At 35.1% G+C, this 144179-nt stretch overlaps 2 protein-coding genes across 4 annotated transcripts in view; one reads left to right on the top strand and one right to left on the bottom strand.

Moving 5' to 3' along the window:
• The first annotated feature begins 35299 nt into the window (after positions 1 to 35299).
• Positions 35300 to 135170, top strand: JAK2 (Janus kinase 2). 3 transcript variants are annotated; one of them, XM_033122945.1, is made up of 25 exons: positions 35300 to 35825; positions 36201 to 36282; positions 72199 to 72449; positions 83643 to 83766; positions 84969 to 85086; positions 90682 to 90827; positions 97906 to 98227; positions 98975 to 99094; positions 102752 to 102909; positions 103753 to 103864; positions 106284 to 106470; positions 107144 to 107271; positions 109288 to 109422; positions 110469 to 110556; positions 113100 to 113227; positions 114022 to 114160; positions 115747 to 115898; positions 116050 to 116200; positions 116941 to 117077; positions 119299 to 119488; positions 120072 to 120196; positions 120352 to 120524; positions 126099 to 126216; positions 127750 to 127863; positions 128124 to 128930. In XM_033122945.1, exons 3-25 carry the CDS (start codon positions 72224 to 72226, stop codon positions 128229 to 128231), a joined length of 3399 nt encoding a protein of 1132 aa, XP_032978836.1. In that variant the 5' UTR covers positions 35300 to 35825; positions 36201 to 36282; positions 72199 to 72223; the 3' UTR covers positions 128232 to 128930. The 3 variants fall into 3 exon arrangements, with proteins under 3 accessions (XP_032978836.1, XP_032978835.1, XP_032978837.1); XM_033122944.1 differs by having other exon boundaries at positions 36201 to 36327; positions 128124 to 128413; XM_033122946.1 differs by having other exon boundaries at positions 35495 to 35883; positions 128124 to 135170.
• Positions 135171 to 142576: 7406 nt separating this feature from the next.
• Positions 142577 to 144179, bottom strand: part of INSL6 (insulin like 6) — a 7487-nt gene continuing 5884 nt past the window's right edge. The window contains exon 2 of the mRNA XM_033122115.1: positions 142577 to 142911. Within this exon, the coding sequence (XP_032978006.1) occupies positions 142577 to 142911 (335 nt within the window). The remainder of the gene's footprint in view (positions 142912 to 144179) is intronic.

The raw sequence follows: 144179 nt of genomic DNA, 5'->3' as shown, positions 1-144179 counted from the left end.
AGGAAGGAAGGAAAGAAGGAAGGAAGGAAGGAAAGAAGGAAGGAAGGAAAGAAGAAAGAACACTCCCAATTTACAGATTCATTTTGTGAGAATAGCTTTATATACAAATCCATAGAGTAATCCACATTAAAAAACAAACAAACAAACCAATAAGTATGTTTTCTTATTGACAGGCACTGCTTGAAAGCTACATCTGTTCTTTCGTGGTATAATAAAGTACCTACGTAGATATTGAGTAAAGGAGATAATTTGGTTAACTAACTTGGGAAAATGTTCCATTTCACTTTTAATTTTAAAAAGTAGCACAATGATGAGGTACTTTTTTATTTCCATTCACTGAGTTGGAAAACAAAGCAATACCCATAAAAATACGTAATATTTGTTAGGAAGTAAACTAGTATCCTCATACATTACCGCTGGTATTACAAAAGTCTTTTAGAAATCGGTTTAGCAACATCTATCAGGAGATTTTAAAATATTTATATTCTTTGGCTCAGTCAAATTTGTACTAAGGAAATAATCAGAATATTTAAAAATTTATGACAAAAGTTTGGAATCTGTTACAGGAAAGTTATTTGTAATAGCAAAACATTGGTTACAGCCTAAAAACCCAACAATAGGAAATGGTTAATTAGATTATAGTGCACCCCTACAAGATGGTAGGCTGCCATTACAAATAATCATTATGAAAAAACACTTTGTATAATCTAGATGGTTCTAGTGGAAAAATTGTAGGTGAGTCATTGTATGGAAGCAGAAAAATGTTGAGACTCACTAGTTTGTAGCCACATGAAAAATGATTACAGTATATAAAAAAATCATGTATACAAGGACAGACACTGAAATTATTCTGATGATAGAAAGATGGAAGAAGAATTTTACAATTAATCAAGGTAGTTACGCAGTGTCTCATTTTAAAACCAAAAAGTGCTATATAAATTAATTTTCCTCTGAACTGTAGCCAAGAACTGCATCACTAAACATTGACCAGCAGAAACTATAGTAATAGAACTATTACTCTTAGTATAATCTTGTTGGAAATGTAATAAGAATGTAAATGTGAAAAGCTCTTCTCTAAAAAATAAGCATCTCAGGGATATATTCAACCTCATACTCCTTCCTGTGCATCTTCAGGTTGGGATCATGTCTGTTCCATATGTCCCCACAAAACTGGAGAGATGCCACAGAGAAGAAAGGGGCAGAGTTTTGAAATATCAACAAGATGCTAACACATCAACCCCCTGTCCTCTTCTCTAGCATACCCTTTTCACCATACCCTGTGCTCTGGGAGGAAAACTAATGTAGCTAGCTGCAAATGGAAGGGAGGAAAAGGGAAGAGATACTGGCAAAGTGAAACTTTCCAGGCCTTCTGATACACAGAGGAGAATACTGAGCTGGACTATATGTATCACTGATTTTTTGGCCAGTGGAGCAGAAGGCAGATTGCTTGCTTAAATACAAATCTCTTCCCATTTCTGCTATTTCTACTGGGCTCTCACAGAAACTCTAGGATTTTCACACCTTTTGGTTGATTTCTTTACTCTGTTTTTCTTCTCCAACTTCATTATGGAGACCCCATTGATAGTAGCAAGAAACATTGGCTATTAGGATGTGCTTGATTATTTGTCTCCAAAGCTCTTAGTCATTGCAGATTATGAGATTATGAGACCAAGAGTTAATATAAGGATATGACTCTGTCAGTTAGTTTTCACACATGTGTATGCCATTGAACACACAGAAATATGGCATATTTTAATCAGCTATTGTTACACTAAATCTGAGTACCAAACAGCCCCAAAACTCAGTGGCTCATGGAAACAAGCATTTATTTTTTTTTGTTCATTAGTCTGTAGATGAGCAAACATTGCTGTTGCAGGTCAGCTAGGCTTGTGTCAAAGCTTCAGGTTGGGATCATGTCTGTTCCATATGTCCCCACAATCCCATTAGCTACTGAGGCATACTCCCCACCCCCCAGTTTGTTTACACTGGAACAATAAATTCTGGGAAAGAAGAGATGGTAGGTAGCTCTGGGACAAAAAAGCAAATAACGGATTCACGAAAACTGGTTAGGAATTTTAAAAAATTTTTTATTTTTTTATTTTTAAGGGGACTTTCTCCAAAAATTTTTCTGTTTTTTTTAGATTTAGATTAGAAGCTGGATAGATACAAAGGTCTGGGAATTTAGTCAATAACAGAGAAAGACGGGATAACCTCCATTTCAGAAAATTTATCTAGCTTTGTCCAGATGGATAAATGCGGACATTGAAGCATGAGAGTTTGACATTTCGTCTCCCAGCTTAGAGGACTTCCTCCTGAAATGGAACTGTCACTTTGAAGCACAACATCTATAATAGTTGCCTTTTTTTTCAAAAGAAGGGAAATTGTACATTCTGATTAACCAGCAATTATCTCTCCTTAATGGAGAAAGCACAATTTTTTGGCACTCTTACTACTTAGCACTCTGGAAGCAATCAAGTGAGGCAAGATTCCCACAGCCAGAAGAGCTTTTCTTCTCGACCAGACAAAAGTAGAGTAATTAAGTGAGTAATAGCAATCATTTTTATAATCAAAAAGACTGCAGCAGATTTAATTAGTGCTTTGACAAATGCATAAAAGTGATATTTATGCTTTTCTTCTTTTCCCCCTTTCTCCTACCTCTCCCTGCACACCACCACCACTCCAGTTCAGCCGTTGTTTTCCAGTCTAGTTGTGTAGGACACAGCTCCCTGGCCCATGCTGGTATTATGAGCCTTGCGCTCCTCCCGTCCCAACCCCGGTCGGAGGCAGTCAGTCGCCAGTCGTTGGCTCACCACAGTTCACTGATGGCAGCCTGTGGCAGCCCAGCGAGAGCTGTTGTTCACAATCTTAGCTGTAGAGGGCGCAGCTCACTGGCCCATGTGGGAATCGAACTGGCGACCTAGGCGTTAGAAGCACTGCCCTCCAACCACCAAAGTCACCAGGCAGGCCCATATTTATGCTTTTGTAAAGGTTAGGGTTCAACGTGGATTAGAGTAGAAAATGTTTTAATAACATCTCAGCAGTTAGCATCATAATTTTAATTTTTCAAAGTGCCTTTATATTCATCATGTTATTTCACAATATTTTATAAAGTCAGTCAGGCATTTTAATATCCATTTTAAAGACATCTCTAACAGAGAAGTTACATTTTCTAACTAAAGTCACACGATTACTTAGTATCTATGATATAGTTAGACTGAAGCTTTTCAGGCCATCGAAACTCAGATCACTGAAGTCCATTTAATACCCAGTGAACGCTCAAAGAAAATGTGCTTCAAGTAATTTATCCTTATTAAAATGATTTAACTATGGGACAATAAAGTTCATTTGCTCATGCCTTTAATATGAAGTTTACATTTTAAATGGATTAATCGTTTGGCTAGAAAGCTATCTTCCACTGATTGGTATAAGATGAAAAAAACACCAATTTGTTTTTGCTTCATGGAAATGGTAGAAAGTTTTAAAACTATAAAGTGCATTTTTTTAATTAATAAGTACCATTATAAGTAACTTGAAAATTCTTCCAAAGTTTCAACATCTGACGTCAATTGTGTTTCCTATCAGACTTTTTATGCATAACTTTCCACAACATCTTATTATGAAAATTGTCAAATATACTGAAAAAACTGAAATATCTACACAGTGAATTCATATATACTCACTATGCAATTAATTTGCTATATTGCATAATTATCCAACCATTTATTGATTCCTCTATCCATTCTTCAATTCATCTTATTTTTTGGTGCATTTCAAAGTAAGTTGTAGATATCAGTGTACTTCATCCAATACTTTTGCATCCATATGATGAATTAGAATTCAATATGTATATATAGGGTTTTTTTGAGGTAAGATTTACATATAGTGCATGCACAATCTTGAGTGTAACATTCAGTGAATTTGGACAAATGCATACACTTGGGTAACGTAAACGCCTATCAAAATAAACAGCATAAATATAAAATATAGAAAGTTCACTCATTCTCCTTCCCCCAAAATCCCCACATTCCCACCCCTCGAAAGGCCACCACTACTATAATGTTTTTCAACATGGCTTAGTTTAGTCGCAGTGTCTAAGAGTTTCAATTGTTGCACATCCTCACTGACGTCTGATATTGTCAGTCTTTGTATTATAGCTACTGTGATGCATTCATAGCAGTATCTCGGCGACTAATGATTTTGAGCACTAATTCATATGCTCATCTGTTTATGGCATTACTGTATCTTTCTTTGTGAAATCTGCCTATTTTAAATTGCGTTTTCCCAATTAAAAATACTGAGTTGTAGGACTTTGTATATTTTCCATAACTGTCTTTTGTTGGATATATGATTTGCAAATTTTTCTCCAGGTCTGTGTCTTGCTTATTCATTTTCTTGGCAGTGACTTTTGATTCATATTGGTTCACTGAGTTATAGCGATCCTTTACATGTTGACACATTTCATTATATAAAATTTTAAAATGACACCTGTTAATATCACTACCAATCTTATCAGAAAAAGTTTTGAAGTATTCAAAAGTTGTCAAGCTGGCAGATATAAGTATTATAAATTTCTAATTTTTGATGGAAAGCTTGAATTTTATATTTATACTGTCAGTTTTTCCTCTAGAAATGACAGGCTCATTTATTTTCTTTTTAAGAAAATGTCTGCCATCACCCAATTCTGAATAACCATAGTTTATCGGTCATTCTTTCAAGTAAAACTGCTCTGTGAAAACAAAAACTGACTAATTCAGCTTATAACTCAAACAATAAAGTGTTTTTTCTCAAGAACACTATTGTACTTCAGTATGCAGCAGAAGTGCTTTATGTGTACTTCTGATTTCATCATACTGAATATTAAAAAGATGTGTACTAAACAACCAAACAACTCGATTAAATAGTGAGCAGAAGATTTGAACAGAAACACCTTACCAACGAAGATGCACAGATGGCAGATAAGTATATGAAAAGATTTTCAGCATGTATGTTATTAGGGAAACGCAAATTAAAACAATGAGGTATCACTACATACCTATTAGAATGGATAAAATCCAAAGTGCTAACAATACCAAATGTTGGCCAGGATATGAAGTAACAGGAACTCTCGTTCATTGCTGGTAGTATTGCAAAATGTTATAGCCGCTTCGGAAGACAGTTTGTCATTTTTTTACAAATCTAAACATAGTCTTACTATACAATCCAGCAATCATACGACTTGGTATTTATGCAACGAAGCTGAAAAGTTATGTCTACTCTAAAACATGCACGTTTATAGCAGCTTTATTCATAATTGCTAAAACTTGGATGCAACCAGGATTTCCTTTATTTTTATGAGAATTTTTATAAGAGTTTATTTGAGTCAAACTGACAACAATTGTCAGGAGGCAAGATCTCAAATTCTTTCCAAATGTCCTTTAATGGGTGAATGGATAAAAAAAACTGTTACATCCGTGCAGTGGGGTATTATTCAGTGATAAAAGAAGATCAAGCCATGAAAAGACATGGAAGAACATTAACTGCATATTGTGAAAGAAGCCAATCTGAAAAGACTACATACTAGATGATTCCAAACTATATGACATTCTGGAAAAGACAAAACTTTGGAGACAATAAACAGATTAGTGGTTTCTAGGGGTGATGGAGAGAGGGGACAGGATGAATATGTTGAGCACAGGCGCTTTTTAGGCAGTCGAACCATTCTGTATGATACTGTAATGGTGGGTATATGACATTGTATAAAACCCATAGAACTTTGTAACACAGTGAACCCTCGTGTAAACTAGGGACTTTAATTGATAACCATGTATCAATATTGGCTCATCAGTTGTAACAAATGTACCACACTAGTGCAAGATGCTGATAATGGGAATCTGTGAGTAGGGAAAAGAGAGTGTCTGTGGGAATTCTCTGTACTATCTGCTCAGTTTTTCTGTAAGTGTAAAACTGATCTAAGAAAAATGTTTTTAAAATCTGAGTTTCTGGTTCTGTAGAAGACGACTGCTGCATTCGTTTGGTGACACTGCCTTGACTCATGTTTGACCCACTATTGCTTTTGCCTCATTAGTGTAAATGTCAACCAGTGAAAATTATTTTGAAAATGGTTTTGACGTTGCGAAACTCCACAAAAAGATCTCAGAAATCCCTAGAGGCCCATGGCTCATCCTTTGCGGACTATTGGACTATGGTGTTTCTCGGTGTCATTTTCTTCATATTTATCCTGTTTGGAATTTACTGATATTCTTGTAATTGTAAGTTTATGTTTTCACTAAATATGTGGAAATTTCGGCCAGTATTTCATCAAACCTATTTTTTTAATACTCCATTCACTTTTCTTCTTGTGGAACTTAATTAGATAAATGTCAAAATATTTCACATTGACCCACAGGTCCCTTGAGGCTTTGTGTAATTTTTTCCCCAAATCTTTTTTTCCTTTCTTCAGCTTGGATAATTTCTATTTATCTGTCTTCAACTCCACTGACTTATCTGTCATCTTCACTATGCTTTTAAGCCCACCCAGGGCAATTTTAATTTTTTTCACATATTGTATTTTGCCTTCTAGAATACTTTACTTAGAAGTAGTAAATTATTCTAGTAAAGAATATTTTACTTCTAGAATAGAAAATTTGGTTCTTTTTCATAGTTTTTATTTCTTTACTGAGACGTTCTGTTCATTTACTTATTATGAGCATATTTTCCTTCACATTCTTCTGCATTACTATGATGACTGTTTTAGATTATACTTTGTTTTTTTTCCTACAGTCAAGTCATCTTGGGGTTGGTCTTCATTGATTATATTTTTTCTTAGAGATAGGTCACATTTTCCTATTTCTTTGTGTGTCTAGAAATTTTGAATTTACACTGGGCATTGTAAATAATAGATTGGAAATACTTAAATTCTGTTATGTTCCTTTGAAGAATTGTTATTTTTCTTTTTTCACTTTTTCTGGGTGGTTAACTTGGCTGAACTCAAGTGCTAAACTCTGTCTTTCCTGTAGTGGACAATAGCTTAACTCTGAATAGTTTATCTTAATTAAGCTGGGCTGTTTAAAATCTGTGCTATACAGGTGTAATAATTCAGAGGTCAGTCAGAGATTTGGGCAACATTTAAATGGTCTTTACTAGAATTACCCTCTCTCTTTCCAGCTTCCATGTTTGCCCCAAACCATGTCATTTAACTCTTTAGACCAGTAAGACTGCAGGTTTTATACTGGAGTGTTAGCTACCCAGTTTGGCACTGACTGATACTTGCCCTCAAGCCAAGAGCTATAAAACCAGGAAACTGTCCCAGTGATATTACCTATTTCCACTCGCAGACTCCGTTTTATTTCCCCTTGCCTTGGCTCACCGTCTAGTGCTTTCAGATACTTGTTGTCTTGGTCAGCCTTGCTGAATATTCATCAATTTTGTCAATGTTTTCCGAAGAACCAACTTTTGGTTACATTGATTCTTTCTGTTGTTTTTCTGTTCTCTATTTCATTTATATCAATTCCAATCTGTATTATTTTCATGCTTCTGCAAGCTTTAAGTTTAGCTTGCTCTTCCTTCCCTTTCCCCTCCCCCCCATTTTATTAAGGCGCATGAGGTCAGACAATTAAGTTCGCGAACTCATCCTAGAAAAAGTGCTACATACCTCACTGCTGAATATCACTACAGTCACCTTCGAAGTACTCCCCTTGGGAAGCTATGCACCGACGCCAGCACCTAGTCCACCCTTCAAAGCAATTTTGGAACTCTTTTTCTGGAATGGCCACCAGAGCTGTTATTGTATTACCCTTGATGTCCTGAGAGTCATCAAAATGTCTTCCTTTCAATATTTCCTTCATCTTTGGGCAAAGAAAGAAGTCACTGGGGGCCAGATCAGGTAAGTAGGGAGGGTGTTCCAATACAGTTATTTGTTTACTGGCTAAAAACTCCCTCACAGACAGTGCTGTGTGAGCTGGTGCATTGTCATGATGCAAGAGCCATGAATTGTTGGCAAAAAATTCAGGTCATCTAACTTTTTCACGCAGCCTTTTCAACACTTCCAAATAGTAAACTTGGTTAACTGTTTGTCCAGTTGGTACAAATTCATAATGAATAATCCCTCTGATATCAAAAAAGGTTAGCAACATTGTTGCAGCAAGTTCACGAACTTAATTGTCCGACCTCATAAAGTTAGGTCATTGATTTGGTCTGTTTATTTTTTATATTATACATTTATTTTTATCATGAAGTGATTTCAAAAAGGAGAGAGAGAATTATATACTGAATGGCAATATATTCATATACTCACAATCCATCTTAAAATAGAAAATATTTCAATTAGACAGCCTTTCCCTAATCCTCCGGGATCACAAACCTCCAGAACAGAGTTAATCATCATGTTGTTTTTAAAATAGTGTTTACAAATTTCATTTATTACTTTATACTTTATTCTATATGTATACAATTAAAGCAATGTATATAGTATTATTTTCTGTTTTAATATTTAGGTTGTATCACTATGATGATTCATTCAGCTCTGTGTAATTTATTTCCAGAGCAGTAGAATGCCCTAGGATATGCATATACTAAAATTTATCATCTATTCTTTTGCCAATAGACATTTTAATTATTTCTAAATTCTTATGATTTCAAATACTGCTCCTTTGAGCATTCTTGTATGTTTCTATAAGAGAAAATATTTAAACATTTCTTTAGGACATAAACCTAAAGTAGAATGGCATGGTTGAAGCATACACAGATTTTCAGCTTTACTAGATGTTTCCGAATTTGATTCCCTTGTTTCTTTCTTTTTTCTTTAATTTAAGTATAGTTGGCATACAATATTATATTAGTTTCAGGTGTATAATAGAGTGACTCAACATTTATGTACCTTACTCTGTGATCACCACACCAAGTCTACTAATCATCTGTCACCATGCAGTTACCACAATATTATCGACCACATTTTTTTTCACCTTTTTCACCCATCCTCCCACCTCCCTTGGGTGGTTAGGCTCTGATAAAACCCCAGTAGTTTAGGTTCTGGTAAAACAATTTCTCTTGAGGGCAGGCCTTCTTAAGAACAATAGAATGTTCTGCCATATGTCAAAATGGTTACATTGCTCCTTCCACGGCCAGAAGCTAGAGAAAAATTTTCTCCAGTATTCCCTTTGAGAATCAATCAAGCTTTTAGAGATAAAACTCATGAAAGTGTGGTAGTCCCCATGACTGAGTTTTTATCTCTCAGGTTTGTCATCACTGAATCTACAGCAATCTATCAGTTACAGTTTAGGTTTTCCTACCCTGACACTTGTTCTCTTGAAGGTTTGTGCTTCTGAGTTTCTGCTTTGGTAAGTTTTGGTTCTCTGTATCTACCTGTATGTCTCTCCAATTTTTTGGACTGCGGTTTGCCCTGTGATCTTACCTCTTTGATAGATCAAAGAAGAATTGTTGACTTTTTTTGTTCAGATTTTTACTTGTTGTTAGGATGGAGTGATGACTGCTAAGCTCCTTAGACACTGGACTAGAAACTGGGAGTTTCTCTTTGATTTTAGAAGAATAGTTTTGCTATATGTAGAATTCTTGGTTGACCTCCCCCTTTAAATATATCATTGCATTGCCTCATTGCTCCATGGTTTGTGAATGGAAATCAGATGTTAATTTTATTATGGATCCCTTGTACACGACAAATTGATTCTCTCTTCCTTTCAGGAGGCTCTTCTTGGATGTGTAGATTCATATCTTTCATCAAATTTGAGTGGTTTTCAACCATTACTTCTTCATATATTCGTTTTTGCCCCTTTCTCTCCTCTTACTCCAGAATTCCTATTGTATGTATGTTAGTACAGTTGATGGTGTCCCACATGTCCCTTAGGTTCTGTTCATTTTTCTTCATTCTTTTCTCTTTCCACTCCTAAGACAGAATAATTTCAAATGACCTATTCAAATTCTCTAATTATTTCTTCTGCCAGCTCAAGTCTGTTTTTGAACCCCTCATCCCAGCTATTATACTGTTTAGCTCTAGAATTTCTATTTCTACAGAGGGTTCTACAAAATGTATATACATTTTAAGAAAGGAAAGCTATGTTAAAATTGTAATACTCAATATATACCGATAACAAAAGATGAACGCAAGTCACATTTGACTTCTGCAATTATAAGAGGTGATCAAAGTGGTTACCATCAGCGTCCAGACACTTCTGATTACAGCAAACTACTACCTGAGCAACATTGACCAAAGTGCCCACTTGTATACATTTTTGGGGGCACCCTCAGTATTTCTTTTATGGATTGAATATTTGTGTTCCCCCCAAATTCATACCGTGTTTCCCCGAAAATAAGACCTAGCCGGACAATCAGCTCTAATGCATTGTTTGGAGCAAAAATTAATATAAGACTCGGTATTGTATTATATTATATTATATTATATTATATTATATTATATTATATTATATTATATTATATTATATTCTATAAGACCTGGTCTTACATTATATTATATTATATAAGACCTGGTCTTATATTATAGTAAAATAAGACCAGCTCTTATATTAATTTTTTGCTCCAAAAGATACATTAGAGTTGATTGTCTGGCGAGGTCTTATTTTTGGGAAAACACAGTATGTTGAAATCTAATCCCCAAAATCGTAGTACTTAGAAGTGGGAACTTTGGCAAGTAATTAAGTTATGGGGGTGATGCCCCATTAATAGTATTAGTCCATTTATCAGAAGAAGACAGAGAGCTAGCTCACTCTCTTTCCACCATACTGAGGAGACAATGAGAAATTGGCAGTTTGAAACTGGAAAAGATTTCTCACTACGACCTAACCATGCTGGCACCCTGATTTCAGACTTCCAACCTCCAGAACTAAATTTCTGTTGTTTATAAGCCACCCAGTCTGTGGCATTTTGAGAGAGTAGCCAAAAATGACTAAGACAGTTCTATCTCTTTATTGATAGTATCCATTTGGTGAGACTCTCAGTATTCTCTTGGTTTCCTTGGTTTCAAACATAGAAACAATCTACAAAGACTGGAAGAAGGGTTTTTTCTCTCCCCCCCCCCTTTGTTTGTGCCAGGCACGTAAGGTAACCCTCAAAATATGACCTACAACTAGCTAGCATTCTCTTGGTTTCCTTTAGATCTTTGAGCATATTAAGAAGTTGCTATAAAGTCTTGGTCTAGTAAATCCAATGCCTGCACTTCTTCATAGACAGTTTCTATTAATTTGTTTACTTGAATGGGCTATACTTACTTATTCTTGCATACCTCATACTTTTTGTTAAAAATTGGGCATTTTTAATATAGTAATGTGGCAACTATAGAAAGCATTCTACCCCCTCTGCAGGGTTTGTTGTGCCTTGTTGTTGGTTTTTGTTGTTTGCTTGTTAAGTGACTGTTCTAAACTATTTTTCTAAAGTGTATATTCTTTGTTATGTGTGGCCACTGAAGTATGTGTTCTGCTAGCTACTTGTAGGTCATATTTTGAGGGTTACCTTACGTGACTGGAACAAACAAAGTGGGGGTGGGGAAGAGAGAACAAAACCCTTCTTCCAGTCTTTGTAGATTGTTTCTATGTTGGAGCACTCCTTCAATACCTACCAGGCCATTTACAATTCTGCCTTACTTAGCCTTTACTTTTTGCTTGCACAGCATCTGCAGGCCAGCTAGAGGTGAAAACTCTGAGTCTTCTTGGGCCTTTTCTGAGCATGTATTTTTCCTTGGGTATACTCATGGCCTTCTTGATTCCCCAGTATACATGGGAGCTTTTAAAACCCCTATTCTCTTGTGTATCTCCTTTTCCAAGCTCTTCCATGGTTCTCAGTTTAAGTGTTGTCCCTTGCTACAGGCTGCTGTGTCTCATACCTTTGCCATTAAACGATTTCAGCAAAAGCTGCCTGGGAAATGGTCCCCGCCCCGGGAATGTTCTGAGTAGAAGGAAACAAAGGGAAACCTTTGTGCAGATCCTTGAGGGAGCCGACAGACAGGTCAAGACCCAAAACCACAATGCTTTGAGGTTTGTATTGCTCTCTCTGGCTCTAGCAACCTGCAGCAGGGTTGTAAGCTGCCATACTCATGGCCACTTTTTTGTTGTTGTTGTTGTTTAATTTTTTTCTTTGTGCAAAGATTTTTTTAACTCCAAATTAAATATATGGTATAGATATTGAGCTTTTCAGTTAATCTACTCCTTTTTGAGTGAGTTTTGCTAGTTAAGATCTTCCAAGGAATTTTTTTATTTCATCTAAGTTATCAAAATTATTGGCATTATGCTGTTCATAAAATTCTTTTAATATCCCTTTACGATATGATATGCAGTGATGTCCCCTCTTCTTATCAAAATATTAGTAGTTATTATCTTCTGTTCTTTGATTATTCTATTTAGAAGTTTATTCATTTTATCGATCTTTTAGAATAATCAGCTTTGTGTTGATAGATTTCCTCTATTTTTTTTCGGTTTTTAATTTCATTGTTTGCTAATCTTATCTTTGTTTTCTATGTTCTGTTTCCATTCGTTTTAATTTGCTCTTTTTTTCCTATTTTCATAAAGTGGGTGCTTCTAATACTAATATTTATTTGAGACCTTTATTTTTTTCCTACTATAATCAACTGATGGTATAAATTTCCCTCTAATCACTGCATTTGCTGTTTCCACAAATTTTGATATGTGTATTTTCATTTTCAATCAGTAAGGTATTTTCTAATTTCCCTTGTGATATTTTCTTTGATCTATAGATGTACTTAAAATTGTGTCGGTTAATACCAAATTTTCAGTGGTTTTTCTGATAGCTTTCTGTTACTGATTTTCAGTTCCAATAATTCAAAGCTTAATACCTTTTCTTTATATGAGAGAAGGGTGTGGGGACCTAGGCATGATTTCATCCTGTTCATATGGGCTGCTGATCACCACATGCACATAAAGTTGATTCTCACTGCTTTATTTAGCTCATTAGTTGCTTTTGTAGATGAACAGAGTCCTGGAGTTTTTTTTACTGCACTATTTTCAGTCCATGTTATATATTTTAATGAACATGATTTTGATTGTTATATAATATTCTATCTGGTAGATTGCCATAATTTACTTATTTTTCTATTGTTGAACATTTAGTTTGTTTCTTTTTCTTTTTTTTTTTTTTTTTTTGCTATTTTAGGTAAAGCTAACGGGAACATCCTTACACATAAAACTTTTGCCATTTCATTGGATTTTTTCTTTAGGATTCATTTCCAGAAGGGTAGTCACTAGGTCTGAAATAATAACCATTTTAACATTCCTGATACTATTACCAAATTGTTGAAAGGATTTTACCAATTTGTACTTAAACCTCATAAGTAATTTGAAACTTTGAATTTTCCTGCAATTTCTGTTACTGCAAAAGTCTTTATGAGAAGTTAAAATAATATGTATTTTAACTTCCTCTTAATGTTACAGAGAAGTGCTTCTTCAACTGCAATGTAAATACAAATGAGCTCAGGATCTTGTTAACATGTAGAACATGATGCAATACATCTCGGGTGGAGCCTAAGACCCTGTTTTTCTAACAAGCTCCCTAGTTGTTCTGATATTTCTCGTCTGATCCTACTGTGAATACTAAGGCTTGAGGCTTAAGCCATGGTAGAAAAGGAAGTAAGAAAGCCTTTCTTGAGTTACAAAAATGAAACAAGTTGAAAAAAAATCTCACTTTAAAAAAATGTCCCAGAGAAAATAATCTCCCCAAACTGTTTATATTAGATCAGGAAAAGGGCACAATCTTGATATTAATGAAAACCAAAAAAAAAAAAAAAAAAAAAAAAAAAAAAAGAAGAAGAAGAAGGAAAAGAAGAAGGAAGTAAAACTAGAGATAATGCCTGTGGTTTTGACTAAAAAACACAGCTTTGAGCGCTCCTCTGTGTAAGGAATATGTTGAGGATAAAGGCCTGATACTGATACAGTTTTGTCATTCGAATGTGTAGGTCTTTTTTTTTTTTTTTAAGGAAATTATTATTTTTATTTATTTATTTTTTAAAGATTTTATTGGGGAAGGGGAACAGGACTTTATTGGAGAACAGTGTGTATTTCCAGGACTTTTTTCCAAGTCAAGTTGTTGTCCTTTCAATCTTAGTTGTGGAGAGTGCCGTTCAGCTTCAAGTTGTTGTCCTTTCAGTTTTAGTTGTGGAGGGCGCAGCTCAGCTCCAGGTCCAGTCGCCGTTGCTAGTTGCAGGGGGCACAGCCCACCATCCCTTGCAGGAGTTGAACCGGCAACCTTGTGGTTGAGAGGACACGCTCCAACCAACTGAGCCATCTGGGAGCTCAGCGGCAGCTCAGCTCAAAGGTGCCGTGTTCAATTTCAGTTGCAGGGGGCGCTGCCCACCATCCCTTGCGGGAGTCGAGGAATTGAACTGGCAACCTTGTGGTTGAGAGGACGCACTCCAACCAACTGAGCCATCCAGGAGGCAGCTCAGCTCAAGGTGCCGTGTTCAATCTTAGTTGCAGGGAGCAGAGCCCACCATCCCTTGCGGGACTCGAGGAATTGAACTGGCAACCTTGTGGTTGAGAGCCCACTGGCCCATGTGGGAATCGAACCGGCAGCCTTCGGAGTTATGAGCACGGAGCTCTAACCACCTGAGCCACTGGGCCGGCCCTGTGTAGGTCTTTTTGGTATCATGGATTTCTTTCAAGAAATTTCCCATAGCATGAAAACATGTCTAAGAATGTCTTTCCATGTTAAATAGATGTTCATCAATACCTTTAGTTTTCATTAGGACAGTTTAAAAGATTATTGCTATTCTAAACGAATTCACATTTCTTAGTGAATATTTAGATATTGAGTACAAAGGCATACAACCCAAACACACTCAAGGCATTGGCTAATTTAATCATCTATTGAATGTCCTGGAAAATAAAGGATAAAATTATGTTAAAATTATTTTATGTTTATATCTTTGGACATCATACTTCATTTACACTGATGGTATAAATTTACACTGATGGTATAAATTATCATCATTAACATAATTGAAGAACTTTTCTTTTTGTCTTCCCCTGATGGTAGTGCTAGAACAGTAGGATAAAAAGGTTCTAGATATGCCATTTGGCCTTTCTATGTCTAAAGTCAATTCAATAAGTATTTATTGAAAGAGTATTTATTGTTCTAGGCTTTGTGGTAACTGCAACACCAATGAGATAAAGTCCTTTTCCTTCAATTGTTTCCAAATTATTTTAGCTGTGAAATAATTACCATAGAATCTTGTTCAGAGAGAAACTTGGCAAACAAATCACTGTGACAGTCCACCTTTTGGTATTCTACAAGGTGTTTTAGGCTGAGGTTTATATGAAGCATTAGAGATTGTAAGGTGGAAAAAAATTCAATGCTACTATTTTCTCACCATTTTTCATTGATCACAAAAACAAATGTCAACTTGTTCATTCAAATAGCTGTCTTTAGATGCTCTGTGTTTTATAAATAGACTTACCACTATGTTGCAATGCTGAGGACAGATTCCTCTATAGAGTAATATTTCTCAGCCTGTAACTTATGCTTCCTTTTAATAAACACACACACACACACACACACACACACACAAACACCTATCCAACAAGGCTCTAATATTAACTCTTCTCATTGGCCAAGTGGCCTGGCTCCCTGAGGATTAAGTATTAAGAGCAAGTATTTCCAACATGTGAATAAACCTAAATACCTGCCCCTAGAACTAATTGCAAGGCCATGTCAATATTAAGACCCCTACCCTTAAAGTAATGTTAATTTGCTGGTATTGGCATAGATGTCTTAGAGTTCCATGTAGGACAATTCATCCTTCATACTTAGAATATAAATGAAGGTGAAAATGCTTTCACTGTATTTTTAAATTCAGTCAATGATAGATGGTTCTGCTTCTTTTTTTCCTGCTTTTAATTACTCTGTGGCTCCCCTTCCAAATCTCCTAATTTTTGCCTTGTAGACCTAGACCTACACAGGCAGGGGTCCTGGGGTTTCTTGTGCCAAGGCAGACAAGTTGCTGAATGGTGAAGGGAAAGGCTGAAGGGCTTTGTCAGAGTGGATTCTGGGGAAGAATTTTCTGAGCTTAATGGCTGTCTTTAAACAAACTGGGTGGCCTCTGTCTGAGCCTTCAAGCCTTTTTAGGACTGCTAAATGAACCGGGCTCCACTCTAACTATAGGCCACTGTGACAGATCTCCATCAGAGCAGAAATATTTAGGGGTACTGCTGGCTAAAGTATGAGTGTTCACAAGTGTCTTTTTATGCCTGCTGGATTCCTGTGTTTTATGGGGTAAGAGGTGGTGAGGGTAATTTATCACTTCTAGTCCAATATTATGTATTTCACCTTAATTTGAGGCTGGGTTTATCAACATCATGTAGAGTTGTGTTTTAACTCTAGCGTCCATTGGGATCAACTGGGAAACTTTTAAATGACATCAGTGCTTGGGCTTCTCCCCAGACCAGTTGAATCAGAGTCCCTGGGGGTATGGGCCATAGCACTGGTACTTTTTAAAAGCTCCTCAATTGATTCTCATTTACAACCGTATGTTAGGAATATTTAATTTAGAGCAATGGTTTTCAGACTCCGCTGCACATTAGAATCACTAGGGGAATTTTAAAATATCTTGATACCCAGGCTCCATCCCAGGCCAATTAGGTCAGAATCTGTGGGGATGAGGCCCAGGCATCAGTATTTTTTAACAGTCCCCAGATGATCAAAATATGCAGCCAAGTTTGGGAACCATTGGAGAATATTCCTCCTCTCCATCTAAACTAATTCATACCTTATACAAATATGCTCTTTGCTCTGATGAATTATATCTGTGCTTCTCACACATAAATGTTCATATGATTACCTTGGGATCTAGTTAAAATGCAAATTCTGAATCAATAAGGATGGCACTAAAATTCTGCATTTCCAACAAGATTCCAGGAGCTGCTGGTTAAGTGGACCACACTTTGAGTAGCAATGAGTTTTGCCACTGTAAATGGCTATCTTGATGAACCTTAAATGAAAAATTTTTATAATAGAGCGTAGGATTTCATATAGAGGTCCACACTTCAAGATTGTTAATTTTATCCAAAAAAAAAAAAAAAAAGATTGTTAATTTTAGTTAATTAGCCTTCATGTAAACTTCTGGTGGGAGATGATATTTTATTTTGGCAACTAGGGAAAAATGTATAGTCCCAGATAATACTGCAGTGTTTCAGAAAGAACCACATTTCAGACAGGTTTTAAAAAAGATTCAAGCATTGGATGTTTCACTGGACTAGAGCAGTGTTTTCAAATGTTTACCAATGGCAGAGTTTTTTTTAAAAAAACATTTATCTGCAAAACCTGTTATGCAAAGCAGACATAATAATTATACAAAATTTACAGTGCTATTTAATTTTTGTTTGTTTGCTTAATGGGAAGATATGCCACCATTTTCTGGAAACCCTGAACCATGTTCACACAGCCTGTGATCCCTCTGAGCACAGACTGAAGTCCTATGAATTCAACATGCAGAGAATATAAGAAATGTATTCTGAGAAATTCAATTAGATGTAAGTTGAGTATATATATGAAATCTTCATTTACATGATATGGCTTGTGGCCACAAGGTTAATTCAGTTGTTCACGATTTATTTAAAAAAAAAAACACCACAAACTTTCATTGTTGGCTTATTATAGGCCAGCCATAGTTCTAGGAAACAGAAATACCAGTGGGAAGATCTATGCAAAATTAACAGAGGAAATAATTTTTTATTTTCTAATTGAAATACATGCAATTATGCAAAAATTCAGAAAAAAATTGCTCAAAAGCAAATTCAGAAATCAAGTCACCTATAGTTTCATTATCCAGGGACAACCATTATTAACATCTTGTCATATACATGTACTTAGTGTACTTATAGACTTTCTTCATATGTACATATACATACACATACACATTTTCTTCTTTTGTTGTCCCTTTCTTCTTTTCTAACTTTTTTTTTCTTAAGTGATATTATATCATATATGCTGCTCTGTAATCTCTGTTTTTCCTTGATCTTGTGTCATGGACATCTTACCATCCGCAGACTTCAGATTTGCCTGACCCTAGTGCAGTGCGAAATGGTAGCTTGAGTTGGGGTGGGGGGATGTCGTTAGCCTCTCAATTATCTCTATCGGGCCTGCCAAAGCCACCTCAATAAAAATTTAGTTCAAATAGAGTGTTTCCTAGACAATGTTGCTTCAATACAACTTCTCTGGTGGGACCCGGCACCACCCTTCCATCTATATTGTCCCTATTAAATCCCTCCCACAGAGCCATCACTGTCAATCCTAAAGGATAAACTTGACTAACTTGTATGGGGTTGGGTGAACAACTTTGTTTTACTGTTTTTTACACCTTAGTTATTCTCCAGAGGCTTCCTTGTTATATTTCTTTCCACACATTATGATAACCCAAAGTGATTTTTTTCCCAAACCCCCAAAAATGGGCACTCCCACTTCCTCCAGTCCATTCACTGACAAAGCTCACAAGAAAATGGGGTGAATTAGGCTTGTTATTCTCTGGCCTCCTTGCCCCAGACAGACTAAACATTCCAGAGAAAGATGTGGATATAAGGAGTTGCTTTCCTAAATCTTAAAGGAATATTACAGTGTAAAGGGCATACGTACTGAAATATTAGTGTCTTTTTTTTTTAATGATGGAAGAAAGACAGCAGTTTTTTGTTGATCTTGGTAATCAACTAAATAAAGCAAGTAGAATGCGAAACAGATGTTAAGTGCCTTTTTTTTTAAGTTTAAAGAGGAAAATTAATAGAAGAATAACAAAGGTTCTTGCAGGGATTCCAACAGCTGTCATGGGTTAATAGGTAGAATCACACCTCTCTGAAGGACAGACAGGTTATAATCACAAACTTCTATTTCAGGGTTTTGCTAGATCACAAAGAGAAGAGAGTATCCTAGAGAATGTTCCTCCCTGTATAGTGAATAAGAGACTAGAGCGTGGATTCATTTCCACTTGGTTTTTGTCCTTATATTCCTTTATGCTGGCCTCAGACTTATCAAGCACATGTTGGGAGACATGTGCTTCAGGAGCTCATTCAGGCCTCTCTGAAATGGCTCAACAACTGGAAGAGCACCTCGAGTCTGAACGCGTAAATTAATTTTACTGGTTAATTTTCCTCATCAATCTCATTTGATGGTTCCTACTAATGTCTCCAAACTCGAAATATTGGAGTATTGAGTTGAGGTGGTCTATGTCCTTGGGTGTCTTCTGTTTTCTATCTACATACATTCACTCTCTTGGTGAATTAACCTAATCCCATGCTTTTAAATATAATCGATATGCTGATGACTGACACATTTATATCTCCAGCTAAGATACCATTCCTAAACTTTAGTCCAATATATTTAACTGCTTATCTGACTTCTCTTCTTTCATACCTAACATAATAAGCTGCTCATATTTAACATATCCAAAACAGAACTCTTAAACCTGATTCTTACCCAGTCTTCTTCTCAGTTAAAGATAACTTCATTCTTAAAGTAGCTCAAGCCAAAATCTTGGAGTCATCTTTGACTAGTTTCTTTCCCTCACACTCTAGATCAATCCATTAGCAAATCTATTGACTATATCTTCAGGATGTATTCAGAATACTGTAAGTTCTCACTAGTTCCAAGGCTACCACCATGGTGCAATCCGAACCATTTCTCTCCTGGCTATTGCAATACGCTCCTTATTGGTCTCCTTACTTCTGCTTTTGGTCCCTGGAGTTTGTTCTGAACACAACATCCAGAGTGATCTGATTAAATGGAAGTCAGCATACCATCTATGAAAAGATCTCTTTGAGACAACCAGGGATATTTCAATATGAATTAGATAATAGATGATATTCAGGAATTAATTTTTTATGGTTTGATAATGGCATGATAGTTATGTTTTTAAAAAGTGCTTATTAGTTAGAAATGCATAGAGTTAGAGTTGCATACTATTTATTGGAAAAAATTACATGATATCTGGAACTTGCAAAAAATGTGGGGCAAAGTAGAAACAACAAGATTATTGATAGTGCTGAAGGTGAGTGACAAGCTTATGGAAGTTTATTATCTTATTCTCAACACCAGAAGAGAGTAAGGAAATACCTTCAAAGTCCTCAAGGGAAAGAAAGCACAACCAAGAAATTTATGTGTAACCAAACTTGTTTAAGTAGAGAGGAAACATGAAAACATTTTTGAATATGCACTAATTAGAGACCAGTTTTCCTGAATCCTTCTTGAAGAAACTACTAAAGGATGAACCTCATAGATAAACAGAGAAACGACAGCAAAATATTGAATCTCTTTTATTGGAAGGCTAAGAATAATGGAAATGTGGAGGTTATAGCTACAGAACAGAATGTAAATTTTTAAAAGGAACAATGTAAGTTACAAAAATGGTCCCAATAATATCTATTTTTTAAAGCTCAACTGACATCTACTTTAAGAGAACATCCTTTGTGGGGTAAGGGTTAGTTTCAAATCACAACTTTAATACTTGGTGGTCGTGTTATTTTGGGCCAATTAACTTCGCTGACTTTCATTTCTTGTTTGTAAAATAGAGACAATAACACTTACCTCATAGACTGTGCAGCAAAATAATGAAAAGTTCATGCATTCAATAGATATTCATTGCCTCATATCACATACCAGGCACTGTCCTAGGAGCTAGGTCTATAGTATGAGTATAACAGACAGGGAGCTCACCTTCTACTTGAGGGAAGACAGACGAATAAATGAATGTAATGTATGTGAAGTGGTAATAAGTGCTATGGAGAAAAACAAGTCAGGGGACTGGTGTAGGGAGTTCTGGGGACTGGGAGACACTGCAATTTCATTTGCATCACACCTGAAGGAGGTGATGGGGCAAGCCATGTGGGTAGAGGAAGGTAGGGAAGGGACCCAGGGAAAGTCACTGTCCTCATTCCTGGCTGCGACTGTAGTTACTGTTGTTATCTCTTATAATGACCCACACTGGCTTCCGTGAAGCAGCAACTCTGACTTCTACAACTTCAGACCAAGGTCTTCTGGTGAGGTACCTCCTGATTGCACTGTACAACTGAGCCACAAACAGCACTGACTTGAGTTCTCTGTTTCCTAGAAAGGCCCTGGATATATAAGTATTCTATCTGGCATGCTCTTAATTACAGCCCTTTCCCTCCGTTCCCTCCCTGACTCTGACACAGGTGCTGGATGACTGGGCTGGAGGGCAATCTTGAACAAAACCATCCTGTGCTGAACTCAGTCATCATTCATCACACCTCCCGATACTAATCTTTTTCTCCAGGTTAAATTTCTGCAACTCAAATTCATACTGTAAGGTGTTACTTCCATATCTAGACCTCTCTTCCCAAGGAGGTAAGTGGTATCTTGTTTCCTGATAGCTCAGAGGTATTATTAGTACAGAGGATTTGGTCACTAACCCCCATCATGTCTTGCTATGGTTTTTATTCATTAATTTAGTTATACAACATTTATTTAGCACCTACTACGTGTCAAACTCTGACTGGTACTGGATGCGCACTGGAGAATGAAACAGATACGTTCCCTGCCTTCAGTGTCTAAAAGAGTTTCTTTGGGTTCTTATATAATAGACTCTTCCCTCACCTACCAAACCAGGAAAAAAATAGGTACATTGCTTGAGCTACGTCATTTTTGCAACCTCTGTGACTTGTAGAAAATGGTATTTAGACTTGATGATTTTATTTAATTAATGATCTCTACGATCTGTAAGTTTCTTCAGTGTCAACACTTTATGATTTTAGAATTTGTTTGACTTGTATTTAGTGAACCCACTGCTATTTGACTTAAATTTATTGTAACTTAATGTCTAGGGGCTCCTATACGATCTAGGCATTATAGAGGAACTACATTCAAATAAAAACAAATTTAATAGCCAAGAGTAATTAAAGAGAAAATTTGAGTATTAAGGGCATGAAAAGTGGTCCAATTTATAACATAAAGCAAAATGTGTTAAAATCTTCTTTTGTCATCCATCTCTTATTTCCATCCACATAACTGCAACAACTTGAAATAAAGATCTCTTCTTTTCGTTCATCCCTTAAGTCAGGTACTACATCTGGGCCTTATGTAACTTTCGTCTTTCCCCCTCCCTCTCTTCTCCATATCATATGTTTATTAGGAAAGTCATCCTAAGCTTTTGGGCTTATTTCTTTTCTTTTCACTTCACCCATTACATGGATCCTCTACAACAGTGGTTCTTAAACTTTAGCATACGCCAGAATCATCTGGAAGTCTTGTTTAAAACACAAGTGGCTGGGCCTCACCTCCAGACTTGATACAGGAGGTCTGATTTGGGGCTCAAGAATTTACATTTCTAATAAGGTCCTAGTGTGGATACTGCTGGTCCAGAGACTACCTTTTGAGAACCACTGCTCCACAACTTAGGAACATTTGGGAGCTGCTTCAGCAAACAAGACTCATGCTGGGTAGAAGCCTTTGTTATACATAAATGATGTCACCTGATTTTTTATATGTTAATGTAAAGCTTAAGGATTTAATGAGTCATCTTCTATCACTATAGTTAACATTCTGTAGGTAGGGATATGGATTAAGTAGACTCTTCTATAAGGCAAGCAGAATAAAGAAAATAATATTTGTTGCTTGATTGCCTGTACGAGAGATAGTAGAGTGGGGTGGGTAGGAGAGTTATCTATGAAGACAGGTCCTCTGGGATTCAGTCCTGTGGAGGCAGGATTTCTAGAAAACTCTGGCACAGTTACTCTCTTGTGCCTCAGTTTCTTACTTTTGAAATGAAGATAATGGAAGTAGCCATCTCAGAGTTGTTATGAAGCTCAAATGATTTAATACATATAAAGCCCTTAAAAAATGACTGGTGTGTTTTACATAATATGATGTTAATTATTACTAGTGTTGTTGTTAGGAATTTGTTGAATGTTTTCTATATTATCTCTTAAAACCTAAAATCAGTCCTAAAAGGTAAGTATCCCTATTATTCTCATTGTGGAGACTAGGAAACAGAAAGGTCCCCCCAGCTTGTAAAAATCTCTGGTCTTTGTATGTCACCAGCATTTTCTCACAGGAATCATTATTTCCCATAAGAAAAATGGAACAGGGAAACTAATTTCAAAAGTGTATTTCAATGAGATTGAGTAATTACTTGCTTTAATCAAAATGATTGGTAAATTTTATAATATAATATCATTACGTCTACTTTAAAATGTATTAAAGACAAATAATGGAGGCAAGGATGGGTATAACAGTGGCTGTGTAACACACCAGCGGCAGCTGGCCTTGGTTCATATCTTAGCCTCCCTCAGGCATCTCTAAGCCTAGCACAAGTGGCAACCATCTGCAGATCACCTTGTAGCCTACACCAAGTAGCCCCAGGAAAGGCGTTGGCAGTGGCCAAACTTGGCCTGCAACAAAGCCCCTCCCAAGAGGCCCCAGAAACAACACACCTGGTGACTACCTTCAGATCACACCAGAGCATCACCTAACCACCTCCACAAAAGACACACCTAAAAGGCAGACTGGACAGGCACTGAGCCCTGCTAAAGCGCATCCAGCTCCACGGGGTCAGTCCCTACACAATAGCTCCTCCAGTGTAGTTACAGTCAATCCACAAAAACAAACAGCCTGAGGGTCAATCCCTCCCATTATGTGCAAAGAGCAACCAAAGCTCAACTACAGCAGGAGGGCACACACAACTCACACAAAGAAACTCCTGAAGCATTTGCCCCAGGCGACCAGGGAGGCTGTACCACTGGGCCTCCTAGGACACCTACTACATAAGGCCACTCTACTAAGGCATAGGGTGGCATAGCAGCCGGACCTAACACATAGAAACAAACACAGGGATGCAGCCAAAATGGAAAGACAAAGAAACATGTCCCAAATGAAAAAAACAGAACAAAGCTCCAGAAAAAGGACCAAACAAAGTGGACACAGGCAATCTACCAGATGCAGAGTTCAAAACACTGGTTATGAGGATGATCAATGATCTCAGGGAGGACTTAAACAAAGAGACAGGAAACATAAAAATGGAGATAGAAAACATTTAAAAAACTCAGAAATAAAGAACACAATAACTGAAATAAAGAATACATTAGAGGGAATCAACAATAGATTAGATGAAGCAGAGAACTGAATCAGTGATTTAGAAGATAAGGTAGCAGAAAATACCCAACCAGAACAGCAAAAAGAAAAAAATCCAAAAAAATGAGGCTAGTTTAAGGGGCCTCTGGGACAACATCAAGCATGCCAACATTTACATCATATCTGTACCAGAACAAGAAGACAGAGAGCAAGGAATTGGAAACTTATTTGAAGAAATAATGACAGAAAACCTCCCTAACCTGGTGAAGGAAATCGATATACCAGCCCAGGAAGCACAGAGAGTCCCAAACAAGATGAACCCAAAGAGGCCCACACCGAGACACATCATAAATAAAATGCCAAAGATTAAAGACAAGGAGGGAATCTTAAAAGCAGCAAGAGAAAGGCAGTTAGTTACCTACAAGGGGGCTCCCATAAAAATGTCAACTGATTTCTCAACAGAAACTTTGCAGGCCAGGAAGGATTGGCATAAAATATGCGGTGATGAAAAGCAAGGACCAACAACCAAGATTACTCTACCCAGCAAAGCTATCATTTAGAATTGAAGGACAGATAAAGAGCTTCCCAGACAACAAAAAGCTAAAGGAGTTCATCACCAAACAAGTAGTATAAGAAATGTTAAAGAATTGTATACCTGAAATCTATGTAACTTTACTAACAGTTTTCACCCCAATAAACATTAATAAAGAGAAGAAAAAAAAGATCAAAACTATGAATAATAAAATGGCAATAACTACATATTACCAACATTTACTTTAAATGGATTAAATTCTCTGATCAAAATACAGGAATTGGCTGAATAGATAAGAAAACAAGACCCTTACATATGCTGTCTATAGGGCAAGCTCTTCAGATTGAAAGATATACACAGCCTGAAAGTATAGGGATGGAAGAAAGTTATTTCACGAAAATGGAAACAAACAAACAAAAAAAGTTGGGGTAGCAATACTTATACCAGAGAAAATAGACTTTAAAACAATGGGTATAACAAGAGACAAAGAAGGACCCAGTAATCCCACTTCTGGGTATTTATCTGAAGAAACCCAAAAATGCTACTTTCAGGGGACATGTGCATCCACATGTTCATTGCAGCATTATTTACAATGGTCAAGGTGTGGAGGCAGCCTGGGTGTCTGTTGATGGATGAATGGATAAAGAGGAGGTGGTACATATATAAAATGACATATTCCTCAGCCATGGAAGGGAATGGGTTCTTGCCATCTGCAGTAGTGTGGATGAACCTGGAGGGTATTGTGCTGAGTGGAGTGTCAGACAAAGAAGGATGATGTAATATGATTTCACTTATATTTGGAATCTAAAGAACAAAGTAAACAAACAAAACAGAAACAAACTCATAGGTAGAAAGGACATTTTGATGGTTGCCAGATGGGAGGGGGTGGATGAAAAAGGGGAAGGGATTAAGAAGTACAAATTGGTTGTTACAAAGTAGTCGTGGAGATGTAGGGTGTAGCTTAAGGAATATAGTCAATAATATTGTAATAACTACGTATGGTGTCAGATACTAGATTTTTGGGGGTGATAGATGGGATGGGGTTTGGGGGACAGGGTGAAAAAGGTGAAAGGATTAAAAATACAAATTGGTAGTTACAGAATAGTCAAGGGGATGTAAAGTAAAGCCTAAGGAATATAGTCAATGATATAGTAATAACTATGTATAGTGCCAGCTGGGTACTAGATTAGCCAGGGGAATCATTTCTTAAGTTATATAAATATCTAACCCCTGTGTTGTATATCTGAAATTAATATAAAATAATATTGAATTCACACTGTATTTGAAAAATTAAAAAAGGGGGGAAAAGATAAAGGGGAATAAGAGGTTCAAATTTCCAGTTATGAAACAACTAAGTCATGAGTATGTAATGTACAGCATGGGGAATATAGTCAATAATATTGTGATAGCGTGGTACAGTGTCAGATATTGCTGGACTTATGGTGATCACTTCTTTAGGTATATAAATTTTGAATAACTATGGTGTACACCTAAAACCAATGTAATATTGTATGTTAGCTATATTTTAATAAAAATCTTTAAAAATATATTATCCGTTTTCTGAAGTTAAAAAAAAAGATTCATAATGTCTAGAGTTAGTGAGATTATATATACAGAAGTGGGCATTGATATACTATTATGATTTTTGGAAGTCAATTTGGCCAATAGCCACGAAATTTTAAATACACATGTCCTTTGGCCCAGAGAGTTTAAGTGTCTATCCTAGGAAATACCATTGTGCCCATAAAATGTATGTGCAATGATCTTCAAATTTAGCAGTGTTTTTAATTGTGAAAATTACAAACCTGAATGTTGAGAAATGGAATTATTTAATAAATTATGAGTCGCTTATTTTGTGGTGCATTGTATAAGAGTTAAAAAGAATGAAGGACAGTGGTACATTCAAATAATAGATCTCCAGGATATTTTAAGTGAAAAAAATGGAAACAGAAAAAAGTATAGAATTATTAATTTTCTTTACACAGCTCAAACGACATCTATAGGAAATGTAGGGTAAAGACTTAGAAAAAAGTCGGAAAACTTACACACCAGACAGTTATCAGTGGTTATCTCTAGGAATTGAAGAGGGCTAAGAAAAGAGGGTCAAGAGTAACTTCCACTTTGTATACTTTATATGCTATATTATTTGGATTTTCCATAATTGGTATGTGTTGTTTACTTGTAAGATGGAGAAAGAATAAAAAGGTAGCTTGCTCAAAAAATATACTTAAAATCCATTTAATAAGGATAATAGATGCTGAAATGTACAAAAGTAAGCTTTCACAAGACTTAAAACACGTCTATTCTAGTCATTAGCAGTTATTTAAAAAAAGAATTCCAAAATCACCATTCTTATTAAAAACTTGATTACTTGTAACGCTGTTGAGTACAGAACATCTCCTGTGACTAGTAAAAGAGTTGAATTGGCATATAAGTGGAAAGCACATGATACAAAAATTCTTCTCGCATTAAAGTACCTAGCCAAAGGAGTTTGCCTTAGGACTATTGCATCATTTTATGCCTGATCTGTAACAGATGAAGGTGACAGTGAAAAACAAACAAAAACCCAAAACATCCGAAAAAACAAAAGCACAATTACACAAAAGGAGAAAACAAAGAAACAGTGTTTCTTTTTCCCCTTTCCAAATGAATGGTTATGTCAGTATTCAGTAGGAGATAGTATTAGGTGTGGGTGAGAGAAGAGAAAGTCATTCTCAAGCCTTTCTCAGTTTCAGTTTGAGGAATGTAGGGTAGTGTATTAGTTTCCTAGACAACATAACAAAGTATCACAAACTGTGTGGCTTAAAACAACAAAAATTTATTCTTTCACGGTTCTGGAGGCTGGAAGTCTGAAATCAGTGCCTGTTAGCTGTGCCATGCTCCCTCAGAAGCCTCTAGGGCAGGGGTGTCCAAACTGCAGCCCGCGGGCCAACTGCAGTCTGCAATCCATTGTTAATTGGCCCGCAGCAAATTCGAAAAATATATTTAGTTTACTTAAATAAACCAGGTGAGGCAATACGTACTTCACCTCGAGTGAGTGGCCCGGCTGTTTGTGTATTTTACCGCTTATGGCCCTTGGTGAAAACCGTTGAAAAAAGTTTGAACACCCCTGCTCTAGGGGATTCCTTCCTTGCCTCTTCCAGCTTCTGGTAGCTCCAGGTGTTCCTTTGCTATGGATGCATCACTCCAATCCTTGCCTCTGTTCATGTGGCTGCTTTTTCCCTGTGTGTTTCTTTCTCCTCTTCTCATAAGGACAGAGGTCATATTGGAAAAGGGCCACCCTAACGAATTCATCTTAACTTGCTTATATCTGCAAAGACCCTATTTCTACCTAAGGTGACATTCACAGGCACTGGCGGTTAGGACTTCAACTTATATTTTGGGGCGGTGCAATTGAACCCAGAATAGATGGGTTGAAGTCTAATCAGTTATTAATAACAGTTATTTAAAATGCATGACTTTTGCATAAGACTTTGTTTCAGTGGGCTTTAAACTACTTCATAGTCATTCAATTACAGTAATCTCAACAATAGCCCAGAATGACATAGGTGTCTTTTTTTTAAGAAAGCAAATTTCAGGTAAACAAATGAAGCCATAAGTCACTGTGATGGATCTTAGGTCTAGAAGGGAACTGAGCCGACAGCAATGGGGATAAAGAAAGATCGCCCTAAAGAAGGTGTTTACCAGCCGCCTCTCCTAGGAGGAAGACACTGGCTTTTCCTTGAACCAAGTCTTGTGATATAGAGACAAAGAAGTACAGCCTCTTAAAATAACTAATTTTAAAAGGAAACTTTATATCACTACTGTAACAGGAAAACTGGTATCCCCAGCCAAAATAAGAAGGCATTGGACATGGTAATCTTAAAGTTCATATGATGTTGTTAAATTCTAGCTAGATAACGTTGACAGCCTCAAAGAGTTTATTGAAAAGGGAGATGAGCTAGTGTTAGATGTTATAGACTTATCTGCCCCAACTGAGACTTTCTCCCTTCACATAAATCAGAAGGATTAAAAGAGAAACAAAAGAATGACTTTCTCACTATGTGGTTCAGTTCTACTTACTGTCAGTGTCAAATCCAAAATTGTCTCCTGTACTATCAGGGACACATGCTTCAAATTTTGGGAAATATTGTATTTCCCCAAATACTCTTAATTAGAGAACAGATTCACTTCCTTAAATCACAAACCAAATGAATTGAGCTGAAGATACTCTTCTGAAAGTCTGTAGCATCTGACACTGCTTCCTCCCTTCTTGGAGGTCTCCACTTCTGTAACACTAATTATAACACCTCTGACTTGTAGTGTAGCTAAAGCTTTACAAAAGCACTTTCACATTCACTGTTTTTTAAACCCACCATTGGGGGTTATGTTGAGATGAGAAAAGTTGAGGGTCAGCAAGTTAACAAAAGTTATTTGAAACACTGAGAAGAAAAACAATCTCTTAATGCCTGTAAATAAGTGTTTTCCAGAACTCTTCTCTTACTCGTTGGTTCCTGTTTTACTCATTTGGGGGGTGGGAAGGGAGAGAGAGTGAAAGCATTAAGGGGAAGACAAAGGAGGGAAAGAAAAGCTCTATTTAAGGACAAATTATAGACATTGGGGGTAAGTAGGAGTAGAAATTAAAATTGAGAACTGTTTCTTGCAGCATTTTCTGGTTCCGTTATGTATCTCATAGGTAAAACTGAAATACACAGTATTTAAATATTTTATGTTTATGATATTTTAATATCAAATCAGATTTTGCTTTGGTCAGTAGTGTAGCTAGAGTGGAGTGACCAAGCAATTACTATAGCTACAACCCAAAAGATTTACAAAATTAAGTTACAGAGAAAGTAGAGTGAAGCAAGTGAGAAAAGAAAATTGAATAGTGGGAAGAGGAAGTGAAGGTGAGGAAATTTTCCCTGTAGGAAATATCCACCATACTCAAAGATAGCCTATTTTCTGCTAACCTATGGGTTCTGTGTAATGTCTTAGATTGTGACAAATACTTATATAGTTATACTTGGTTTTATGATTGAAGATAGACTTTCAAAATTTGTGGGTAAATTGAATTTTTTGAAAGACACACGTTTTCCCTTTTGTAATCTGAGATAGTATTTTTTTCTTTTCTTCTCATCATGTACTATAATAGCTGCCTTACTCCAGTTTATTTCATTGCAAGTATTCTGACACTACTAAGTTAAAAACAGAAATTTGTTATAAGGAAGTATTTTCTAGATACCAAATACAGGAAGTTTCTTTGGGCCTTATAAGGAAGAGGAAACTGAAAAGCAATGAGGACTATTCCTGGTGCATGCTCTCTTATTGTCTTTTCTTCTGTTTGTGTCATTCTTTTCTCCCCGAGCAAATCAGTGTTCTGTGCAATTCCACGCACACGAATAAAGATGGAAACCTCACAGTGGCAGCCTTAACTTTAGACCATGGGTAACTTTAAGTAAACAAAAGTCAACTGTCTTTAAATCTCAGTTCCAACTTCCACAGGAGGGAGACCCTGATTGGCTCAGCGTTCGTCAGGTGACAGCTCATGACACAGTCAAGGGTGTGGGAGCAGGGGCACAAACAATCACATAGGGGCTAGAGGCTAGCTAGTCTGGGTGAAGAGATAGTTCTCAGAGAAAGTAGCCAAAATCCTTAATCTAAATAAGGACTTTGGAATTAATGCTTTGTAAACTAACAATTATGCCACAGGAATTCCTATTTTTAAGAGTGAATCTTGGTATGAATCCTTTTACGAAGAAAAATATTTTTAGTGAATTGCTAACCTCTCTTTTAAGTTAAAAAATTTTTTATAAAGTAGAGCATAATTATAATTGACATTTTGCTTAATGTACTTATCCTCACCTGAAGGTTATTAATTTTTGGCATACAGAGGGGGAAATTGTTTGGGTTTTCATTCACGGAAGTTAAACTTATCTGGTTATCTCAAGGGAAGGAGGGACCTGTTTGCCAGGAACACCTTTTTCTTGGGACTATAAGGAAGGATGAGAGGATTGATACAGAGACAGAGAAACATTGTATCTCTGAAGTGCAGAGATGGTTTTGGAAAAGTTTTTGCCATATTCAACCAAACTTTAAAATAAATGGTCCTAAAATATCTGAATGATTCAAAGTAAAATCATTGCTTGTTTGTCTACCTGATACATAGTCCTGCCTTTGTCTTATATATTACTAGACCTGGGATAAATCAGCCTCTCTTCACAGCTATTTCCTTTCTGCCTTCAGAAAAGTACATCTTCCCTATCTTGGAAAGAAACAAACTTTCAGGTCTGTCCCCAACCCTTTGTTGAGCCCATTTCCCCTTCCAAGGACTTTCCTGTTTCTTTTTTTGCTTTCACATTTATGTTCCCCTTAAGATTGTTTTAATTATTTCATGATTTAATGGCATAGTTTTGTTTTGTTAAATCCAAATGCAAGCCTTTGCAGTTATCTTTGTTACAACTCAGCCTTTATCATTTCTGCCCACAAATTGTGACAAATGCTTCAGGATTACTAAGAAAATCCAACATATTTCTTATACCTCCCAGCTTGGTGATATCTGTAAATCGTCCCTATGACAACCATAATAGGCATTTAAGAACTGCTAAGGGTATAAAAATACTTTTTCATCTAATCTTCAAAACAACTCTTCAAGGAAGATGGTATTATTGCCGATGGGGAAATGGAAGTTTAGAAAATCTAAATGACTTCCTTGGTGAAAGCTGTAAGTCAAACTTGAGTCAGCCAGACTCTCAAGTTCTTAAGTTCTTAAACCTTTGGCCATCGATTTTCAACTTTGGCCAAAACCACCTAAGAACTTTCAAAAGAGATAGAAGCCAAGAACCCATTTCACACATAGTGTCACAATCTTTGTGCAGGAGTGGTTTTAGGGCAGGGCAGTCAAGAACCACTGCTGTCATGTTCTGCTACAGTGGAAGGACGGAATTTTGCAGCACACCACTACACACTGCCCGAGAGTTGACAATTAGCTGCTATTTTTTACTTTTAGATATGGCCATACAATCAGTTTTGAATCTAAATGTGTTATCATCCAACCCACATTTCTTGTTTCTCCATATTGTGTGAAAGAATGTTGTGAAAGAATTGGTTAAATTTTTTGGTATTCTCTTTTATCTTTATCAAAGAATAGAGGAAACTTTCTGAAATGTTTGCCCTGGGATAAACTTTCTAGGTACAGCACTACCAGGGATCACATAAACAGTGAAAAAAATTCTCTATGGAGTGAAAAGAGCTAAACATTCTAGGGTAGGATTGGCTTAAAATCACATCTTAGTGAGGTGAGAGGCTTTCACTAGCTGTCTGAACGACACTAAGCAAGTCACTTCATCTCTCTGTGTGGGTATATTATCTCTCAATTGCATAAGCCAATATGATTTCTCAATTGTATAAGCCTATGAATAATACATTTCCCTTGTGTACTTGTCTTCCATATCCAAATCACTAAGTTAAAAAAGAATCCATTTCCCCACAAGAAACCCTCAATATTCACTAGTTTCAAATGCCTTTTCCCAAACAGGCAGTGGAGAGTAACGCATACCACGCCTGGTTGAACACATCATTGCAAAATATAGCAACTTAACTGCAGTGAATGTTTCTGCAGTTTCAGAGTTCTAAAACAGGTATTTTATTTTGTTTATTCTCACAAAAGAGAATGTTTCTATTTTCACAGTTCAGATGCTTTTCATTTTAACTCTGACATTAAGATAGTGTTCAGCACTTTATCGTCTTTTGTGTGGGCCTGTGTTCTGGTTTCTACTCCAGGAATAGATTTATTTGCAGGAAAAGGGAACTATCATGGCGGTTGCCACTTATAATGTCAGTCTTAATATTCTAAGCAGGTTTTAGATTTGCTGTTGAGTCACAACTCCCATTTCAAATTTTTGTTAGAAATTTAAAAAAGGGCTACTTGTAAGACAGTAGCCAAATGAATATGGTTCCTGGACTCAATTCCATTGTGGGAGGTGGGGTTTCTCTCACACCAACAAATAGTTCTTGCTCTGACACCAGTTGAGTGTCCAAGAATTCAACTCAGTTCTGACACTATCTACCCAGAGCAGCAGATTCCACAGGTTAAGGGTTCAGCCCTATAAGACTGCCCTGTTCTCTACCACCCCACCCCAGAACACACACTCAGATGCCAGCCACAAGCCTAGGTTCTTACCTGTGCTTCTAACCAACCAAACATAAATTGGAGGTTCCAACAACCCCTCCAATTCAGAATGTCAATCTCAAGTTCAAGTTGTTACCTGTACTTCTGATTGACTGGCTATAAATCAGAGGTTCCCACAACCCCCCGTCTTGGGTTCGATTAATTTGCTAGAACAGTTCACAGAACTCAAAGAGAAACATTTTAATTACTAGATTACCTGTTTATTATAAAAGGATGTTAAAGGATACAAATCAACAGCCAGGTGAAGAGATAACCTAGGGTGAGGTCTGGAACAAAGGAACTCCTGTCACAAGGTGGCACGTGGAAACATTCTAATTTCCCAATTTGGAAGCTCTCTGAAAAAGGAAAAGCTGTCCTCCTGGGTTTTTTTTGTTTGTTTGTTTTGTTTTTCCAAGTCAAGTTGTCCTTTCAATCTTAGTTGTGGAGGGTGCGGTTCAGCTTCAAGTTGTTATCCTTTCAGTCTTAGTTGTGGAGAGTGCAGCTCAGCTCCAGGTCCAGTTGCCATTGCTAGTTGCAGGGGGCGCAGCCCACCATCCCTTCCGGGAGTCCAACCGGCAACCTTGTGGTTGAGAGGATGTGCTCCAACCAACTGAGCCATCCAGGAGCTCAGCGGCAGTTCAGCTCAAGGTGCCGTGTTCAATCTTAGTTGCAGGGGGCGCAGTCCACCATCCCTTGCGGGACTCGAGGAATTGAACTGGCAACCTTGTGGTTGAGAGCCCACTGGCCCATATGGGAATCGAACCGGCAGTCTTCGGAGTTAAGGAGCACAGAGCTCTAACCACCTGAGCCACCGGGCCGGCCCCTCCCGGGTTTTTATAGAGGCTTCATTACTTAGTCATGATTGACTGAGTCAGGGACCATTGGCAATTGAACCTAATCTCCAGCCCCTCTTCCTTATTCCGAGGTGGGGGTGAATGGGATGTAAAGTTATCAACTTGTAATCCCTGGGTTGGTTCTCCTGGCAACCAGCCCCAACCCTGGGGTAGGGTCCAAAAGTCACCTCATTAACAAGAAACACCTACATCACTCTCAACACAGGAAATTCCAAGGGTTTAGGGAGCTGTGGATGATGAACCCCAAATATCTTGTAAGTCACAATATTACACCATAGGAATGCAATTCTTCTGAAATCCCTTCCTCTTACTAGAAAAGGATGTTAAAGGATACGACTCACTAGAGAAAACGGGGCTCTAGTTCATTATTTACTTTGAAGAAGTTAGTGTGAATTTGAGTCATTTCCTATCCTGCTATCATTTGCTCAAAGACCTTTTGCAATAGGTCTTATGTAAGAAGGCATGCAGGAGTTGCTTTGGTGAGGTTTATTTAAAGAAACCATTAAATACAAGCTAGACCTGAATGGCAGCATCATTCGTGTATGTGGAAACCGGGGCTATAAATGCATCAATTCTTTTAGATTTTCAGAAAGAGCACTAATAACAAGTGAAAAGGGCTCGACACAGTCAGGTCACAGCCTACGTCTTTGGCCTCACCTCTTACCACTGCCCCCTCCTTCACTGTCCTCCAACCACAGTGAACTCTTTCTTAGCCCTTAAACTTGCCCAGCACATTGCCTCCTGGGGTCTTTGACTCTTTGCTAGTCCCTCTGCCTGAAACTCTTTTCCAAGATAGTCACAGAACTGGCTCATTCTCATCCTGCAGATCTCTGCTCAAATGCCGTTCCTCTGAGAGGTCTTTCCCCGCCACCCTCACTAAAACAGCCCACCGCCTCCTCACTTTGTATTCCTTTACTTTGTAGTATTTTTCTTAGTGGCATTTATACACCAGCACATTATACATTTACGGTATTTTTTGTCTCTTTATCAGAATACTCGCTCCAGTAGAGCAAGGAGTATGCGGATAAGGGTTCACACAGCATCCTTGGGGGCCTCCAAGCCTGGCACCTAGTAGGCGTTCAGGAAATATTTGTTGAATGAATGAATGAGGCTCTTCGGGACAGTGGAAATTGTTTCTACTCATTCGCCCAGGCCTTGTTGACAATCCGCAGGCAGCTGGGCGCTTCATTCCCCCCTCACCCATTTCCAGCAGAGGTGAGGAATTGGAGTTAGGCGCCCCTGATTGCACTGGCGCACAACCGCGCGTGCGAACGCGTTGTCCCCACCTTCAGCGCCACTTCCCCTCGGCCTAGAGGACTGCACTGGGGAAGCGCAGGTTTGCTGCATCTGGAACGTGGAAGCAAAAGCAGAAAGGAAACACGAGTGCGCGGGAGGGGAAAGTCTCTGTGCGGTGCCAGGCTGCGCGCAGGGGGCGCCTTCCCGGCCGGGCTGACTCATTCCCAGCCGCCTCCACGGTCACACACACACACACACACACACACACACACACACCCGCATCTGGGGAGGGCCGGCCCCGCTAGCCTGCGCCAGCTCAACTCCTCCGCCCGCTCTGGCCCAGGGGACGTCCCGGGAATCTCCGCGCGCGTCTACCGGCTTCGCGAGAGGCCACGATCGTGCGTGGCCCTTCCCTGTCAGCCCCGGCGCTAGCCGGCAGGAGTGCGCCCGGGTGGAGCGGCGCACGCGCAGTCCGGGGGCGCGCGCCAGGCCCCCGCCCCCGCTCCCGCCCCCGCTCCCGCCCCCGCCTGGCGTCTCTACCGCCTTAGCTGGGAACAAGCTGCGGGACTGGAGGCCAACTTGGGGGGGGGCGGGTGCCGAGTCCGAGTGGGGCCGGCGGCGCTGAGAAGACAGGCTGGCCGGGGAGCGGGTGGAGAAGACGACCGTGCCGGGCTTCCCGGTGGCCTGAAGTAGGAGTGGAGCGGGCTGCAGGAAGTAGAGAGAAAGAGGAGCAGAAGGGGGCAGCAGCGACTGCCGCTAACGGCCTCGCTCGGCGCTGACAGGCTGGGCCGGCGCCCGGCTCGCTCGGGAGTTCGCGCCGCCGCCTCGGCCGCTCGGCTCCTGGGCCCCGACTTGCGGTGCGCGTCGGGCGAAGAGCTGCTACCGCCGCGCGGGGAGAGGCCCGGGCCCCGCCGCCGAGGGATGTGAGTGGGAGCCGAACCCTCACGGGAGGGCCCCGGAGGGCCCAGCCTGGCGGACGCTCGGACCCGTGCCCTCTCTTGGGGCTTCGAAGACCTTGGCCGGCCGGAGGCGCCTGGTAGGAGCAGCCCCTGTGGGTTTGGGGGCGCATCCTCGTCGTCCGATCTGTGCAGCGGGTGGGTGTTATTGCTGCCTAGTCTCTGGGTGGGGGGCAGCAGTCGCCTTTCCACTTCTCTCTTCACCTCTTGATCCCCGCTTTCCCCCTGCTTGTGGCGGTAAACTTCACAGCAAGAAAATCTTCCTCTTTAAGGACAACATACAATGGAGTGTTCTCCTGTTGATATTTGCATCCATGTGTGCCTGATATCCACCCCCACCCTTTACTTAACCCTCTTTAAAATTTTCTAGACATCCAAACAGCGTAGAAAAGAGCATGCATTTCCCCTGAATTTCTGCAGTAGTAACTGCTGCTTTTTTTTTTTTTTTTTTAAAGGTTTCAGACACAGGCAGGGGAACAAGATGTGAACTGCTTTTCTTCTGCAGAAAAAGAGGTCCTTCCTCCTCTTCCCTCGACGGTGGGTATGCAGTCCTGGCTGCTGTCCTTTATCGCTGCAGTAAAGGTGAGGGTATCATGAGCTGCGAGTGCGTGCGTAGGAAGGTTGGAAGACAGGCGGGACTCAAGGTTGCTTACTCCTCTGAAAATGGCAGTGCTGCACTTTTAATGTTGGTCTGGGAGGGTGTTTGGGGGGGGGTTTGTTGTTGGTCTTGGATCTTTTTAAGAAACAGTTATTGTTTCTTTCTCAGCCGATTATACAAAATAACACGGCTTTGCAGAGAAAAGATTGTCCTTTTTCTTCAAGCAGCCGGATTCTTAATCTTTCAAAGAGGAACATTTTCAATTACGTACTAAGAGATACCTATTGAGAGAACACATTAGCCGTTCTTGCTGGGGTTTCTGCTACCGCATTGAATGCTTCCTGGATGGTTTTATCTGCCTAAGTTTGCTGTGTCGGTTGAATTTACCCAGTTTGCTTTCCGGTGGTTATTAATCTGCCAGGAGAAACTCCTTTTCTCTGAATGAAAGGCTGGAAGTGGCTGAGGTGTGTCATACATAGAGGGGTGGAGAAATGTGGAGAAGGAAGCTAGAAGTGGGAATAGGAGAGATGATGATTGCTTTTGCTTTCATAATAGGTTTATACAAGTGAGCTGTTGGTTACTGCAAATATTCTGATATAACACCCAGCAGATTTTAAGACGAACAATCAACCTTGGCCTTCCTCTCCCCATACCCTTCACCTTTTACCTTTTCAAGTGTGAGAATCATTTGCTTGCATGTGCACATATCTGTCAGTGTGTAACGTATCTCCAAATTGAATGTGTCCAACACTTGCCTGAATAGGACATGTATTTACTTACATAGGAAAGCTGTGGTACTTGCTGACTACATAAGCACATAGTGTTTGTTTTTGCTTTAATTGAATGACCTGTGTTTGGAGTTTACGGTGTTTTAGGGATCAGTTAAGGAATAGTTTGTTTCATGTACTGGTTTTTCCTAGTGATTTGAGATAGTTGTCTCAGGTATTTGCAGGGAAGTGATATCTTTTCTGTACTTTTCACCTGGCTATTGCTGAAAGGTGGGATGCTTTTTGAAGCAGAATAGGAAAGAGCATTGTCTTCGGAGTCAGATCTGCGTTTGAAACCTCGTGTTCTGCCACGTAACAGTTGTATTATTTAAAGTCTCTTTGAGCCTCATTTTTGTTATGATTGTTCTGAAGATTGAATAAGATTATGCATGCAAAGTAGTACATTGCTTGGCTACTGTAAAAGTCTTGGCTACTGTCAAGCCTGGGTAGGCCAAGGAGATTCAGAGAAGGGCAGAATGACTGTGCATAAGGTGTGATCTGCTAGTGCCCAGTGTTTCGTCCTCTTTAGTGAAAGGAGAAAAAGAAATTTTAGGCCTCGAACTGGTTAAGGGGTATATAGCCTTTTTATGGAAAGGTTCTAGTCTTATCTCCCTTCTTGACACCCCCTCCCCCATTGTGCTGCCCCTACCAACTGTTGTGCTGCCCTCTGGTGGTTAATTGTGCCAAGCACTTTCTTTTGCTCCTCCCACATTACATTTTTTTGGTCTCTTTTTGGGCCCCTTCCCTTTGCTCCCAGTTTCCCAAACTGTGTGCTGAGGTGCCCCGGAGCGCCAGTGAACTCAGGCTTGAACTATTCATTTGAGGTAGTTCACAGTTTCAACATTAAATTGACAAATTTCTTTCTACAATGTCATGTCTTTGCAAAGCTGTATTTTTAGAGATTGCTCTGATAAAAAGCAAATATGCAGGAAAGTCAATGATACAGGAAATGCGAGTGTAACATCCAGTTTAATTCCAAGGTTGAGAAGTTGTATAGTGCCCAACAAACACTAAGTTGTAAGAACATTAACTTAAATGGTTAGAACTTACCTACTTAAGTATTTCTTTTGGCATACGGGTGCTGGGAAAAAAATGACTAAGACTGAAGATTTCCTGAATGGAGTAAGTTTGGGAACCTATGCCTTAGCTTTTGGTTGGCTTGTTTGATTAACAAAATCTGTATTTGTAATGGAAAAACTTAATTTTTTAAATATTGGTCACTAACTGATACCAATTTCCACTGAAATTAGTGATACAATTATTGATATAAAACTACTAGCAGCTGATCATGGCTTAATATAGTTCCTCTCCTATTCAATACCTTTATAGCTGCTCTCAAGTTCTTTCATTTTAAAACTAATCTTACTGCTCCCTTGTCATTCTAGTCACAATACTGGTCTTCTAGTATTTATGACTGTCTCCTTAAACTCAACATGCCCCAAATGAAAATCATTATTTTGTACCGCTTTGTAATTTCCTTCTCTCCTGGTTACATAGGCTTTAAATTAGGCGTCTTCTTTAAACTATCTCTTTCATTTACCTCTTATATTAGCCCATTCAACATGTCCTGTTCATATTTCTTTTGTCCCTCTATCTCTGCTTCCCTCACTTTACCACCTGAATCCCAGGACTCGTTTCCTTAGCTTGGAATATTGGAAGTCGTATCAACCTCTCAGAATCTAGCATCTTTTCCTTCTATTTATCCTTAATAAAAATGTCACTCTCATACTCCTCATTGTGGCATTCTTTTGCCCCCAGGTCTTCACTGCCTTCCCACTTCATACCTGTTAAATTTAACTTCCCTTTTCTGGTTTTCAAGATACTCTGTTATCAGTCCCTGCCCTATTTATTCAGTGTTTTGTCTAAGGATCTTCAATAAGCATTCTTTTGCAAGCTGCTTTCCACATTGTCTAAAAACAGCGATGCTTATTCCATCTTTTAACTTGCACTCATGTCTTCCATGCTTCTTCCACCAAGCTCAGTCCTGCATCCTGTTGCACTGCTTACTAGGTGTGGAATAACTGAGCAGGGCCTCAAATCTCCTCATCTGAAAAATGAGGAGAATTATAGTACCTTTTCCATAGGCTTGTAGTGAGAATTAAGTGAGTTCAGACATGAAAAGTCCTCAAGCCCCGTCAGTGCTTGGCACATTAAGCACACCTTAAGTTTTGGTGATTATTATTATAATTACTTATTACCACTACCATTATTACTACTATTGCTATGACTATACTCCCAATTAAAATTCTCTCTTTTGTGAAACTGTTTCTCACTAAATATTGCTTTTCTCCTTTCTATATTTCTATAGTTCTTTTAGTCTTAGAATATCTTCACATAGTTTACTTATATACCACGCTTTGGTTGTTTGATAGTTACTTTCCTAGTGTTAGCCATATTTTTTCAAATTGATTGTGTATGCTTTGATGAACAATACCTAGATTTTTAAAAAAGTACGCACAGAGTGCTGAGCACATGGGGAGCATTGAATAAAAATACTATGTATTAAAAGGGGACTTTAGTCAGTTGCCAAACAAATATTTATTAATACCTACAATGTAAAAGGTATTTTGCTATGTCCAAAAAAGATGCAGAAAAATAGAAAATAGGTTCCTTTCACTGAGGGCTTAAAATGTAATTGGAGAGATAAGTAATGAAAGTCACTTAGAGTTGAAGTGAGCAGAAAAGGCTCCAGAGGAGAGGAGGTCGAATCAAAACTAGGCAGGATTTGATTTTGCATAAGAGGAGGAAACTTGTGTAGGAAGTAAACAAAGGCAAAATATGGGTGACATATTCAGAAAACTGTACATAAAACAGACTGAAATGAAGGTTTGTGTGGGAGAGTAGGGAGAAATCAGGTTGAAAATGTAGATTTGAATTAGAGTTGGATGCCCTTACCTGCTGGGATGAGAAGAGTGTACTTTGCTCCATAGGTAACAGAGAAGATTTAAAAGTTTTAGATTGAGAAAGAGCCTGCTAAAAGAAGTATTTTAGGAAAATCAGAGCAGCACCAATGCTAGGGATAGTATGAATTGGAATGAGAAGTGATAGGACTAGGAAAATAATCTAGGCTTGAAGTAATGAGGATGTGCATTTAGTGGAAATAAGACTGGAGAGATGTCACCCAAGACTTCATTATGGATTGGATAAGAAAGGAGGATGTGGGGAGGGGCAGAGAAGAGGAGTAATCAAAGATGACGTTGATTATTTTATTTTAATAAATCCTGGTTATGAAATTGAAGAGTGTTGGAAGACCAAGGCATCTGGGAACATCTGGGCCAATCTATACATTTTGTGCATTAGGAATCTGCGACCCAGAGAGATTTAAAGATGTGTCCAAAGTTACTCAGCTAGTTAGTAACGAAGAAAGAACCAGAAATTTATTAATGGCAGTATTGACAGAAATAGGTATGAAAGTATAAGTAGCTGGTTGAGGAGGTACAGATAGCTAGATTTATATTTTGGATATGTTGAGGTGACAGTGGGATATATGACTAGAATTTGGCAGAGAAATTTAAGGCCTGGGTTGTGGTGCTCAGCCTGGAGGATAGCCTGTAATTAGAGAGTGGGTGAAAGAAGAATTGGAAAAGGAGACAAAGAGGGAGCAGTTAGTATGAGAAGCAAGTGGGTGGGTAGGTTAAGAAGGTGAGAATGATTAACATATTGATCATTGTTGATCACTGCCAAGAAATGAGAAGGATCAGAATTGAAAAAAGTTCTTAAAAATATGTACTAGTGTTTTACCTAATATGAAATCTACAAAAGCAGAAGAAAGAAGAAAATTGCTTGTGGTTTCTCCATGCAGAAATAACCACAGTTAATATGCTGCTCTCTCTAGTATAAGAGACGACATTTGACACTTGGGTGAACAATAGAGACTTCTATCCAAAACTCTTATCACTGGGACTAATGATGAGAATTTTAGGCATAATAAAGACTGGGATGTATTTTCGACAGAGTCATTCTTTGTCATTCTTCTGTATCCTTTCATTTCACACTACACAGGTACTGTTATTCCTGGTGGGCGTTCGCCCTGCATTTGTGTCATTTGAATAAGTAGACGTTCCGTGGTTAGCATTAGACATTCAGAGTGATCTAACAGGAGAGACAATAAAATGATAAGGTATGAGTTTCTAAAAGGAAAGAGAAATTCTTGGTAGATAACATACAACTGAAGGTAGCGTAATTAAGAGTGTTCAGGTTAGGAGAATTAGAAAGGTCAAGAGGAAGCATCTGCTTTTGAAGCCTGTACAGTATCGCCCCCAGAGGTGGACAGGGTTGGGATGGTCCATGGGTTTGTTTTGCTTTCCCAAGGACATCCTTCAGCCTGCAGTTTTGATATCAGCCCTTGGGAATAGGGTATTCATTATTGCCTACTAAATGATTTTAGTTTAATAAATTCTGATTCTGAAATATAATGCCACTAGATAATGTTTTTGTAATATGAAAGGTACTGCGATGTGAGGAAGTGCACTGTTTTGGAAATCAGTGGATCAGGGATTGACGCTTGCCAACATCGTTTATGATTTTGAGCCAGTCATGTAATCATTGAGCCTTCTTTTTTCCTTCTTTTTTCCATTTGGAAAATGAGAGGATGGACTCAATCTTTCCTAAAATCTTTGTTTACTTTAAAAGTGTGGAATCCCGTGGTAAAATGTGTATAAAATTTAAGAATTAAATGGCTTACCACTGTTTATAACAAAAACCCAACAGTTTCTTGCCCCTCCCCCATTTCTGATTCCGGTTTTACAGGAAATTACTTTCAGATTTCATAATAGCATCTTCTGGTGCTTACTTCTATATTTCTAAATAACAATCTGCCATCAGTACTCCTCCCACCCCTTATTCTGTATCTGTACCTATACTCTGCACTTTTCCTTTTGCAACGAATGAACTGTTCAGTGTCCCATCTAAGGCTTCTCCATCTTCTTGTGTAGAGCAATCCATCCCCTTTTGCGCTCACGGACTTTGCCATTGTATTTCTCCCTCTTTTTCTTGTATTCTAAATTTTTCCCTGTACAAGATCATTTCTATCAGTATGTATTCTGGTTGCTATTTGCTGTGAGACATAACTACCCCAAAACTGAGTGATGTAAAACAAATACTTTACACTCACAGATATTACGTATGGGTCAATACTTCAGATAGGGCACACCAATGATGGCTTGTTTCTACTCTAGAATGTCTAGGATCTCAGTTGGGAAGACTTGTTGGCTGGGGGTAACTTGGAAGTGGGAGTCTGGAATCATCTAGAGGTGTCTTCACTCACATGAGTGGTAGTTGATGTTGGCTTTGACTGAGCTCTCAGCTGAGGCTGTTAATGTGGCCTGGACGTCCTTACAACGTGGGGGCCTCAAGGTAGTTGGCTTCCTTACATGGTTAGTCAGGGTTTAAAAGCGAGTGTTTGAACACGGAGGATTGGACTTCACTTATTACTTGGGGAGTGTCAAGGTCACACTGTGGAAGAAAACATGGGGGATGGGAGATACTGTTATGGCCACCTCTGGACAATACTATTGCCATAGTTTATCCTTTTGCCACATTTCATATCCCTCCCACGTCCAAAATACATGCAAAATAGAGTGACCCCCCTCCTCGGAGTCCTCTACTTCACATTCCATTATGACTCAGCTCAAAATCCAGTATGTCATCATCTAAATCAGGTCCAGATACAGATCAGGTTCCTTGGGGATGAATTCTTGGGAATGATTCCTCTTGAACTGAAGACCTTTGAAGAGACAAGTTATATGCCCCCACGTAATTAACATGCAAGATTGGAAAGGCACTTGTTGACTGCAGGAGACATTCCTGTTTAAAGAGAGGGACAAGGGAGGCACACGGTCGTCTGTGGCAATTCTGAGACCTGGCTGGGCGCATGTTGGCAATTCCTTGATTGGGGTTCACTCCTACTCCCTAGAAGGTGTTCGTGGACCATGGCTGCTGCTTTGGTCTTTGGTTTCACTTCCTGAACCACTTTTTTTCCTCAGAAGAATTGATCTGTGTTTGCAACTGAGTAATCTTCTGAACTTGCTTTCTGTGTACAGTGTGGTTTAGGGTCCAAAGGCATCCTTTTATTTTAAGTACCATTGTTTGCTGTGTATAATGTGCATTTTTTTGCCCAAATTTATGAGGGAAAAATAAGAATGCTCATTATACATGGCTAGTACTAATTCCATATCTTTATAAATGTTTTTAATTCTTTTATTTGTGTTTATGGGTTAAAAGTGTAACTCTAGAAATCAATAACGATATCTGTATGCGATATCGTATTCCAAAATACCTGGAATACGATAATCGGTTTTATGGAACTTAAGACAAACTTGCAACAACGAAGAGTTCTTGGCTTTCTATGATGTGTAAATATCGTAAATTTTTCTATAAATTTCTTCTATCTGTTCTTATGTTTTGTAATTATTTGTTACATAAAATTTCTTGTACCATAATGTTAAAAAATAAATGCTAAAATTCCTTTATGATACAAAAAACAAGTACCTAAATGTAAACAAATAAAAATTTGAATTACAAAATTAAAACAAAAGAATTTTTCCCTGAAAGTTTGGGCCAAAAACGTGGGTGCGTGTTATACCCAGGAGCGCATTATCCCCAGGAGCGCATTATCCGAGGCAAAATAGAGTAGTTACTGCCCCTTTCATTCTCAGCTGATACAACTCCTTTAAAAACCTTGCGGACATCCTGTGTTCATAACCTACTCCATCAGACAAAAGCTATACCCACAAATCTCTTTTGAGAGGAGCTTTTCCCTGCTTTAGGTTCCCTGTGAGGCTGCTGTGGAACAACACTCCTAAGATCCTTAGATAATCTTTGGTCTGAAAGGATCTATGAGGTACTGACTTAGATCCTGCTGAGGTTTTAACCATGGATGTTACAGCCCCATTCTAGATTTAATCTTTGTCCTGAGGCCCTTTCTTTAAGAACGCTTTGCTGGCTGAAAAAACTGTTCTGAGCCTTTACATTTCCTTGAAATTCCACTGAAAAAGTGAATAGCTCATTCTTTAGTTCATCTCTCTGCTCTCTCAATTATAAAGGCAGCTAGAAGAAGCAGGCTGCTTTTTCAACATTCTGCATAGAATCTCATTAATTCATTAAGTAGAGTGGACCCATGAACAATATGGGTTTGAACTGTGTGGCTCCACTTATATACGGATTTTTTTCAATAAATATATTGGAAAAAATTTTTGAGATTTGTGATAATTTGAAAAACTCCCAGATGAACTGCATAGTGTAGAAATATTAAAAAATGAAGAAAAAGAGCCCACTGGCTGCTCTGAAAAGCCATCTTTGCCTTGTTCCCTTGTCTGGCTCCCGTCACCACAGCCACCCCCCGCGCGCCTCCTCCGTGGTGGTGGAGCCTGGCAGCTTTTTCGCCAGAGTTCTTGAACTCTCCTTTCTTTCTAATCCGCGGTGTCGGATCACTGGCATGCCCCACCACGTGAGACGGGCCACCACGTGGACACCAGCTCCTAGATCACCACCAAGGACTTAAAGGAGAAGTTGTGGAGGAAGCAGAAAATGTAAGAGAGGCACCTGCTAATGGGAATGCGAATGAGGAAAATGGGGGGCAGGAGGCTGACAATGAGGTAGATGAATAAGAGGAAGAGGAGGAGGAGGAGGAAGGTGAGGGTGGGGAAGAGGATGGAGAGGAAGTGAGGAGGCAGGGGCAGCTATGAGCAAAAGGGCAGCTGAAGATGATGAGGATGATGACGTTGCCACCAAGAAGCAGAAGACCGATGAGGATGACTAAACAGCAGAAAAGGAAAAGATAAACTTAAAAAAAAAAAAACGCAGCCGTGACCTATTCACCCTCCACTTCCTGCCTCATGAAGGTGGTCACCAGCCGATGGAGAGTCCCGCCCACCCTCCCACCCAGGGCAGCTCCCCTGCAGATGACAGACGCTCTGCTCTGTACCACTCCGCCAAAAGTGCCACGTGAATTTGCAGCAGGGGAGGAAAAAAAGAACCAAAACTTGCAAGGCCCTGCTGTTTTTCTTAAAAGTACTTTAAAAATGGAAATGTGTATTTTTACATTGTATATTTTTGTACATATTGTTAGAGGTCAGCCTTTTTTTTTTTTTTTTTTTGGAACAGGACTTTATTGGGGAAGAGTATGTACTTCCAGGACTTTTTTTCCAAGTCAAGTTGTCCTTTCAGTCTTAGTTGTGGAGGGCGCAGCTCAGCTCCAGGTCCAGTGGCCCTTGTTAGTTGCAGGGGGCGCAGCCCACCATCCCTTGCTGGACTTGAGGAGTTGAACCAGCAACCTTGAGGTTCAGAGCCCATTGGCCCATGTGGGTATGGAACCGGCAGCCTTCCGAGTTAGGAGCACGGAGCTCCAACCGCCTGAGCCACCGGCCGGCCCAGAGGTCAGCCATTTTAAATGATCTGGGGATGATCTCAAGCCTTTGGAGCATTCTTTGTCCTACTTCTGATTTTACTTGTAGTGTGACCATATTCATTGTAATCTCAGAGGAGAAAAAAGGCCTTGTAAGAAAAGCAAAAACAACCATACAAACATTCATTCCGAGCATTCCAGTGACTTTTGTGTGTGTACTTCTCTGTACTATAAGCAGTTGCTTTGTTTAAGATGGTTAAAAAGGCCAAAGATAAAAAGTTTCTTTTTTTGTCTATGAAGTTGCTGTTTCTTTCTTTCTTTCTTTCTTTCTTTCTTTCTTTCTTTTTTTGGCCTGTTTGATGCATGTGTGAAACAATATTGTTCAACAATAAAAGGAATTTTATTTTGCTGAGTTCTAAAAAAAAAATAAGAAAAAGTTAGGTATTTTTAAAATGTATAGTTGTATGTGGATATTGGTCTATTTTATCATTTACTATCATAAAATGTACACAAGTCTATTATAAAAAGTTAAAATTTATCAACACTTATGTGCAGACTTTACATGGTGTCATTCACTGTCAAAATAAATGAAGATAAACTAAGATGCAGTAGTAAATCATAAATGTGTAAAATTAACTACAGTACATACTGCACTACTATAATAATTTCATACCTACTTCCTGTTGCTACTGCTGTGAACCCAAGTGTTGTTGGTATCCGCTTAAAATGCTCTGTGACACTAATCATCTCCACGTGTGAATTTCCTGTCACAGTCAAAAGTGATCTCTTGTGGTTCTTGCGTATTTTTGTGTTTAGTGCAATGCTATAAACCTTGAATAATACCGTGGGAACCATACGAAGTGCCACTAATGATATTTGAGGTGCTCCCGAGAAGCAAAGAAAAGTCATGACATCAACAAAAAGTTGAATTGCTTGATATGTACCCTAGATTAAGGTCTGCAGCTGCGGTTGCCTGCCATTTTAAGATAAATGAACCTAACGTAAGGACCACTGTAAAAAAAAAAAAAAATGGAAAGAAAATTTGTGAAATTGTGATTGTAGCTGTGCAAGCAGGTGCGAAAACTTTGTACTTTTTGTGAAACACCTTTTTATCTCATTGAAAACGCAGCTTTTATGTGGGTGCAGGATTGCTATAAGAAAAGGCATAACTGTAGACTACTATGATTTAAAAAAAAGCAAAGTCATTATTTGACAACTTAAAGCAAAAGAAAGGTGAAGGATCTAAAGCTGGAGGATTTAATGCCAGCAAAGGATGGTTTGATAATTTTAGAAAGAGATTTGGCTTAAAAAATGTCAAGATACCAGGAGAAACAGCTTCTGCCACCGGAGAAGCAGCTGGCAGATTCCCAGATATCATTAAGAAAATCATTGAGGAGAAAGGATATCCTGCTTGAATGTGTTTTTAATACAGACAAAAGTGCCCTGTTCTGGAAAATGCCTTAAAGAGGCATTTATTAGTAAGGAAGTGAAGCAAGAGCACCAGGATTTAAGGCAGGAAGGGATAGGCTAACTACTGCTTTGTGCAAATGCAGTTGGCTTTATGATCAGGACTGCCCTTATCTGTAAAGCTGCGAACCCCTGAGCCTTGAAAAGATAAAACACCAGCTGTCAGTCTTTTGGTTGTACAAGAAAGCCTGGACAACAAGAACCCTTCTTCTGGATTGATTTTATTGCTGCTTTGTTCCTGAAATCAGGAAATACCTTGCCAGTAAGGAACTGCCTTTTAAAGTTATTTTCATGCTGGACTATGCCCTTGGCCACCCAGAACCCCATGAGTTCAACACTGAAGGCATCGAAGTGATCTCCTTGCCCCAAAACACAGCGTCTCTAATTCAGCCTCTAGACCATGGGGTCGGTGATAAGGACCTTTAAGGCTCATTATAAACAGTACTCAATGGAAAGGATCATCATTGCTATGGAAGACCCTGACAGAGAGAACACCATGAAAGTCTGGAAGGATTACACCATTGAAGATGCCATTATTGTTATAGAAAAAGCCACGGAAGCCATCAAGCCTGAGATAGTAAATTCCTGCTGGAGAAAACTGTCTAGATGTTGTGCATGAATTCACAGGATTTATGACAGCCCATCAGGGAAATCGTGAAAGAGATGATGGATATGGCAAAAAAAGGTAGGGCGTGAAGGCTTTCGAGATATGGATCTTGGAGAAATTCAAGAGCTAATACACACCACACCAGAAGAGTCAACAGAAGACAACGTGATGGAGACGAATGCTTCCTAACCAGTGCTAGACCGTGAGGAAGAAGAGGTACTAGAAGAAGTGGTACCAGAAAACACATTGACATTAGACAGTCTGACAGAGGGGTTCTAATTATTCAGGACTGCTTTGGACTTCTTTTACGACATGGACCCTTCTGTGATACTGGCAGGAAAACTAATGCAAATGGCGGAAGAGGGATTGGTATTATATAGAAACATCTTTAGAGAAATGAGAAAGCAAAAAAGTCAGACAGAAATTACGGTATCTTCTCGTCAGGTTACACCTAGTGTCCTTGCCTCTCCTGTCTCCCCTTCCACCTCCTCCACCTCTTCCGCCTCTGCTGCTCCCGAGATGGCAAGACCAAGCCCCCTTTCCTCCTCCTCCCCCGCCTGCTCAGTGTGAAGACTGATCCATTGGCCACTTAATGAATAGTAAATGATCAGCAGGTGACGTGGACTTTATTGATAAATGCACTATTGTAAGTGTACTTTCTCTTCCTTACGACTTCCTTAACATTTTCTTTTATCTAGATTACTGTAAGAATAAATATATAATACATGTAATATACAAAATATGTGTTAATCGACTATGTTATTGGTAAGGCTTCTGGTCAACAGTAGGCTAATAAAAGTTAAGTTTGGGGGGAGTCAAAAGTTATACATAGATTTTCAACTGCAGAGGGGGTCAGCACTCCTAATGTCTGTGATGTTCAGGGGTCAACTGAGCATATTTTCCATGTTAGCATTGGTGGTAGTTTTGCCAAGCCTTCCATTGCTACAGTACAAGGTCTCCTTTTATTCACCCTCCAGCAGCATTTTCGTCACTGTCTTTCCTGTAAGCCTTCTCTGCTTGTTAGGCTTCCATTAAATCTCAATGCCCATTGTTTGTGAACACAAACCTCTGGTGGGTCCTCTTCTGTTGCTGGCTGTTCTAGAACTGTTCTCTAACCCAGTAGTTCTTATCAGAATCACCTAGAGGGCTGGTTGAAACATACAAATGCTGGGCCCCACCCCCAGAGTTTCTGATTCAGGAGGTCTGGAGTGGGACCTGAGAATTTGCATTTCTAACAAGTTCCCAGGTGATGCTGCTGATGTCTGTTTGGGGACTAGGCTCAGGATCACTGAAACCAGAGGTGGCAAAATTATTTTAGGAAGGACCAGATAGTAAATATTTCAGGCTTTGCTGGCAAGATTGTCTCTATTGAAACTACTCAACTCTGCCTTTGTGGTGCAACAGCAACCAAGGGCAATACATAAATGAAAGGACTTACAAAGGCTTATTTACAAAACAGGCAACTGTCTGAATTGGACCTGTGAGCATTAGTTTGCCACTTCCCAATTTGTATCATTACTTGACACGTTCTCTTCAAGGTACTGCCCCATGTTCCACAACCTGTTAGAGCAAAGCTCTTTGAAAGAGTTGTCTGTGTTTTTCTCTTCTTTGTATTCTCTCAAAAATGTTATGTGCTCTGAACAGGTGACATTTTAAGTGTTTTAGAATTCAAAAAATAGTAAGTATCTCTTTACATATGTCAATTTGTGTATATAACCATAACACTAGATTGCATAGAAGAGGAATTGCTTATTCAAAAGTGGTATGTGTTATTAATTTCATAAGTATTGCCAAATTGATCTTCATAGAAATGCCAGCTTATACTTTTCTATACCTGTTTTTAGATGGTTTGATATTTGGCAATTTGAGATGTGAAAAATGGAATCTTATAATTTGAATTTGCTTTAAGTTTTTCTTTTCTGGGAACTCTTCACTCATATCCTGGCCCATTTTCTGTCAGACCATTTACTTTGATTTGTGCAAGCCCTTTTTAGACTAAGAAAAATAGCTCTGTGTTTGTGAATTGTAAATATTTTCCCCAGGTTGTCTTTTAATCTTTTTGTCTCTATTTATAATGTGATTTTTTTTTTTTTGGTCATGCATGCTTTTTTGGGTTTTATGCTGTTCTTTTTGTTAGTATTCCTTTTAAGACTTAAAAACAAAAACAAAAACAAACAAACAAAAAACATACTTAGGTCTCTGCTTAACCAGAAATTATATTTTGAAACTCTTCCATGTTTTCTTGATCCATCTGGAGTTTATATTGGTGCAAGGTATAAGATGGGATCCATCTTTTTTCCCTCAGATGATTGTCCAGTTGTTCCAACACTATTTGTTGAATAATCCTTCTTTTCTCTGATGCTGCGAAAGTGTTTTAAATGATGTATATAGTTGGGCCTATTTCTAGACTTTGCTTTGTTCCATCATGGCTTCTGTGAAACTATACTGTAATTTCTAAGTTAGGGAATATTTCTATTTATTTATTTTCAGGCCCTGTATACTGTTTATGGCACATGGGAGGTATTTAAATGTTTGAAAGAAAAATTGAATAAATCAACAGTTTAGGGATATAAGCAGATCTTTGTGTCAATTATTCAATTTAATTATTCTATTTAATTTCCCTCCTTAGTCTTATTTTTAAATTTGGATTTAGCCTTGGTTTTTCCATGTTTATTTTTATTTTTTGGCTTTATTTTGAGGTGTTATTATTTGTATTTAATGAAAGGGTATTTCCTAACTTGTGAGTCTGCTCTTCTTAATCTATTTTTGGCCTTAAATTGTTAAAAATTCACAATACGGTTCTATCTGTATCAAATTTGCATACCAAGAGAAGTTTGTCACATTCATAATGGCAGTCCATAGGATAGGGTGACTCACTGGAGAATTGGAACCCCTAAAGTTCCAATGTATTGGTTTTTACAAAGGTTTGACATGGAAAGATTCACGAGGAGAGGATTTTAGGACTTGGGGAATGATCCAGAGAAGAAAATAGTGAACTATAGGATAAGTCTGCCCGACTCATGATGGATAAATGAGGAAGTGGAAATCCATGTGAAACAGAAAATGCTTCAGTGTCTAGAGAATTATGTTTCATTTCCATATTTATGTATTCCTTGTTCTTTGCTTGTTTATCCATATGTGCTTAATTTTTAAATCTAATACATTACATAATCTTTAAATAATTATTTTAGAGGACTATCTGAAATAGTGTTTTTCTGGCATGGTAGTATTTTTAAAATCATTATGAACTTAAATTTATCCTGATTTAAATAACTTAAATTTTCTTGAATACCAGTAGCAAAAGATAGTATTGGAATTAAAGCAACAGTGGAATTTAAGTCCCTGTGCAATTTTATTTTCTATAGGTAAACACATCACTTTTTAAATTAAAAAAGATCTTTAACTTTTTTTTTTTTGTAATACAGGCTTGGAATATGATGGTTTTCAAATGAGATCTTAAGGGGGGAGAAAAACCCAATTTTCAAAGATCTGTTTCAAGCACTTTCCGCCATCGTTTTTCTATGTGTGTTAGAAATTTTAAATCTGCCTTTTCCTATGTAGTCATCATTAAGCATGATTCTAAAGAGTAGCTCAAAATTTTATCCTAAGACTAAAAATAGGGGAAGGGAATAAATTTGCAGAATAATTTACATTTTCTCTCCTTTGTATTTATATGTAAATCCTGGCATCAGGTTTCGCAGGAGGTTTTTAAACTTGTTGCCTGTCATGTATGTGCTTCTGTGACTGCCCCAAGGTAAAATGATGGTTTGACTTTAGTATCCCTTAAATGTGAAGATGTTCTCGTCTTTTACAAAGCCTCAAGATTGACAAGTATTTACCTTAGATCCCTTGCTTCTTATGTGAATCATGATGTTATTTTTAAAAATATGCATTTGCATACATTTTATACGCTGTTTTAAGAGGCAATAGTAATATACAAACTTTGAACCGTATCTCTTCAAATAGAAAAATTCAAGGGAATAAAAATGGTCATTTAAAAATTACATTCATCAATAAAAAGGGCAAAAAGAATTGCACGTCTTCTTGTGATTGACGAAAGAACTTGCTTAACAAATTTTAATACCTTTCTGGATGTTTCTGTGTAGTGGCAAATTCAGATATAGTTGTAAATGAATTGTGTCATCTTGTAGGGTCGTCCACGCAGTCATTCATTCATTCACCTCATCAGTCAGTCACTCAAGTCACTTAGTGGGTCAGTTGGTTACTTAGTGAGTCGATCAGTCACTCACTCACAAATTCTTAGATACTGTTTTTTCATATCCTTGCCAACACTGCGTATTGCTGATCTTAATCTTTGCCAGTCTGATAAGGAAGAAACAATATATCATTTTTATTTACTTTTATCTGATTATTAATGATGTTGACCTTGTCTTCATTTTAGGGAATGTTTGTGTTTTTGTGAAATGCCTGCTCATGTTCTTTGTCCATTTTCTCATTGATTTGTAAGGATTACTTGTATAAACATTAAGTCTTTGTAGCGTATGTTTTTTTCTCAGTTTTAAAAACACTTATGTTTATAACTTTAGGTAGTCAAGTGTATCAGTCTCTATTTCCTTTATTTTATTATTTATTTGTTTAGATGTTATGTTTGGAAAGGATGTACATATGTGAAAGATTTTATTGGTATAGAAATAATTAAAGTGGATGGCTTTAAAGCACACCAAAGAAATTACTGGAAATGTCCAACTTCAAATGTGTAAGGGAATGAGCGAGAAGAGCATGAAGAAGAGCTAACAGCAGTGATTTTTTTACAAACACAATACTATTTCCAAACACTTGAAATGATTTAGTATTTAAGTCATTTTGAAGGAATAGAATACAAATATAAAGAGAATTATAATATAAAAATGAAATAAAGGCATCTATACTTATTGTAGAGTTGGTTTCTTTGTAACAGTTACTCCAACTTTGAAGTAATTTTTAGACTTCGTCATGTTTACTTTTAGGAGGTTTCTTTTTTAAATTTCTGAGCATATATTTCATTATGATGAATTTTTGTAAATATTTTATGTGTTCAAAAATATATTTTTGGTGGAAAGTTGCAATATATTTGTCATTTTTCTAGTGGATTGTTTGTCTTTTATCAGTTTGTGGAGCTTTCTTACTGCTTGTTTGACAAATGAATTGCAAATATTTTCTCTCAGTCTATCTTTTGGTTTTGTTTATGATTCCTTTTGTCTAGAGAAATTGAAAATTTAATATAATGGATCTTTTTCTTTATTGTGCCGGTGAAAAACTTGAATGACTTCAGTGTCATTGTTGTGGATAAAGAGGCAAGTTATGTAAGATAGTGGGGAGAAGGGCAGACAGACTATGTGGAACGGAACAAGTGCATATCCTGACTAAGTCATTGAAGTTCAAGTGAGAATAAAAAACACTTTTATTAGGACAAGAAAAATATGGACTCAGGCAGCCAATTGGTGTGACTTTCGTTATATGGATTTTGTGTTTCTCATTTTGCATAAGAAAGTTTTTCCATTCCAGGTAACTCATCTCAAAGGTTCTTTCAGTATTCTCATTCAAAAATTTTATATTTATTTTAGATTAAGTATTTAATTCATATATAATTAATTTTTTTTACATAAAATATAGGTTTCACATTTTTTTTTTGCAATTGAACTGTCAGTTATGTCAGTGCCTTTTGTAAACAGATATCCTTTTTCTACTGTATTAGAATATCATTATTAAGTTTCCTTATATATTTGGATCTATTTCTGGATGCTTTTTTGGTCCACTGATCTGTCAGTGTGTATACCAATACTGTTTGAGTTTTAAATACCTATCAAATATATTGAAACAGAATTTAATTGTATTAGATTTACAAAAATATTTGTCATTTGCATTTAATCTTGTTTATAGGAGATACACATGTCTTTGTATAATAAATAAGATTCTCATGTTATCCCAGACACTACTCCGTTCATTAATAAAAAGAAGGGGTTCTTTTTGTATTATTACAGTTTTTGTAAGTGTATTTTAGATGAAGAAAGAGTCTGTGTATGTACAAGCAAAGATTAGCAAATAACCAACTTCTTTTGATGTACCATCTTTTGGTTTAATGTATCAAATTCACAGAGGATCTTTTGCTTTAGCAAATACTTCTAAGTTTTGGCCAATGAAAATACATAACACCTCCCTTCCTACAGCCAAGTAACTTTGGTTTTAAAGCATTAAAAACCCCTGTCTTTACAAAATTTACCCCATGGCTTTATACTAAATGTGCTTAATATAATAGTCTCTACCATTTCTGTCTTTATAAAATTTTAAATCTAATGTTTATAGTCAATTGAAATGTGTAGTATAGTAGATTAGATGGTATGAATATAAAATAGAAACGTTTAAAAAGCTACCTTTTCTAAGACTTTGTTTCCTAAATTAATTTTCCTTTTATATCTAGAATCCATTTTTCCTATGCCATGTGAGAAGGACATTTCATTTATGACAAGAGGAAATGAATGCTTACTCTCTCTTTAAAGACCAAAATACACATGAGAAAGAAAAAGAAAGTTTATATGTTAAAATAATTTTTTTGCCTGTATTTACCATCCACTTTTCACAATGTTTTGGTCACTTTTTCCTTTAGACTTATTTTTTGAGAGTTAGACATTATAGATCCAGTTGAAGCTCATCTGCCCATTCCCATTGATGTATAGTGAGTGTAGTGTAGTGTAGTGTAGTATTCCCATATATGAAGATTCCACAATTAATAGATATCATTTTTTTATACTGATGAACATTAAGGCTATTTCTGGTTTTTAATTATAACAAATAATGCTATTCTGAAAAGTATGTACTGGCACATTCATTTTTCTAGAGTTATACCTAGAAATAGAATATCTGGGTTGTAAAATAGGTGTATCTTCAGACTAATTAAATGTAGCCTAATTGCCCTCCAAAACCAGTTCTTTGAAGGATTCTTCTACTCTGTATCCTCTCTACCACACTTGGTATTTTCAGACTTAATTTTGCCAACCTGATGGGCATGATTTAGTATTTTATTTTAGTTTGTATTTGTTGATTATATGTGATATTTACCATCTTCTTTTATATTTATTTATCTATTCATATCTTTTGCTCCTTTTTCCAATAGGCGTTTCTATTGCCTATTGATTTATATTTTGCAGTTACCTTCTTTCACTTTGTAGCTTGGCTTATAATCAACAAGGATTAGTACCATTTTGTACCTGTCAAATTGATCAAAATGTCCCTTTTTTTGGTTAACCTTTTCTGTGTGGTTTGTTATGTGTCTCTTCTAAGCACTATAGACCTTGATTTTAAAAATTCAATCTAATGTTCTTTGTCTTTTAGAAGGTGGGTTTAATTGGCTTATTCTTTATATTTATTGTTTGGACTTAAAATTTTTTGCTATCTTATTTTTTGTTTGTCATTTTCTTCACTGTTTTCTTCTTTCCTGCTCTTTTATAGATTATAAGTCTTCCTTTTAATGGTTACCTTTAAAATTTTTGACATATATACTTAAATATAAACTTTAATAACAGAGTCCAAAGTTGTTAATACACTTCTCCTACTAAATAGGCAAAGAGGAATCAAACACCATTCATCTTTTTATTATCTAAAATTTCAGTTTCATGTGTTTCTTTTTTAACAGTTTTTTTTTTCATTTTTAAAAACCTGTAAGTACCTCATACCATTTACCAATACTTTATCAGTTTTAGTGCTTGCTGCCGTAACTTAAATGCTTTCTATCTGAATTCTGTTTTCCTCTCATTAAAATTTATCTATTAATAGTTTTTTTATTAAGAGTCTGTTTTGTGGTTTAACATTTTTTTCTTTGTATGGCTTTGAGTGGCTGAAAATGCCTTTTTCCCCCTATTTTTGAAAAATTGTATTCTGGACTATTTTCTGTCTTCAATTTGAAGATATTACTTCATCTAGTATCGATTGTTGATGAGAAGATGCCAATTTAATTTTCATTCTTTGTAGATAATCTCCCTTTTCTCTTGGGTAGCTACTCAGCTTTTCTCTTTATGCATGATGCTCTAATGTTCTGCAGTGTGCCTATGATATATCTAGCCGTAGGTTTTGAAAATTTATTTTACTCCATTTGACTCCTGATAATGTCTTCATTTGGTTTTGGAAAAATTTCAGCCATTATTGCTTTCAGTGTTTGTTCTTACTGAATATCTACTAGATGCATTCTGGGGCCCCTCACAATCCTTTCTCTATGTCTTTTAACTACATTTTCAAATTTTTTATGTCTTTATTTCTAATTACTGCTGGGAGAATTCCTTAGTACTACCTTTCAGTTTACTACACCTCTCTTCATCTCTTTCTAGGCTATCATTATCCGTTATATTCTGCTGAAATCATTTTTTTACAGTTTCTTGTTCTTTTAGTGAATGTTATTCTTGCTCTTGTATCTTCGAGCATCAATAATGTATATATTTTGAAGTTTTTATCAGACCGTATTATTTCTTTGATCTTGAGTAGGTTCAGGCATTGGTATTTTATAAAAAGTTCTCTGTGTTATTCTATTTTGTAGCCAGGAATGAGAACCATTGCTTTAAATTATTTCAGTATGGAGTACAGTGACTGTAATATTCTTTTAAAGATGAAGGAAATCAGAGAAGAAATGCAGTGAATACTAAAGACTCACACTGTGTTAAGATTAGACAGGGGACAAGAATTGGGACTAATAATTCTCAAACTGGATTATAAGTTAATATTTAAAAATCTATATTAATTGAAAAGTTTGAAAAGGTATCTTTAATAAGTTCTTACAGTGCATTTTTTTCTTGCAGTTTATTTAATTGTTCAAATTGGTTTTGTAAAGGAGAGTGTTTGATTAGATATTTTAGATATAATGGTATTGGACATCTTAAACATATTCTGTTTGGGATATTTTTTAAGGGTAAGTAGTGACATTTTGGTTTTTGTCTGACTAGAAATGAATTAAACTTTGGCTGTATTTAGATATCAGTATTTTTAAAGGAACAATTTTTGTAGTAAATTTTATGAAAGAGCCTTGCTTTTAAACTTACAGGAGAGATGAATTATAAAATACAAAATAAAAATTCAGACTTCATTTCCTGAAATTTTCTGATTGAATAACCTAAAAACACTCTTATTACGAAATGCTAGATAAAATACAGCAAACATCCTTTTAAAAAGCTTCTTTTTTTAGGGGTAATTTTGAACATGCAAAAGTGGACACAATAGTATAATACACTAATCACTCGGCCTCAATAGCCCTGATTACTTGTAGTCAATTCTGTGCCATCGACTCTCCCCACTACTGTGCTATTTTTGAAGCACATTGTAGACATCATATCATTTCTACTATTAATATTTCTATATGTAACTCCAAAATATAAGAACTCTTTTTTAAATTAAAAAAACACACAATTCCTTAACATCTTTAAATATTCAGCAAGTAATCAAATTTCTAATTGTCTGATATATCATAAGTGGTTTTTATTTTTTTATAGCTATATGTTTTTAAACCAGGATCAAAATAAGGCTCACATATTGCAACTTTGTAATCTCTCTTAATCTATGTTTCCTGCATTGCTTCTCCTTTTCCTTTTTTAACTAGGTTAATTATAGTTTCCCACAATCCAGATTTTGCGGATCACATTCTCATTGTGTAGTTTAACGTTTCTCTGTTCCTTGCATGTCCTGTTAATTATTGGTATTTTACAGGCTTGATTGTCTTCAAGATTTTCATATGCTGCCAGAAAATATTTTCTTACTTATTCTTTTCTTACTATTTCTACTTTTTCAGCTGATTGCCCTTCCTTTCTTTTTATAGGGCCCATCTGAATCCCCTATTTTCTTGAAAATTGAGTTTTCTATAACATCTGTCTCCTTCGGCTTCCTTACCTTCATTGAATGTTGCCTTTCCTAAAGATATTGCCTCTCATCTACCCTAGGCTCTAGACGATGTATTTACATTGCTGCTTTATGTTTTAGCTTACTTTTATACTCTTCTTTAATCTTTGACCATCAGTAGCTACCCTTTTCTGCTCTTCACCCTTAAGAATAGCCTTGCCAACTTGATTTTCTTGTTTCTTAATTACTCCCTTCTTAAAATTTGCCCCCAGATATTTCATATATGTTGCTTTACAAATATTGCACAGAAGAGCAAAACAGTGGTTACAATAAGAGGCTCTATCCTTAGGACTTTAATCCTTTTCTCCAGAGGGAGTCGGTTTTGACTCCTGTTGACTTTTGGTAGTTCAATTCCTATTTCACCATTTTCCTCCCTCTTCTCCTCTTTTCACTCTTTTATTTCCTATATTGGTGCACATTGTAATTTGAGGTAATATATTTATAACTGTATTTCTTGTTCCAGCAACCATGGGCAATATTTGTTGATTTCTGACTTTCTAAGATTAATGCTCCTCTCCTAAGCTTCTCTTTAGCTCCCATTCTTGCTTTCATCTTTTAGCCTCTAACATTTGTATTTTTATATTAAGATGAACATTTACATTCTGTTTAGTAACCATGATTAAAACTCTAGTGCTTTGTAGGTGACTCTAATTTGCAAAAACAGTACCAGTGCCTATATTATATTGAGGATTGTTTGTAACAGAGCCAAGGAGTGTGCTATCCTGTTATTTCATCCCCTTTCTTGTCAAGTTGTCTTCCACTGGGATTGCCTTTTTCTTTTCTTTCACTGCTTTCCTTTATGATTTCTTCTGCAGGTGTTTTCGTTTTGTTTACTTTTGTTTTTACTGCCATCATAGCAAGCAGTCTAACACCCATTTTTTGTGTGCAGTCTTCCAGAGCCCCTCTGCTCCTGTCTGGCCCGAGTGTGCCTGTCAGCATGCTGCCTGGCTCTTCTCAGTGACTTGACTTTACTACTTTCCAGGGTTGGATCTGTTTTCTGGACAGGATATCATCTGTTTTGATTTATTCCTTTGGTTCGGTAGGTCTTAAGAAAGTAATTTCTTAAATACTGCTTTTGAGGTAAACTTTGAATCTTCGAATGTTTGAAAATGTCTTTATTCTCCTGGGTAAGAATTCTAAGTTGAAAACCAGTATGAGATTAGAAAATTCAAAATGAAAGGAAAAGCCATCCTTACCCTTATATCCTTTTCCCACTGGTAGTCTTTTAACTTCTTATTTGCTAAGTTCAGTGGATTCTTTTTTCTCTGTTTCTGTCTTATTTAACCTCTTCATAGGTAGTATTTGACAACTCTTTTCGTGAAACTCTCTTGTTTTTAAGAGAACCTTGTTTTTATTAGAATATATGAAGAAAAGCACACCAATCAAAAATAACACGTGTAGCAGAATGAATTTTTGCAAAGTGAACACTTCCAATTTTTCTTCTATTTATCTGGCCATTTCTTTTTAAGAATCTTTGTTGCATTTCTCTCTACATGCCTCTATCTCCGATAATTCTAACTAGCCCTTAAATGTTGTGGTCTCAAAGAGTTGGTCTCTTTTCACCTTATACCTTATATCTATCATGGGTATCATGTACATTTGTGATTATAGTTACCTTCTTTATGCCTAATGACTCTCAACTTTGTAGCAAAAGCACATAATGTTTCCCTTAGCCTTCATAAATCCAGCTGCTTATAGGATATCTCAAGCTAGCTGTATCATAGGTAACTCAAATTTATTATGTGCCAAACTGGATCCATCTTTCTTCCTAAACTATTCTTCCGTATATCCAACTCCATGAATTATAACACTGAACCCCCAGCCTCTCAAACCCCAAAGCAAAAAAATCATTCTTAATTCCTCATATATCAAGCTTATTACTATGAATCTTCCTTTTAATTGTCTCACAGGTGCTTTGGATTCCAATATCTTAAATTCATCTTTCCTTTCAAATTTACTGCTTTCTAAATACCTAGTCACTCAGTCGGACATCTCAGATTCATGTTAGAGTTCTCCCTTTTCTTTACATCTAGTTAGTGGTCAAGGTAGATTTATGTAGTACATACTCGTATCCTTGCCATTTCACCTTGTATATTCTATTCCAGTTTCTGCAACACTTTCTGTATTGTTTTATATCTGTCCATATTATTTTCCTTCCACTCCAGATGAAGAGCTTTTGAGGCAAAGGGTTATATCTTTCTTTTGGAAAATGTTGAATGAGTAAACAAATATGAGGTAAGTTGAAATGAAGAAAGATAATATAATATGTAAACAGAAAAGTGATGGAATACATTTAGACTAGAAAATTTGACATGACGAGTCTTAAAATTCTAAAATTTCTCATAAATTAACAAATATGGTATATTTGTGTTTTGTCTAGGTCTTAGCTGAATTACTCCTAAAATGTCTTTATAAAGACGGGGAAAAAATATATAAGTAGGCATGATATGACATTTTATCTTGTTTTATCAAAGATTCATAAAGCAGCATTATATATTTTACTGTATCACCAGGAAATTTCTGTGGCAGTCATAGCTTATTGTACTTTCCAAAATAGTCTCCACTCTGTTAACACTGGATTTAAGTGATTTTTTTTCTACTTTTAATTTTTTACAAATAATAATAGAGAATAATGGAAACAAGCATTCACTTAAAGAAAATACAGCTAAATTCCAACAATTTAATTACAGTAAATTCTAAATATTAGCAATTAATACAAAAAGATATTTTACAAACTGTGTACAAAGATTGTTTTAAGATTAGCCCAGAGGCTAATTAATGAAATAATTTTTAATAGTATCATATCAAAGAAAAATTCTACTTAATGGAAGAGATGATAGGAGTGAAAACCCCCTAGGGAAATACTGCTAATACCAGAAAATGTGTTTTTAGGAAAATGTCCTTTTTATTTTAGATATAGTAAGTTTTGGTGTATAGTAAATCCATTATCTTAAACTGCCAAATAACTTAAAAGTATGGGAGACAAAAAAATAATCGATACCTCCTTCAGTTGCCTTTTTAGCTGTCATTCCTCAAGTGTTAGCTTAGCCTTTGAGGAATGTCGGGATACAGAAGAACAGATACATTAATTCCATAGCACCCTAATACTCTAGTTCTCAGCCAGTGTTTGTCATTATTGTGGAAAGTTATATTTGAGGTAAAAAAAAATCTGAGAACTTTTTTAAACAACAGTTGCTGAAAAGTAGATCCAACTTCTTTTCACTGATGATTTTTGTGAAAGACATGATGTTCCTACTACCAATGACAAGAAGCTCAAATTGGACTCTCTGCCCTTTTATGCATTAGAGCTGATGGTCCGGCTAGGTCTTATTTTTGGGGAAACACGGTATGTATATTTTCTTGGCTGTTGCCTTACTTGGATGTTTGATTATAGCTTAGAGAGATATTGCCTTAGATATAATTGGCCAAGTGTGAACTTGAAAGTATGTTTGGGTAGCCAAATATATGGTAGAAACCAACAAACTGAGAGTAGAAATGAGAGTAGATAAAGACAACAAAAGTTTGTTTTGACGCTAACACGTATCTGGGGCAATTGTTTAACATATCTTCTAAGAATAGGCATACTTTTTTTAAAAACAGTTTTATTGAGATGTAATTCATATACCATACAAGTTACCCCTCGCCATACATTTTTGTTTTAATTGAAGAGGCAAAACTAGAATCTATATGAATGTAGGGCTTCAGAATGAGTCACCCCAGATGTGGTCTGTGCTATGCCTGTTATTTTGAGCTAAAGGCAGGGGAGACCCTCCAGGCTCAAGATAAACTTCTGCCCCCGCCCCCCCTTAACTACCTGGAAGAATTTAAATTAGGCGCCTGGCTCATAGTAAGAAATCATCAGAGAGAACCTTTTTGACTATCTATAGGACAAGCAAACTACTGATTACTGAATGTCTGCCCTTCTTATCCTATAATGACCTTCCTCTCCTCTGAAGCGCCTTACCACATTTTTAGCTCAGGATGCTCTGTATACCTTGTTTTAACTTTCTGTCCCCAAACCTCTCATGTACATGGGGTCTCTGACGCTCATATATGTGAGGTTCCCTTTTACATGAAATTATATTTGATTTTTCTCTTGTTAATCTGTCTCAGGTTGATTTGATTATTTAACCAGCCAAAAAAAAAAAAAAACCAGAGGAGGGAGGGGGGAATTTTTCCCTTCCCCACATGAACATGAATAGTGAGAAATTGTGTTTAGATATTATTCCCAACAGCTTTAACAGTAGGTTTTCTGTTAGATTTTGTACTTTTCTCGAGCAATTCTCAAAGAACTTTTTAGGTTTATTAGATGAGGGTGAGGGATTATGGAGATAACAACCCTTTGTCTTCTGGAATGGTATTATGGATGAAGGAACAGAGGAAGAGGTTTTCCATGTTATTTAGAAGTAAGTTAATTTTGCAATATTGGGAGATTTTCTAGATATCCTTTTGATATTAATTTCTAATTTAATTTCATAAATTAGAAGTCCAAGAACATAATTCTTATAAATTCAGTCTTTTCAAATTCACTGAAACTTAATTTATAGACCAGACTGGTATAGGGTACAACTTAGTGAATGTTCTGTGTGCACTTCAAAAGGATACACATTTATGCAGTTGTGGTGCATAGTGTTCTATAAATGTATAAATTTCCATTTTTTTCACTTATTTTTTAATCTTTTTTTGTTAATTCCTGACAGAGGAGTATTTCTAGCTGTAACAGCTGTTTTATCTAGTTCTCTCTTTACATTTATGCTTCATGTAATTTGAAACTATTATACGTGTATATAAAAAGTCTAATTTATAAATCTTTACTTTCATTGTAGTGTTTTTATGTCCTGGTTAAGAAATGTCATGAAAATATTCTTAATTTTTTTTCCTGGAATGTTTATTGTATTATCTTTTACGTATTGGACAGTTACCCATCTGAAATAAATGTTTGTGAATGATGTACTCCCACTATGACCTACTCTCACTAGTACTACTACTGCTAGGACTGTCACTGCCATTACCACTACCATTATTACCATTAATAGGACTGCCACTACCACCACCACCATTACTAGTATTACCACTCTCACTAGTACTACCATTACCATTGCCACTACCACTACTACCACTAGTACTACAAGTATTACTACCGCTGCTGCTGCCTGCCGCTCAGTTGGTGGTGCCAACAACATTGACGGATCAGTTTCATGTGTCTACTCTCTAACCACCCCCTCTCCAGGTTTCCTTTGACTCATCCCTCTGGTACCTACTCAAGGGGAAGTGGTTTCCCAGCCCTTCTCACTAAGGATTTCTGTGTATCACAGATCTAAAGTAGCACCTGGCACCATTTCCTCCTGAGGGAGGAGGACAGCCTTTTCTTGGGTCACGCCTCAGTATGGTTTTGATTCATGCCCTGATTCAGATTAGCTTCAGACCTCAGACTGATGGCACTGCTCTTTGACTCAGTAATCATTTGTGTTTATAACCCCAGATTTATATAGGTTATGAAAAAAAGATAATGTAAAATAAAAAATTAGATACAAATATAAAGTAAAATTTTCAGAGAGTGGCTAAGGGATGGATACCCATTAAAATATGTGTGTGTGTGTGTGTGTGTGTGTGTATATGTGTGTATATGTGTGTGTGTGTATATATATATATATATATATATGTGTGTGTGTATATATATTTATTTGTGTTTGTTGTAAAGTAGAGGTCAAGATTCTTTTTTCCCCTCCCATATGAGTTGCCAGTTGACTGAGAAACATTTATTTAAAAAACCCAGCATTTCTTTACCAAGAGGCAGTGACACATTTGTACTAAATTAGATGACCTATTCTGGACTCTATTGGTTCCATTTGCCTATTTGTCTATTTATGCCAATACCAACCTGACTTAATTAACTTTATAGTAAATTTTGATGTCTGGTAATATAAATCCTCCAAGTTTATGCTTCAAGATTATTTTGGCTATTGTAATTATTTGTTTTTAACATATAGATTTTAGCTTCTAAATTTCCTAAAAGAATAAGCTACTAAGATTTTAATTGGGACTGTGTTGAATCTATAGATCAATTTGAAGAAGAATTAATGTCTGAACAATATTGAGCTTTCCTATAGCATTATAGCAACATATCCTATTCCTCCATTTATTTTTCCTACCAATGTTTTATAGTTTTATTGCAGAGTTATTGCAAATGTTTCAATAGATTTATTCCTAAATATTTGATTTTTTTGTTACTATAGTAAATGATGCTATTTTTAAATCTTTATTTTTAAATTGTTTCTGGTATATGGAAATTCAGTTGATATTTGTATATCGATTTTGCACACAATGCCCTTACTAAATTCACTTAATAATTGTTAGGTTCTTCAAAATTTTTTACATTTCCAATCTGTCATTTGTGAATAGTGACAGTTTTACTTCTTCCTTTCTAATCTTCCTTTCAAATCTTTCTAATCATTTCTTTTTCTTGCCCCATTGCACTGGCCAGGACCTCCATTACAATGTTGAATAGAAGTCGTGATTTTAGACATGCTTATTAAATGTTAAACTCAAGAAGAATGAGATCAATATTTCACTGCTAGGTATTTTAATTCAAGGTCTTTTATACTTACTTTTTATCGGAATGAGGCAGTTTGTATTTATTCCTAGTTTGCTGAGAGTTTTTATCATGAACTGTCGTTGAATTTTATTAGAGGCAGTTTCTGCGTTTATTGAAATGATCATATGTTATTTTCTTCTGTATTCTAACAATGTAATTCATAAATACTAACCTCACATGAACCCTTAGTGTTCTACCTATAATTTTATATTTCCTTAGTTCATTTTACTCTTCCACTTTCCTAAACAATGTATCTCAGACCTTCTCTTTTCTCCTCAATCCCTTATGTTTTTGTTGTCACAGTGTTGTGCGTGTGTTTGTTACCAAATTGAAGTAGCTGTAGTTATTTTTCATTTTTCCCCCCTTTAGTCTCATGTTATAATTGTTTAACAATCTAACATTGTTAAAACTGAACTAGAGTTCAGTTTTCTGCTTCTGTCTGTTGCCTTACTCAAAATTTTGTACTTTTGCCTTTTTGTTTCAAGTAGAAGAGCTCTGTTCAACATTTCTTGTAATGCAGGTCTTGTGGTAAATTTCTTCAGCTTTTATTTGTCTAGGAAAGCCTTTTTTTCCTTCATATATGAATGATAACTTTGCTAGGTAGAGTATACTTGGTTGGTGGTTTCTATCTTTCAGTTTTTTTAAATATAACTTTCCATTCTCTCCTAGCCTGTAGAGTTTCTGCTGAGAAATAAAACAAGCTTTACATATCTATCGATTATAAATACTAAGTAGTGAGAGGGTTAAAGTCTCTGCCTTGCTGAGTCCCTGTGTAGAAGCAGGCAGTTGTGGTATAACGTAGACTAGAGCCAGGTCCAGGGTGTTCACTTTTACTGCTAGCCATCACTTCTCTCTAAGTGGGCTGTTAGAAGGGGAATCTCCTGCTAAATTTGCCTGGTGCTACAACTTCAGATAATGTGCAAGTTTGGAAGATGAGGTGACACAGAGTTTTAAGCACCAAGATGCAGCCAAGCATCTCCTGCTTTATTACTGGATGTATAATATACCTGATACCTCCTCAGGGCAGAAATTTTAACCTGTTGTTGTGAGACCTGGTTCTATATATGGATAGCCAGATAGGCTAAGTGGAGACAACCACAAATTGTTAGACAAGGAAGTTTGACCGCCAGGTGCAGAGTGTATTTCTCTTTGTTTCTCTCTCTCGCTCCCTCTTGTCCTTTCTCCCTCTCCTTCTCCCTCTCTATGTGTATCTCTATCTCTCTATCTTTGTTTTGGGAGTGAGGGGAGGTAGGAAATGATGAAATGAACCTGTAAACCGAATCCAAAACTCAGGAAAAAAAAGTATTAGAAAAAATCTAATACTAAGAAATATAGTCAACAAAATTAAAAGTTGAAATATGAATTTACATAAAATTTAAAAATTTTTTAGCCAACCTTTAATTGAAGTGGAACATACATACAGAAAAGTGTGCTAATTATAACCATATAGCTTTACAATTATCCCAGGTTCAATACACCTGTGTAACCCTACTCAGCTCAAGAAGTAGCACATTACCAGTATCCCAAAGGCCTCCCTTGGGCCTCGTGCCAGTCATTCTCCACGGGCCCTGCTATGCTGGCCTTGACAATCTAAACATTGTCCTAAATTTTGTCACCAAGAAAGATTAGGTAAGCGAGATAGAAGTGAACTTGAGAAGTTCCCGTGGTCAACTAATAGGAGTTCTGCTAAAAGAACTAGAGGGAATTAAAAAATTAGAGGGAATGACAAAGATACAACTTTGAATGCATCGTAGTTGAGAATTTCCTAGAATAGATAAAAAGATATAAACCTTCGGATTAAAAGTATACAATGAATTTTAGCGGGGGCTGGATGGCTCAGGTGGTTGGAGCACTGTGCTCCTAATGCTGAGGTCACCGGTTGGATTCGCACAGGGGCCAGTGAGCTGCGCCCTCTACAGCTAAGATTGTGAACAACGGTTTGACCTGGAGCTGGGCTGCTGTGAGCTGCTGTGTGCGGCCGGCAATGGCCAGCGACCAACTGGCTCAGCCGGGGGGAGCATAAGGCTCATAACACCAACATGGGCCAGTGAGCTGCATCCTTCACAACTAGACTGAGAACTACGGCTTCCCTCAGAGTTGGAGTGGAGGAGGGGGAGGAGAGAAGAAGGGGAGAAAAAAATAAAAAACAAAAATAAAAAGTATATAGTGAATTTTGATCAAGATAAATAAAAATAAATCTATACCAAGGCCATTGCAATGAAATCGTAGAACATTGTTGATAAAGTGAAAAATCCTCAACTACAAGAGGGAAAAATGACACCTGAGACTGACAATAGATTTCATATTTATATCAATAGGTGCCATCAAACAGTGCAGTAATATCTTCAAAGTGCTAGGAGGAAAGAACTGCAAATAAAATTTTGAAAATGATGGCATCATTTGAGAATTAGGGCAAAAATACTTTTTCTGGGGGTCAACCAAAATGGCAATAATATGTTCCTGAACTATACTCCTCGCGTGGACACATTGAATGTACAGCCACACTTAGAGCAATTATCTCTGAAAGAAATCCAGAAATTAGCTGAGTGACTCCCATACATTGGACAAAACTGGTAGGAAAGGCTGAGGCACACTCTTGTTATAAACCCCGTTTGTGGCATAGCACTGTACAATCAGGGAACTTATAATTCCTAGCTTCTCCCTGGAGCAAAAGTGTTTGGACCCCACATTTAGCACCCCAACTTTTAAAACTCCCATTTGAGAGATGGGCACCCAAAACACGTAGCTCTGAAAGCCAACAAGCCTTGTGTTCATGAGTACCGCGAGACAGTAGCAGACATGCAGTTGGTAACGGGTATACAAGTATTCAAAGAAACTATCTCCCTCAGCACAGAGGGAGCAGACAAAAATGCCCATCTCTGTCTTGTCCTGAGAGGTGTCCATCTGCGTACTGTAGAAGTTGCTGTTTGATGGCAAGGCCCTAATTTAGTAGGCATCTAGGGCCTGGCTTTGATCCTCCTCAGAGACAGGGGAAGCTGGCAGTCACCTCCCCTGCCTTCCCTTCTAGCCTGTTTCAGGTTGCTACTATCTTCCTAGAAGAGCTTGTACACATATCTGGCACTCAGCTGTTGCAGCTGCTTCCTGAGGGATGGGCCTTTGGATCGCCTGGCTCAGATAGCCAATGGGGCTTGCATTCACGAGTCCCACAGGGCTATAGCAAACAAAGAAGTGGTTCTTAACAGGCACGGGCTCTTCTCCGGCTATGTGGCTTTAGACCTGAGCCCAGCACAGAAGGAACAGGCAAAAATGTGTGTCTCACTTTCTCCCGGGAAGGGGCTTATCTATGTACTTTCCAGGCTGATGCCCTACATCTAGGTTCTGAGTGCAATCTTTCCCATTGGGACACAGATAGTTCTTGGCATACCTGCAAGTACTAGGAGCCACTAACAACAAAGAAGACTTCTTGGACAATCAGAAAGGTTTTGGAGACAATCAGGAGCCTGGGCCAGGCTGATTGACAAGGTTCATCTCCCACACAAAAGCAATGTGTCAGCAGTGGGAAAGGTGGCTGCTTTATCCAATGCTCAGAAACCAACACAGAGTTAAGGAAAATGTTCCAAACAAAAGAACAAGATAAATCTCCAGAAACAGTTCTTAATGACATGGAGAAATGGAGAAAAGTGATTTACCCAATAGAGTTCAACATGAGTCATCAAGATGCTCACTGAGGCCAGAAGAGCAATGCATGAACAAAGTGAGAATTTCAACAGAAAATATAAAGTACTAATAGAAATCAGAGCTGACCTGAGAAAGTCAGTTGAAAGATTCAACAGCAGATTAGATGAAGCACAAGAAAGGCAGTGGAATTCATCCAACCAGGGAAGCAAAAGAAAAAAGAATGAAAAAGAGTGAAGATAGCTTAAGGGACTTATGGGACACCATCAAGCAGATCAATATATGCATTATAGGGGTCCCAGAGGAGAAAAAAGAGAAAGGCGCAGCAAGATTATTCAAAGAAATAAGAACTGAAAACTTCGCTAACTTAGGGAAAGAAAACGACATCCAGATCCAGGAAACCCAGAGGATATAAGATACGATGAATTTAAAGAGACCCACACCAAGACACATTATAATTAAATTGTCAAAAGTAAAACATAAGGAATTTTAAAAACAGCAAGAGAAAAGTAACTTACTACTTACAAGGAAACTCTCATAAGACTATCAGATTTTTATTTTTTTTTTCCCCAGTAAAAACTTAAGTGGCCAAGAGGGAGTGGTATAATATACTCATTGCTGAGGGAATAAAACTGCCACACAAGAATACTGCACGCAGAAAGCTGTCCTTCATAATTGAAGGAGAGAGTTTCCAGACAACAAAAGCTGAAGGAGTTCATCACCACTAGACCATAGGCTTACCAGTAGATCATTCTAGTCTTATAAGAAATGTTAAGGAAGTTCTTCAAGCTGAAACAAAAGGATGTTAATTAATAACAGGAAAATATATAAAAATGTAAAACTCACTGTAAAGGTAAATATATAATTAAATTCAAAATGCCCTAATGTTAGTGGGTAAATCACGTAACTCTAGTACGAAAATTAAAACACAAAAGTATTAAAAATAATTAAATATATTTTGTTAATGGATACACAGTGTAAAAAGATGTAAATTGTGACATCAAACTGTGGAAAGAAGGAAGTAAAAATACAGAGCTTTTTTGCATTTGAAGTTATGCTGTATTAACCTTAAACTATACTGTTTTATAAATGTTTTATGTAAGCCTCGTGGTAATCATAAAGCAAAGCCTTATAGAATGTATAGTTAGATTAAATTAGATATATGATCATCTGAATAGACACAGAGAAAGCATTTGACAAAATTCAGCATATTTTCATATTAAAAACTCTCAACAAATTGGCTACAAAATGTATGTACCTCAATATAATAAAGGCCAGATTAGACAAAACCACAGATAACATCATCCTCATTGGTGAAAAGCTTAAAGCTTTTTTAAAAAAGATTAGGAACAGTACAAGGATGCCTACTCTTACCACTTATATTCAACACAGTATTGGAAGTCTTAGCCAGAGCAAATAGGTAAGAAAAAAAAATAAAAGGCATCTAAATTGGAAAGGAAGAAGTGAAAATGTCTCTATTTGCAGTTGACAAAATGTTATATATGGAAAACCCTAAATACTCCACCAAAAAAACTGTTAGAACTAATAAATAAAGTTACAGGATACAAAAATCAGTTGCATTTCTATACACTAACAATGAACAATCAGAAAGAAAAATTTTTTTAAAATCCCTATTGCAATTGCACCAAAAGGAATAAAATACTTAGGAATAAATTTAACCAAGAAGGTGAAATTCTATACAATAAAAACTATATAACATTGATGAAAGAAGTTGAAGAAGACATATAAATGGAAAGCTCATGAACTGGAGGAATACTGTTTAAATATCCATACTACCCAAAGTGATCTACAGATGCAATGCAATCTCTATCAAAATTACAATGGCATTTTTCACAGAAATAGAACAAACCTAAAACTTTTATGGAACTAAAAAAGATCTCAAATAGCCAAAGCAATATTGAGAAAGAAGAGCAAAGCTGGAGGCATCACAATTTCTGATTTCAAACTATATAACAAAGCTATACCCTGTTTCCCTGAAAATAAAACCTAGCCAAACCATCAGCTCTAGCAGCTCTAATATAAGACCTGCTCTTATCTAAGACCCAGTCATATTATATATTATATTATATTAATTATATTATACCCTGTCTTATTTTAAAATAAAACCGGGTTTTATATTAATTTTTGCTCCAAAAACACATTAGAACTGATGGTCCGACTAGGTCTTATTTTCAGGGACACACGGTTGTAGTCAAAACAGTATGGTAGTGGCATAAATACATACATTGATCAATTAAACAGAATAGAGAGCTCCCAAATAAACCCATGCGTATATAGTTAATTAATATATGACAAATAAGGCAAGAACATACAATGGAGAAAGGGTGGTCTCTTCAAGAAAAGGTGGTGGGAAAATTGAATAGCTACATGTAAAAGAATGACATTGAATCCCTATCTTACACCATACACAAAATCTCCTTAAAATGGATTAAAGACTTGAATGTAAGACCTGAAACCATAAAACTCCTAAAAGAAAACCTAGGTGTTTTGCTCCTATGTGTTGGTCTTGGCAAGGACTTTTTTGGATTTGACACCAAAGCAAAGGCAACCAAAGTAAAAATAAACCTGGGAATACATCAAATGAAAACGTTTTTGCTCAGCAAAGAAAATCATCAATAAAATGAAAAGGCAACCTATGGAATGGCCGAAAATATTTGTAAACTATCTATCTGAAAAGAGGATGATATCCAGGAACTCAGATAATTCGATAGCAAACAAACGAAAAACTAACCCAATTAAAAAAAGGTAAAAGGCCAAATAATGTTCCAGGGTGTGTGTGCGCGCATGTACACACACACACCACATTTTCTTGATCCATTCATCTGTTGACAAACACTTAGGTTATTTCCATACCTTGGCTGTTGTGAATAATGCTGCAATGAACATGGAAGTACAGATAGCTTTTCAAGATAATGGTTAAATTTCCGTTTGATACATACCCACAAGTTGGATTGCTGGGTCATATGGCAGTTCTGTTTTTAATTTCTTGAGGGACTTCCATACTATTTACATAGTTGCTGTACCAGTTTCCATTCCCACCAACAGTGTATCAGGATTCCCTTTCCTTTACATCCTCACTAGCATTTGTTATCTCTTGGCCTTTGGATGACAGTCATCCTAACAGGTGTGAGGTGGTAGCTCCCTGTGGTCTTCCTTTACATTTGCCCGATGATTTGTGATGTAGAACACTGTTTCATGTACCTGTTGACCATTTGTATATCTTCTGTGGGAAAATGACTTTTCAGGTCCTTTGATCATTACTGCTTCCTAGACCATTGCAGTAGCTTTCTGACTCTTCATCATTTCACCTTTCTAATTCATCATTGACTGTGGAATAGTTTAAATTCTTTGGTCTGATATTCAGATCTTTCTTAATTTTATACTTTATCAGTTAGAATTACATTCATTTACAGGTAATAAGATGTCTGGTGATAGTAGGTGATTTCTGACATTAATTCACCTGCTTAAGGTTTCCAGATCCTTTTATTCTATTGGGCTTTCCTTCATGGTTGCCTCATGGTTTTAAGCTGACTGCCCTACCCTATATTTATATTCAGATTCAGGTAGGAAGAGAGTGAAGGAGAAAAAGCAAAAAGGACGCTAAGTCAACCTCTTTTTAAGGAGTGTCTTGGAAGTACCACCCCACAGCTTTCATTTAAATCTCATTTGCTGAAACTGGTTCACATGGCTATCCATCTGTGGGGAAGTACAGATCTTTTTGTTTCGTTTTTGTATTTTGGATATATTACTCTCCTCAACAAAATTGGGCTTCTGTCAAAGGAATAAGGAAAAATGCAGATTGGGTATTTAGCTGCAGTTTTATCACAAGTATTCATCTATCCTAAATGGTGTAACTTCTCAAATTCTATACTTCACCCCAAAAATTACTGAATGTGTTTGTACCTTTCTACTCTCTTGGAATGTTCTTCCTTTTCCACCCATCTAAATCCAATCCATTGTTTAAGATCAGTTTTAAATATGACCTCCTGTTAGAAAACTCATTTAATCCCAGCTTCAAATGTTATTTTTCCTCTCCAAACACCAATAAGCAATTGGTACATAGTACATGCCATATGAGTGAGTAATCCATTTGTTGAGAAATCATGTTGTCTCATGGGATCTCTTCTTCTGTTGTCTGTAACTGATTTTGGTTGTTTTGTTAGTGTTCCATATTTATATTATGTTTACTCAGTTGTAAACTTTACAGTTTTATGGTCATGGTCCACAGAAGTTTATAAGCTTGATGTCTTTCACAATGCTTTGTATATAGTACTGTGTTTCCCCCCAAATAAGACCTAACCGGAAAATAAGTCCTAGCACGTTTTTCAGGATGACGTCCCCTGAACAAAAGCCCTAAATGCGTCTTTTGGAGTAAACCTTAATATAAGACCCGGTCTTATTTTCGGGGAAACACAGTAGTACACAATATTTATTTAGTTAATAGATTTGACAGAGTCACTGTTGTCAGTGAATACGTCTTTGTACATAAAGGATACCTTATCAGTATATCACTTTCATTTGTAACTATATTGTTTTTTCTTACAGGCAGATGTTCTGAAAAAGATTCTGCATGGAAATGGCTTGCCTTACAATGACAGAAATGGAAGGAACGTCCACATCTCCTATACATCAGAATGGTGATATTCCTGGAAATGATAATTCTGTGAAGCAAATAGATCCGATTCTGCATGTGCATCTTTATCATTCCCTTGGGAAAACTGAGGGAGATTACTTGAAGTTTCCAATTGGGAAGTATGTTGCAGAAGAAATTTGTGTTGCTGCTTCTAAAGCTTGTGGTAAGTATTAAAAAATAGATTTTTTTTTCTTCTTAATAGATCATTGCTTTAATTATGCTACTCTAATACTATGTATGTGTACATATATAATGTGTTACTATTTTTAAAAATTTTTGCCTGGTTGATTTTGTATTCTGCAACTTTGCTGAATTCATTTGTAAGCTCTGATCATATGAGGGGGAATTGTTTATTTCTTTATATAAGATCATGCCATGTGCAAATAGGGACAGTTTTGAACCTTCCCAATTTGGATGCCTTTTATTTTTCTTACTTAATTGCTCTGGCCAGAACTTCCATTACAGGGTTGTGTAGAGAAGTAGTGTGAATGGGGCATCCTTATCTTGTTCCTGATCTTAGGGGTAGGTTTTCAGTCTTTCACCCGTGTTATGATGTTACATGGATGTGGGTGTTTCATAAGTGCCATTATCACATTGAGGGAGTTCCCTTCTATTCCTAGTTTAAAGTTTTTTTTTTTTTGAAGTCATAAAAGAGTATTGGATTTTGTCACATGCTTTTTGTCTATAAATTGAGATGATCATGTGGGTGTTTTTTTTTCCATTATCCTGATTATTTTCATATGTTGAACCACTCCTTTATTTCTGGGATAAATCCCACCTGCTCATGGTGTATAATTCTTTTAATATTTTGCTGGATGTGGTTTGCTGCTATTTTGCTGAGGAAATTTGCATTTATGTTCATCAAGGATATTGGTCTGTAGTTTTCTTGTAGTGTCTTTGTTTGGCTATGGTATCAAGGTAATGCTGGCCTAATTGAATGAGGTAGGAAGCATTGCCTCTTCATTTTTTTTAAAAGATTTTTGAGAAAGATTGTTATTTCTTCTTAAAATGATTGATAGAATTCACCAGTGAAGCCATCTGGTCCTGGGCTTTTCTTTGTTGGAAAGTTTTTGATTATGGATTCAATCTCTTTATTTCTTACAGGTCTGTTTAGATTTTCTATTTCTTCTTGAGTCAATTTTGACAATTTATGTGTTTCTAGGAATTTTTCTGTTTTATCTACATCATCTAATTGTTGGCAAATACTCTTCGTAATATTTTCTTGGAGCTCCCTTATAGTTTTTATACTCTTTTTGGTTTTTGTAATGTCAGTAGTGATGTTCCCACTTTCATTTCTGAATTTAGTAATTTGAATCTTTTCTCTATTTTTTTCTTGTTCAGTCTAGCTAAAGGTTTGTCAGTTTTCTTGATCTTTTCATAGAACCAGTGTTTGGTGTCATTGATTTTTCTCTATTGTACTTTTTATTCTCTCTTCCCCTTAACTCTAATCTTCATTATTTCCTCCTTTCTGTTGGCTTTGGGTTTAGTTTATTATTTTTTTCTAGTACCTTAAGGTGTGTAGTAAGGCTATTGATTAGCAATCTTTATTCTTTTTTAATGTAGATGTTTACAGCTTTAATTTTTTCTCTATCTTCTGGTTTTGCTGCATACCATAAGTTTTGATATGTTGTATTTTTGGTTTCATTTGTCTCAGTGTACTTGCTAATTTCCCTTGTGATTTCTTCTTTGACCATTGATTGTTTCAGTGTGTTGTTGAATTTCTGCATATTTGTGAATTATTTAAGTTTTTCTTAAATGATTTCTACTTTTATTCCATTGTGATCAGAGAAGATAGTTTGGATGGTTTCAGTCTATAAATGTATTGAGATTGCTTTTGTGACTTAACCTATGGCCTATGCTGGATAATATTCCATTTGCATTTCAGAAAAATGTGTATTCTGCTATTTTGGAGTTGTGTTGTGTATATGTTTGTTAGATATAGATGATATATAGTATTATTCAAAGCCTCTATTTCTTTGTTGTTCTTCTGTTTTGTTTTTCTGTCCATTATTGAGAATGGGCTATTGAACTTTCCAAGTACTATTGGTTTTCAGTATTCAGTTTTCAGTTCTGGGCCTAATTTGTTAATGTGTGTTTGTAATTGGTATACCTCTTGAAGGATTGAAACTTTAATAATGTCCTTCTTGGTCTTTTGTAACAATTTTTGACTTAAAGTCTGAAAGGGTTCTTTGACCCAGTGTGTGTGTGTGCGCGCGCGCGTGCGCGCGCGCGCCCAGGCTTTCCTGCACCAACACACAATTCTCAGCCACCAGCAGGGTGTTGAGAGTTCAACTTATTTCTGACACTGTCTACTCAGAGATAGAATCAGATTCCACAGGTAAAGGGCTCATTCCCACAAAATTGCCCTCCGCTTCAGATGCCAGTAGCAAGCCCACATTGTTGCCTGTGCTTCTGACTGAACAGCTATAAATTGAAGGTTCCAGTGACCCCCTCCTTGGCTTTGATTAATTTGCTAGAATGGCTCTCAAAACTTAGGAAAACCTGTTTACTCACTAGACTACTACTGATTTGTTTCAAAGGATATGAAAGGATATGAATCAACAACCAGATGAAGAGATAGGTAGGGTGAGTTCCCAAACAAAGGAGCTTCTGTGTTCCTGGAGTTTGGGGCTTGGCATGGTAACACATGAAAGCATTCTGGTTCCCCAACATGGAAGCTCCCCAAACCCCCTTCTTTTGGGTTTTTATGGAGGTTTCATTAAATGGAGGCATGATTGATTAACTCATTGGCTATTGGTGATTGATTCAACCTCTAGCTTTTCTGTCCTCCCCAGAAATTAGGGGCTGACAACCAGCTCCTTTTCTTAGATGAATTGCAGAAGTAGTCTTTATTAACATAAACCCAACTGTGGTGGAAAGGTCTTGTTATGAATATCAAGACACAGTTTCACTTTTATGGCTCTGAAGTGTTTTCAATAACTGAGGACAAGAGACCAAACACAACAAAAGATGCTCCCATTGCTGTTATTGCTCAGGAAATTCCAAGCATTTTGAGAAATGTGAGCCAGGAACTGTGAATGAAGACCAAATATGTGTGAGAAATATATTTGGTCTACTTATTCTGATATTAGTTATAGCCTTCACAGCTTTCTTTTTCTTACTATTTGTAGGGGTTATCTTTTTCTATGCTTTCCCTTTCAGCTTAAAATTCTTTAGATTTAAAGTGAGTCTCTTGTGGACAGCACATAGTTGACTTGTGTTTTTTACCCATCTTACGAATCTTTGCCTTTCATTGGATAGTTTTATACATTTACATTTTATTAATTTACACTTATCCATTTACATTGTAGTAATCAGTGATAAAGAAGACTAATGTTCTTCCATTTTGCTGTTTTCTGTATGTTTCATAACTTTTTTTATTTTTTGTTTCCTCTACTATTGCCTTTTTTGGTGTTTAATTTTTTTTTTGGTGTTAATTTGAATCCTTTTTCATTTTCCTTTTTTTTGAAGTTACTTTCTTAGGGATTACCCTGGGGATTACAAGTGTCTCTTGAATTTGTAACTATTTTAAACTAATACCACCTTACCTTCAATAGTATGCAAAACTCTGCTTATATACACCTCTGTACTTCCTCCTTTATGATGATGTTTTTTTTATTATTATTATTATTTTTTAATTTATTGGGGTGACAATTGTTAGTAAAATTACATAGATTTCAGGTGTGCAATTCTGTATCACATCATCCATAAATCACACTGTGTGTTCACCACCCAGAGTCAGCTCCCCTTCCATCACCATACATTTGATCCCCCTCACCCTCATCCCCCACCCCCCAACCCCCTTACCCTCTGGTAACCACCAAATTATGTTCCCCAGATTAATTTTCAAACCCGTGGCCATCCTGTGGTCACCGACTGCCCTCCAATCCCCTCACCCTCCCCTCCACCCCCCACCCCTCCCGCCCATCTAGCAACCCTCAGTTTTTCCTCTTTGTTTGCAAAACTGTTTCTTATTAGTGCATTCACTTATTCTTGTCTTTAGATTCCGCAAATAAGTGAGATCATATGGTACTTATCTTTCTCTGTCTGACTTATTTCACTTAACATAATGTTCTCTAGGTCCATCCATGTTGTTGCAAATGGTAAGATTTCTTTCTTCTTTATGGCTGCGTAATACTCCATTGTATAAATGTACCACAGTTTCTTAATCCAGTCATCTACCGATGGGCATTTTGGTTGTTTCCATGTCTTAGCTATTGTGTATAGTGCTGCAATAAACATAGGAGTGCATAAAGATTTTTGAATTGAAGTTTTGGATTTCTCCGGATAGATACCTAGGAGTGGAATTACTGGATCATAGGGTAGTTCCATTTTCAGATTTTTGAGATACCTCCATACTGTTTTCCATGATGTTTTACTAATTATATCTTTATGCATCGTGTGTCCATTAGCATAGACTTATAACTATTGGTTTATGCATTTGTCTTTTACATCATGTAGGGAAAAAGAGGAATTACTAATTACTAATACTTCATTCTTAAATTTTAGTTTATCACTCACCAGTTTTTTTTTTTTGCTTTGCATTTGCATAGTGTTAATCATATTCCTTCTTTTTAGTTTCAACTTATCTACGTCCTTGCATTTAAAGTATTTCTTTTAAATAGCATGGTATTTTTTACAATCCAGAATGATAGGCTGTGTGTTTTAATTAGCTTCTTTACATTTACATGTAATTACTGATATAATTGTGTTTAAATCTATTATTTTGCTGTTTGTTTTCTGTTTCATTTGTTTTCAATTTCTATTTTCCTTCTTTCCTAATGTTATTTTAGGTTGATCAAGTATGCTTTTTTAATTTATCTCTTCTGTTAGGTTTCTTGTGACAGTTTTTGTATTTTTCTTTTAGTGGTTACTCTAGATAGCACACTGTACATTTTGGCTTATTATAGGCTTAAGTTAGTGTGTTATAATTTTCCAAACATAATAATTTTCCAAACAATCCAAGAACTTTGCAGCAGTTTGACTCCATTTACTTCTTCTCACTTTTGGTGCTATTGTTATCACAAAGGACACTTACATTATTGTTGCCTTAATTAGTCATTATTCATTGATATTTATCCTTCCCCTTATTCTTCATTCTTTCCTGTAGTTCCATACTTTCATCTGTCATTGTTTTCTTTTAGCCTGAAGAGCTCCTTTTAGTATTTTTTCGTGTATTGCAGATCTGCTGGTGACAATTTCTTCAGTTGTCGTTAATCTAAAACTTTTTTTTTTTGCCTTCTTTTTTGAAAGATACGGTCACAGGGTATAGAATTCTAGGATGGCTTTTCCCCCCATTCATTGGTTTTAAGATGTCATTTCATTCTTTCTTCTGGCTTCCATCGATTTTGTTGAATAGCTACCTGTCAGTCTTTTAATTCCTCTTTTGAAGATAATACATTTCTTTTGTTGAAAAGCTATCTATCAGACTTTTAATTTGTCCTTTAAAGGTAATACATTTATATTCTCTGGCTGCTTTTAAGATTTTTTTTCTACTGTTCATTTTCATTAGTTTGACTACATTGTTTTCTTTGTCTTTAGTTCGCTTGGGGCTCTCTGAGCTTACTGAATTTGTGGGTCTCTTAGTTTAGGTTTGGAAAATTCTTGGCTGTTATCCCTTCAGTTACATATAAATTAGATCCATTTGACATGTCTCAAATGCCTTTTATACTCTGTTCAGTTTTTTGCCATCCTGTTACTTTTTTGTGCTTTATTGTTGGTATTTTTTTATGTACTTGTTTTCGTGTTGACTAATTCTGTCTTCTGCAGTGTGTAGTGTGCTGTTAAAATCTATCTGTTAGGCCACAGATTAGCAGTATCAGCATCACCAAGGAGCTTGTTAGAAATGCAATATCTCAGGCCCCATCCTGAAATCAGTGGATGAATATCTGTATTTTAACACAGTCTCTAAGTTATTCTTATACCTGTTAAAGTTTGAAAAGTACTGGTCTAGCTCATTCAGTTAGGGAAACAAAAAAATTATGTAGATAGCTTTTAAAACCCAATTAGGATACATTCCTGGGATACTTACAATGGAATCCATATTATGTGCCATATATTTTGCTGAGCACTTTATTCATGTTATCACGTTTTATCCTTCCACCTATCCTATGAACTCAGTTTTATTCTTATTATAAAGATGATGAAACACTAGAGAGATAAACTGTCACAAGTTTTTTTACTTGTAAATGCCTGAACTCAGACTTAACTGGTATCTGACTCCAAGCTGTTACTATATAACTAGGTTACCATCATTCAAACTGGGACACTTTTGAGATGAAAAGATATGTTGTTAATAATTAGGCTGGAACAGCACTCATAAATCAAAACTCTTTTGGTCCAGCCAGGTTATATTCTCATTCTGTCTGTAACTGTATGCTATATAGCACCTCTTTTTTCTTTTCTGTATAACTACTTTAGCTCTGGGAGCATTTGAAAATGATCCGCCATGCCTATGCACATTTTGTGTACTCTGCCTGCAATCACATAGACTTACATAGCTAAATCCTCATGTGCTTTCAGCTTATGTTTTACCTCTTCAGAAGCCTTCATTAAAGTCTTTACTCCACTTGGCCTCATGAAAAATTTTTTTTATCTGTTAAAAAATATAAGAAGTTAAAATGATGAAGACGGATTTTGTTAAAACAACTACAAAACTATTGTAATTGGGGAAGATACTCCAGTATACAAGTGGGCTTAATTCTGAATACTCTCTGAACAAGTGGGGATATATAGCTAAGGAGCCAGTTGGGTAGAGACATTGGTGAATGGAAAATTAATAAGAGTAAACTACAAGTCTGTGCAGATTCTGGCTGAACCAACCTAACAGGATACTTGCTCCAGGCAGGCCAAAGTGATCAGATATTACCTGGGGGATAGTAGAGACGGGGAGTTTGAAATATCAAAGGTGGGGGAATTGTTGCTAAAGGAACTTAGCAGGATTCTTGCCAAAACTGATTCTGTAACGAAATACACAGATGGGCTTTGTTGGGTTCAGCGGAGCCTAACTAAAATTTGGTCAAGCAAGGAATCTTTGAATCTTTGTCACCTTTCCTCTGTACTTCTGTGTTTTCTTGTGGTCTTTACTACCATTGTACTTAACCTCTTAAATTGTAATTCTCCAGTGGCTTCTTTGTATCATCTACATGGTAAGATTTTTAAAGTTAGGCACTATTTTTCATTTTTATATTTCCCATACCCATCTTGTACTTGTTATAGTATAGGGACTCTGTTACTATTCGTGGAATGATGACTGTTCATGCTCTAGAATGATATGAAACTACCTTACAAATCTGGTAACGGCTTGGAAAAGAAGAAACACATTGAAATATAAAAATAAAAAGAATTTGGATTTGTTATTTAGGGAAAAAAGGGAGTTAAAAATGGCTTTGAAGTTTCTTTGAAGTCCTATCTTTTCAGTATAATATATATCTTAAATACAGTGTCACTGCCTTTTCTTCCTTTCTAGGACAACCCAATTAACGTGAACTAAGAGAAAAATGAAATAAGTATCAATATATAATTGCCATTTTGAAATAAGATATCAGTGTGACTAAACATGACTATAAGCACTATCTTTTGTTATTGCAGGGCTGATCCAACAATTTTCTTTTGGTGTGCACTCTGTTTTCCTAACCCCTTTGTGTCAATTTATATGGATACATTCATTTTCCTATTTTGATACCTATAATTAAGGCAGGGAGTCTCTCTTATGTTAACAAATCATTATTCATCATTTAAAAAAAATCCTGATGATTCATCAATATGAATTCACTTTTCCTGTAATCATGCTATTATTTGAAAGTCATGATGTCGTCTTATTCTACAAAATATCCCTATCAACGTAAGAACAAAAGTTCCATACCTAATTTTATTTGTACGATTACATTTAAGTTAAATGGTAGTTTTTTTGTTAAGGTTCTCTTCTCAGTATTTTCTCTTTCCAAGATAATCTTATAGTCAGGTCTTTTGTGGCCCCTTGCTGGGCAGTTTTACCTCCCACTGTGTCTCTTATGTACCTAGAACACTGGCTTTATGGATAAAGGAGAGGTAGTAACTTCTAGAAAAAAGAAGTAGCATATGCAAGGCACAGAGACCTGGGATTATTATGCTAATTACTTGATTAGATGATGTTATTTAAAATTTTAAGATTAAAATATTTTTCAATGCAGAATTCACCTGCATCAAAATGATATTCAGATAAAATAACTTTCTCAAATTATTTCAGTATCGTTATTTCATGTCAACTTATGGTTATTTTAAAGTTTAGAGAATGACAAGTCATCATTCTCCATAGTTTAAAGATGATTTATATGGTGAACCCTTATTTTGGTATTGATTAGTTTCTTTTTTTCCTTTCTTTTTGACCTGAGGGCTTATTGTTTTTATGTAATAAATTCTTTAAAAGAAGAAATTTCTTCTCCACTGTACTCTTACCTTCCTTTGTCCTTAGTCCCATCCTGTTAACTAGAGCAATAATCTCTTATGAATCCTTCCATAGTTTTCTCCATGATGATATAATCAAATATGGACACATTATCCTGCTCTCCCCCACACAGTCATTAGGATTTCAAGGTTCTTGTTTTGTATAATGGAATCATATCATATCCTTGTGTGCTTCTTGCTTTTCTCATGAATACATACATTGTAAAAAATTTATTCAGCCAACTACTTTTGCACTAACTCATTCTTTTATTTAATTTCATAATAACAAAATGGATTATGCTACCACAATTTTTTATCTTCTGCACTTAAATTCATATTTTCTTATGAATGTACTGCACTTTTAGGAGTTCTTGGAAGAAATTGCTGGGTTTAAAGGTTATTTTAAATTTATGTGACATTGATTTCTCAAAATTATATCAATATCGCTCTCTCAGAAGCTGTACCAGTTTACATTTTTAGAAACTTTGTAACACAGTACCCTTTTCACCACAATTAAATCAGCATTAGATGTTATCATCCCTCTTGTTGTTTTTGCTAGCTGAGTGGGTATAAAGTGATATCACATAATTTTAATTTGCATTTCCTTCAGTACTATTACTATCCTTTTGCATGTTTATTAGTTATGTGGATTTGCTCTTTGAATAACTTTTCCATTTTTTTGGCCAATTTTTACTTTTTTATTTTGCCTTTTAAATTTTGATTTTTTATTTTAAAATATTTCAAGCAACACTTTATATAGAAAAATGTAATACATATCAGTGTACTCACCACCCAACTTTTCAAGTCCATGATTTTGCTATTTTATTGCAGATTTTTCACTAATATGTTATTGTGATGAATTATTTTAATAGATTTTTCTAACAGCCATCTCTGCAATCTTAGGATGAATAAACTTTAATTTTTAAAAGAAATATTGCTAGATTTGGTTTGCTAATATTTATTTTAGAATTTTTTGTGTCTATTTTGGTAAGTGAAATTATCTTTTTATGATGTCTTTATCTAGTTTTGGTATCATTGTTAAACTAAACTCAAAATATGTCAATATTTCTTTGTTCTCTCTTTTTCTGTTCTCTGTAATTAAGACTGGAACTATCTTTCATGTTTGGTTGAACTCACGTATAAGTTTCATCTGGGCCTGATGGTGGTTTTTTCTTTTTTTTTTTTTTTTTTTTTTTTTTATATTCTTTTTTATTTATTGGGGTGACAATTGTTAGTAGAATTACATAGATTTCAGTTGTGCAATTCTGAATCACATCATCCATAAATCACGGTTTTTTCTTTTTTTCTTCTTTCTCATTATTCTTTCTTTCTCTTCTTAATTTCTTCTCTTCCGTGTTTTTGTTTTTGTTTTTGTTTTAAGTAGATAGATTGTTTCTTTAATGGTTATTGTTCTTTTGAGGGTTTTTTTTACAATTGAATCCATTTTTAAAGCTATATATTAAATTGTTCATTTGTCTACATTTTCAAATTTGTTGGCATAATTTATTCTAGCACACTATTTTTGTCTTCATAACTTATACTTTAAAAATTCTGTTTCTTTCCTTTTTTTCTCGATCAGACTTAACAAAGACTTGTTTATTTTATTAGTCATTGCAAATAATCAGCTTTTATTTTCTTGATTCTCTTTATTAAATTTTTATTCTCTATTATTAATTTCTATTCTATCACGTCTTTCTTTCATCTGTCTTTGGGATTACTCTGTTGTTTGCTAACATTGAGTTAGATAACTTAGATCAATCTGTTATTTTCTAATATAAGCAGTTTAAAGCTACAGTTTTCCCTCATGAGCATCAGGTTAGCTATATTTCATAATTTGTAATACATGGTATTGATCATTATTCATTATAAATGTTTTTTAACTTCTGTTACAATTTCTCCTATGACCTGTGAGATACTTGCAGGTATTTGTAAATTCAAGAATGAATGCAAGGATACAGTTTAAAAGTTACTGAATGTTTGTATATGTAACTTACTGAAATCATTACATATCTATGAGTACACAGTTGTTTTAATAATTTAAATAAAAATTTTAAATTTTTGTTGTCAATGTGTTAAGTTGTCATTTTTGCCTACAGTGGAAAAGAATAAAAATATTGCTAAAATAAAAATAACTTTTATTTTCTTTGAGGCTTATGTTTTCCAATATATAGGATTAAAAAAAAATTAAGTATTCATTTCTGATTTAAATGTGATTAGAGAACATGCCATGTATGATTGATTATCCTCTGGCATTTTTGGAGACTTTTTTTTTTCGGAGACTTGTTTTTAATCTCCATATGATTGGTGTGTATGTGTGTGTATGTGTGAATGTTCTATGTGTACTTGGAAATAAAAGACATTGTGTGGCTTAGATGTTTTATATGCTTTTATAAAGTTCAATGGCCCTCAACCTTTTGTTAATGTATAATAACTCCAAAAATATCTTTGAAAAAAATCACATGCCCTTGCAATTTAAGTTGACAATTAAAAATTTTCATTGTAAGTTTAAATAGTGCACAGAATATAATTCCTAGTATATTGTATAAAACTTAACATTTAAAATAAAGCTGTTTCACTGTTCTCTTAAAAGTATCCAATGACTTCAAATATTTTTGTTATTTGATGCTCTCATTATCAGTTAAAGCACACAAATTTGGATCAGTCTTTCTGTAAAGACAACTAAAATGTTGGATAATATATTTTTTAAATCTGCTTGGAAGAATCCCAGCAATCATATTTTAAATATGTAAAATATAGGGGGAGAAGATATTTAATTAAGAATTCAGTTGTAAGTTGTGTTGAACCAAAATTCGATTGCTACTGCATTTTGTGCCGATTTTGAGTTGTTACTTTAGACCCACTTCAAATTATAGATGTTATGTGAGTGTACTTTTAACTATCCGTAATCATTTCTTTTCTGCTTCTTTCCCAGGAATCACACCTGTGTATCATAGTATGTTTGCTTTAATGAGTGAAACAGAAAGGATCTGGTATCCGCCCAACCATGTCTTCCATATAGATGAATCAACCAGGCACGATGTACTCTATAGAATAAGGTACTTTCTCCAGTAAAGTGGCTCATTTAATGGTAAAAGGACAAAATGGGAGAAATTGTTGAATGTATTTTTTAATTGCAAGCTACTTAATATCAGAGACAATAACCAACTAGCGTTGAATCTTCTTATTTAAGACTCTGTTTCTCCACTATGGGAAGTGTACATACGTAACCTTTACCTAGAATGCTCTGAGAATAAACTGTTCTGGTGAGATGCTACTTTACCTCTTACAATTATAATTAAATTTTTAATAGGCTGAACATGGTTTTACCCACAAAATCCTAAATGTTTGGAGTATTGCTAGTTTACCAGGAAATTTGATGGTTTTTGCTCATCTCTTTTTTTTAATTACTTTTTTTAAAGTTGAAGTGAAGGAAAGATAAGACTTTGTCAGAGTATATTACAGCCTCAAATGATAAGTGAATTTAATTAATAATTTATGGTAACATGTAATTCCAATTTAGAGAAATCCAAAGGTACTTTTCTACTCAAAAGGATGAAACAAAGAAATAAGTTTGATCTGTGGCTCATGAAGTAGATCCATTCAACTCAGTCAGTGTTGTATGGTAAAAAAAGAACATGGACTCATTCATAATTTAAAAAGAAAAGAAAAGGAAGCCTAATTAACTAAGATTCAGGAGAGACATCCTTACTATGGTAAAGGGTATCTATAAATTAACATGTAGCTAATAATATTCTAAAATAATAAAATGTTAGAAACTGTCTTTAAAATTAAAAATAAGGGAGAAACAAAGATGGCCATGATCACTGCTTCTTTTTAGGATTTGAGTGGAGTTCCTAAGCAGTGCAGTAACAAGAAAAAATATGTTTACTAATTGAGAACAAAGAAGTAAAAGTCATTATTTGGAGATGCTATGATTGTTAGCACAGAAAGTAACAAATCTACAGGCATCAATAATAAGCATATTTCTACATTTCTGTTTTATATTATTACTTCTACATTCTGTGCCTGAAAGAAGGCAGTATATTGATTTTACACTTATGTTTCTTGGATTTTCTACCTGTATTTTTATTATGGTCTTATCCAGATTTCCTTTTGTTCCCAACTTGTATTTAACGTTATTAGCTATGTTTTCTGATTATGGGATAATACCTTGTAGTATACTGGAAGTGGTTATATATACCCGGTATTTCTATTTGAATTGGTTGGAGGTTGACAGAATGTTTTCACTGTCTTACAGGTTTTACTTTCCTTACTGGTATTGTAATGGCAGCAACAGAACCTATCGGCATGGAATATCTCGAGGTGCTGAAGCTCCTCTTCTTGATGACTTTGTCATGTCTTACCTTTTTGCTCAGGTATGATTATATTACTAATACATGTATTAAATGATAAATATCTTGCTGTGTAGTGTACCTGTTAATCAGGAAAATCTTTATATATAGGAAAATTAATGTTCTGTCTTACATAGCAGGTGCAGATAGGAGTCTTTTATCACTAATTTTTAATCCCAGGTTTATGGATAACAGAATCTCTTTTATAAAGCTTCCTTGAATTGGCTCTTTTGAATTTTCTTTTTCTTTTATTTTAGTGTTTTAGATTATTTTAAGGATTTCAAAGTTTAGACTGAGTTTTACAGCATGATTCATGTAGACATAAGTGTCTGGAATATAAGACAGTAAAATTTCTTTACAGAATTTTTAAAAATTCTTGAACAATTTTAGACTTAAATAATGAGGAGTGAAATACAAAGAAACTAGGTAACTGCATAAAAAGTGAGCTATGATAGTTTGTGCAGCTGCTTATAGGCAGGTGGTTGGATGTTGATACTTAGTCTGAGAGCTTTGTTGCAGTTATTTGTTTATTAATACTGTTATGTTAAATTTTTGTAGTGTTTTTGAGCATTTTGTAATTTTTTTTAACTATTACCTTGATTTAAGCAGTAATTGAAGTGTTTTATCGTTAAATAACTTTTGTTTTTATGTGCAAGAAGACTGAGGAGTAGAAAATAAAAAATAAAAAAAAAAGGATATTAATGCTTTTGAGTAAAGATGTGTTCTTGGTATCCCCAAAGTGTCAGATTAAGGAGTTCTAAATCAGATTTGTTAATATCATAGGAAATAATCCCACAGGTCCTCTTGGCTCACATTTCTAAGATGTTTAGTAGGGCTAATTCATTTTGTGAACAACAAATTGAAAAATATTTCTCTTTTGTGGTATGAGAGCAGCCTACTTTTTTTTTTTATTGTCGTAAGATATACTTATTAAAATTTACCATTTTAACTATTTTTAACTGGATAGCTCAGTGGCATTAATTAAGTACATTCACATTATTTTGCTACCATCCTCACCATTCATTGTCAGAACATTTTTCATTTTCCTAAACTGAAACTTCACACCTTAATCAGTAACTCCTCATTCTCCTCTCTTTCTGGCCCCTGGCAGCAACCTGTCTGTCTACTTTCTGTCTCTATGAATTTCCCTATTCCAAGTACTTTATATAAGTGGAGTTATGCAGTATTTGCTCTTTTGTGACTGCCTTATTTCTCTTAGCATAATGAATTCAAGGTTCATTCATGTCATAGTGTGTATCAGAATTTCCTTCCTTTTTAAGGCTGATTATTCCCCTCTATGTAGTACCACATCCATTTATCTGTTGATGGACACTTGGGTTGCTTCCACCTTTCTTTCGGCTCTTATAAATCATGTTGCAGTGAACGTGCATGTACAAATACCTTTCTGAGACCCTGCTTTCATTCTTTGGATATATATCTAGAAGTGGAATTCATTGAATCGTATGGTAATTCTATTTTTATTTTTATCTTTTTTGAGGAACTGCTATACTGTTTTCCATAGTAGCTGCACCATTTTATATTCCTACTAGCAGTGCACAAGCGTTCCAGTTTCTCCACATCCTTGCCAGCACTTACTTTCTATTTTGTTTTGATAATAGAGATTCTGACAGATGTGAAGTGTTATCTCATCGTTTTGATTTCATTTCCCTAATGATTAGTGATGAGTATTTTTTTGTAAGCTTGTTGGCCATTTGTATATCTTCTTGGGGAAATTTCTATGCAAGTCCTTTGCCCATTTTTTAATCAACTTTTGGTTTTTTATTGATGAGTTATAAGTATTCTTTATATATTCTGGATATTAACCCCTTATCAGACTATGATTTGCAGGTATTTTTCTCCCATTCCATAGGTTTACTTTTCACTGTGTTGATTGCATCCTGTGGTGTGCAAAAGGTTTTCATTTTTATGTAGTCCAGTTTATCTATTTTTTCTTTTGTGACCTGGGCTTTTAGTGTCACAGTCAAGAAATTATTGCCAGATCCAACATCATGAAGCTTTCCCCCTATATTTTCTTATCAATGTTTTATGTTTTATTGTTTTAGCTGTTACATTTGGGTCTGTGGTCCATTTTGAGTAAATTTTTGTATATGGTGTAAGGTAAGGGTCCACCTTCATTCTTTTGCGTGTTGATACCAAGTTTTCTCAGCACCATTTGTTGAAAAGACTCTCCTTTCTCTACAATGAATGATCTTAGTACTCTTTGTCAAAAATTATTCATCCACCAACCAAATTTTATTCAGCTTCCTTTGTTTCAAATAACCATTAAAAAAAGAGAGACAGGCTTTTGAGAATAGTACACTATGAGTTATGACTTTCTGCTGCTTTTATGATTGTATCATTTCATCTATGCTGCAGAGCTGATCTATTTTGGTGGCGTGCTAATTAAAGTCCCATTAATAAGGCAAGTTTTCCTAAACTAATCATTCAGTTACTTTACCCTGATACTAATATTATGATATGTTTTTGGTCTAGAAAAATTATGGGTGATTTCCAATTTTGTCTTTCTAGGAGGGATTTTCATATTTAGGACAGAAAAAATAAATATTTTCCCCCTTTCTTTCACCTCTACCCTGCCCACTCCAGTTCAAGCCATTGTTTCTCAGTCTAGTTGTATAGGACACAGCTCCCTGGCTCAGGCTGGTATTATGAGCCTTGCGCTCCCCCCGCAGCAGCAGCCCACATCTCACGCCAACCTCTGGCTGCTCACGGCAGCCCAGCTCCAGGGAGAGCTGTTGTTCACAATCTTAGTTGTAGAGGGCACAGCTCACTGGCCCATGTGGAAATCGAACCAGTGACCTTGCGGTGCTCCAACCACCTGAGCTACCGGGCCGGCCCAGAAAAATAATTTTGTAATGGAATCGTAAATGGTGTCTGGACAGTACCACGTGCATTTTTGTATTTCTTAATGTTTCTACTTCTATAAATCTGTGCCCAGAAAATAAAAACAAAAGGTTGTAATAAACTTATTCTCCGAGTGTACTGATACTAGGTTAGACTGTATGCATATTAGAGGCTAAATAAAACAAATTTGTCCAATGACAAAATAAAACAAATTGGACAAATGACATTCTGAAGAGTAAGAATATGTTGACATTTGAAAATAACTAAAAAAATAGTCCAGCCACTAAACTGTCTTTAGAGTTTTTAAGACAGTACTGTAGAAAGGTATATTTGGAACAGGTAAGGAAATAAAAAGCAAAAAGTAAGCTGCCCTTTTTAAATTCATTTTTTCTCAGGATTGTTTTTATATCACCAAATATAGCCACTCGGGAAATAAACAAACTGCTGCCATGTGAACATCATTTAATTAATTCATATATATTCAGCCAAAAAAATGGATATTTACCATATGTTCTTTCTTTGGCTAATTTCTTATTTTGTGATTATAACTGTTTTCTTATTTTTCTGGCTGAATGCAGATACAAATTCTTGGTTCAAATATTGTCGGCTACCCAGATGAAAACCTTTTTCTACAGTTTTAATTACATGAAAATTTATTGATACATTCTGTGATGGTTAAGTAAAGCTAATTTAAAATACAGTGGTACCTGGCTTTTTGAACGTAATCTGTTCTGGAAGACTGTTCGAGTTCTGAAATGTTCGAAAACCGAGGCATGGTTTCCCCATAGAAAGTAATGCAAAATGGATTAATCTGTTCCAGACCTTTAAAATCAACCCCTAACACTGCAAATTTGGCATGAATTTTACTATCTAATGATACCATAGATCCATAAAATTTATGGTGTTTGTAAACCAAAATGTTCGTCAATAGAGACGTTCGAAAACTGAGGTACTACTCTAACATGTTTTGGTATTTGGGACTGTATTACATTTGTAACTTTTCTCTAATGGATATATATTATGTTCTTAGTGCTGCTTTCACTGATTTTCATATTTTTGTTTTCTTCTGGGCATGAGGTCCACAGAATATCTTCATGAACAAAATTTATTTTCCACTAGTCCAATATAGTATATGGAACCAAGAGCAAACTATTAAAAACAATCTACCTGGCTATCAGTTATCAGGAGCTCCTGTTAATCAGAATAACTTACTTCCCCATTTTCAAAAAAATGGTGAAGTAACTGTTTGAAATTGAGCAAAAAGAAATCCAGCTCCTTCCTGGAATTAATTTTTCATTACCAACATTTAGGTCTTTGTTTTGGTAATAATGGTTATTTCATTGTTTGTGCCTTTTAAGTAATATAGTTTATTTTCTTATACTAAAATATTTTATAATTAGTTAATAGAAAGTTAACAAATTTACATGCATGTTTATTTCTTTTAATAAAATTACTTTAAAGAATTTATGTAAAACTTTAATTTCATAAGTTATCACATCAAAAGAAGGGAAATACATACAAATAATATACAAGAAGGGCCTATATTTCTCTTAACCAGTTTAAAACCTTGGTTAAATAATGGTATTCCAGCTATTACAGCTCTTACCTTTCTTATAAAGAAGATTGCTGCTTATCATTTATTATTATTATTAATTTGTCTTATTAAGAATATTGGTGCTGTTTATGTCCTACCCTTTTCTTTCTCCCATTACATGTTTGATCTGATTTTATCTGTATCCCTAAATCATCCAGATCAAAATCTTGGAACTTCTGTTTTTCCCTTTCCTTCATTCTTTATGTGTAATTACGAAGTTATCAATGTTTTAGACTCTTTTAATGTCTTCTGTTTCCTACATCAGGTCCTTTTTATCTCATATCTGAATAATTACAGCAGCCTCTTAAAGAATATCTCTGAATACACTTGATATTCTTGAAGCACTTCTATCATTGCTGCTTTAAGAAAAGATTCTTTAAGAAAATGATGCTTTAAGAAAATGGTTCTCTATTGCTTCTAGGATCAAGTCATTCAAGGATTCCTGCAGTCTGACCCCAACTTACTTTTACAAATTTTAATCCACACTATTTTTTCATAAATTGTCTGCCCCAACAAAACTAGTTTGAATCTCTGAACATGCCTTGTGCTTTGTTCTTGTTATTCCTTTTATTTCCTCATCCTGTTTTGTGTCCGTTAAAGAGTACTTCATCTTCAAAGAATACATGAAATACCAAATTTTCCACGAACCCTTCCCTGATTACCCCAACTGGATGTAATCCTGAAGTATCTGTTGTCTGGCCCTCACTGTACAATATCTGGCATTATAATTTTCTGTTTATGTTGTTTCACTTCTCTACTAGATTTCAGTCTCTTTGAGGGCTGAGACCACATCTTATATTTCTTTGTATCCAATACAGTCCTTAGTATAAGGTTTTGAATGTATTTGGAACTCAGTACATATTTAATTAATATCTTTTAATTTAGGTAGTTTTGATGTAGAAGATACAATTTGAAGATATAAGTGGTGAAATAGGTTGATATCATATGTACTCTCTAGTTGGGAACCCAATTTCAATCAGTTTCCATTTGCAAAAGAACCTTCACTAAAATTTTATGGCAAAATGATTGAAAATCGAAGGACTTCATGTTCTTTTTAAGTACATATGTTCTGGAAATCGCATTATAGGTTAAAATACTGTAGTAGATTAAAATGTGATAGTGAAACTTATGAGCTGTTTCCTTCTAAATATTTTTTCCTTTAGTGGCGTCATGATTTTTTGCATGGGTGGATAAAAGTACCTGTGACTCATGAAACACAGGAAGAATGTCTTGGGATGGCAGTGTTAGATATGATGAGAATAGCCAAAGAAAAGGATCAAACCCCACTGGACATCTACAGCTCTATCAGGTAATTTTCCTATGCAAATCCATATACATAAATGGGAACTGTTGGAGCTTTTATGTAATGTATTTGTATTTTCTATGTTTGCCTATACTTTTTGATTTTGTAATAACTGAAATTCATATGGGTAACTTTTCTTCCTGGTGCACAGCACATACTTTGTGAAATAAAAGAAATGATTTTTTTCTTTTCTTCCATGTTTAAACCAAACAAAGAAGTTAAATATGTAAACAGACAATTATAATGTAAGATACTATATACTGAGGGCCACAAACAGGTACTTCAGGATTATATCCAGTTGGGGTAATCAGGGAAGGGTTCATGGAAAATTTGATATTTCATGTATTCATTGAAGATGAAGTAATTTCTGATGGACAGTTTGAGATATAATTGACATCCACCACTGTGTAAGTGTAAGGTGTACAGCATAATGATTTGACTTACATATATCATGAAATGATTACCCCAATAAATTTTGTTAACATCAATCATCACATAGATAGTAGGAAAAAAGAAAGAAAAATATTTTTTCCTTGTGATAAGAACTCTTAGGATCTACTGTCTTAACAACTTTCATATATATCATACAGCAGTATAAACTATCGTCATCGTATTGTACATTACATCCTGAGTAGTATTTATTTATCTTACAACTGAAAGAAATTATTGAAAGAGTTGGTGTACTATAGGACAATACCATAGGTGTTTAATCCATATTCATTATTTGATTCATTTATTCTGAGAAGGCTAGGTAATGTCAGAGGACAGAAAAGACTACCTGGAGGAATAATTTCTGCCAGCAGATTCTCAAACTGTCTGTATAAATAATTCTGAACATCTCTAAGAGTGTCCATATTTTCTTGAATTAGTGTCACCTGCTAAAATGAAAGATTTTGGGGCCCTAACCCAAAAATTTGGATTCAGTAAATCTGAGGTAAAGTCCACAAATATGAGTTTTTACAAGTGCTCCAGGAGATTTATTTTTAATTTTAGCTCTATTGAGGTAAAATTGACATATAAAATTGCAGAATATTTTAAGTGTACATCATGGTTATTTGATATATGTATAAAGGATTTCCCCTTTGTAGTTTAGTTTATTAGCACATCCATCACCTTACATATTTATCTTCTTTTGTTGTCTTTTTTTTTTTTTTGGTGAGAACATTTAAGTTCTAGTCTCTTTAGCAAATTTCAGTTATACATTACAGTGTTATAAGTTATAGTCACCATATTAGATATATTAGATCCACAGACCTTATTCATCTTATGACTGGTTCCGCAGATTCTTGTACAGATCCACACACTCCACATTCTCCAAATTATTCTTCTGGAGTTGAATTTTGACAATCGTGCCAAATATAATTTTTGAAACATTTTTAAAGCTGTAGCCCAGCTTTAAATGTTTGTAAAACTTCTTTTTAAAGGTATACATGAATATGAATATATATAAGAATACCTTTTTAAGTTCGAAGTCTAAATATGTGTTTTATATATTACATACTTACCAAATGAAAAGCTTGAAGATGTCATGAATCTAGTTAAGACTCCCTTTATCCCTTGAACTCCTCTCAATAATTGACTTCAATCACTCCTTTCCTGAGTACCTTCAAAATAGTTCATACGCGATTTGCAGGGTATCGATTTCTGTTTCCCTCTTTGGTTTTAAGTATTCTTGTTTTGTTTTCAGATGTCTGTTAAACCATAACCTAAAGGTGTGGGGGCTTTGATTTCAGGAACTCACTAAGGAATCTAGAAGATTCGAAAGCCCAAAGTTAAAACAAAAACATTTATGTTTCCACTAAGGTTTTGATCTTTACTAAAAGGCAGACAGACACTCCTCAGGATAGTAATTCATTTATTTGTTCATTAATTCACTCATTTATTATCTATTTATTGAATACCTGCTCTATGCCAGACCATAGGACAACAGAGTCAAGGGAGGAGTATCTTACATATCATTAATAGAAACTGAAGGAATTGAGGGGAACACAGTTGAAGAACTGAGAAGCTTTGAACTACTGAAGATTCACTTTATAAATGTGAAGCCATCTCTAGCTTATGCTATGGCGGAACACTTCTGTTTTGGAATCATGGTATTGTCCAAAGTCTTGGCACAGTCTTTTTGTGTAGCTTGCGGTTTCTTTGAGGTCAGGAATCATGTCCTCTATTCTTCTCCCTACATTATTTAGTCTAGTGTCCTAAATCCAGTGAATGTTGAGTAATTGTGTTTCTCTGGTTCTCTCAACCAGAATATAAGTGCATCTGCAAAATGCTGCATTATTTTTTTTATTTTACTTTTAAAATTTTACACATACTGATATTCATTATAAGGTTCCATGATATTTTAAAACAGCTTTATTGAGATATAATTCACATACCACACAGTTCACCCATTTAAAGTGTACAATTCAATATTTTTTTATTGTTGAGTTGTAAGGGCTCTTACATATTCTGGATACAAGTTATCATTTATATGACTTGCAAATATTTTTCCTATTCTGTGGATTGTTTTTTCACTTTCTTGCAAGTATCATTTGCAGAACAAGAGTTCAAATTTTGAAGTAGTCTAATTTATCTATTTTTTCTTTTGTCTCTTATACCATGATATTTTGGTATTAGATGAATAATGTATGCCTCTTCTGAACTAAAACATGCCTGCTTGCTTGCCTTCTTAATATAATTTAACTCACTGTTTCCTGAATTCTCATTTAGTGCTCATTTCTGAGAAATAGTCAAGCTCTACTCAGTGTTAAAATACTCAGGACTGATGGGAAAACAGAATGATTAGTTTTTGGCAAAATTAAATAAACTGCTTTGTTCCCAGAACTACCCAGTAGGGTGTGGATCTCTGATTAGTATAACTAAATACATATTCCTTCCCAGAGTAAAAAAAAAAAAAAAAAAAAAAAATGTGAGTTGCATCTCTTTGTGTCTGTGTGTGTGTATATTGTGTCTCAGTGTGTCTATGTCTGTGAGTTCGTGCCTCCATGTTTGTATATGCACCTGCATATATGTGTTTGTGCTTGTGTATGTATTAGGTACTCACTCCTTTGTATTCCATTCTCCTAATTGGCTACTATAGCTTTGGTGTTGGAGTTCAAAAAGTGAAGGAAATGAATAGGATTTTTCTGTTTTCATTCTTCATCTGGTCCTTAAAATCCTAAATTTGCTAAGGGGTGGGAAGAGGACAACTGGAGAATGGAAAGTTTAAAGGAGACTGCTGAATTTGCAAACACGAGGCCGGGGCCAAGGACACTGGCAGCTGAGCTCCATAACCTCGTATCACTAGACTCCCTTTCTAAACAACTAAGCAAATACTAGATCTCCCAGTGACCCACTCCAATTGCAATAATAAGTTGAAGATTTCACTTTACAGTACAAAATATAGTATAGTTTCTAAGGAAAGGCTCAATTTCAGAGCCTTTTAGAACCTTAATTTTAGGATTCTTTAAATACTTAATGTACAAAAAGCATTAGGACAAATGTTTTTATGCTTTAAGAGTTAACAACTTGTGTCTTTTGAAAAATTGTAGTGTTTCTAACAGGTCTGGTTCTGACAACATGACAATGAAGTGTATTCACCACATTCAAAGACCACACACTCCTATGGTATTCCCAAAGGATGGATGTCTGGTCCTTTATTCTAGGAATCAAAATGGAAAGCCCTGTTGTATGGCTTAAACTCCTCTTTTTATCTTCAAATAAGTTTTCCAAAGCCTTATTAATAAATCAAATAGCCATTGGTGTTTATGTAAATTGCATTCCAAATTTAGTAATGCACTTGGTAACTAATGTTTTTGACAGAAGTAGATCAAGGAGGAATCATTTGCATTCTGTTTGTATTTTTGAGTCTTCAGTGTTTTTCCTAAACTTACTGAGGCTCTCCTATATGCTATCCAGACTTTTATTAAATTTTATTGTTTAGTTACACATATATAATTGTTGTGAAAAGGAACAGAGTGTGACTTTTGAGATCCGAAAAATTATTTATTTATTTATTTATTTTTAAATTAAAGTTCATTGGGGTGACAACTGTTAGTAAAGTTACATAGGTTTCAGGTGTACAATTCTGTAATACATCATCTATATATCACATTGTATGTTCACCATCTAGAGTCAGTTCTCCTTCCGTCACCATATATTTTGTAAAAGGGATCAAAAATAAGTAGAATTTAATGGGTGGAGAGAGGTGAATGATGGAGAGTAGAGATTGATGGCAAAGGCCTTGTAGCAGAAGGGAGCATAGGAAGACTGAAGAGAGTCAGTATGGCTAGCGCTCAACAGTCAATAGATGAGGCAAGAGCTAGACCAGGTAGAACCTTAGTCAAGTTGACAAGGCTAAGAACACTGCGAAACCATGCAAGGGTATTAAGCAAAGTGAAGTGATTAGATTTGTGTTTTTCAAAGATCCCCATGACTCCGGTGTAGATAACAAATCAGAGGGTGGTAAGAGTAAATGGAAATGCGGTTTGATCAGAGAGAGTAAGGCCAGTGCAGTGGTGCCTCCAGGAGATGCAGTTGAGTGGGTTAGTAATGAGAAAAATGGGCAAGTGAGAGAACTATGTAACAGGTAAAATCAAGGGAACATGGTGATGGGTTGAAAAATGGGGGTTGAGGGAGAAGGTGGTGTAAAGGGTGATTCCTGGGTTTCTGGAGCTTGTAGAAGTGGTGCTGGTTACTCAGGGAATGTTGTAAGAGGATCTCGGGAGGATGTCAGGGGGATTCATGAGTTTGGTTTGACACACTGAGGAGCTTTCGGGACATCCAAGTGAAATGGGTAGATTGACTGGACTGGAAGATAAGGGTCTGGAGCTTAGAGGTCTGGGCTAGAGAGAGCCATATCAGAGTTGTTTGCATATAGAGTATCTAGACAGAAAGAGAATACGTGTGGATAAGAAGAGAGCCCATAGTTAAATCTTGAGGATGTTCAACATTTAGTCACCAGGTAAAGAGGAATGAACCTGTAAAGAAGATTGAGAAGGAGCAGCCAAAGAAATGGGAATAAAATCAGGAAAGCTAAGGAGAGAGAGTTTCAAGGAGAAAATGATCAACAGTGTTGGATGCTTCTGAAAAATTACAAGAAAAACAAACACGGGATTTCGGTTTTAGCAACATGGAAGATTTTCCTGATTTTAGCAAGAGTAGTTTCTATGGAATGATGGAGCGTAAGCCGGATTGGAGTGAGTTGAAGAGTAAATGAAAGGCAAGAAAATGAAAATGGCTGTATAAACTCTTTCAAAAAGAGGCCTGATAGGCTGTAGCTAGAGGGAGATACAGGATAAAGAGATTTCACATTTAAGATGAGAAGACCATTAGTATTTTTAAAACATATGGATAGAAGAAACATAATAAGTAGAGTACGTCTTCAGAGGGCAGATGTGTGTTAGCACATGTCAAAGAACTAACTTTAACTGGCAGGTTTATACCTCATTTATTATAGCAGGAGGGAAAGAGGAGAGAATGAGTGCAGATGTATATAGGTTTGCTAGCAGGATATTAAAGGAGCTCTGCTTAAAGAAGCTTTTTTTAGAGAAAGAGATGAAGATGAAGTCATTTGCTGAAAAGTGAGGAGGAATGTAGCTGAGGTTTGAGGCTGAAGAAGGATAGGAAGTTTGAGGAAATTGGAGGTTTGACATAATTGTGGGACTTGGGAACATTAGTTGAACAGAGAAATATTATAAAAGTGATGGTAGAGAGGAAAGCCTATTTGAAATTGGTGATTATAAATTTATAATGCAACACATCTACCTTGTCAAATGACTCTCCAACAGCTCTGGCTACTTGAGCGCAAAACAGAGAGTTCCTTCAGTTTGGGGGACTGGGGGATGGAGAAGATCTGATTTGTTTGTAATCTTTGTTGATACCCATGGGATAAATACTCTCTTCATGGCCAGTTTCGAGGTATCAACCTGACGTCACTGAATGCAGAATGGGGAAGAGATGAACAGTAGCAAACCCTTTCCACCATTCACATATGATAGACTTACATAACCTCAAAAGTGTAGTTAATAAAATATAAAATAAGCCTTGTTAAATGTAAAATAATTAGGAAGTGATATGTTTTGAGTACTTAATACCTATGTTTTTAATACAATATATTTATTTGTAGGTTTATATAACTTAAATTTTAATGAGGGCTATTTAACAATCAGCTCAAAGTAATTCTTAAAATGTGATAATAAGCTCTCAGCAGGAGCCAGCTCCAGCATTGGCTGTAAATACTCAAATACCATATAGTATGATAAATGATATTGTGGAGTGGTGCACAGAATACTGTCAGACAAAACGGGGAGCATCTAATGTAGTTATAGAAGTCCAGAAAGGTTTCCTTTGATGATGCTTGAGCTGAGACTTGTAGAATGAGTAAGAGCTAACCAGATAGGAGATGGGTGATGGGAAGAGGTTTGGCATACGTGAAGGCTTGGAAATTTAATAGAGTGGTACCTTTAGAAATAAAATGTTTTTCATTTGTCAGATATTTGAGAAGGAGGGAAATAAATTACCTACCTTTTTTAGGATATTTCACATAGAGATAGAAGTACAAAAGAGTCAGAACATTTCCAAATGGAATTGTTTCGATTGCAGAAGCATTATTAGGAGTTATTGAACCTGGCCTAAGAAAATAATGTATGCAAAAGAAGTATGTTTGCATAAGGAACAACAGTAGCATTCAACACAATGTAACAATTTCCAGAATTTAGATAAATACTTGTGTACAGGATCATAGGAAATATTTACAACACAGTGCCAAAAAAAAATAAATAAATAAAGGTATGTAAGATAATCAGAGAAAACAAATTTTTAGATTCCATTATTAATTAGACTAACTTTTCATTTCATTAGGGGAAATAAATTAACATCTGCTATTCTAAACATGTTAACTCAGAGAGAATTTGTATATGTGTTCACATCATTAAACGAAACCTTAAGGTTTTATTCTGTGTGGATGGTGAATGTCACATTTCTCCACTGTGTGCTGTTGCACTTACATATCACAGAGAAACATAGTCACTTCTCTTTTAATTTTGTTTTAGAATTGTATTCCAATTTGGTTTGTTTTTCTGTGTGTGCTCTTCATCCCTAGCTACAAGACATTCTTACCAAAATGTGTTCGTGCAAAGATCCAAGAGTATCATATTTTGACAAGGAAGCGAATAAGGTACAGATTTCGCAGATTTATTGAGCAATTCAGCCATTGCAAAGCCACTGCCAGAAACTTGAAACTTAAGTATCTTATAAATCTGGAAACTCTTCAGTCTGCCTTCTACACAGAGCAATTTGAAGTAAAAGAACCGGGAAGAGGTTCTTCAGGTGAGGAGATTTTTGCAACCATTATAATAACTGGAAACGGTGGAATTCAGTGGTCAAGAGGGAAACATAAAGAAAGTGAGACACTGACAGAACAGGTAATCCTTAATGATATGTTCTCATTCTTTGTTAATTTAAATAAAATGGCAATAGAAGCAAAGTAATTTTAGTTATTTGAAACATGGTCTTGTATTTTTATTCTCCTATTGATAGAAGTGTTAAGTTTTTAATGGTGTGAAGCCATCAAGGTCATATTTGTAGTTCTTTTCTGATTGTTCTTAAATGATTTTGTATTTAATTCTTTCTGACAAAATAATTAGTATTGGTGTTCTTATAGTTTCAGAAAAGGTATGAATTCTAACAGTGATTTTTAGGTAGTTTTGTCTCCTTTTTTCTTTTACTATTACTGATACAGGAGTGACAATTAAAAAATGTAATTACCTAGAAAAGATTAATTTTGATTGCTTTTATGATGATGTATACCTGTTAAATAATTTAGTTTGTCTTAAGTTTGCATTATAAGTTTTAAATTTGTTCGTGTCTGTGTTGTTCTTAGATTGTTACTAGAGATTTAAATTTTTCCATCTTCATTCTTTGGTGGTTAGAACTTTCAATTTTCTGGCAATGGTTCCTAGTAATGTTGATTGCACTTAATGCTCTCATTTTTAAGTCAAAGCAGGATATAGTATAATCTTAGGGTTAGATCATTAGGGGAGAGAATCCTATTTAATGCTTAGCTACTGCTATCAGTACTTTTTTATTTTAAAGAATCTGTTATGAAGTCTTGTTTTAAAATGACTCCATAGATTCTCCCGGTTTTTAACTTCAAATGCTCTTAATTATAGGATTTACAGTTATACTGTGATTTTCCTGATATTATTGATGTCAGTATTAAGCAGGCAAACCAAGAAGGCTCAAATGAAAGCAGAATTGTAACTATTCATAAGCAAGATGGTAAAAACCTGGTAAGTTTGCTTTATGACTAAATCATAGTTTTGTTGTTCAGTTGTTAGAAATAAGTATTTGAGAATCTTAATACTGAAGTGATTTTCTTGTAGGAATTTTGATTATAGTTTTAAATATAGCTCTAAACATAAATATCAGTTTAGTCAGCTTTTTTATTACATCTAGCTTTTTGTATCACTACCAACACTATCTTCCCAGAGTTTCTTGTACATTCGTATGTTTTTCACTCATTTTTATGATCAACAAAGCACCAGTTACTTTTTCTTGCCACTCTGGCCTGTGTTTCCTGTTGTAGTACTCATTCCTGACTATAACCTTTTTTTACAATAGAGATGTACATACCAGTCAGACTGCCTAGTTAAAGGAAAGAAAGAAACCAAAACAATACTATCAGGAATTTATGTAACAAAATGTAAACCAATCCCAGGTCAGCTCTACCCAAGCTGTAAGGCATGATTGACTCTAAAAGATTTAACCATTTTTCTTTAAATAGCTTCAGAAATCCCACTTCTTTTAATTGAAAGGAAAGAAATGAATTCCTTGTATTCTGCTCTTAAATTTCTTATTTGGCTCTGTTTTCTTTTTAACTCAGATATTTCTTGACTTCCTGGTTTAAACATCATATTAATTAATACTATTTGTTCATTTAACTTAAGTATCTGTATGTACCTCTGTGGCCATTTTAGGTTTATATGTGTATTATCAAAATTATAACTAACTTGCAACTCATTTTAGTCAGCACGCTTTCCTATTCTTAAAGATATTATTAACAGTGTGCACCTACTCCCTACTAGACTATGAGCTTCTAGAAGGTAAGGATCATATGTTTTTGTGTGTTTTGTGAGCACACCTTGCGCAGTGCTCTAGGGCCTAGTTTAGTAAGAACTTAATAGGTATTTCATGGATCAATGAAAGGATAATTAATAATTATCAACCCCAATGTGGAATTTATTGAAGAAATATTTACTCTATAAATACCAGAAATATACATGTGTATTCTATAAAGAGTTTAGTGATGCTAATGTGAACATCCTGTAGTAACGTAAAGAACTTCTTTATGGGATATTCTTTGGACTTGGCCTTATTTTAAGCCTGTAATACAGAGTGATTAAATAACTTTCCAAGGTCACAGTGTTAAGTGACAGGGCCTGTGTAAACCCAAATGCATGATTTGGTAACCTAAGCTCTTAACTGTGATACTGCCTCGTTTGCTGAGGATTCCTAAAGCTCCTTAAAATACTACTTTGACATTTTGTTGGAATTGCTCTAAAAATTAATTTGGGAAGAATTGACATTTCCTTATCATATTACATTTTCTATTTTAAGGATACCTTATATTTCACCTTGTATCCAAGTATGATTTTTATGTTTTTCAGTAACTTTTGATAGTTTTATTTATATTGATATATCATGTTTCTTGCTGAATTTTATTCATGATATTGTATGCTTTTTCTGTTATTTATGAAGATTAAGAACTTTTTCTTATTTTTCTAACAAGTTATTGCTAGATAGAAGAATAATTAATTTTTGCTTACTATTACATTTTCCAGTCTGTTAGTGGGTTAGTTACACTTTTTTTAATTATCCTTTTGCTCTTTACTTTGCTGTTATTTTTCTTTCTTTTTATCTTTAAAAAAATATGGTAAAATACAGTTTTCATAAAATGTAGCATCGTGATCTAGCAATTCCATTTCTGGTATGTATCTGAAGGAAAGAGAGTCACTGTTTTGAAGAGATATCTACACCCCCATGTTCATTGCCATATCCTAGGATGTAATCAATCTTTTAATTTTTTTGTCAAACTGATAGACAGAAATTGCTGTCCTGTTGTTATATTGCATTTCCTTAAATAAAACGTGAGATTGAGCAATTTCTCATGTGTTTATACATCAGCTGTTTGTATTTCTTCTTCTGCGGATTGCCTTTTCATATCCTTTGACTAGTTTTCTTTTCTATTTTTAACTGATTTATGGCTTTTATTCCTTCAATGCATATTGGGTATTAATCCTTTGTTGTACAGGTTTGCAATTCTACAAGTCTTTTAACATTGTTTATGGTATCTTTTACAGTATGTATTTTTATGGTCTAATTGTATTAGTTAAATACCTTTTATAGTTAAATACACCACACACTTCTTTTCTTATAATAATTTTTGTTATAGGTCTATATTCTGTGTTCTCATTATGACTATTGTTCATTGCTGAGCCAAATAGTGTGCTATGATCACATTTTCATTATTGTACAACTTTTTGTTTTCAGGAAGATAATCATGCCTTCAACATTTTTTTCTTTGTATGTCTTTCCACTCCCTACGAAAACTCACCACAAAACTTTCCTACAAAGTAGCTCACTTCTCATTATAGCATTTCACATAGTTAAATCTGTCAAATATTATATCACTTCTGTTTCTTTCCTAGAAAAGTCCCTCCTTGATCAGTGGGTTTTACTATCTAATCTGGACTAATAGTTCTCTAGGCCATGCCCAGCTGTAATCTTTGAGCACCCTTTTATTACCCATCGTGGTAATTCTCTTCTTATTTCTTTACGTTCGATCTCTAATTTGCTGAATCTCGTATTTGCCTTGTTTTTCTGGATACATCCTCCAGGACCTATTGGTGTCTTTATTGGGATTATGACAAATTAGAAAATGAATTTAGGGAGGATTTTTACATCTTTATGATGTTGAATTTTCTTATCCAAGAACATGGCAAATCTTTGTATATTCAAGTAGAAAGTTGAATCTCACAAGAGTGTTTTGAAGTTTTTCTAAAAATGATTTTGTACATTTTTGGTTAAGTATAATTCTAGATATTGTATTTTTTTGTTGCTATTATACACAGGACTATCTTTTTTATTATATAATCTCATTGACCATTTTTTGTATGTGAAAGATATTGATTTCTGTATCCTGCTATCTGAATAAATTATCTTACTGTTGTGGTAGTTTTACAGTTGTTTTATTTTGGGTCCCCCAAGTATACAATCATATAGTCTCCAAGTAGAGATAGTTCTAGCTCCTTGTTTCCAATTTCTATATTTATATTTGCTTTCTATGGCTTCATTATGTTAGTACAGTATAATACCATACACTATTAAATAGTTGTCTTTCTTATTTTCCTGATTCAGGAGAATTTCCTTCAGTGTTTTCTTATTAAATAAGATGTTGCATTTTAGACTGATACGTTCACATATGTATGTATGATATAATCATAGCAAAGCTGTATATGATTTTAGTTTATACTACATACATTTTAGATTATAGCATGATTACTTTAACATAGCATGTGTATTTGGTATGTAAAAGTAAATGCTTGTTATTTCTTATTAATACCAACTTTTGTATCAGATTAGAGAGATTTCTAATTGAGTTGAATAGCATATTTCTAATAAAGATACTGGAAAATACAGTAAAATTATAGATGTAGAGTGAACGGGAAATGAATGAGAAGCCCATATTTCAGAGGGTCTTAAACATCAGACACAAGAATTTGTAATTCACATTGGGCAATTAGGGCAATAAAAGACATTTGAGCAATTTAGAAGAAAATTAATTTAGGAGAATTACTCTAACAACATGGGGTGAAGAGAATTTTCAATATGTAGCATGCAGTTGACTTTTTAAATGATACTTATTTTTTTTTCTTTTCTCTGCTTAGGAAATTGAACTTAGCTCATTAAGAGAAGCTTTGTCCTTTGTGTCGTTAATTGATGGATATTACAGATTAACTGCAGATGCACATCATTACCTCTGTAAAGAAGTAGCGCCTCCAACGGTGCTGGAAAATATACAAAGCAACTGTCATGGCCCGATTTCGTGAGTAACACAGACTTTAGAAGTAAATTTTTAAAAAAGTAAATGAGATATTTACAAAGAAGGTTTTACACAACAGTGATATACAATACATAGGTTTAAGAGTTTAGGAAAAAAAACATCTTAACTGAAGTACTTTTTTGTAACAAAAGTCTGTTTACAATCAGATTAAATAAATAAAAATTGGGATTATTTAGGATATAATTTACCATCTGTATCCCAATCTATAATACTTTTAACTTGTATAAGTTTGACATTTAGTTGACATTATAATATAGTGATAAGTGAAACTTTTAGAGTAATCTGCTTTCAGGTAGATTACATTTTGAGTTTTCTTTCAAGATGTGCAGTTTCAATAAATCATATAGCATATTTAAAAAATCAGTAGTCTGTCACTTGCCATGGGTCTTTTATTAGACTTTGGTATTATATTAAATATTAAATACTGTACATAGTTTTCTATATTAGAAATTGCTATAATGGAAGAGAGAAATATTTTATGATACATTGTTTATATAGTTAAATGAAGTTTTATGAGAGTGAGTGTAGTTTTTAAAATACTAAATTTGTAATCAGAAGGCAGAAAATTCAAATGAATGAATTGTTCTTTGTGATTTTGTATGTCCTATAATACCTTTTATTTGGTTTTAAAGCAATACAATAGCCTCTTAAATTGGTTTAAATGTATTGCAAAATAGCTTTGTACCTGTAATAGTTTTCCTTACAAGATTTTTGAAACCTATAAAATAGAGGCGAGTTCTAAAAATTCTGAATTTTAGATTTGACTTTTGATCTTTTAGATGACATCTTGCTATGTTATCATTCACATTACTTCTTTGCCTTTAGAATGGATTTTGCCATCAGTAAACTGAGGAAAGCAGGTAATCAGAGTGGACTCTATGTACTTCGATGCAGTCCTAAGGACTTTAATAAATATTTTTTGACTTTTGCTGTCGAGGTTAGTATGTCACATTAATTAATGGTAATATCTTTATTTGGTCCATATAATTTCCCCTTTATGTTTGCCATATTTCCTTTTTAATACTCTGAATTATAGCTCTGGATATGAAAACCAGCATAATAATGTTTACTTCAGAGATTCTGCATATGTAATAAACAAGATATAATTCCTAGGATTTATATAAAAATGTAAAATGATTTATAATGCCTTTCTATATTTTTATTTAGAATTTATTTTATTTTTTGATGTTTGGGTGTGACAAATGTGTCAAATTGCATCCAGTCTCTGTTTTTTTTACAAAAAAATAGAAATCTTTACCAAAACATGTAGGACAAAATAAATCAGAAGCAAAGTTTCCTTTTACTAATAATGGTTACAGGTTAGAGTGAAATAGGGCAATAACAAAGAAACAAACATTATTACACTTTTAACTACTGGTTTTCGAGTATTAAGAATAACGATCTACAATGTATGTTTTAAGTATAAAATTACAATGAAACTGCACTATTACTACAGATTATTTTGGATTTCATCTACGATTGCTTACTATCCAAAATTACCTAAAAAGATACTATCACTTATAAGGCAGTTTTATGGTATAAATCTTGAGAAATCTTATAGCAACTTCCAAAATTTATCTTGCTTTTTAAAAGTAGAGAAAGTAAATATTGTGTTATTCAGTTATGTTAAGTTTTATAAAATGCAACCATCTTATATTTAGCATATGTAGAGCAGAATAACTATCCATCAAAACAGAAAGTAGGTCACTTCATAACATTAGCATTGTAAAGTGCTAATAATCTATCCTAACTTCACAATATCTTCTTACTAGTATAATATACAGCTGTCCGTTATATTCAATTATTAAATCAAAATGTGTAAGTTTTTATGTTTACCCAGCCTAAGATGAGGGCTGTGTATTAGGGAATATATGATATATTGGCCTGCTTCAAGAAATCTATCTTTTGGAAAAAAATAAGCATGTACACTCCAAAAAATACTAAATTGAGCATTGTAATTATTCAGTATAGACAGTAACAGAAAGGATTACAATTATTAAGAAAGATCTTTTGGAGTAGGAAGAACTTGAGATTGACCCTGAAGTATCTAGTCGATTTTATATAAATCATTCTAAGTAGGTTGAATATATTTATACAAAGCAGCTCAAAAAAGTAGTTAGATGAATGAACAAGTTCATAATATATCACATAAGACAAACACTGAACAAATGAAAAATATTAACGTTGCCGTATTAGAGATAATTATGCAAATACAGTAGTGTTGCAATGGAATGGGTAATCACCTTTGCTTGTGGGGTGGGGTGAGAGTTGTTAAGGAAGACCTCACAGAAACAGTGATATGTAACTGAGGTTTTTGTTTTTTTTTGTTTTTTTAATTGGGGTACAGTGGTGTGTTTTTCCCAGGACTCTCATCAGCTCTCTCCAAGTCAAGTTGTTGTCCTTTTCAGTCTTAGTTGTGGAGGGCACAGCTCAGCTCCAGGTCCAGTCGCTGTGTTAGTTGCAGGGGGCACAGCCCACCATCCCTTGTGGGAGTCAAACTGGCAACCTTGTGGTTGAGAGGACGCGCTCCAACCAACTGAGCCATCCAGGAGCTCAGCGGCAGCTCAGCTCAAGGTGCCGTGTTCAATCTTAGTTGCAGGGGGTGCAGCCCACCATCCCTTGCGGGAGTCGAACCGGCAGCCTTATGATTGAGAGCCTGCGCTCCAATCAGCTGAGCCTTCTGGCCACCCGGGAGCTCAGCAGCAGCTCATTGACTTCATTCTAGTTGCGGAGGGCGCAGCTCTCTGGCCCATGTGGGAATCGAACCGGCAGCCCCATTGCCCAAAGCCCACACTTGAACCAACTGAGCCATCCGTCCGCCCCTTAACTGGGTTTTAAGGAATGAACAAAAGTCCTTTGCTCAGAAGGAGAGAATGTGCATTCATAGGTAGAGAGATAGCATGTACAGTTATCAAGACATGAAATAGTATGGCATTTGCGTGAAATTTTTTAAGTCACTTAATATAGCTGGAGCATAAACTGTATGTTTGGAGTGGCAGAGTTGAGGTTGGAGATGGAGGCAGAAGCCAGTTCAAGGAAGGCCTTATATGCTAAATTAGTTTTCCACTTTATCTTGTAAATGATAGAAAGCTGTTAAGGATGGTATTATTATTATCATTGCTTTCTTTTTCATAAAGTCAACTCTTAAGCCGTTTCTGTAGGCTATGCAATTGTAATTAGATTATCCTTTTTGATGCACCTCTGTCACCCTAAACTGATACTACATTTATTAGGATTCATGATTCAGATATCTAAGTGTTCCATTGGTTGTTTTTGTGAAATTCATTTTATCCCAGTAATCACTGTGATATCCATTGTAATTTTTCCTCCCTCTTTTTGTAATTTAACTTATATAGCGAGAAAATGTCATTGAATATAAGCACTGTTTGATTACAAAAAATGAGAATGGAGAATACAACCTAAGTGGGACTAAAAAGAACTTCAATAATCTTAAAGATCTTTTGAATTGCTACCAGATGGAAACTGTTCGCTCAGACAATATAATTTTCCAGTTTACGAAATGCTGTCCCCCAAAGCCAAAAGGTAAAATAATTTTCTACTTATTTTAAAAATGCTAGTCATATATTATGTTTATGGTGAGTAGTATCATTAGTATATTGATTTCAAAAGAAATATGAAAGAAGCAGCTCTAAAAACAAATTAATTTTGTCTCACTCTGTTATACAAGCACCTCAAATAGGATTGTTCAGTTTGATTTGGACTGTCTAGAAGTGACTTGAAGTTCCTTAATTCTAAAACGGTTTTAAAAAATAATTGCTTGATATAAGTCAATCACTTATCTATTGAACTGAAAGAAACACCTCACTACCAAATTGTCATATGTTTTAAATAAAAGCTTTCATACTCTTTTAGAATTTTAATTTCTATATTTTTAAAATAAAAATGGTAAAGTTGAAAAGCTCTTGAAATAAAGTCTTATTAAAAATTAATAAAATTCCTGAGAAATTATGTTAGTTAAGGAAGTGATTATAATTTTGAATGTTTGAAATAACTGCTTAGAGTACATTAAAATTCAGTGATTAAACTCCTAAAATAAGTTTCTGTGGGAAAACAATGAACAATAAGAAGTTGTTAAGCAATTCTTATATATAGAATATATTTTATTTTACCCTTTTGGAGCAGTTTATATCCTCATGAGTTTTGATTATATATGTATATTTATTTTTTTCATTGTTTCTTTAATTTTTCTTTGCAGATAAATCAAACCTTCTAGTCTTCAGAACCAATGGTATTTCTGATGTGCCCACCTCACCAACATTACAGAGGCATAATAATGTGAACCAAATGGTGTTTCACAAAATCAGAAGTGAAGATTTGATATTTGTAAGGCATTAGATGCTGGTTATTTTTTTTGTCCTTTTAAAATAACAGCTGTTTTCTTAATGACCTACCTCATTTACATTCATATGACATTTGAAACTATTTTATTATAACTTATATTATCAAAATTTTATTGCAGTTTAAATATTTTTATTTCTTGTGAAAATGTGATACCAAACTTGACTTAGAAATTAGCAAAATTAATTACTCTAAGAAGGGAATTGTTCAGGGTTTTAAAAATATTTCTTTATAAATCCTGAATTAAAAATCTACAAATGACCTACATCTAACTCTCAAGTTCTAGAGAAAGTAAGGGAAATTTAAGGGATTAAAAATAAAGAAGGAACTGAAAACAAAGTGCTACATAAGAGCTGATGTTTTGGCTGTAGAATGATGTTGGGAGGTTGGGATTAGGCTCACTAATCAAGGGGATTAAGATTTAAAAGCAACACAAAGAAGGGCCAAGTTTTAAGGCCTATATAAGAACAGGAGTTAAAAGTGAGGCCTGAATAAAACCAGGACCTGCAAGTAAATGCATCCTCAGTAAAACAATATGTGGATTGTGAAAAATTCTTCAACTAGCCAAAGGATAAAAGGAATGTTGTCTGTTTTAGTTGGGCTCTTAGTTAAGGAAAAAAAGTCTCTCCTGAAAATTTGTAAGCATATGCTTTTGAGTTTGGGTTTCTTTATACCACATATGGTCTGAGAAACCAATGGTACACCCCTAGTAATACCCTGTGGTATTGGCAGAAACAGAAACAAAATCTTTTTGGAAGAACATGCCATTAACTTAGGGCACCCAGGATACCACAGATGAAATGCCTGCAAACATGAGCTTTTAATTGAAAATTTTAAAACATTCAGGGAAGTAATCCAAGAGTAAGCAAGAGTCAGCAGACCAAGAAACATCAAAATTAGACCTCCAAGTACTTCATATAACAGACTTTTCAGATAAAGATGATAAAATCCATATATATGTTTAAAGATATAAAAAGAGTCGGAAACATGGGGGAAAAACAAGACATTATTTAAAAAGATCAAAAAGATTTAGGGGAAAAAAAAGTATAGAAATGAAAAATACATTCATTGACATTAAAACAAAATGGGCAGGTTAGAAAGAAGATTACTTATGGTTGAAGAAAGAATTAGTGAATTGGAAGATAGATCTGAAAATTGTTCATATGCAGCAGATAGGGAAAAAGAAATAGAAATTATGAAAGAGAGGTTAAGGAACGTGGAGAGTAGAATTAGAAAGACCAACTGATGTTGGTCTCTAAGTTCCATAAGGAGACAGTAGATTGAATTATCAAGAATTGTAAAGACAGAAATCCTTATATGAATAATAGGAAGCAAAGAGTCGCCAGGTAAGCTAACATTACAAAACTAATAATAGAGCTTCAGTTTGAAACAGGCAGCCCTGCTTCAGGGTGCAGGCTTTCAATAATTATTCTGTAAGGATATGCAAGTAAATAGTGTTAATAGCTAATTATTGAGAATTTACTATGTGTCTTGGACTGTACAGAGTGCTTTTCATGTATTTATTCATTTGTTGTTCATAACAATCCTGTGGAGAAATAATTATCCCCATTCCTTAGATGAGGGAACCAAGGCAACTGCAGTACAAAGAGATTAAATTGCCTGTATAAGGTTACACAACTAGAAGATGATAATAAGGAACAAGTCAGATACTTTGCCTCCACAGACCATACTGTACTGCCTTTCTACTGCACTATTCGGAAAGGCAAATGGAAAAAAACAGATTCATATATAAATAAAGGTAGCTAAACACTGACACTGTAAAGAAGTGATAATGATAGCTAATTCAGGGGTTTTAAGACCAGAGTGGAACCAAAATACACTTTATTCATTAATCCTTATTTTCTGTCTTCTATTACTTTGTAAGGAAGCAGAATTTAATTAATTCGTAGTCTCAGATCTTGGTTTAATTGAGCATATTTCCTATTTCTCATATCTTTCTCCATCTGTACTCATTCTTTTTTTTTTTTTTTTCTTCTAAAGAATGAAAGCCTTGGCCAAGGCACTTTCACAAAAATTTTTAAAGGCATAAGAAGAGAAGTGGGAGACTATGGTCAACTGCATGAAACAGAAGTTCTTTTAAAAGTTCTGGATAAAGCACATAGAAACTATTCAGAGGTGTGTATGTTCTTTGTATCGTTAATATAGTTTATGATATTTAAAAATGTGATCTCATATGCACATAACAGGGTCTCTCTGAGAATGCCTTCTATAGATAATTATAGACTATTTTCTAATAATATTTCCAAACTAATTACTTTTAGCATTGTGTTATAGGTATTATTACATCTCTGCCTATACTAGGGCAGTGGCTTTCAAATTTGGCTTCCTAGAGCTTTATAGGTTCCACAGATTTCCTCCACGATTTCATCCACTTAAAAAAAAAAATTTGAGAGAACTGTACTAAGGAACATGCTAGGTGAAATATGGATGCCTCTGGGCGTCATCCAGGGGTACTAGCCCACAGAAACCCAGCTGCCAGTTGCCAAAGTCCTTAGCATAGCAACGCATCACCAAATGTGACATAACAAGCATTGATGGTACTTAAAATGTCTTCAAGGATGGTAGTGGAAGATAATGTGAAACATACAAGCTGAAGAATTGTTCTAATCCAGAATACCACGGTGTTGGTGATTGTGATCCTCAACAACCATAGCCAGAAGGTTCTAGTCAAAGATGAGTTGAGTTAGGATAATGTTGATAACATTCAAATCTCCCGACATAGTTGCCATGATGTTTTATCTGCACAGAGATCATTCTTAATTCCCTAGGAGGTGTTATTTGAAGCTCCTATCTATTTACTTCAGTCCCATATTTGTATCTCTGGTGTCCACCTCTGTTAGTACCTCTATTCTCTACTCTAGGTGTCATGGGTCTAAGCCCATTTACGTTCCATCTTTCATGGTGCCCTGTACCACTATTGCTCTCTCCTTATTCCAGGTTTACTCAGGGGTTTTCCGGAATGAACTCTAGCACTAAGGTTGATGTCAGTTACAAGTCTATATAAGGGGACCAAAGCACACTGTAGTCTTATCTAGAGTTCTGCTTAGAATAGGAGAAAGTACATTTCTCTTACGGCTAAGACTATCTTTTTGAACTATGAATACTTATACACACAAACAATAATTCTTTTGCATTTTTTGTATGGTTTTGTTTTTTGTTAGTCTTTCTTTGAAGCAGCAAGCATGATGAGCCAGCTTTCTCACAAGCATCTGGTTTTAAATTATGGAGTATGTGTCTGTGGAGAGGAGAGTAAGTAAAATCTCTGGTTTCCTTATGTTAAAGTTATGCCTTTTTCAGAACATCCATTTTTGTTTAGATAGAAAATTTAATTTCAGCATCATAGTTCAGTATCAATATAAACTAGAACTTAACAAGAGTTAAATATTGTTTAAACTAAAAACATTGTAGAAGTATTCAGTTATGTCTCCTAAAAAAGGAAATCAGTGAACTAAATTAAAATGCAGAAAACTGTTCATATAGCTTATGTTAAAATGTTAAAATAGTAGAATTATAGTAAACAAATGTCATAACTTTTTCTGTTTACCGTAACAATATTATCACTGGTTCAGCATAACATTGGAATAACTGGCCATTTCAGAACAGTACACATTTATTTGGAATTTTGAAGACAAAGCATATAAATTATGGGCTGGATTTTTAATGAAGCTGACTGAAATGATTGGTTGTTGATATTAGATATATTCTATGTCTGAATTTAGACTGTTCATAAAAACTCGCAAAGTTTACATTCAGAAAATTTCTCTGTAATTTCCCATTTTTCATTAGTAATGTAGATTAAATACACATCCACACTTATATAACATTGCTTTGTGTATTTGAAAATTGCAAATATTTTCAAAGGTGGTGGTTTTCATATCTGTTCTCTGGAGGTTTCTCAGGTATCTCAGGTTTGGTGAAATAAGAGTAAGTGTAAATGCAGCAGTGGACAATTCTGCCCACTCACTGCCAACTATAGTGGTATTTCTCTTTTATTTATTTCTCTTTTATTTATTGATGTGTCTCATAATTTTTTATTGGAGGGGGAAAGGAATATGCTTTTTTACAGAGTTTGAAAACAGTGTCTTAGAGCATTTAATGCCAATTTTTACACTTGCTTTTATACTTATTTAATTGATTCTGTGATGTACTTTTTTCACATTTAAAAATATCTGAAATTGGGAAGTGTGATATAATCAGTGGCTTGTCAGATTAATTGGCAATATTTTTTTCTTGTACGATATAAAATAATGGAACATAGGACAATCAGTGGTTATCTATGAAATTTAGTAGGTCTTAAATGCCACGTGAGAAAATTTTATTAAGCTGCTATTCATTGTAACTCCTAGATCTTTTTCTTTTTGACACTTGCCTTGTTATAAATTTCCTTGCAGTCAATTCTTTTATTTTTTAAACTTAAATGTATTGGGATAACATTGGTCAATTATTAATTATCGGTATATGGATTGTTCTTCAAATTAACTATGGACAGCAAAACTTTTATTCAATTTGTTTTTGTTACCCAGCAAGGCCCAAAGGCCCTACAGTTGTTACAGACCAAATGTAAACTAAATTGTTTTTAACATTAGCTCAAGCAGAATCACAATTTGAAATTAAATGTACAGTAGGCATTTTAAAGCAAATATCTGAAATATAGGCATATATGAAGTGTAGGTACTTAACTTACTGGGCCATTGACAAACATAGATTGCAGTGCGAAAGTCTGTCAGAATTTCTTTACAAATATATATCGTGATACCATGCTTAAAATTTTTACTTGCATTTTTGTGGTTTTTATTATATCTTAATGTCCCATTTTTTAATGTTAAGAACCCAAATCCTTTAGTTCTCATTTATGTAACAGTATTTATGCTTTAAAAACAACAGTATGACCTCAATAAATTCAAGTCTGAAATTGAGAACTTGAGCTTATTCCATTATTAATTATTACTAGATGACTATAAATAGACCCAAAACTCAGTTAATTACTTTATTAAATACTATGCCTTTATGTAGAAACTGTCTGAGCCTTCAGGAACTTGGTCAGTACTAACAAACGGAATTTTTGTCTCTGTCTTAAAGGCTGTTTTTAGGAGCAAACACTTGTTTCTCTGGCAAAATATATCTTAATAGTATTTTTAAAAAACAGTTTTAAAGATAAAGCAATGTAAAACACCAATTTTTTACAGCATAAATTAAAGGAATGGATGCAGTTCGAATTCAAATTCTCCTTTATGCCTCCAATAGAATAGACATTGCTGTTAATTTTTGTGTGCAGAAAAAGAATTTCAGAAAATGTTGAATGTCTAAATGGTTTCATGGGAGAAGAATTAAATATGAGAAATTTTCATTTGTTTCAAAAGTGCAGCCATAATTCAGTAATAATACATAGAGGTGTACTGGAATAATATTTTATACGTGTGTGTGTGTATAATGTTATATTATGTATAATTATTTATGTGATATAAATATAATATAATATGTAATACCATATATTATAATGTATGTTATGTTATATGTTATATATTCTATATATAAGACATAATTATGTGTAATATTGTATATAAAAAATTGTTTAGATTCCTACCTCTTGCTGTTGTGAATAAACTGAAATCCCCAAATAAAATAGTACATGGCTGTTAAACTTCCTTTAAATTAGTGAATTTTATGTAGTTTAATTTCTTTTCCTGTAATACCCACATATAATGATAAGTATATTTATAAAAGTTTAAAATTATATATTTTTTATTATATGTATACTAGAGGCTTATTATTATTATTATATTTTAATGCAGATATTCTGGTTCAGGAGTTTGTGAAATTTGGATCATTAGATACATATTTGAAAAAGAATAAAAATTCTATAAACATATTATGGAAACTTGAAGTGGCTAAACAGTTGGCATGGGCCATGCATTTTCTAGTAAGTAATTAGATATTCTTTTATCAGAAATTTATTCTTCTGTCTTACAAAGCAATGTAGAAAAGATCTTGACCTGGGAACAAGAAATAAATCTGTAAATGGATGCTGAGTCATTTAAAATAATCTGTGTTAGTTGCTGAAAGGTATTATTTTAGGCATACATTTATTTATGTAAAATCACTTTTAAAAGAAATAGTTTTGCCATCCTATCAGTCTCATAGAATTGCTGACAATCTGTAGTTTGTGTCACTTGGATTTAGAGGATTTAACCAAAAATTATGCAGAAACACTTTTTGCTAACTATGGATGGCAGAAAATCCCTGTAGAATTAACCTCGTTATGGTGTTGGTGGGCAATTAGAAATTATGTCCAATACGAAAGCAATATTGCTGGAGAAGCAGGATACCAGAAGGCCAGCCAGCACTCGGACCCCTCAGAGTGCACCTATATTCTGCTGCTGAACAGAAAGATGATTTATTTCTGCCAGCTGCCACCTAGGAATAGATACTACTTAAAATCTCAGCTTTATAAAGTTAAGTGGCTTTGGGTAGTTTTAATGTATTTGTTTTATTATGGGCATAGATTATTGTGTCATTTCAAATGTAAAACAGGAAACACAATGTTGCCACAAAATTTCTTTTTATTGTCTCAAAGCATACCTCCAAATAAATAAGTGTTAATTAATACTATCTTACCTGTTTTTCTTCTTTAAATCCAGTTTGGGGCCTTGGACATATTAAGTGCTCATATATTTGTGGATTGATATTTGAATGTATGTCATTTAATTTTAATAGGAAGAAAAAACCCTTATTCATGGGAATGTGTGTGCCAAAAATATTCTACTTATCAGAGAAGAAGACAGGAAGACAGGAAATCCTCCTTTCATCAAACTTAGTGATCCTGGCATTAGTATTACAGTTTTGCCAAAGGACAGTAAGTTCTACAGGGATTGTATTTAACATTATTAAGCTTTACTTGGAGAGTAGCATAAAAAACATGTTAATTTTTCTCAAACTGTTTTATTGACATGTTCTTGATTAGTAATAAAATTTATCTACCATTGTTAGCAGTCTAAATTAAATTATAGTTACGTCCTAGTCTGTCCATTTCTCCTTTGTTATAAGTATGTTGCAGGGACTGTAAGAACTGTTTTTTAAAACAGTTTTAATCCCTAATTATGTGTGGAAGATCAGATTTTATCCATTTTTAAAGTGAAATTTTCTAATATCATTCTTTGAGCCATGAGTAAATTTAAAAAATTTTTCTTTCCTTAATCACAAAATAAAAATTAGAGAAGATATATTTATCTAGTTTAATTATTCAGCTAACTCTGACTTTTAAAAGCTTTTTCAAAACACCTTTCTTGTGTGTAGTTTCTTAACCTTCTATTTAACACAATTAGTTAAAATGAAAATTGCAGTCAAATAATTGAGAGGTTTTTTTGTCCAAATGTTGTAATTGTATTATCTTAGCTAATTTCTCTAATTGAATGTTCTAAATTTAGAATCAAAATTGATTAACATTTGTACGTTGATACATGGTATCCTATTTGAGCCAATAATACTTAAACTTGATGGCTTTATCTGGCAGTGAAGACAGAGATAACAGGGCAGAAAATGTTACAGAAAGATCTAGCGCTCAGTGAAATTTTACCTTTTGGAATAGTAGGTGAAGGAGAAAATGTATACATATGGTGAAGGAGAAAGGCACCTGTTCTCTTTAATCCCTTAATTATAAGCAAAAATACTCACATTGCTTTACCAAAGTATACCAAAAGATGCAACAGATTATCCTTCCTTCTTGTCTTCCTATCTATCTTATGCCAGAATACCAGGAGGTGGGGTTAAAGTGCTCCCTTCTTCCTTGAACACCAGTTTTCTGATGAGGTCAAAGACCACAGAAGCTTTACGTGGGAAATTCCATGATCTCAGTAGAACCTATGTATATTAATTCCGTACCCAGTATATCTTGGTATAATTTAGTCATCCATCTGCCTGTTCTTATTTTTTCATCTACAAGTTAGAACTGTGCTATTGAATCTGCTATTGATGCTAACTTTCCCGTTACTACTTACATATTGTAAAGAAATACAAAACAAACAAACCTCAAGAGACAATTTTAGCACAAATTTTATGGAAAAATATTTTTTTGAATACAAAACTAATAGCAAGGGGTAGAGAGACACTATGATTTAATACAAAGAAGTTTAATTGATCTGGGATATAGTGTACAGGTTTCTAATTCTCTTTGTAATACTAACAAATTGTGTGACTTTGGGCAAATTATCCAATCTTTATGGATCTCAAATTTTGTCATTGTTAAAGCTGAGATATTGAATTGATCTCAAAGGTCCATTCTAGCTCTTAAGTGTGTTCATCTGCTTGCATGTGCACACCCCCCCCACACACGCAAATAAAAAAGACATGATTTTTCAAATCAGTTTTAATATTATATGCTTATAAAAGAATTGTTTGCTTATTGGAACTATTTAACCATACTTTGTTCCTATCATTTAAAAGTTCTTCAGGAGAGAATACCATGGGTACCACCTGAATGTATTGAAAATCCTAGAAATCTAAACTTGGCAACAGACAAATGGAGTTTCGGTACCACTTTGTGGGAAATCTGCAGTGGAGGAGATAAGCCTCTGAGTGCTTTGGATTCTCAAAGAGTGAGTTGATAGGGATTGTGGAGTTGGAATTACTCTGTGATCCTTGATACTTCTTTCACATGACTTTATATGTTTTAGCCTATCTAATGTTAAAAAGAGGTTGATACAGTGTTATACAATTTATTCTCAATGTGTGGTTCTTTAATTACAGAAGCTACAGTTTTATGAAGATAGGCACCAGCTTCCTGCGCCAAAGTGGACAGAATTAGCAAATCTTATCAATAATTGTATGGATTACGAACCAGATTTTAGACCTTCTTTCAGAGCTGTCATACGAGATCTTAATAGTTTGTTTACTCCAGGTATGAATTGATGGAGCAATCTTATTGATTCTCCAGCCATCTTTCTATTTTTATTGTACTTAACAGCTCTTTACTAATTTTGTAATCCCTCCAAGAAATTCCTTGATGTCTTTTAGACCTTCTTAATTTCTTATGTTCATAAGACTTTTCCTAATTTATACATAATCTAGTCTCCTTTGTGAACAGTCTTTGCAGTTTTTAAAAAGGCTTTTTCTCCTTCAATAACCTAATTTTAGTTTGCCAGTTAATGAGTAGTGTACTATGGAAGTTTGTCTTATTTGACTTTTTAAAAAACAATTCTTTGTTTTTTCAAAATTAATTTTCATACATTTTATAATTGATTTTCTAACTTGAAGTAGGTTTGTTTTTGTTTGTCCTCTCCTTTAAAACATGTAGCTAAATATGCATGTATTTGATCCATAGGTATTTCCCATTCCAGTGCTGCTAACTATTCTCACAACAAAAGTCAAAATATAATCTTACTTTATAAATATTAAAACTGCCTATTTTGGAAAGTAATCATTTATTCTTTACAAAAATGTTTCTTGAAAGCCTGTCAGATTATGGTTAATAATTAAAGGTTCCTATTAATATAATCTAAGCTAAAAGCGTTGTCCTGTATTAATGTGTATTTAGTATTTCTAACTCATTCTAATCATTTTGGTCAGCTTGACTACATATCAGTTTAATCAGAGAATGTGTTTGCCAGCTTATGATGGTAATATTCTTTCTTTCTGCAGATTATGAACTGTTAACAGAAAATGACATGTTACCGAATATGAGGATAGGTGTCCTCGGGTTTTCTGGTGCTTTTGAAGACCGAGACCCTACACAGTTTGAAGAGAGACACTTGAAATTTCTGCAGCAACTGGGCAAGGTAAGATGTCAGAAGTTTTAAAAATAAAGTATAATCATAGAACATTTTATTTAGTAACAAAGATTTTAGAGATTCTCTAAAGTTTACATTTCACAAAATTTTAAGGAGTGTTTGTAAAAGAAAGATTTGTTGCCAGATGTTGCAGAAGTGTGTTAAACAACTGTCTTTACTGAAGGATTTCTCACAACGTTTGAAATGTAATACGCAATCAAGAGGATGATCAATTAGACAGTATTTCCCCAATTGATTTGACCGTGGGACTCTTTCTTGATAAAGGGTGCTTTAGTTTTGAAATGGAGAAAGGAGCAACTAACCCTTTCTACTCCCGTTTTTTAGGCATCTCAATGAGAAATTATCTGATTATTTATTAGTTCAGAGTCCAGGTGTTGACTAGGCCATGTTCGCTAACAGTTTCTGTCTGATGAAAGACCACACAATCATACTTAGCCTACATATTTTACGAAAGACTAAGAAAGGCTTAGCAGGTCTAATCATAGTGGTAAGCTCTCTTTCTTCCCAAAAGTTTGCTAGTATATTGTTCTGTACCATGTGACCTTATGAATTAGATTTTGGCATGGATGCGTTATGAAGGTTTCGCTTAGGTCTTGAATCGAAGCAAAATGTTCTGACCCATTTTTAGTGGAGCTAAACATTGGGAGTTACAAACGGTGTTAGCTTAGCTGTATTAATACTTTGCTGTTGTTTCTTGTTTGTAAAATATTCTTGGGAATGTTTCAAGGGGTGTAGTAATGGCCCAAAATAAAAGGGTGTAGTAATGGCCCAAAATAAAAAGGTCTGGGTATTTGGGTGTATTAGTCCTCTATTGTATAATAGATTATCCTAAAACTTAACTGAAAATAACAAACATTTATTATCACCTAGTTTAGGTGAATCAGGGTTCTGGGAACAACTTAATGGATGTCAGCCAGATCTGACAGTCTCATCTGAAGGCTTGATTAGCGGAAGGTTTACTTCCAAGCTCACACAGTGTGGCTTAGACAGGCCTCAGAATGTCTGCTTGCAAGCTCTCTCATCTGGGCCTCCCCCCAGGGCTGCCTCACAACATAGCAGCTGAAAGCAAACACCCAGGGTGGACGCCAGGGTCTTTTTATAACCCAATCACAGGAGTGACAGCACATCACACTGGCCTATGTAATTAGAGATTTAACTCTGAGCTACATCATGGTCTAGGTTTTTTAAAAATTGATTTCAAATATATAACTGAAAATACAGTCACTTAGAATTTTGTAGCTCAAGGACTATGTTGTTTTGTTCTTTAAGAATGCAGTAATAGCCAAAATATACTAATTTGATTAATGCTCAAAACTTAACTTTAAATGTTATATATCAGTGTATTAATTCTGTGTAGATAATAAGTCTTAAGTAAAAAGAGAATAGATTTTTTTAAAAGACTGACCTTTAAAAAAAAAAGGTAGGAACATCCTTATAGGCTTATAGGCTAAAAATTTGCTTTCTTGAGCAAATAAATCAGACCTTGTATGAGTCTGCTCAGGATGCCATGACAAAATACCATAGACTGGGTGGCTTAAAGAACAGGTATTTATTTCTCATAGTTCTGGAAGCTGGAAAGCCCGAGATCAAGGCTCTGGCAGGGTTCAGTCTCTCATGAGGACTGTCTCATTGGCTTGCCTATGGCCATCTTGCTGGGTCCTCACGTGACAGAGAGCTCTGGTGTTTCTTCCTCTTCTGTAAAGGCCCCACCCCATCATATTAAGGCTCACCCTATACCTCAGTTATCCTTTATTGCTTCTTCACGGGCCCTGTTTTCAAATACATTTCACATTGGGGGTTAGGGCTTTACTCCTCTGAATTGGGGGAAGACATACACATTCATTCCGTGACAGACCCTTACTCACTGACAGTGACATCAAAGGGTGTATTGTGAAGAGCAGAGTGCTTCCTGGAAGTTAGTGATAGAAATTTAGGAATTCCCTGGCATGTCCTTTGGGTTGTCTTAATAATTAATGTTCATGATTTGTGTTTAAATGCTTTCTTGAAGTTGTTTATATTTCAGCTTGTAATTCCTTTTGAAGAAATTAAATGCATAGATTCACCTGTTGAAATATTTCTCTTTTTTTGTTCTGCCAGTTGCCTAATGTAAGCTTAGAGATGTCTGTTAATTCTAATTGGAATTGCCTATGTCGTTAAAGTTTGTTAGGATTTGTGTAGAAAACTTATCCGAATGTGCTATGTTGTTTAGGGTAATTTTGGGAGTGTGGAGATGTGCCGGTATGACCCTCTACAAGACAATACTGGGGAGGTGGTGGCTGTGAAAAAGCTCCAGCACAGTACCGAAGAACACCTCAGAGACTTCGAAAGGGAAATTGAAATCCTTAAATCCCTGCAGCATGACAACATTGTAAAGTACAAGGGAGTGTGCTACAGTGCTGGTATGTTGCCCATTGAAACCTAGTTTGAACTCAAGGTATGTCACTGGCATCCTGGATAATAGAAACATATCCTGTCTCAAGATGGACTTATCCCAGTGCCCAGAGAGAGCAGACTGGAGACTGTGCTTGGTCATGGTGGGCGATAGTTACAGGAAGTCTTTGGCGAGTTGGTTAATCATTCTCTTCACTAAGGATGGGTGGTTATCATTCCTGCTTAAGCTTACCAAGTGGATATCATTTTTAAAGAAAAAAAATTGTCTTTCTTACATTTTCTTTAAAAATATTATCTTGGAAATTAGATGCTTTTTGTTCAATGTAAGATGAAGAGAAAGGAAGGTTTCTCATCAGCTTATTTTGGTTAGCATAAAGGTTTACACAACTATTTTTAAAGCTTCTTTTCAAAACTTTTTGATTTAAAAAGGCCCGTGTTCTTAGCTACTATATCACCTTTAATTTATAGTCAAGTGTCATTTAGAGTCAGATTTTATATATCTTTAAGTCATTTGTATATGGTTGTTTTCTAATATTTCATCAGTAAAATACGGCAAAGTAAAACATTATGTTCTCATTTGTACATTAAAAGGCCGGCGCAATCTAAGATTAATTATGGAATATTTACCATATGGAAGTTTACGAGACTATCTCCAAAAGCATAAAGAACGGATAGATCATAAAAAACTTCTGCAGTACACATCTCAAATATGCAAGGTACCTAATATTCTGTTTGTTGTAGATGAAGAAAGTGTGTTAAAGTAATTGTTAAGAAATTGTTTTGGTTTTTTTTTTAGATAATGAAGGGAGTATATATGGGTAAGACCATGTAAATCGTTTATGCTGAAAGAAAAATGTTATTTTATCCATAGGGTATGGAATATCTTGGTACAAAAAGGTATATCCACAGGGATCTGGCAACAAGGAATATATTGGTGGAGAATGAAAACAGAGTTAAAATTGGAGATTTTGGGCTAACCAAAGTATTGCCACAAGACAAAGAATACTACAAAGTGAAAGAACCTGGTGAAAGCCCCATATTCTGGTGAGTGTATTTTAGCACAATAAAATGAATTTTTTTAATGAAATTTTAGATCACAAACTTCAACCTTTATTTTTATTATTAATAGTTTGTCATTTATTTATTTACAATAATAGCAAAAATTTATCATGCCTACATTGGGCTTAAATGCATTTCATGGATTATCTCAATCCTCATAACAGCCCTTGCAGAATATGTGTTGTTATCTCATCTTAAGCATGAAGGAACTGAATTGTAGACAAGTTAAATAGATTGCTCAAGATTAAGGTTTTTTAGATCCTACGTTATATCAAGTGAAGTCATAGTATTTGTCTTTCTCTGTCTGACTTCTTTCACTTAGCATAATACCTTAGAGGGGTGGGGAGTAAGAAGATGGGTGAAAAAGGTGAAAGGAAATAAGAGGCACAAACTTCCAATTATAAAATAAATAAGTCACAGGGATATAATGTACAGCATAAGGAATATAGTCGGTAGTATCATAATACTTTTGTATGGCGACAGGTGGTTACTATATTTATCACAGTGATTACTTTGTAAAGTATATAAATGTTGAATAACTGTTAGACACCTGGAACTCACGTAATATTATATGTCAACTGTACGTTAATAAAAAGAAATAAAGTGATAGTTACATGTTTTTTAAAAAGTTTACTGGATAGACATGAGGAAGAGCATTCCATGAGGAGGAGAAGAACAAGAGGATCAGGGCCTTGCAAGTGAATGGCATAATTACAAAACAAACAGGGAGTAATTGGGGCTGGAATGGTATTGAGCCATGTGCACCACGTTAATGAGTTCAGACTTTATTTAGTAGACAGTATGTACGTGGGAGATGAGAGGCTTTATCCAGGGGAATGACGGTGAGATTCATAATTTAGGAAGATAGCTCTACTTTTCGTGAACAGAAGTTCTCAAAGTGTGGTGAACTCTGGTACCTCCTTTAAGGAGTCTGATGTCAAAAGTATTTTCATAGGAATAATAAGATATTCTTTGCCTTTTCCACTCTCATTTTTTCATGAGTAGATAGTGGAATTTTCCATAGCCTATAATCTTATAGTCTTCTATTAAACAAAAAATTAAAGAAACTTGCAAAAATGTAAAACAGTGCTTCTCACAAAATTTTTTCTTGTTTGGAAAATAGTTATTGTTCATAAAAGTGTTGTGTTAACGTGCTGGGTTTATTGTTATTTTAATGAATTAATAAACACTTTTACATTTCCTTAGTTTTAATATCTAAGATGGTAAATATTGGTAGATATAACCCACATAAACAAAAGCTGTTTGGGGACTTCAATAATTTTTAAGAGTACATCAGGGGGCCTTTGACCAAAAAGTTTGAAAATTACTGATATACAGAATACATTGTATTAAGGAGAGGCTAACAGCAGAGAGAAGGCTAATTAGACAACTTTTGCAGGAATCTAGGCCATTGGTTTCCAAAACAGATATAGTAAAATAAGACCGGGTCTTATATTAATTTTTGCTCCAAAAGACACATTAGAGCTGATTGTCTGGATAGGTCTTATTTTCGGGGAAACACGGGGGGGGGGAGGGGCGTGTGTGTGTGTGTGTGTGTGTGTGTGTGTGTGTGTGTATCTCCACTGAAAGATTTATGAAAAACTGTATCCTTTACTGCACATTTTAAAATTGATAGCTAAAATTTTTTCTTTGTAAATTTAAATACTCGTAAATAATATATTTTTCTCAAGTATTATAAATATTGACATTTAAATAACAGGTTTACTAATCTTTTAGGTGTATCCAATGAAATCTAAAAAACATAGCAATTTGATAGCTATTGTGACCCACTTTACAAAATATAGGGACAAACATTTTACTTTTGATAGACATTTTCATCATTCTCTTTCTCCTTAAAATTATATTTGCACTTCCCTTCTCACCCAAAATTTTGCATACTGTATTATATTTTGTACTTGGAAAATCTTTTGATCACCTATCTCCTTTGTAACCAAAATATGTATATAAATTGAAATTAATTTTTACATTTCCTCTGACTACAAAACTCATAGGTAATCACATTTTTCTTCGGGATTGAATTTTCATTGAAGTTACCAGGATACAGTTTTTTTAATGCTATGTAAATAAATTACAAATTTGGATAATTGTTTAAAAAATTTTACTGGAGACATTTCTTAATGAGATAAATGGAGGTTTCCCCCCTCTGATTATTTCATATATCCTTGGGTGAATATTATTTATTTCTATGCTGGGACCAGATTTCAGCATAAATTCTGTTTATTTTGCATTCTTATAGGTAGGTGTAAACACTGAGAAAACTTGTTTGTGTGTAAATAAGTAAATGGGAGTGGAAGAAGTTTTGTTTTAACAATATCATTCATTTCTATGACTCCTTCTGAGATATGTAGTGAAAAAGTATATAGTGATCTTCCATTAAAATTTATCTGTTAGCTGGCAATTTCATTAGATCCATTCTTTTTTCATTTTTATTGAAAGTAAATAATTAAACCCACTTGATTTTTAAAAGTGGATTTACTACCTAATCATTAGAGTCATTCATTTCTCAATCTCTGGGTAGTAGTATACCAAAAAATTTTTCAAATTAATTCAAATCAAGGTGTTGCTCTCATTTAGAGGCATGTTGTCTAAATGATACTCAGTTACAAAAAAACAATATCGTTAATTTCAATATGGTATATTTAATAACATATTTTACCATGTTTTAAATACATTATTTAAATATGGCAAACCTTTGTGCTGCCTCAAAGCTTGAGTCATTAAATTAAGAATGTCCTTTACATGGGGGCAGCCGGTTAGCTCAGTTGGTTAGAGCGCGGTGCTCTTAACAACAATATGTATTCGGTAGTATCATCCATCTATATACTACCATCTCCTAAATTTTACATCTTTGACCTTTCTTTTGTGCTTCCAACTTATTGAACATTTCCATATTCAAGTTCTATAGGCAAACAGAACTCCATCCAAACATTTTCAGCGCCCTCTACAACTAGGTTGAAACAACTATGTGACTTGGAGCTCCTGGCTCCTGAAAAAATACACTTAAATAAATAAAAGTTAAAAAAAAAAAAAAAGGAATGTCCTTTACACAACTCATTTGGCAGTGCCAGGCCTCATTAACACATTACATTTAATTTCTTTTTTTTTTTTTCTTTTCTTTTCTTTTTTTTAAATTTATTGGGGTGACAATTGTTCGTAAAATTACATAGATTTCAGGTGTACAATTCTGTATTACATACATTTAATTTCTGGCAGAAAAATCTGACTTCAGTTTTTAATTCAAATAAGTATATTAATATTATGAAATATTATTTCTAAAAAACAAATAAATTGCAGAACACATGTGCAGAGGCATGTTTATAAAGAAGCTAGCGAAGCATATTCCCCAGAGCACCTTCTTTTCAAATTTCTTTTTAATTTAAATATGCACTTTCATATCTAATTTTATATTCTGTCACAATGAAAGCCCCCAAGCTATGTTAACTTCGGGCCCTGTATTTCTCCCGGCATTATCTGGAAAGACACATCACAAAATAAGTGTCATTACTTTCATATCAAGTTATGAAGATAAGATAAATAACTTCTCATTACTTTATTTGCAATAAATAATACAGAATAAAATGTAGCTAAGATTATAACTTAAGAAGTAAGGTATATGGTAAAAGTCCTGGTATTCCTTCAGTTTATGTGTTGGGGAGAGATATGTATCAAACTCTGATGTTTGACTTTGGGGAATCATTAAATAAGCTTGAATAAAAATCAGAAATAACATCATTTTCATCATGGTCCAATTTTTTCTATATATTTAATGAAGAAAGCTATATACTGCTAAAAATTAGATGGGCTGTTGGCATATAGTTTTACTTTAATATTAACAAGTAAAAACATTAAGTGTTTTATATAATGAAATGAGGTTGACTACATTTGTATTAATATTTCAGAATATAAGTTGATAAAATAGATTTTAGCTAACTTATTGAATAATGAACACTAAATCTGGTCTGAAAGAAATCAGATATAATTTTTATCTATAGGATTTAGCCATCATATTTTTTAAAAATTGCAATTTCATTTAAAAGAATCTTTGTCATATATTGCTTTTGTTCAAAAGTGCTCTTTCTTTTAAGCTAACAGCACGTTCCAGCATGTCCTAGGGAATGGTTTTAAGAAGAACTGAGGGAAAAATGCTTCTGCTAAAATATTTTTTTAAATACTCTTGGAATTGAGGAGGGGAAATTTCGAAGAGTGCCTGCATGAAAACCAAAGGAAGAGAATATTTTGCAGTGGATGGGGGGTGTAACTCTGTCTTCGAGATTATATTCCATTTGTGGAATAAAACTAACATTCATTTAAAAATAACAAATATGTGAAGCTTTTTAAAAACCTAAATATAAAAAGAATATAGCATTACATGGTTAATTGTGTAGTATGAACTTCTAGTATAAGAATTCAGTAGCATGAGGTCATTAAGACCTTGAGTAGTCACAGAAGGATTTGTGGAAGTGAGTAAATTTAAACTAGATTTTGAAGGATAGATTAACTTTACGTAATTCATATTTTTAATCTCATCAATCTAAAACAGATCTCTGCTACCATCCTCTACAATAAGGATGAACTTGGCGATGTAACCACAGTACTCACAGTCCATTGGCCAAAATTCTCCTTTGGATAGTATTGATACTTGAGTAGATGATGGTACCGTGATTTTCGGTTCTCTGTGCTTCCTCTCATAATCACTCCCCTCTGATTAACAGACTCTTTCTTTTATATGCTAATAGATTCAAGTCTTGCTCTAGTTTAGAAGCCATTTTACCCTTCTGGGATACTTATCTGAATTCACTGAAAGTTTAACTTGCAAAGAGCTCCTTATATTTCAGTTCTTGGAAAGTACTTTGAGTTAATCCTGGTCTTTCCTATAGAGACAAAAGTCAATTTTTTTGGATTTTAGTTATCTTTGTGTGTTGGAGGTTCCCAAGACCACCCTCAGGTTTGATGATTCACTAGAAGGACTCATAGGACTCAGAATACAGTTAAATTCATGGCTATGATGCATTACCGGGAAAGGGGATACAAAGCAAAATCAACAAAGGGAAAGCAAGTCTGGGGCAAAGCCTGGAGGGAAACAAGCACCGGTTTGGTTTCTAAGGGTCCTCTCCCAGTGAAGTCCTATGGGACACACGTAATTCCCCCAGCAGTAAATTGTGACAACACATGGGAAATGTCTACCAGGGAAGCTCATTAGAAACTCAGTGCCCAAAGTTTTTATTGAGACACTGCCTGGCAGGTCCCAAAATTCCAGACTCTGAAAAGGAAAGTAGGTGTTCAGCACAAACCACATTTTCAACACAGTGAGTCACTCTTACCATTTAGGGAATTGTGGAAACCCTCCTAAAATCTAAGTTCACAGGTACCAATCAAGTGTCAACATTGCAAGCAGCCCTTTTGAGGATGGCAGCCTCAAGCCTGCTCTGTTAACTCTTTCCTGTACACCTTGCTTTTTTAAATCCAGTGATTTTTGTAGGTAACTGTAAGAGGTGGCAAATCATGTAATTGTCTTTTAAATGCTTTCATATATTACAGGTATGCTCCAGAATCACTGACAGAGAGCAGGTTTTCCGTGGCCTCAGATGTTTGGAGCTTTGGAGTGGTTCTGTATGAACTTTTTACATATATTGAGAAGAGTAAAAGTCCACCAGCGGTCAGTGTGCTTTTTATTTAGTTTCAACTTTTCTTTTCACATGAGAAAAGCTTTTTCCAAACAATGGTAGTAAGCTTACGGCTCATTTTAGAGCCTCTTATTTCTTATTTGTAAGATAGCATCCAATAAAATAACTAAGTTTATTCATTAAATTAATTTGAATTTTTAAAAGGGTGGGTTGAGTACTATTTAGTATATTCTATCAACATTATTCTTATAAATCCAATAAACTCATTCATTCTAGGAATTGTTGCAAAAGTTAAACCTTTCAAAGTAATTTTTTTCCTGTTCATTGTAGAATTTTTTTTTAATATAAGAAAGTATAAAAAGGAAATAAAAATCATCTCTAATTCAAATTCTCAGAGATAACTAATATTGTGGTATACTTTCTTCCAGGCTTCTTTTAATTTTATATATAAAAGTGAAATTTTATTAAAAATATTTCTTTTATGAAATAAAGGTTCTACTATACAGCTTGCTACCCTGCATTTTCATTAAGTATTGTAGCATGGATATATTCTTATATTAGTAAATATTTACTGCCACTATGACTCCTAACTTATGGGTAGCATTTCATCATAAGGCTATAATTTCTGGACAATTATTTTCCATTTTTCAGTCTGTTAAGTAAAACTTCAATGAAAATAGTGTACACCTTTATGCATAAATATTTATGTTTATCTCTGGTTATCACCTTAGAATAGAAGTGTAATTATAGATGAAAGGTTATGAACTTTTTTAAAGGTTTTTGATTATTTCAAAATGCTTTCCAGAAAAGCTATACTGGATTACATTCTCATTAGTGCATAGGGTGTGCACATTTCATCATTTGACTCTATTATTACATTTTTATGCAGTTTTGCCAAATTGATAGGAGAGAAGTTGTATCTGTTTGATTTTAATTTGCATTTCTCTTATTACTGTGATTAAAAACATATTTATTGGGTGTTTGGGGTGTGTGTGTGTCTGCATTGTCTCCTCATGTACTTCGTCCGTTTTTATATTGGTAATTTTTCTTACCAGTTTAAAAGAGCTCTCTATATTTAAATAAATAATATGTTGTAAATATTTTTCTCAGACTTTAATTTTATGACTTCTTAACATATGAAAGTTTTCTCTCCATTGAATTTATGCTTAAATAATCATTCTGCATTTTCTTTTTATTATGTTCTCTTTTACGTTCAAGTTTGTATTTCAGCTGCAATGTAATATGACATGTTAGAACAATAACAACAAAAAAATGTGAATGTGATTTTAGTTCACTTGGTTTGGTCCCTTGTCAGGGAATTTGTGTTGACTATGTTACAGTTATGGAAATGGCATTACAGAAGTTCCACATTTAACAATCTTTTCTGAAATATGACTGACAAGAAGTTTTTGATCCTTAAAAAATCTGGTTTTTAAAAGTTTCAAACATAGAAGAAAACATACATATACAGAATTTTTCCCATTTACTGAAGAAGTTGATAAAGAATTCTGCTTCAAATTAAAAGTACCCAAAAAATCTCATTGAAAAGTGGGTTTGTGTTTCAGGAGTTCATGCGTATGATTGGCAATGACAAACAAGGGCAGATGATTGTGTTTCATTTGATAGAACTCCTAAAGAATAATGGAAGATTACCAAGACCAGATGGATGCCCAGATGAGGTAACAAAAAAAAACTTTTTTATTCACAGTAATCATGCATTTTTCTTTTCCTTTTTAAACAAGAATTTCAGGTCACTTTATGAAATTTAATTGATGACCTTTTAGATAAATAACATAATCACATGACTGTGGATCTAGCCATAGCCATGCAATATACCTGTATAGGAAAATTAAGTGGGAGTTTCAAATTCATGTCTTCTACCAATTAAAAGGTGGCACTTTCTATTCATTGTAATTTTGGTTTATTTTCTCTTGTATAGATTTATGTGATCATGACAGAATGCTGGAACAATAATGTAAATCAACGCCCCTCTTTCAGACACCTAGCTCTTCGAGTTGATCAGATAAGGGACAATATGGCTGGATGAAAGAAACGAACTTCACTCTGAGACCAAAACAGAATTAGAGAACAAAGTTTTGTATTTCATATTGCTGTAGACTATTATTACATATATTATTGTTATGTATATTATGATGCTAGCCAGCAATGATGTGGAAATATCTGCTCAAAACTTTCAAAATTGAGTGAGTTTTTCTTCAAGAAGGCACCAAAGAAATGGATGAAAATTTCTTAGCAAAGAATTTTGTAAAGTTTCATGAACCTGATCAGTCAGTTAACATCATCTTTCTTTGGCGAAAGAAAAATAATAGACTTTTTTCAACTCAGAATTTTGAGAAATGAAAAGCTTGTAATATAAGTTTTGCAATGTTAAGAATGTGCAGAATACATATGTACAGTTTTTACCACAGTGAATGTATACTACCTTGGCATCTTGTGTGATGTTTTACACAAGGGCCGGTATTCATTAATAGTGTTTTCTAACTTTTTTATAGTTGATCTACAGTAACTTCACGATACAAACAAATTAAGATGCTCAGATAATTGAATAAGCACCTTTGTGTCCTTGTTCATCTGTCTCATTGGCCAGCAATATAAGCAGGTATACACTTTTAGCTTGTAGCTGTATGTATTGTAAATATTTTTCAAAGAAAAGGGAACAAATATTTAGTTTTATTTGTTTAGGAAATCTCCCTGACTCTAAAAAATACATTTTGAAATGGAACAAGTTTACAAAGCTGTAACACAATCTATTTTCTTATTTGTCTCCCTTGTTTCTGTTTGTGGTATGTTTTTTTTTTTTAATAGAACTATCTCCAAGTTTTTCTAAGACTATGGTGAATAGTTTTCTTTTACAATTTTGAGATTATGAATGTAGGGATATTGTCATCCCTTGAGCTGTTGGCTGCCAGTGAGATTCTTCAATCCCTGGGACCTATAGACATGCATTAAATTAAGTGTAAGCCATAAAATAATGTTGTTTTTAAATATATAAACTTATTAAGATGCATAGTGAGTTAGGAATTTTTTTTTCTAAAGACTATATTTTAGGGATTTCAGAAATCTGTTGCAGTTACAGAAGAAATTTCCTTTTGTTGGAGATTCTTATATACAAAGAAGAAATGAGAGTAAATTGGTGGAAAAGTATACTTATTTTATTCAAGAATGCCAGTAGAAAATTCATAATGTATGCCTTTTAAGAAAAATGAGAGTGTACATATTTTCAATGAAGTAAAAAGGGTTGTTTATTATTGTCTTCATTTGTTTTAGTGCTACTCCATTTTAGACACCATACGTAAAATATGGTGGGGTTTATTGTTTTATTTATACTAAGTTTAAAGTACTTAGTATTTTGGTTAAAAAGAAAACAGTTTCTTTATTTTCAGTGTTATATGCTATTTTTTTAAACTTGTACTTAAGACTTTTGATTATTTTTCTATTTTTTGGAGCTGGTTTTAAAATGCAAATTACATAAGAAAAAATGCCTCACACATACAGTTTGAGATTTTTTGGTTGGACTGAAGAAATGCTTTTTACGTGATCTTTAAAGCATCTTAGTAGTTAGTGACTGCAAAAATCATCTAAAATGATAGTATATTAGATTTTTAAAGGTTTCTAGTAGATGTTTTGATGAAAGTTAAATATAATTTTTATTTAATTTGTGAAGATTCCTCAAGGATCTGTAAATATAATGCAGTTAAAGATCTTCCATTCTGCTGCTTTTCAAATTAAAAGCATATCACATGATATGCTTGATTTTAGATTTTTGTACTAAAACTTAAATACTTAAAGGTAGATTCTTAAAGGTCTAAAACATTTTGTTTGTTTTTAAAAACAAATGTTAACTAGATTTCTTTTAAAAAATATTTGTAATGTTTCATTTTTAAGAAAAAAATCCCATATAAACATTCTTAAGTATTTAGAGTGGGATAACTACCTTATTGTAAAATTCTAAGTTTTCAAGTGAATTACTATTCATTAAGGGTTAGTGATGTTTTACATTTTGATTGTGACCAAACATAAAAAGAAATTAACCCTGTTTAGTTGGTTCTGCAGAAGAAACCGACAATTATTGTACCAACTAATACCAAAATGTTTCTTGAAATTAATATTCTTCAGAAACGAGGGTAAAGATTTTCTTAGAATTCTCTAATTCTGTAAATATTCTAGTATATTAAGTTAAACAGTTTTTATATAAATAATTCCCTATGTCCATGGCTACCTACTTTGGGAAATAGTCACTTTTTAATGTTATTTATATATATGCTGCCAGTAGCACTATAATTTGCTGTGAAAGAGTGCTTTTTTACAACCCAAGATTTCTGCTATAAAGTCAAGTGAAATTTTTATCACAACTATAACTTCCAATATTTCCATTTTATTTGAACAGTTTTATTATAGAGTAGACATTAGGAAATACCTACAGTTCTATACCTGGGGAACCATTCTCCATGGGGTGGCATTATGTGGGCAGTTTATTGAGACTGTGTTATTTTCTTTTTTGTGCCTTTAGCATGTTCTCACAAAATTGAAGTATTGATGTAATAAATATTCAGAAGTTATTTTCTTTTGTACTGTCACCTAACCAAGGAAGTGGGGTACATACAGTGGTTTAGGAATATGCAAAAAAAAAAAAAAAAAGCCTTTTATAATAGTAAATTATCTTTAGATTTTTTTAAAGAAATGCTTCCTAAGGTTGCTCTCAACTACTGTGTGCTCTTTATGAACATTGCTGTATCCACTCTGGTTTCTGGAATTTAAATTATTTCTCATGAAATTTTCTCTAATTTTCTAGTATAACTTTCTAAAGATCTTTCAGTTTACTATATTAGAATAACTAATAAGAGTAAGTATAAGTCAGCAGGATTACCCAAACAAAAGACTAGATTATATGAGATAAACTTCATTCTATTTAAGGAAAAAAATCAGAGTATGTATATCAGAAAATACTTTGTGTTGTGTTTACCCCCAGATTTGGGTTAGTGGTACTTAATTTCAAGACAGCTAGCTGCTAAGTGTTTCATGATGCTAACAGTAACATTAGAGAGATTTCAGAATGACATCAAAAGATGAAAATTCTAAAACTTTCACATTAATCATATTTATACAATATGTATATCATATAGCCTTTAACTTTTCATATGATCAAATTCTTAGTAAAATGTACATGCTATACCTAAATATTAAAATATTTAATTGTTTTTATTACAATATGTTCTTCCTTAGATTAAGAAATTAATTTCTATTGTGCTTATACTAGATGGCATTGCTTAATTGGCACAAGCCCTAAATAAGGTTCATTTTTTTAATCTTACAAATGTATAAGAAAAAGCCTTGTCTCCAATTGAAATACCACTCTTTATTAATATGGTTTTAAAAGTTGTTAATGATATGTTTTATGTGCTGGTAGTCTCAGCCTATCAATAACTAATGTGTGGTTGAACCATCCTTGTAGTTATTATGACTGCAAGATGCAGTTGAGGAATAACTATCAGAAAACTTTGGAGAAAAAAAAAAATAAAGGTTCATTACTTATAGGACCTGGAAATTACCTAGCAGACCTGGGGCCACACAGTGAAGGCCCGGGGTCGAGAAAGAGAGTACAGGGGCCTGGGTTTTTTTTTGTTGTGGTCAAGGGTGGGGGCCTAGGGTTTTGTGGGCTCTTTATTGGTGAATTTAAAACATAACAGCAGGAATTTAAAGCATAGGAAGAGAAAAAAACAAGTTGTTCAAATGGTCAATTATTGAAATTAACCAAGATATCAGAAACAAAGGAGACTTAGTAGAGGGAGGTAGACTGGTTCTTCTTCTAGGCAAATATATATGTGGCTGGCAATGTGTGTATTGGAGATCACCTCTTTGAAGTGGATGCATCTGCAATCAAAATGTAAGTCAGATATTTGCATTACAGAAAAGAAAACCCAACTGTCAGGGCTTATAGTACATGATCCATTATAAAGCCTTTTTTTGCATAGGAATTGCTTAACATCTTTCTTTTTAACACAACTGGATTTATAAAATGAGATGGTTAAAAGAACTCTTAAGAGTCCCTGTTCCAGTCATCCATAGTCTTAGATTTTGTGAATAGTTTTGATTTTAATATCTGTAGTAGGAAGCACTCCTATAAATATTTCTTGGGGTCAAGTCAGACAGCTTTGAGGAGCGTGAACAGACAGAATCATAGCTTTTAGATCTGACTTTTGGTAAATAATAAATATTGCAAGGTGGTAAGAAAAAGATGGTGTTAAACAAACAAAACTTGAATGGCCAAAAGCTTTTCTAAAAGAAAGGGTTTCTTGAGCCATGTGCTAGCCAGAAAAGGACCCGGGTCCTGGGGCAGGAAGTTTAAACAACCATCATCAGGGCTAAGCAGACAAGATAAACATGTCTGCCGTCCTGGAGTTGATGGGCACTTTCACACATTGTGTTTTGGGGAAGAAAGATGTAAGTTGCTTTGAAAGAATTGACCTTGGTTACAGATAAGGGGAGTGGGAGAGGGTGAACCAGGGGCAGTTCTACGATAGGCGCACAGTCTGTAATGAAGAATTGTTTACATCGTTTGATTGGTTACAGGCAACAATCCAGAAAATTCATGTATATGTAGGATGTGGTGGTGTCTAGCAGTTGGCTAATAGAGGGCTGGAGGTTGTTTCAAAGCTCCAGCATCCATCCAGGAATGTGAGCAGTCTTTTCTTAGTTGGAACACAGCTATGTTAACTTAAAAATAAAGACCTTTCAAAGTGAGAGGCAACGTTTACTTGAGATCAATAAGAATAGCCATTTGGGATTCATTTAGGCAGAAGCCCATAGTGTTCTGATTGGAAGACAGGCAATGGGTATTTATGAGAAAGGGAAGGGGAACAATTACATCAATAGAAGAAAGCTATTGGTGCTGATAACATAGTGATGTTAATTCTTTTTTTAAAATTAAATTTATTGGGGTAACAATGGTTAGTAAAATTACATAGGTTTCAAGTGCACAATTCTGTAATACATCATCTATATATCACATTGTGCATTAATTCTAAACAATGTTTTAAATTTTAAGTTTGGTAGTCATCAGTCCAGTAGTCGAAACAACTGCTTTCTTGTTATTTTTGCAAACAGTTCTTTGGGACACGATGTTGCATTCGGCCCAGTCCAAAGGTTCTTTTGCCCTGTTTTTACATTGCAAAGATTTGAGGCATAAGACGTGCAAGGCAGTTCCTCTGGCATGGCAGCTCCAGCTCCATTTTAAAGTGGCTCCATTTATATTATTGTTTACATTCCCCCCTTTTGATCAGGATCTTTCCTTGAAAGTGTTGCTGATCAATTATTGGAAAGCAGCACTGATCAGTTATTAAAATCATCATTGGTCTTCAATTGTCAGGTGGCTCGTTTTGGATCTGTCATCCCAGTCCCTCATCTAAGAAGGCTCATTCCTGCTATGTCACGGCCCATGCAGAAAGTGTCTTTTTAGGAGCCTTAGGTCACATTTTAGCAACAAGAGCACCAGATCAGAGGAAGGCTTTCACCGTCATCTCTCTTTAAGGATAGACATCTGTAGTTTCTTGGGTTTCTCATATGAAGTCTCATAGGCTGTAGCAATCATCTCAAAACATTGAGCAACCACTATCAGAATGGTGTCCTTATAACTTCGAGCTATGCAAAACAAAGATGTATAACAGCAGAAGTTTTTATAATAAACAGAATGGTAAGTTCAAGTTAAAGAATAAATCTGAGGGCAGTCAGCTGAGGATATTAAAGAACCATGAGGTGTTGGTGAGCCCTGTGCAATGGGCATTTTATAGTGGTTCTGTTTATATATTCCTGTTTACAGCTATTAACTGGTTAACAATTCTCGTCTCTTTTTCTCACTGGCAGCTGTAATTTAATTTAGAACATCTCAAATTTTCTCTCTTCAGTGATTTAGCAGGATGTGGTAAAGACAGCCGTCAGCTGATAAGGGACATTATCAGTTGCAGATGATCCGATATCAGAGCAAGTACTAAACACAAATGAAAGCGTGCAATAGATTTATTGATCAATTATCCTTTCAAGCACAATTGTATACATAGATGAAAATGTTTAGTTGTGCTTTTCACACAAAAGACAATTAAGTGGGGAGTATTTTTAATGAAAAAGTTTATGGTCTTTCAAATGCTTGGAATATATATGAATCTCAGTGTGAATTTTCTATTAGCATGTAGCATAAGATTGTGAGTTGGAATTTATTTACTGAAATTAAAAACATTAGCGATCAAGGAAATCATAGATACTAAAGAAAATGGACACAATGAGAAAGATAAGCCTAACACTCAAGGCACTCAATTATGAAAATATCTACTTGAAATATGCTTTTCAACTTCAACTACCTGAAATACACATATGACACTTTCTTCCTCTGCATAAAAGTGTTTTTCAAGGTTGCTGTAACAATGAATGTAGACATTCCAAATTTTTAGTATAAAATTTTTTTTCTATCCTTAGTAACATTTAAGACGTCTTAATTTTTGGTTGGAGAAGAAAAAAGTTGTTTGCAGAATCAGACTTTATCCTGATTCTTAAAAATAACCGAATTCTCTAATACTGATCACAGTACTTTTAATCTGCCTAACCAGGGTGTCTATGATCAAAGCCCTTGATGTGCACACTTCGGGTGGCTCAAAGCTAAATGACAAATCGGAAGCGGTTTGTGCTGAATGATAGCACTTATTGACTGCTGTTCAGAAAGTGTTTTAACAACAGAGTAACAGTCACTATTTCCTGCAAATCCTGCCAGAACATTTTTTTTCTTTCCTTCTTTTAAAAAATGTTTTAAATCCTTGTTTCTACCAGTAATTCTGAGGATAGCATGAATCTCCTAGTACCACTTCTTTTCCTTCTGTGTTTAGTTTTATAACACTGCATTGCAGCTGTTGAATAGGAATTCTTGATAATATGTGTAAAGTTATTGTTGACAAAGAACATTAAAACTGAGTTTTTTTAATGTTGAAATTGAATTCGAGAACTTGCTTTTTAAATGTTGAATTCTAGAACTCTGAGTATACTATTACAATTCCTTAAGGAGGCCCCATTTATTGTATTTCCAAAACTATTACAGAAGAAACTTCTAAAAATTGAGACTACTGTAAAGAACAATCTATTTCCTAAAAATGGTTTGGAAATCTGAGATCTAAGGAACAATGAATATGATGCTGGGAAAATGGGATTTCTAAATTTCTGTCAGATCTCATATTAAATTCCCATTTAATGGCAATGTTTTTCCTAACATCTTGAGTTTCTCTTATGTTAGGATTACTATAATAAATGTGGAAGGTAAGAGTATGCATAACTCAAATGCCAAAAATACTTTGGCTCTAGGTCATTTTCTTATAGCTCCAACTTAGCTACTTAATGATCAAATTCTTAATAGAGTCCTTTATCCTTTCTAAATTAAAAAAAAATGCACACAGACTACCTACATTGTATATCACTGCAGACCTTCCTATATTTGCACTCTCTTATCAATTCTGACAATGCAAGCTACCTACAGCTTTCAAGTTGCACCAGGTAATTGTGTTAATGGTTTTAGTGAAGCCATCACCTCAAGCATATTGATAAAATCCTAACTCCCATTCACATATTGAGAATAAAGAAGAGTAGATAAGCCAATTATGGATATAGGCAAAGGGATCCTGGGTAATGTTATGTGAAGGTGATCCTGATGATACATCAATTTAGAATTTCCTATTAAATAAACATTCAGATAAAAACAAGAAATTAAAACTTTCAATTCTGCTGCAGTTCTGAGGATATGAGCCCTAATCATGTTTTCAGGGAACCTAGTTTGGTGTTGCCCCAAATAATCTCATATATAAAGGACCCATAGGAAAGGTATGTTGAACCTGGTCCTAAGGTGAGAGTTAGAGTTTCATATATTCTCTCCAGAGCACGATTTTCCTACAGAGGTGATATTACCTCTAAAGGGATGAACATTGATGTTAGGGGATGAAAAATCTATATGTAAAGCACAGAAATGCATAAAGTACATAAGTATGCAGTGGTATTAAATTTTCATGGTGGAGGAGATTAAGGGAGAATGTCTAAAAAGCTCCTTGGGTTGGGGGTGGTAAGAGAAGGGGTATAATTTAAAGAAACTTAGGAAACACCTATAGCCTGTACCCACATGGGCATGGGCCAAACCAGCACTACCTCAGAAATGACCTCAATAAGAGAGGGTAAATATGTCAGTGTCAAAACAGCTGAGAGTATTGGATCTTTAAGTCAATATTCTAAATAGTGTATCTGAACTGAGAAAAATGAGGACATAATCTTTTGAAAAAATCATCTAATATTAATCTCTCTAGAACTTAAAGATTTTCCTTAACAGATGTAATAATTTGGTCTTTTTCAATGGAGATGAATCCCTGAGTACCATTTTGTTGGCTTGGTTTTTACATTTCACAATAAGTTAATAAGATATAATAATCCTCTCAATGGCATAATAGCATGAGTATATTAACAATTTTTCTTCTTGGTTATATAAGGAGATAAGAAAGTAAGAAAGTACCTTTTGAAAATTAAAACCATGTAATTTACTGTATAGTAAAATCAATATTAAATTTCTGCAGAGAAAAAGGAAAGAAAGTAACAGTGCCAAATAAAGGTCATACCTGCTATGAAATTTACCCAGAATACAAAGTATTCATCTTTGAAAAATGCTGCAGTTATATTTTTAATTCTAACGAGTGAAATGGTATAGCGTTGTGGTTTTGATTTGCATTTCACTAGTGATTATTGATGTTTAGTATCTCTTAATGTGCAATTTATTGGCCATTTTTGTATCTTTGAGAAATGTCTATTTAAGTCTTTTGCCCATTTTAAAATGGGGATTTTACAAAAGATTTTATAAAAATGTAGCTAACATACAATATTGTATTAATTTCAGGTGTACACCATAGTTATTCAACATTTTATATAACTAAAGAAGTGCTCACCATGATGAATAAGTCCAGCAACCATTTGACACCATACCACACTATCACAATATTATTGACTATATTCTCTATGCTGTACATTACATACCAATGACTTATTTGTTTTATACCTGAAAACTTGTACTTTTTATTCCCCTTCACCTTTTTCCCCATTTTAAAATTTTTCAATTATAGTTGACAATCTTATTTTATATTAATTTCAGGTATACAGCATAGTGGTTAGATGTTTATATAATTTAAGAAATGATGTAGACTAGTTTGGTACCAGTGCTGAGCCTGGAGCTACTCAGCAAAAGTCTCGGAGCACACCAAGGCCAGCTGCCGCTTGCCTGGGTCATGAGGACTCCGATAGTTTTTCAAGAAAGTGCATTATGGACAGGTGGGGCTGGCTGCTCTCAGAGAAAGTGCCTCTGGTATTGGATGAGGGGGATGGGGCAGGGTCTCGGGGAGTCAGCAGGGCAGAGCAATGGAGCTCACCAGGCCAATCATTCAGATTTGGCCGGAGGGGCGTGCTCAACACAGGAAAGATGGCGTCCACCTGCCATCTGCTTGAAAGGAAGACCCCATACGGAAAATGCCCACTGTCCTTCAGCCTTTGCTGCGAAGCCACACACCTCAGTCTGTCCCCCATGTATCTCTGAGGCTCCCCAAGTCACCAACCCTCTGCTGGAGACCAAGGTTGAGCAAGTGAGTCTGTGTGCGGGCTGTTTAAAAGGACATCTGGGTTTGCCGAAGTTTCCATCCCACCAGAATGGTCAGAATCCCCACAGCCAGATGTGGGGCTCCTCTTCTCGGCACTAGTACTATGGGCTGGGGAGGTTGGTGGAGGGCTGGGGACTCTCTCTCCTCTGGGGGGAACCTCCATGGCCAACATATCCCTCCTGGTTCTCAACCGCCGCACAGAGGTTTGGGGCCAGCCTTTTCCGCATCTCCACCACTTCTACCAGTCTCAAGGAGCCTTCTTTATATCCTTAGTTATAAAACTCTTCGGCTCAGGCAGACTTCAGATGGTTCTTCAGGTTGACCTATAATTTAGTTGTAATTTTAATGTGCTCACGGAAGGAAGCACAGTGTTTATCTACTCTGCCATCTTGGGTCTCCGGTTGTTTTTTTAATTAAGTTATAGGAGTTCTTTATATATTCTGGATTTTTACCCCTTATCAGATATATAATTTGTAAATTATATATATATACATATATATATATGTACACCCATTCTGTGCATTATCATTTTACTTTGTTGATTATGTCCTATGTTTCACAGAAGTTTTTAACTTTGATGTATTCTAATTTATTTTTATTTTTGGTATCATATACAAGAATTGTCAAAGCCAATGTCATGAAGATATTACCCCTTATTATGTAGGTTCAGGTTTTTTATGCATTTTAATTTTTATATATTGAAATGTAATATATTTTACATTTTATGTGTAAAGGATCTAACTATTTATTTATTTATTTCAGTTCAGTTCCCAATGGAAATTATTTCAGTATATTTTTAGTTGGATTACTACATCCTAACCTTCAAACCAAAGAATTTAAATGCAGAACAATTTGATAATACGAAGAAACCTTTGTAGAAGGAGCAATATAACGATGATGAGAGAAAGGTGGCAGAAAAGCTTGGATTGGGTGACCTTTGACTCTGAGACTACTCTGCCAAAATATAAGGAAGTATTATTTAAATTGGACACTCTTAAGTCTAGACATATATCTGGTTGCTTGAGGAACTGAACTATGTTTTCCAAAGTCACCATAATATTTGCTATGTGAAGGATTACTGGAGTGAGAGAGAGGATCGGAGATTTAATTGAAACCATTCATTTTATAGTTGAGGAAGCTAAGTCCAAAGAAGTTACCTTAAATTTCCTACATCACAGATCTGGTCAAGAGAAAATCCAGGTTAGAGCCCAGGTCTTCTGACTCGGGTGGATGTTCTTTACACTAAAACATGCTAAATTACCTTATTTTTGAAGAAATGGGCCTAAATTGTAAACAAACCATGAACTTTACTTATTTAATCTTTCCCCCCCTTCTTCCGCCTCCCCCAACCCTACTCCGGTTCAAGCCATTGTTTCTCAGTCTAATTGTGTAGGACACAGCTCCCTGGCCCAGGCTGGTATTATGAGCCTTGCGCCCACCCCAAGCCCCCAGCCGAGGCAGTCAGTCACCAGTTGTTGGTCGGCTGCTCACAGCAGCTCATGGCAGCTCTCGCCAGCTACCGGCCATTCACGATGGCTACCGGCTACTCACGCTGGTCACCGGCTGTTTATGGCAGCACGCAGCAGCACACAGCAGTCCATGGCAGCAAACAGCAGCCTACAGCAGCTCACACTCCAACCACCTGAGCCACCGGGCCAGCCCCTTATTTAATCTTTTAACAAATCTTTTTTGCAAGGCGGCAGTGAACAAGGCACTGCTAAATACTGTTAGTAAACCAAAATGTGCAGATCCTCAAGGGATTTTTAGTTGAGAAGGGAATAGGATATATCTTTAAAAAGCTTTACAAAGATAACTTGCAAATATCTACAGGACAAAAAAACATTAAGTAGTAACACATCTCTAAATGGAAGTTACTTCTGATGAATTTGTAGCAGAGGAAATAAGTGGTAGGTAAAACCTAACTATCAGTTATGCATATAATATAGCAAATCAATATTTAATATATTTGAATCAAGTAAATAATCTGGGAAATGTTAACCTAGATCCAAGATTGCAAAACCATTTTTTATGATGGTGAAGGACCCAAAGAATTACACCAAGTTAAGCTATAAGCATTATTCACAGCTATCTGTTCAGAAATTTCAGGCAGACCTCATTGTATTTTCTCCACAAAACAGCCACCCTTCCTCATGTGCTTAGTCATAATAATGACACCACAATTCTCTGAAGTCATCAGAGCTCAGAACCCCTGAGTAAAAACCATTGATTCTTGTTTTTATATGTTGTACTCTTTCCATTCTTCCTCCTCTTTGTCTCCATCAATCTCTTCTTTTGCACCCCCTTATAATTTCATGCTTGTACTGTTGTTATAACCTAATTAGTCTTCCTACCTTCTCTCAATAGTCCTGCACATAATTGTCAGGCCATTCTTCCCATAGTACAGTTTTAGCCATGTCACTCTTTTGCTCAAAAGTTTTCTACCTCTCCCCATTTCCTAGAGTCAAGTTCAACACCCCAGACTGTCACCAGAGGCAGAGCCAGATTTTAACATCAAAAGGAAGGGAGTCTGCAGTAGGCCCTGTTCTTCTTGAACAAGAAGTACTCTTAAAAAGACACCATCATTTGACAAGCTTTCCCACCTGTCTCCATGTATTTCATGCTGCTTTCACTAGCATCCTTTCATTGTAATCTTAACAACTGTTATGTCAGTATATTCTAAATTGAAAAAGTATCACTTTTCAGTAGAATTATGCTTAAGAGGGATAACTCCATGTGCTCCTCTTGTAAACTAGGATTCTGTCAATTCCAAGACCTCCAAAACATGTCCCAAACTGCCTTACCGAGATTTACCTCCTGCTATTCATCAATAATAATTTTCCAATCTAGCCAAACTGGTTTATTCACTATTCATTTCCTGAGAGTATCTGTAACCTGGACTGGAGACATGGGGATAGAAATGGAAACAAGTATGTAAGAATGCTACTGATGGATTGGATGAGAGGGGTGAGAAAAAGGAACAAATCAAGGATATCTCTTAGATTTTGGTTTGAGTGACTAGATGGTTGGTTGAGCTACTTAGTTATATGAGGGAGGGGTGAGTTTAGAAGAATTCCCTTTTGGACATGTTAAATACGAAGTATTAAAGTGTGTAGGAAAGTATATAGCTATGCAAATAACACACTTGGTTAATCTTATGATTTTCTAATTTGGACTTTTGATGTGTATATATTAGTAAACTGATAAACTGTATTTTATCACAAACTACAAGTACAGACCTACAATTCTTCAAACTGGCTCAGTTCATCACAGTATTCTCGCTACACATAGGCAATTCTCAATGATGCATTTTCATCTGATGCCGAGTAGGTTTACTCCACTACTCAACCATGATATAATCTATCATTTTGTATCTAAACAGGTGGTTCCCTATGTTTAAAAAGATAACAATGTAGACTGTACTGGGAACTGGTAAAAAAAAATTTTTTTCAAACAATTTATTAATGCATTGTAATTGTCTATGATGTAGATATATGTAGAAAAGAACCTTTGTCCTAAGAAATAACAGAGCCAAATAGGAATAAAAAATTTAATCGAAAAGAACATTACAGTGTATATTTTGGAAAGAAACTAGAGAAAGATTTCAAATGATGCTTATTCACTACTTAAAAGTGGAAAGAAGGAATATCACTTTGGATTCCTTGGATTAAGTTTTACTCTAATTTGTAGCATTAAAGTGTTTCATATATGGACATAAAGTGGAAAAAAACACCAAAAAGTTAGTGTCATAACATGTATATTGAATTGAGATATGCAAGCACATAAATAGCAGGATTTTTAAAATATTCATATAGTGACTCTATTAACGGTGGTTCTTGACCTTGAACGTACTTCAGAATGAGCTGGAGGGCCTATAAAAATGCAGATAGCCGAGCCCCATACCCAGAGTTTCTGATTCAGTAGGTCTGGGATGGGATCTAAGAATTGCATTTCTAACAAGTTGCCAGGTGATGCTGACACCACTAGTTTGGTCAACACTCTTCTCTAAGCCAGAGTAGTGTCACATTAATTATATCAGTACCTTCCAAGCACAGACAGAGTATCGTGGAGGGATTTTATAACCGAAAGAGATTAACTAAATTCTCCTTAAGTCCTCAATAGAAACTGAAATGATTTCTGACCAGTTACTATAATGAAATGCAAGGAATTAAAAGCATACATACTATTTTACAGGAAAAGAGAAAGGTTAGAAAAGCATTAGATTTAAAAAAAACAAAGTGTGTACCTACTATTACAGTGTAAGACTCCTGCTAGGAGTGGTGGTTGGTTAGTTATTTTTAAGTTGGTGGTGCCAGCGTATTGGCACGCTGGAGTGAGCCCAACAGTCATGGGCATCAGTCTGTAGGACGGACAGAGAGAATGCAGAACATTCGACAATCAATTTAAATGCAATTTAAGAGAGTCTCATCCACCATGACAAGGATGAATAGCTAATTCTTAGATGTTGACATGGATCATGCCATCTCCAATAACATCTTCAAATATACAAATTATGAAAAATCAGGGTCAACAAAGAAAACACTAAGATTCCTATTAGCACCATAATATATTGTCAAGTACTTGCATGTACATTCAGGTGGTGTTCACAACAGAGAAGCTCCAAGGACTACCAAAACATAAATAAATAAAAAGTAAAATAAACATAGTACATTTTTATTAAGTTAGTGTAATTCCTATGATGGTTAGTATATCTCAGTCACAGCTGATGCTCCTTTTTTAAGTTTTCATAATCAATATATGGAAGGCATGCGATACTAAGTTCTTCTTTCGTACATCCTCTAAGACAACACTTTTCTGAGTACCCTCTGCGTATTCTTTGGGGATGATTCCCCCAAAACAATTTGCTTAAGGTTTTAACTTTGTTTGTATTTTTCTTCTGAAATTCTACACTCTCATGAATATATGAATTGATACCACGTGATAAGGAAACTTCTCTGGTCTCATTAGGTAGAATGTTGGCCTTCTTAAACTCAGGCAGTGACGGCATCTCCAAACTGTTTATTGCTTCTTCCTGAGAGGCAGAAGTAGACACTGTTGAAAGATAAGAAAAAATACTACTTTATTAAAATCTTTCTTTAGCTGAAAATTTAATCATAATACTGGAATACTAAAGTCAGCTAATTATTATAAAACAAGTAATCATATTTTAAATAATAAAATGGTTATTCAAAAGCAATATATACTTTTAACTAAAATACTTGTAGATAGTGTTTTCTGATACAAAGACTTAGAAACACTTGCACATTTTTTTATGCAAAACAAAACCCCATTTTCTGGGTAGCCGGTGAGCTCAGTTGGTTAGAGTGTGGTGCTAATAACACCAAGGTTGCTGGTTCAATCCCTGCATGGGCCACTGTGAGCTGCACCCTCCTTAAAACAAAAAACAAAAAACAAAAAAACCCCATTTTTATTGAGATATTATTCACATGCCATAAAATTAATCATTTTAAAGTATATAACTCAGTGGTTTTATTATATTCACAAGATTGTGTAACCATCACCACTATGTAATTCCAGAATATTTCTATCACCCAAAAAAGAAACCCCATAGTCATCAGCGGTCACTCCCAATTTCCCTCGTCATCCAGCCCCTGCCAACCACTAATCTACTTTTGATTTCTATGGATTTTCCTATTATTTTCATAAGAAATGAAATCATATCTTATATGGCCTTTTGTGTCTGGTTTCTCTCACTTAGCATAATGTTTTCAAGGTTGATCCATGTTGTAGCCAATATTAGTATTTCATTCTTTTTATGGCGGAATAATTTTCCATTGTATGAATATGCCACATTTTGTTTATCAGTTGATGGACATTTGAGTTGTTTTCACTTTTTTGGCCATTATGAATAGCGCTGCTATGAACATTCATATACAAGTTTTTGTGTGAACATGTGTTTTCAATTCTCTTGGGTATAGACCTAGGAGTAGAACTGCTGGATCATATGGTAAATTTGTTTAACTTTTTGAAGAACCACCAAACTGTTTTCCATAGTGGTTGTACTATTTTACAATCCCACCACGGTTATACTAGGGTTCCAATTGTTCCACATCCCCACCAACACTTAATATTTTCCATTTTTTAAAATTATAGCCATCTTAATGGATGTGAGGTGGTATCACATTGTGGTTTTGATTTGTGTTTATGTGATGACTAATGATGTTGAGCATCTTTTCATATGCTTATTATATATCTCCAGTTATAGAAATATCTGTTCAAATCCTTTGCCAATTTTCAAATTGAATTATTTGTCTTTTTATGCATACTTTATAAGTATGTAGTTAGTAGAAGCCATTTTG

This window comes from Rhinolophus ferrumequinum, chromosome 12, assembly GCF_004115265.2.
Source record: "Rhinolophus ferrumequinum isolate MPI-CBG mRhiFer1 chromosome 12, mRhiFer1_v1.p, whole genome shotgun sequence".
Taxonomy (NCBI): Eukaryota; Metazoa; Chordata; class Mammalia; order Chiroptera; family Rhinolophidae; genus Rhinolophus; species Rhinolophus ferrumequinum.
Note: the sequence above shows the minus strand (reverse complement) of the source record. Positions and strands in the feature narration are given on the sequence as shown.

What these genes read in the sequence shown, in the direction of transcription:
- JAK2 (XM_033122946.1), top strand. Translation starts at nt 72,224, where the DNA reads ATGGAAATGGCTTGCCTTACAATGACAGAAATGGAAGGAACGTCCACA. An exon ending in CTGTCCCCCAAAGCCAAAAG is followed by an intron (nt 106,471 to 107,143) that starts GTAAAATAATTT and finishes TTTTCTTTGCAG; the next exon opens with ATAAATCAAACCTTCTAGTC. An exon ending in CACATAGAAACTATTCAGAG is followed by an intron (nt 109,423 to 110,468) that starts GTGTGTATGTTC and finishes GTTTTTTGTTAG; the next exon opens with TCTTTCTTTGAAGCAGCAAG.